This window comes from Salvia miltiorrhiza, chromosome 5 (assembly GCF_028751815.1).
Source record: "Salvia miltiorrhiza cultivar Shanhuang (shh) chromosome 5, IMPLAD_Smil_shh, whole genome shotgun sequence".
Classification (NCBI taxonomy): domain Eukaryota; kingdom Viridiplantae; phylum Streptophyta; class Magnoliopsida; order Lamiales; family Lamiaceae; genus Salvia; species Salvia miltiorrhiza.
The window spans coordinates 22885538-23029716 of NC_080391.1; the positions used below are offsets into that span (position 1 = coordinate 22885538).

The 144179-nt window shown below is 36.6% G+C and overlaps 4 protein-coding genes and 3 long non-coding RNA genes across 8 annotated transcripts; 4 read left to right on the forward strand and 3 right to left on the reverse strand.

The window, feature by feature from the left end:
* Positions 1-1092: 1092 nt before the first annotated feature.
* LOC130986807 (uncharacterized) lies at positions 1093-3567 on the forward strand. The gene is made up of 2 exons (XR_009089400.1): positions 1093-2276; positions 2763-3567. It is a non-coding gene; the product is annotated as an uncharacterized LOC130986807 (long non-coding RNA).
* A 12106-nt stretch (positions 3568-15673) lies between these two features.
* Positions 15674-17190, forward strand: LOC130986780 (stemmadenine O-acetyltransferase-like). The gene has a single exon (XM_057910306.1). The coding sequence runs from the start codon at positions 15797-15799 to the stop codon at positions 17078-17080; it is 1284 nt and encodes a 427-aa protein (XP_057766289.1). The 5' UTR covers positions 15674-15796; the 3' UTR covers positions 17081-17190.
* A 2500-nt stretch (positions 17191-19690) lies between these two features.
* On the reverse strand, positions 19691-25596 carry LOC130986771 (gamma-cadinene synthase-like). The gene is made up of 7 exons (XM_057910288.1): positions 25442-25596; positions 24589-24847; positions 23976-24345; positions 23138-23356; positions 22852-22990; positions 20734-20979; positions 19691-20074 (listed from the first exon to the last, which is right to left on the reverse strand). The coding sequence occupies exons 1-7, from the start codon at positions 25550-25552 to the stop codon at positions 19778-19780; spliced, it is 1641 nt and encodes a 546-aa protein (XP_057766271.1). The 5' UTR covers positions 25553-25596; the 3' UTR covers positions 19691-19777.
* A 12568-nt stretch (positions 25597-38164) lies between these two features.
* Positions 38165-38732, reverse strand: LOC130986823 (uncharacterized). The gene is made up of 2 exons (XR_009089416.1): positions 38689-38732; positions 38165-38562 (listed from the first exon to the last, which is right to left on the reverse strand). It is a non-coding gene; the product is annotated as an uncharacterized LOC130986823 (long non-coding RNA).
* Positions 38733-43059: 4327 nt separating this feature from the next.
* Positions 43060-57761, reverse strand: LOC130986772 (gamma-cadinene synthase-like). The gene is given in 9 exon segments (XM_057910289.1): positions 43060-43463; positions 43850-44095; positions 47224-47362; positions 48783-49001; positions 50478-50847; positions 50926-50960; positions 57100-57275; positions 57277-57324; positions 57521-57761. Coding segments are annotated over 9 exon segments (1626 nt in total). The 5' UTR covers positions 57617-57761; the 3' UTR covers positions 43060-43166.
* A 45368-nt stretch (positions 57762-103129) lies between these two features.
* Positions 103130-105531, forward strand: LOC130986806 (uncharacterized). The gene is made up of 2 exons (XR_009089399.1): positions 103130-103428; positions 105184-105531. It is a non-coding gene; the product is annotated as an uncharacterized LOC130986806 (long non-coding RNA).
* Positions 105532-132045: 26514 nt separating this feature from the next.
* On the forward strand, positions 132046-138086 carry LOC130986765 (probable sucrose-phosphate synthase 2). 2 transcript variants are annotated; one of them, XM_057910282.1, is made up of 12 exons: positions 132046-132604; positions 133374-133609; positions 133753-133816; positions 133898-134587; positions 134659-134787; positions 134880-135011; positions 135097-135273; positions 135360-135413; positions 135493-135555; positions 135723-136667; positions 136756-136883; positions 137554-138086. In XM_057910282.1, the coding sequence occupies exons 1-12, from the start codon at positions 132317-132319 to the stop codon at positions 137558-137560; spliced, it is 2913 nt and encodes a 970-aa protein (XP_057766265.1). In that variant the 5' UTR covers positions 132046-132316; the 3' UTR covers positions 137561-138086. The 2 variants fall into 2 exon arrangements, with proteins under 2 accessions (XP_057766265.1, XP_057766264.1); XM_057910281.1 differs by having other exon boundaries at positions 132053-132604; positions 137565-138086.
* Positions 138087-144179: the final 6093 nt, after the last annotated feature.

A 144179-nucleotide genomic window follows, 5' to 3' on the forward strand; every position in this document is an offset into this window, starting at 1 on the left:
GAGTTCCTATTTTTCTTATTTAGTATGCATTCCTATTTTACGTTTTTCATGTTATACGGTTTCTATTAAATAAAAATCTTTATTATTTATAATTTTGTAATATAATATTTATAAAATAATTAATTTTCATATTAAATTAATTGAAGTGGGTGGAAAATGGCTCCACAATGATGTCAGCAAAAAAAATGAGTTTTAAAAAGGTATTGTTGGAGGTGAAAATAAGAACGGGGAATATGATGATGTGTCTATGATGATGCCACCAAAACCCTTAAAATCAGGATGCACTGTTGGAGATGGTCTAAATGAATAAGTTATTTAGCTCATTGAGATATCTCATAATACAATCCATGCAATAAGTAGTACTATTTTTTTCCTATAATTTTTAGAAGTGAGCAACGTGAATTACTATAGTTATACAAATAAATTTACAATCAAAATAACAAAAGTTCGTTAATATGAAATTCATATACAATTTAATTAATAAAATAGAATTGTGTTTTGTGTAAAGAATAAATAAAATAAAAATAAAAACATTCACGCTCCTCATCATTTTAAAAAACACGCCTACCCATATTACATAATAATTGTCAATATTATTTTGTAAATATATATTAATAGATATTTTGCTACATCATCCATATTTTTTGTAAAAAAATTTCACTTTTTTTGTTTTTATGTAGAGTAAACCCAATCGAAGATGTTATCCAAATTCAAGTATTTAATAATCAATTATTTAGGTAAGAGTACTGAAAAGATACGTGTGCATAATTTTTTGTATATAATTTTAAGAAAGATTTATAGATCAATTAATTGAATTAGAGTTTGAGAAAGTATGTGTGTATGGATTGTAATTCATAATTTTTAAAATAATGTAATTTTCAATTAGTTGGATAAAATTATTGAGTTAGTGTTTCTTAAAATAAAAGAAAAAAGAGGAAGGAATTAAAAATGTTAAATAAATTCACAACAATGGTAAATTTTTAACTAAAAATTTTCAATAGTTTTCATAAATTTATGAATATAAATTTATACTACTGTTTATTAACAAATTTACAATACTGTTTACATTTTAATATATTTAATATATGGCAGATATATAGTACTCCATACAACATTAAAAAGCTACTACTACTAATTTTCGAGAGCCCCAACCACAATATTTATTATTCAATAAACACAACATAATATAAATACAGAGAGGCATTCATTTTTAGGATTTCAGCCGCTGCCTTTGAATTCTAGAGTGTTCTCCACTTCTCCCAAAATTCTCTCTCATTAGACCCGCCGTTCTCACTTTGCAGATCCAGCCATCCATACATCTCTCATTTTAGGGTATACGCATGACCGGCGCCGCTATCTCCAGACACCAGATCTTCCATTTTCCTCTTCTCCCTCGTCTGCATACTCTTCCCCTTCAATTCCAGCCTTCTCCATATTCACCTTCTTCCAGCCTTCTCCATATTCCCTTTTCCTCTTCTCCCTCGTCTGCATCGTTTTCTTTGGCCACTCCCAAAAATAAAACCCTAACTTACGCCCCCTCTCACGGTCTCACCTCTTCTCTCTGAACACCTAAATTTCAGAATCGGACAAAAATACTGACAGCGAAAAAGGCGAAGCAGCTGTTAACGCCACCACATCTTCGTATGGTGGTGGGGAGCCGGAGTGAAGATCTATTTTTTTACATTTATTAGTTTTTTGTCTTTTAATTTTTAATTTTTTTTTGTTTTTATAGTATCATTTTTGTAGATCTATGAATATCATTTGAAAAGAATAAGTTTTTTTTTGCTGCTGATGAGCTTTTTTTGTTCATAGCATCATCAATAGATCTATGAATATCATTTTTTTGTTTTTATGAACATTTATTTCGTAGATCTGATTTTGGCATTATTTTTTGGCATCTGTTTTTGTCATTTGATTTTTGTAGATCTATGAACATTATTTTGGCATCTGATTTTAGTATTATTTTTTGGTATCTGATTTTCGTAGATCTATGAACATCTTTTTTTATCGCATGTAGATCTATGAATATCCACACAAATTCATTATCCTTCGACAGTGTTTGTTACTGATTTACATTCTCGTTTATTTTTACAACTTCCTAAACCTGCAGAGTAAACTTTGTTTGGTTACCTATATTTTGTAGGTGCTGCTCTCGGCGCTGGATGAACATCGAGGAAGTGAGGAAGTGAAGATGGATATTATGTGGTATCACTATTGGGTGAAGGCAAATTCACTACCGGTGATTTGTGTGAAGCACTCATTTTCTTGATAAAAAGGTATGATCACTATCTAACAATTTACATAAGACTTTTCTCTGGAAAGAGATACTTTAGAACCTCACAATAACACAAGTAATGTTTATGTTCTTCAAGCGCAGATCTTTATACACTAACACCCAATAAATCAATTTTTAAAGATTGTGAGTTATATATTGAAAATGCTTTCAAAACACTTCCTGCACTCTGGGTAGGGGTGAGGAGAGAGAGATAATCCAATCCTTGTCTATCATATTGGCCCATTTAGAAATTATAGCAACAATATATGATTTGCTCCACATTAAAACTCTTGAATGCTGTAAATCTTGAATATAAAAGTGTGATAATATGAAATTTCTTCTTCTTGATGCCAACTTGCTATAAATCTTGAATATACACTACTGAAGCACTCTTTGGTGTGATATGAAATTTCTTCTTTTTGACGCCACTTGCTATAAATCTTGAATATACACTAAAACCATCATTTTTTTTGTGTGGCTTTTGCAGATCTGACGTGCAATACTTCCTGCTGCATTGAGAGATTTTAGTGTTGATCTGCTGAGAAAATAAAAGTAAATAGCAAAAAACTGAACAAAATAAAAAAGAAATTTTGAATAACAAAAATTAAAGAGAAATTTTGCAGGAATTTACCACATAAAAAACATACAAAAGATTTAGAATAATCGAGATTAGAAAGAGAGAATAATCAAGATTAGAGAGAGAAAGTTTCAGTGGTGAAAATGTAGTCTGAAATAAATTTGATATTTATAGGCTCAAGTGATCTGCAAATCGACTCCAGATGAAAGTATAGAAAAGTTTCAGAGGAAAACATATTTATATGAACAAAAAAATTTCGGAGAAGAGAAAATGGCTTGTTGAAAAACTTCAGATTAAATCGTAAAAAAAGAGCAGAGCTTAAAATCGGATAGCTCAAGTGTGGGTTAGCAGCTGATGAATTGCTATTTATAGAGAAAGAAAGCAATAATTTGGGTTCCAAAAAATTTAAAATTCAAATGTGGGCTGTACTGTTGGAGCCAAAACTGCCTGCATTCTCAAACCCAGCGGATAAGAATCAGAAAGATACATTGGGCCAATTGATGTGGCTCTTGGCGGGAGCACACTATCCTAGAATTCTAAGCTTTAATATATGTATAGATAGATAGATAGATAGGGTTGGGGTGTGTTGGGCCATTACATTGGGCCGATTTGTATTTAATTATGTTGGGCCTCTGTTTTTTTTAAAGAATGGGCTGCATATGTTTAAGTATGGGCTATCACTATTTAATATAAATGGGCTGCCTTCTTATACTAATTAGAATTTATAAGTAGTTTAATTAACTAATTTAAAGGATGATTTCATAATAATGTCATATTATTATTATGTGCATATATGATTAAGCGTGAAATGATTTGCATCAAGTATTTTTGTGAGTGAAAGCATTCATGATTTAATTGGTTTATTTATAAATCCAATTATTTAAGAAAATCGAGTAAGGATATTATTGGTGTCCTCAACTCAAGAATTTAGTTTTCAATTATTTATTTACTAAATTTTGGAAACCCGGCGTGATGAATCAAGTATGTTTAGTACATCCACTAAGACTTTAAGTTAGTTTCACGAGACCTATTAAGAATAGAATTTCTTGTAGGCTTTATGAACCAAGGGGATTAGCACTGCTTTCCCAAGACGAGTTTATGTGATTATGATCTTCAGGCTTTGCCTATCCAGGTGGGCTTACTTTTCAAATGTATAAAGTATGATTGAGTTATTAAGCTCTAAATGTTTCAATGATGCAAATTGCTTATTCAATAAAATGCAAACTGTTTATCCAATAAAATATTTTGTGCACTCTGCTCCGTTTAAGGCTCGTATAAGTTAATCGATCGAGGTTCTCTCTTGACCTAACACATTATTTGAGAATTGTGTACACCTATTAGCTGACCTGGTGGGTTGATCTCCATCGGGCACTAATCATGTATGAGGCGTTATAAGGGTGCTCGACGGAATGTGTTCCAGAGCATTGGGTCCCAAATGGGAACTTGGTTGGGTTACGCCCTCAGTTCAAGCAAGCGGGAGTAATGGATCCGTCGGTGGCTAAAAGGTCCGAGATCACAGCGAGTAACGGAAAGGGAGTGTGACATGTGCGCACAAATGAAAAATGTTTTAACATGCTTAGAAGTTCTTTCAATTTAAAACCTTCTAAGTTATGTCAATTATAATTGGATAAACTGTCTTTACGAAAATATGAAATGTTTATGAAAATGCATGCCCACTGAGTACATTAGTACTTAGCCCAAAAATATTTTCAAATGTTTTCAGGTTGGCTGGTCGGTGCTGACGGGACTGAGCTGAGGCTAGTGTTCAATTTCTATATAGACTTCCGCTGTAGTAATAACTCTTATGCATCTTTTGTTTTCTCAACTTAAGATGACTTCATGTTGAGCTTCAATTTAAAATATCTAGTTTTATGTTAATGAACGTCGGTTGTTAGAAACATGAAACAAAACTTGTGATCCAAAGGGGCCTAGCCCGACTCGTTATCTTATTATTCGGGTTCTAACAAGGTTGTTCCTTGTTTATTTCTATGAATTAGTTGCACCTCGATTATATTTATTCATTCAAGAATTGCGGTGTGACAAATTTGATTGGATAAAAAGGCAAAAACATGGGTGAGACTGATCGAGTGTATGGATGAGAGGGTCGGGGAAGGGTGGGTCAGCGGGGTCTGGGCGCAGGTCGCGAGTCTCAGGCCGGTTGAAAAATACGGATAATTCAAATTAATTATTGTTGTGATGAAAAAATATAAAAAAAAATCCGCGATGATTGTCATTTTTACCCACGAGAGCTTGTATTTTTCATTTATTTGGACAAGTAATTATTATCGTAAGATAAGGTAACCATTGATATGAAGAAATGTAATGTTTCAATAAATATCATAATATATATAAAAAAAAGGCAAAAAAATATTGTTGCAAGGAGAACAAGAACAACCAAAGCAAACAGTGCACCCACAAAGACACATCCCCCCAAACTTATTCACCACCAAAGAGAATAAGTTTGAAAAGAAATTGTGGGGCACGAAAACAAACAAACAAAAGAAAAGAAACAAATTCACCAAAATTGGGTTGCCCCAACAAGCGCTATTTTTAACGTCGTTAGCTCGACGATCCAGTAGGTATAGGTGGCGGCCACTTTTCATCAAATTTGAGTACATCATCTGTTGCGAACCAATGATAAGGTGGTTTTCCAACCTTCAAAATTTCTTGAAAACTATGGCCATCCTGTGAACAATCAGAAGTACTACCACACTCCAAAAAGTGTTCATCAGATGAATCAAAATTAAAATCAAAATATGGAGTTAGATAAAAGCTAAAGAGACAAGCCTTCAATGATTTCCCTTGGTCGATGCAAGTGTCAACTACATTTTGGACATCGCGCTCTTCAACACTTTTAAAATTTTCATCCTTCAAGCTCATCTCAACTTTCAGAACTTCTTGCTCTTCTTCCATCGCTTGAGGCTCTTCATATGATGTATCACTTTCGAGCTCAATGGTCATACACTGCTCTTTTGGACTCACCACAGTATTGCTTGAGAATTGGCCCGACTGATATAGATTGCTAATAGCAGTGGTCACTTGAGTCATCTGAGTCTCAAACACCTTCATCCGGGTCCCTAAAGCAGCAGTAGTAGACTCAAGCTTCTCCATCCTCTCATTCGACTTGGAGATAAATTTCATCAATAGCTCTTCCAAATTAGGCTTTTTCTCCTCATTGATGACTCCATTGGTGACAGAGAAGCCCGGTGGAGCTAAAAACGAGTTATTCAGGCACCCTCCATGATAGAGATGTTGCCAACTCTGATTGTTTCCCAGCTGTACTCTTTGAAATCCACCCTGCTGAAAATTACTGAAATTCCAATTGCTGACAAAATTTGCCTCTTCCATCATCATCGGATTTATCACAGCTGACTCCATCTTAGCAATACTCAAAAGCATTTATCTTGGAAGACAATGCAGCGATTTGAGTGGCTAACAAAGTAACTGAATCAGAATTTGTGGTGGCAGCAACATTCTCCAAATATACCCTCTCGGCTGGCCATTGATAGCATGTAGTGCCCACGCTATCAAAAATCTCCATCGCTGCTCATGCACTACCTGGAAAAACTCCAGAACCAAAAAATAAGAACCAAAAGAAAAATAGAGAAAATAAATAAAAATAACAAAAAAAAATCCAGATTTGTATCAAATAATCAACAGATAGTACTGATAAAAATCAGTCCCCGGCAACGGCGCCAAAAACTTGTTCGCTATTTTATTAACACGCCGCAAGTGTACGGGTGCAATTGTGTATAGCAGTGACAAGGTCGAATCCACAGGGACTAATGGTTATCAATGCCTACTCTTAATTATTTTACTCTATCTAGAAAAACGAATCTTAAAGGTTTGATTTTGGAAAACAAAATTAAATTAAAATAAAGAAACACTGAAAAGAAATCAAGCTGTGAAAATGTGAAGTAACAGAAGAAAGAAAGTTTCCCAAAACTAAAAGTTCCTGGGATTAAAGCCTTCACAATTACTAATTCCCTTTAGAATTAAAATAAATGTGTTCTATGTTCTTAGTTCAGGTAATAATTTTCATCTCCCGATCTCAAATTAAAACCTATGATTATGCTAAATTGGTGATCAAACAATAAAGCAAACAATTATAACAAGAACATAAAAAGGAATAGAAATCTCAATTAATTGAATCAAAAGTCAGAAATTCGAGTCATGTTTACACCCTAAACCCTGGGAAAAAGAAATCTAGCCACACATAGACATATGACTAATATTCAAAATCTCAATAAAACTAATGAACATTAAACAATAAAAAACCGTAGTGAATTCGAGAATCTTCAATCTTGCTCTTGCTCCGTGTCTCACAGCTCTCAGGAAAAGTCAAAATATGATATAAGATGATAAAAGGTTCAGAGAATAAGTTCTTGGGGAGTATTTATATGCCCTAGGTCTCAAAATATAGGTCAAAACTCTGTAGGATCGAAAAATAACTGAAATAATAGAAAAATCGCGCAAAAACTATGCTGTCACGCGGCCCGAGGCGAAGCCGCGCGCCCAGCCCGCATGAGGCGCCACGACGTTCTGACAGCTTTGCGCAGCAATTTTTTTTTTTGCTCGTTCTCCCTTGTCCGAACTCCGATTTACAATCCGTTTGCGCTCACGAACTCCTCTCGAGACGAACTACAACTTGTATTTCAGTCAATTCTTCCAAATTCTGCTTCATTATTTCTGAAAATTCGTTCAAACACAAGCAAGTAACAAGTTCTTGACCATAAACGAATATAAGCTCAAATAGACCATCAAACACACAAAATCCTCACAACTAAGCATAAAAAATGACACTCCAAGAGGTAAAAATGCATGTTTATCAACCCCCCAAACTTGAACTATTGTCCGTCCTCGGACAAAACAACGATGAATCAAGAATGAATCAACAAGAGCGCAGGAAAAAGTGGATAACATTGTGGTTTCAGATTTGTCAACAAAAAACCAACATGCATTTGTATCTGCTATCATCAAGATATCACACTCATGACGAACTTCAAATTATGGTCTCAATGACTTGCAATCCTCACCAAAAGATAAAGAATTTAAGAACTCTCAACTCTCAAGTGTATCAATCAAGATCATGGACGTGTATACGCTCAGTTCAAGCTAGCAAGACAAGTGCTCAACCATAGGCTTGTCGATCGTCTCACCTCTCCACCACTACACGTGTGCTTCTATAACCAAGATCAAAAAGGACTTTATTGAGGGTTGTAATGTAGGCTCTTTGGTAGGGTAGGATATATTTGGCTAAGTGACTAATAGATACAACTCAATGTAGCACAATCACCAACCTTATAGCATTCTTACTCAACACAATCTTCCACCTTCCATAAAACCAAAATTTTCAATACAAAATCCATCACAACTCATCACTTATTCCTCATGACATTATGACTTTCTAAAGCATCCTATGTACCCTTTTCTTTTCTTTTCTTTTTTCAATTCTTTTTCATTTTCTTTTCTTTTTTTTTCTTCTTTTCTTTCATTTTTTTTTCAAACAAGCCATGGTACTAGGATTTTTCAATCAAGATAAAAAAAAACATAACTCATGATCATTCATCTCCACAAACCAACTATCCCATTTCAACAATTTCTAAGCTCCCACCCAAGGCTAAATCAAAGAATATGGATAATAAGGCTCAAAAGGAGTGAACTAGGATCATATAAAGATATAGGACAAAGATGGGATATATAGGGTAGCAAAGACGGCCTTCTATCATCTCAAAGTTATTAAGCACACTATGTGACCTTGATGGAGAAACCAAGACAAGTTCTAGTGAGACACAAGCATGCTCGAACAATCACTCAAGAATAAGAAATAAGACTGTAAAAATGGTGACAGTCAAGGCTCAAAACTCACAGCTTATTTCATTGATTGCAAACACATAGAGACCATGCTTATCATTCATCAATCATGCTCAATCACAACAATATCAACACAAATGCATGCAATTTCACAAGTTTTAAACAGAAATCATCATGAACCAGTTATCCAACAAAACTCTACACATCTCACATTATCATCAAGGTACATCACAAAGAGAACTACCAAAGCAAGACTAAAAAAAAACTCAACGACAAAACAAACAAGAACAACCAAAGCAAACAGTGCACCCACAAAGACACATCCCTTCAAACTTATTCACCACCAAGGAGAATAAGTTTGAAAAGGAATTGTGGGGCACGAAAACAAACAAACAAAAGAAAAGAAACAAACTCACCAAAATTGGGTTGCCTCCCAACAAGTGCTATTTTTAACGTCGTTAGCTCGACGATCCAGTAGGTATAGGTGGCGGCCACTTTTCATCAAATTTGAGTACATCATCTGTTGCGAACCAATGATAAGGTGGTTTTCCAACCTTCAAAATTTCTTGAAAACTATGGCCATCCTGTGAACAATCAGAAGTACTACCACACTCCAAAAAGTGTTCATCAGATGAATCAAAATTAAAATCAAAAGATGGAGTTAGATAAAAGCTAAAGAGACAAGCCTTCAATGATTTCCCTTGGTCGATGCAAGTGTCAACTACATTTTGGACATCGCGCTCTTCAACACTTTTAAAATTTTCATCCTTCAAGCTCATCTCAACTTTCAGAACTTCTTGCTCTTCTTCCATCGCTTGAGGCTCTTCATATGATGTATCACTTTCGAGCTCAATGGTCATACACTGCTCTTTTGGACTCACCACAGTATTGCTTGAGAATTGGCCCGACTGATATAGATTGCTAATAGCAGTGGTCACTTGAGTCATCTGAGTCTCAAACACCTTCATCCGGGTCCCTAAAGCAGCAGTGGTAGACTCAAGCTTCTTCATCATCTCATTCGACTTGGAGATAAATTTCATCAATAGCTCTTCCAAATTAGGCTTCTTCTCCTCATTGATGACTCCATTGGTGACAGAGAAGCCTGGTGGAGCCAAAAACGAGTTATTCAGGCACCCTCCATGATAGAGCTGTTGCCAACTCTGATTGTTTCCCAGCTGTACTCTTTGAAATTCAACCTGCTGATAATTCCTGAAATTCCAATTGCTGACAAAATTTGCCTCTTCCATCATCATCGGATTTTTCACAGCTGACTCCATCTTAGCAATACTCAAAGCATTTATCTTGGAAGACAATGCAACGATTTGAGTGGCTAACAAAGTAACTGAATCAGAATTTGTGGTGGCAGCAACATTCTCCAAATATACCCTCTCGGCTGGCCATTGATAGCATGTAGTGCCCACGCTATCAAAAATCTCCATCGCTGCTCATGCACTACCTGGAAAAACTTCAGAACCAAAAAATAAGAACCAAAAGAAAAATAGAGAAAATAAATAAAAATAACAAAAAAAAATCTAGATTTGTATCAAATAATCAACAGATAGTACTGATAAAAATCAGTCCCCGGCAACGGCGCCAAAAACTTGTTCGCTATTTTATTAACACGCCGCAAGTGTACGGGTGCAATTGTGTATAGCAGTGACAAGGTCGAATCCACAGGGACTAATGGTTATCAATGCCTACTCTTAATTACTTTACTCTATATGGAAAAACGAATCTTAAAGGTTTGATTTTGGAAAACAAAATTAAATTAAAATAAAGAAACACTGAAAAGAAATCAAGCTGTGAAAATGTGAAGTAACAGAAGAAAGAAAGTTTCACAAGGCAAAGGTTTCAACAGATTCTCCTAACTAACACGTTTGATTCAATTAATGAGATAATTTCCTAAGGCAATCTCAAAGTTAATTCATACCCACTCCCGTGGCATACAAATCGTTGATTACACGCAAGGTTACCATCCCTGGATCACACTTCTAACATGTAACTCCTAAAAGTTCCTAGGATTAAAGCCTTCACAATTACTAATTCTCTTTAGAATTAAAATAAATGTGTTCTATGTTCTTAGTTCAGGTAATAATTTTCATCTCCCGATCTCAAATTAAAACCTATGATTATGCTAAATTGGTGATCAAATAATAAAGCAAACAATTATAACAAGAACATAAAAAGGAATAGAAATCTCAATTAATTGAATCAAAAGTCAGAAATTTGAATCATGTTTACTCCCTAAACCCTGAGAAAAAGAAATCTAGCCACACATAGACATATGACTAATATTCAAAATCTCAATAAAACTAATGAACATTAAACAATGAAAAACCGTAGTGAATTCGAGAATCTTCAATCTTGCTCTTGCTCCGTGTCTCACAGCTCTCAGGAAAAGTCAAAATATGATATAAGATGATAAAAGGTTCAGAGAATAAGTTCTTGGGGAGTATTTATATGCCCTAGGTATCAAAATATAGGTCAAAACTCTGTAGAATCGAAAAATAACTGAAATAATAGAAAAATCGCGCAAAAACTGTGCTGTCACGCGGCCCGAGGCGAAGCCGCGCGCCCAGCCCGCATGAGGCGCCACGACATTCTGACAGCTTTGCGCAGCAATTTTGTTTTTACTCGTTTTCCCTCGTCCGAACTTTGATTTATGATCCGTTTGCGCTCACGAACTCCTCTCGAGACGAACTACAACTTGTATTTCAGTCAATTCTTCCAAATTCTGCTTCATTATTTCTGAAAATTCGTTCAAACACAAGTAAGTAACAAGTTATTGACCATAAACGAATATAAGCTCAAATAGACCATCAAACACACAAAATCCTCACAACTAAGCATAAAAAATGACACTCCAAGAGGTAAAAATGCATGTTTATCAAGCTTCTATAAATATTACTCTTAGGGGGCCCTTGCTACCTTATAGATCCATCAAATTATAAAAATATGCATGGCATTAGTTAGGAATGAGACTTTGGGAAGAAGACATATAATTTTGATAGTGTAAGGGGGCATTTACTATTGAGGGTTAACTTAATAGGGAAAGATAGCATATACTCCCTCCGTCCCGGCCAAGACGATACATTTGCTTTTCGGTACGGGATTTAAGGAGTTGTAGATAAGTGTGTAATAATAAAGTGATAAAGTAGGAGAGAACATGCAATAAAATAATAAAATAAGAAAGAGAATGTAATAAAATGATAAAGTAGGAGAGAAAATGTAATAAGAGAATACTTAATTAGTGTTAATTAAGTGTTTAAAATTCCTTATTTTTGCCGAATATAGAAATGTATCGTCTTCATTTGGATGGCTCGAAAAGGAATATGTAGCATCTTGGGCGGGACGGAGGGAGTATATGTTAACTCATTATTTATTAAGATGAATTCAAATTTTAAGATATCTCAATACCCTTGATAATTTCTATAGTTTAAGATAACCTACTTGAGTCTTATCCAATTGAAAGGGGATTGGAGAAATCCCATTAATAAGGATAAAAATTCTCAATTATGTATATTTTAAATCATGAAAAGTAAATGCATCTTAAATTATCTACAAAAATTAAAACAACCATTTTACTTAAGCAAATATTGATTCTAATAACAAAAATAAAAATATAATAATGCTGACCACTACTACCCAAAATGCTCTTTTATAAATATATATTTTTTGAACTTTTACAAAACAAATTTTGAAAATTTGATAGATTTTATAAAATTAGTTTTTACGAAGTTATATTTGTTAAAACAAATCAAAAACCTTCCATCACGTTTAATCAAGTGTTAATGGTGTGAAACGTACAAAATTTGGATAGTATGGCTACAAATTTGTTCACATTTACTCTATGGACAATTTTGTCTAAAGTGTTAAGCAAAATGATTATTTAAAGGTATTGACACAAAAGAAAAATGGGACATTCGTTATTACTGATCTTCAAATTTCAAGTATGAGTATATGAACTTTCTTTTTGTATGCTATGTAACTATAATAATTATAGCTAGCCATAATAACAATTAGTTTTATGATTTAGAAATATTTAATTGGATTAGTAGGACTATTAAGATGATAGCAAAAACTTTTTTTGTCTTGTAATTAGAAAAATATAATATGTGCATTTTCTTCGTCTAATCTTACTTAGTTATATTATAATATATTATCATTATAACTACGTACAATACAATTTTGATGGTCAAAATTCTACTCACATATATGATTTTATTTTATTTTTTATTTATTTCTTTCTACCTTCTTGCAAACTTTTATTTAAAAAAAATTAACTTTTTCTTAAAACCCGTGTCGTCCCATACTAGGAAGTTATTTAGGGGATGGAGGGAATATATATATAAAAATAAGTAAATATAGCAATATTAGAAAATTAAGATAAATACTAAAAAACTTGATTAAATATAGTAATGCCAAGTACATAGGATTAATTTGTTATCCTACTCCCTTCATCCCATTAATAATGACTTTTCTTTCTTTTTTCATGTGTTTCATTAATAATGATTCCTTCGAAAAAAAGAAAATTTCTATCTTTCACCAAAAGTCGTGGCTTCACCGCTATCCATCATTTTTATCTTTTAATTATTTTTCTTTTTAATTATTGTAGCCAAAAGTAGGGAGTCATACTTAGTGGGATGAAGAAAGTATGTTATAATGATTTCGACTCTAGCTCCCTTTTAAGCTGATTCTTACTGTATCAGCAATTCAGCATGCATAATTAGTGGATTGACACAATAATTTATTTAATCGACTAATAAATTTTTAGAGGGTTGGCGTAAGAGAATAAAACTTTGTATCAGTATATATACACGACTTAATTAATTCATATCCGAGTCTAAATAAAACTTAACCCCATCAAAGAATACAGCGTATGTCCCCAAGGGGACACCAAGCGGTGCGAACTCTTGTCTACGAACAGTGAAGTTGAGGGATCAAACCCCATCGCTCCCCCACCCTCAAAAGTAAAAAAACAAAAAAGAATATAGTGTATATATTTTCACATGATCGGTTTAAATTTGAATATGAGTCATCTGATGAATAAGGTCATCAGATCAATTGATAAAACATTGGTGTAGAGGATTCAATATAATTCGTCTTAGGTTCCTACTAACACAAAGTTCAATCACTTTGCCACTTTAAGATGGAATGTAATTAATGTTGCAGCAAAATCGTAACTTTTTAATAGGTTGTAAAATTAAAACTTCAAAAAAATTCTGGTCAACAGAGACTGGAAGCTAGTACACAGTACACGGTCTTTTGTTTTTTTTTTTTTAAAGGATGCGGTCTTGTTATTTATTTAAATAACACGATTACGCAATTTGAATGAATCCAAAATCGTGTAGTTAAGAATAACAACAAAAATCTGAGAATGATGAGAAGCAAGCGGCGGCGGTTGAACATGCGAGAGGCGGCGGAGCGACAACGCACTATGAGTTTCTTCTCAGCGCGCGCCATACCTCATCGGCGAGTCCACATCATGATAAAGAAATATCACGAGACAGCTAGCAGTCAACATAATCGAGCATCGTTGACTCCTTAATTAAAAAGAGGTCAAAACGGTTCAAGATAACAAGAATTCATGATGCCTCTCTCCGCCTTCATACACGGCATCGGTTGGCGACGGGCCGGGGGACTGCCGGCTGTCACAGAGGGTGGTGTCGAACACGTAGACGTACTTGGGTTCGGTACGTTCAATTCCTAAAAATAGTTTTTGTTTGCCATTTCGATATGTTCACAAAAATTAGCCTAGCTTTTTTATTTATATATACACTATTGCATAACATACTACGTTTAATATATCAACTTATTTACCTATTACTCCCTCCGTCCCACTCCAATAGGCTCGCTTTCCTTTTTGGGACGTCCCACTCCAATAGGCCCAGTCTTAATTTAGAAATATTTAGGGGTTCATTAATTAAACTTTCACACTTAATTAAGAGGGATATACCCTCAAAATAAACCCTAATCTAAGTCACTTTATTTCACATTACACATTCCTCTTCTTCTAATCTAAGCCCGGAGCTCTTCATCTCCACCCTGGTGCCTTGAGCGGGGAGACGAAGCGGTGGTTCTGAAGTCTGGAAATTAAAGCCGCGCCTTGTGCGGCCGGCGGTGTGGTACACAGCGGTGCCTGGAGAAGGCGACGACGCTGTGGTGGTGCGATTTGTCAAGCGGAGAGGTTGTGAAGAGTCGCGACCGGCGCGTTCTGGAGGCAAGAGTGGCTCTGCGAACAGATGGCGAACGGAGGTGTCGGCGGTGTTGCTCAACATCTGGAGAAGGCGGCGGTGCTATGGTGTTCTACTGTTGTCAATTTTCTTGGCTTTAAGTTTCAGATTTGCTTTAAATTTCAGCCGCTCTTTTCAATATATTGGCTTCAAATTTTTGATTTGCTATGGTGTTTTACTGCTGCCAATTTTCTTGACTTTAATTTTCAGATTTGCTTTAAATTTTCAGCCGCCCTTTTCAATTTATTGGCTTTAAATTTCAGATTTGCTATGGTGTTCTACTGCTGCCAGAGAACACCTGCCAATTTTCTTGGCTTTAATTTTCAGATTTGCTTTAAATTTCAGTTGCCCTTTAATTTGTTGCTTAATTCGTGCAATAAGATCTTGATAATGAAGCAAATATGATTAAGGAAAAATAAGGGAACACTTAAAACCTTAATTATTGGTGGACCACACCATTTACCTACAAAAAAATGAGTTTCTTAATCTCCGTGCCGAAAGGAACTGGGCCTATTGGCCTGGGACGGAGGGAGTATATCACATGTTGCGTTTTCTTGTACATTCATAATACAATTAATTAATTATTTTTAACAATACTATCCCTAATGTGTGATCATTTTTTTTCCTCACAATATATTAAACCACTTTATTCAAACTCGTATTGTCCTCTTCTATTGTCTAGGGACCCATGAAGTATTAATTAGTGATGTATTAAGTGAGTGGCTAATTTTTTATATTTTAATTCATTATTCAATTAAAATGCATGGCTAGTATTGAAATAAGATATGATCAGTTCCACCTATAAAGCTCCCAATTACCATTCGAAGCAATACAAGCCTTATACAGCTCAACATTAGTTGATAGCTAGAATATTCTTTTTTCTTTTTTGTGTGCAAAATGGAAGGATTTGTGCAAGTGATATCGAGGGAGATGCTGAAACCCTCATCTCAAACTCCTCCCCACCCCTCAAAATTGAAGCTCTCTTACATTGATAGAATGTTTAACGACTTATACATTCCCCTCATCTTCTTCTACAAAGCTGATGAATCAAGAGGCTTAACCACCTCTAACCATCTCCAAATATCGCAGAGATTGAAACAGTCCATCTCAAATATCCTACCTTCGTTTCACCCCTTAGCAGGCCGCCTCAAAAGCAGCCTCTCCGTGGACTGCAACGATGCTGGCGCCGAGTTCATCGAGGCACGAGCTCGCGCTCATCTCATGGATTCTCTATACATGGATGATCAGTTGAAGCACTACTTTCCTTCCGAGTATAACACATTCAACCATGGCAAACAAGCACGACCTCTCCTCGTCGTGCAGATTACTTTCTTCGACTGCGGAGGTCTCGCCGTCGCTGTCGCTCTTTCACATGTAGTTGCAGATCTTTCGTCGGCAATGGCGTTTCTGAATGCTTGGGCCGCCGCTTTCCGAGGGGAAGTGGAGATTTCTCACCGCAGCTTCGGCACATCCGCTTACTTCCCTCCACTCAGACTCATCCCCTTTTCAAGATTCCAGAGACTTTTCGTCTCTAATGAAAATTTGATGACGAAAAGATTCGTGTTTAATAAGGAAAAACTCGATACTCTGCGGCAAGCTGCTACCACCCCATCTGAATCTGCTATCAAAGATCCGAGCCGCGTGGAGCTCGTCTCGGCTTTCATTTGGAAGCATTTCACAGAGGGCAAATTGAAGAAATCGAAGACGAAAAAGATGTACGCTGCGCTTCATGCAGTGAACGTGAGACCAAGAACGAATCCTCCTAACCTTCTTGAGAATGTTTTCGGCAACTGCTTCATGTTGGCAATGGCGTTCGCTTGCATTAAAGATCTCCGTCTCCACGGGCTTATCGGGAAGCTAAGAAGCTCGATACGAAAGGTTAGAGGCGATTACATCACCAAGGCACTGAACAAGGAGAGTTTCATGAAGGATCTGTTTAAGTTAGGGTTTCTGCTTGTGATGGGAAGATTAGAGTGGTGCTTCTTCACCAGCTGGCGCGGCTTTCCAACGTACGATCTCGATTATGGGTGGGGAAAGCCCGTATGGTTCACCACGTCATCGGTGCCGTCCAAGAATCTGATTATTTTTTTCAACGGCAAGAGCGGCGATGACATTGAAGCTATAGTTACTATGAAACCAGACGACCTGAAAATTCTTGATGCCCAGATCAACCTCATCTAGCTCCACTAATTAATAGTATTAAAAGGATGAAGATTTGTAACCACAATGTTTTGCATATTAAATGTTGTTTATTATTTTTGTTATTTAATTAAATTTTATTTCATTAAAAATTGCTTTCGTAGGGACTATAAAATAGTGTTTTTTTTTTTTTTTTTCAAATAATCTAGGAATTTCAACTAGCGGTGTCTATAAGCACAAAACACACTGCTAAAAAGAGCATTGATAAAATTCGGTTAAAATTAGTAATTTAGTATCTTACATACCTACGATACCAGTTCTTAATTGATTTACCCTATAAGACCACTAGCTATGAAAACGGTGATTTGCATATATAAAAATTAATTTATATTAACATTTTTCTTGCCTTGAGTTTTATCATAAGTTCATGTTCTTATATCATTTTATCATAAGTGAGATAATAACAGAGAAATCGAACTTGGAATTACAAGAAATCTGAAACCTATTTTATGCTTAGTATTACTATAATTAATTAAGAGTCAATAGTAGAGAATATTAACTCTTGATGAATAATGAAAACAAAATACTAGGCTTCAGGATAACCTGTTTTTAGGTGAAAAGACAAACTCATCCCAATTCATAAATCCAATAAATATTTTAACTAAAAAAGATACTCCTTATCACCTCTCGATCCGGCTGTATTTACCCCATCTTATTACTATTGCAACCACTGCCACCAACATTTATTCTGTCTTCACTGCAGCGGTCATTTATCTCTCTTCGGTCCAGCAACAGCACACTCTGTCGAGAAAGTCTACCTCATTAATATTAAGATGTCCCACCACAACCCACCATTTTTGACAAAGCTTCTCAACGCCTTTATTGCAGTTAAATAGGGTGTGGAAATTGGCAACAATATATTTCTTCTGCACGCCTACCTTAATCTTCATCAATGCGGTAAATGAAAGATTTGCCGGCCTGTGAGAATTTCGTATGCAATTGCCGCTCGAGGGGAACAAATTTGCTGCTCAATTTCTCTATAAATTGAACTCAACTTGCCAAATGAAAGTATGCAACTGCAAAGGCATGAGGCAAAAGCAAGAAATAGTTTAGTGAGTGCAAGTGTCATTTATTTGACGTGGTCTCCTGTACATCCGGGTTGTACCCGACCCGGATCCTGACCCAGTTGAACTCTTGATCCATTTTTTCTTAAAATGACACTGAAACAAACACGAAATGACATTAACACAAACACGATCTTAGAATGTCACTAACACTATTTTGACATTATTTCGAAAATAACACTAACACTAGGATAGTCCAGTTGGGTCAGATCCGGATCGAGTACGACCCGAATATACCATACACTCGAATGTACAAGAGATTTTTTGCATTTATTTTGACACTCTTAATATTTATCCACTACTTTCCCAAAGCCACTTTGGCACGTTAAAAATAAAGGAATCCTCGTCACTTGATTCAAATTGAGCCGATTAAATTATTCAATTTTGAAGGTGAGCATGTTGAATCTTCTCTACTATAAGAATTTCTATTTGTGTCCTTACATCCTATATGGAGACGATGAGAAACCAATAGATACGAGTGATGATAAATGGGTCATCATGTACTGAAAAAATACTCCCTCCGTCTCAACTATCGTGAGATCTTTTTTTAGCACGAAAATTAAGAAAGTAGTGTTTTATGTGTAGGTGAAAAAGTGAATATATGAATAAAGGGTAAAACTTTTGCCAAATAAGAAAATGTCTCAAATAGATAGGACGCCTAAAAAGAAAACTATCTTAAGATAGGTGGGGCAGATAGAGTAATTAGTTCGACCTCGAGTTTTTATTGAACACAAAGGTAAGAGTGCACTTAGAAAACTATGTTGTGATTATGTGGTTGAAAATCAACGCAGAGTTGCATTCAAGAGCCTCTCTTCCTAAAGAAGTGGCCAACCTCTTGCTTTTGATGCTTCTTTTTTTTAATATATTTTAATCTTTCATATATATATCAATCCACCGCTATAGGCAATTCCCCCTTCTTGTTCTCGCGCTTTACATGCAAGCATATATATAAACTGTTTTTGTGGCAATAAGTTGAATGATCAGGTGATCTATCATTGATATATAATCATATAAATCGATGTAAAGACTAAATTTGAATAAGTATATATAGCATTGTTAGTGTTCTAAATAAAAGTGAGGATTGTCATTTAAATCACAAATTTTAACCCAATTTGTAATTCGTCCAAACTTTTAAAATGTAGAAAACAAATTCCCCATTTGGACAAAATCTCATAAGGGTACTTTGATGGATAAATTTATCAATGAAAAATGATGGATAACAAAAGTTTATACATTTAAATGTTTCCTGTCTTTTCTCACATTTTACACAAAAGAGAAGTTCACCATTTTTCCTTCCTTATTTTCACTTCATGGATGTATAATATTATCATATAAAAAATGGAGGGTTCTCCATCCTTGAAGTAAAAATAAAGAAGGAAAAATTGTAAACTTCTTTTTCGTGTAAAATATGGGAAAAGAAAAGAGACATTTATATATAGGCATAAATTTTTGATACCCGTCATTTTCTATGGATAAATTTATCCATCAAAGTAAACGCAGCCGAAGAAAAAAAAAGTACCCCGAAACAAAAACAAGTAACCAAATAATTAAACAAAAATCCAACTAAAACATTGGTGAAAAAGATAGTTGTTTTGTTGAACTTAAACTCGAAAGATTAAATGAGCAGAGGATCTATATAGAGAGCAGCAATGCGTGATGCTAATTGCCTTTCCGGATAGGTAAAGCCATCCTCTTTGTCCTTATAAAGCACCTCTGCTATCCCACCAAAGCATAGAACTTGCTCCACCACTTTTTTGGGCACATAATTTACCTTCACCAATTCTTCGTTCACATCCTTCCATCCATTCTCAATCAATTCCACAAATTTGGAAAGTGCATCTTGCTTTGATGCGCTTTTATCTTTCATATAGCAATCCACCACTGTAGGCAATTCTCCCTTCTTGTTCTCGCGCTTTACATGTTAAAATGTATATAATTTGTCTTTGCTGGATTATAATGAAAAATAGCAATTTCACTACAACCTAACCTTATATATAAATATATTTTGGTCAATCGTAATTTATGACATTAATCTTTGGAAATTTTTTATATATGACCTCAACTTTACAATACTTTTAAAATTTTGAATTTCTTAAAAAATTATTTAATTTTGTTCCGCAACAAAAGTTCCAGTATCAAATATCTCTGAATAAGCTCACCCGCAAACCATGTCTGTCACCTCATACGTCAATATTAATTTACACAAATAGCCTTAACCATAATTAACCTATAATTTTAAAAAAAGTAAACTTGTAAAAGGCGGAAGACATTTAAACCATTAGATATAATCAAATCAAAGGTTAGGATCAATTCTTTATTCTAAAAATATATACAATTCTCCATGGATCCATTCTCTATATATATATATATATACCAGCTAGAAAAACAAGTTTTACGGGTAAGCCTAGTCCATATCTGAAGTTAGAACTTTTAATGCAGGACAAAATTAAACTATAATATAATAAAATTGAGATCATAAATTAACAAATGCCAAATTTCAGGTTCCAAATTAAGTACTATTAACATACATATATATATATATATAGTTTATTATTGTTTAGTAGTGCTTACTTCATGGCTGGCCAAGTCCTGCAATTGCCTTCCTAACTTAGCAGTGGAAGTTACGATTTTGGGGGCACTGAGCAGCCATTGAATTGTTTCTTCATTAAAAGATTTCATCGTGGGGATAAAAGCTGTGAACATCACATAAACACAACTTGTAATCACTGAATTCCGCATATATTCTTCATAACAAGGCATTTCCCCTTCCATGACCCACTTCAGCTCTTGGTTGTAAGCTCTACCAAGTTGTTTCACCTGCTCACGTACAACACAAATTTGCAAAAAAGAAAAGTAAAAATGTAAAATAAAACACATCTTCATATACAAACCTAGATCTTATAAAAAGCTTATTAGTTTGGCATGAACATATTTTAGTTTAGGGTTAATTGTCTATAAATCCATAACGTTGTCACGGAATTGGTTTTTGCTCCTAATTTAAAAAATCTACTTTTAAATGCATAACCTTTCGTTTTTGTCTCGTTTTTGTTCGATCATCGGTTTTTTCTTACGCCGGCGCTGGAAACGACACGGTGACAGCCTAAATTGATGCGATAGCAGACGAAAATTGACACCTAAGTTATTTTTGACATGTGCAATAAAATAATAATAATAATAATAATAAAAATAATGTGACATGGAATAAACCCCTCCCTCCCACGTCTTCTTCGTTCTCCCCCCTTTCCCCCACCCGGCGCCGCCCCCTGCCACCATCATGCGCTGGCGCCCGCCGCCCCCTCCCCCCCCCCCATCCAAGACCTGCGTCGGCCTTCTCCTTTCCTCCAAATCCCATTGCATTGCATTTCAAGGAAAACCCTTTATCCCCAAATCCCATCAGATCGAAGCCCTAATTTTGTACAATGGCTATTGCGGTGACGACCGTGAGCTCCGTCGGTGGCCTACTGGCGATGCTGAACGGGAGCCACCCCGCTCTTAAGAAACACGCTCTGTCCAATCTTAATGCCTTCGTCAACTACTTCTGGCCGGAGATCTCCACCTATGTCCCAATCATGTATTATCTCGTTTCTTCATATTCTCATCTGATTACATGAACTGGGCCTTCTCTTCTCTATCTTTATTTTATTTGTTGTTGTTTTTCATTGGCGAGCTTTCTAGCGAGGATTTAGGATTGTTTTTTTATACAGGAGCCCAGGGGTTTGGTTGAAAATTGAGACGTTTGAGGGAGAGACAATGGCGGCGGCTTTGCCGCTACTGTCACCGGAATTTCAGAGAGGGGAGGTCGGCGGTTATTGAGGAAGAAGGAGAAGTGTGCTGTCGCCGGAATTTCAGAGAGGGGAGGACAGCCGAGTTTGTGAAAGAGGAAGAGAAAATGGGTTGTTCAGTGGTGGCAAGGGGCAGCGCCGGCGGTGGTGGCGGCTGTAGAGGGCGGCGGTGACGGGTAGGGTGGAGGGGAATTACAGTGGGAGGTTGGGGAAGATGATGTGGGTTGTTTTTTTTCTTTTTAAAATTTTTTTTTTCCACATGTCAAAAATAGTCTAGGTGTCAATTTTCGGCTACCACCGCATCAATTCCGGCGCCGACGTCAGAAAAAACTGGTGACCAGACAAAAACGAGACAAAAATGAAAGATTATGTATTTAAAAGTAGATTTTTTAAATTAGGAGCAAAAACCAATTCCGAGAATACGTCATGGATTTACAGGTAATTAACCCTTTAGTTTACTTATTAAATTTTATAATTTGTAAATGTTTACTTTAAATTTAATAATAATACGAATTTTATTATAGTTGAGTGTCATAATCTTATTTCTATTATACTCATCAACTATTAATTAAATGTAATATCGTAAATTAATTATGTAATTACAAAAAAAAATATACACAATACTCAAACTCCAAAAAAAATAAAATACCGCTTGTTCGAGCCCAAAAATCAGAGATTCAAACTGGACCCTGAACCGCTGGTTTCGGGCCTGGCCCGGAAGCTTCTCCACCCTGCCCATGGACATCACTAGGTACATCCACTCCAAGTATAATTTATTATTTTTTAATTAGAATTTATTGAATATTTCAATTGTAATTTATTAGGGCCGATGCATCATGCATATGAATGTACCAGTGTGTCACATACAAGAGTGAAGGAAATTTAAAAGAAAAGTAGTGAGACATACTGTTTCTTTGAAATAAGGAACCGCAAATAGTTTATCTTGTTTTGTTGCTTCATGTTCGTATTCCTGGAAGATGCTCATAATAAATCTATATGCAATTCGCATGTATTCAGGGAGTACATCTATCTCCTCCATATCCCACCTGAAACAAAATTGTCATTTATGATAATTAGTTACAATTTCTATACAAATAATATCTCATTATTTGTTTTTTGTGTGGATCAAGCTACAATCTACTTCTGCATTCAAGGAAGGTAACAAAAGAAAATAAAAAACTGTATGAGCATACCTGTCCAAAATGTGAGTAAAAAGTTGAGCTTCTTCAAGTGTAGCATAATTGTCATACATATCATCCATAACTGTAACCATTAGTACACTTTTGGCAACATCTCGTCGAACATGGGCGTATTGAGGCTCATAACCATATGCTGTTCCCAAAAGATAACACTCTACTACTCTATCTCTTACAAATGGTAATTTCGACTTAAGATCAAATTTATTCCACCACCTTCAGAAATTAAGATAAATTATTGAGAGAATTAAAAGGATGGACGAGTTGCAAAAATGTAACACAAAAACCTGTGGCTACGAGATCACTCTCGTGTTGATCAGCAGTACTATGAGAGGGATATTAATTTTGACAATTATGATAAACATAAAAATTAAAGAATGAAAACAAAATTAATGGGGATTTATAAACTCAGCGGGAACATATTACTTGAACTTGGGAGTTGGGAAGCTCTATTTTTTGTTTATGTTTCATAGAAGGATACGTATAGGATCGGAGGAGTCATTGCCTGTGTTGTTCTTAATTATAATCAAATAAATTCCTTAAATATTTTGAAGAGGCGACACCCATTACAAGTAGCCTTGTACGAATTAATAATAACTTTTTAAGAACATTATTATATAACAAATTATGAAAGTACCCCTCACGGGCTCCGTCTCTGACGATGAAATGGGCATATTTTTAGATTGGTGTTTAATTGTGAATAAATCTATATCCTGACACGTCTTACAGATTTTGACCATTGAGACTATTTTACACAAAATTCTCCAAAAGTAATAGAATAATAATAATAATAATAATAATAATAATAATAATAATAATAATAAAGCTTAATTACCTTGAAAGTTCGGAGAGTTCTTTTCTGTACATGTTCTGCAAGAAGTTGAAGTTGATTTTTGCTAGTTTCAGAAGCAGCTGATCATCATCCATTGATTCATAGATGGAAATGTAAAAACGGACGGTCAAGATGGGAACACCCCTATGAATGGAGAGTTGAAGAGCTTGCTGCACTTTCTCTTTGATGGGAGACTTTAATTCTGGTACCATACGATTCAAGTGATCAACTGTAAATTCTACTGCTTCATCTAAAATATTTTCGCCGTGAATCCTCACATGAGCTGCTTCATACAAACTTAACAGCCCCTCAACATCGTTACAAAGGCTTTCTTTCAATTTCTTGTCTTCTTCAACAAATTTCTCAAAAACATCTGTGTCAATAACATAACATCATTTAAACTTTAGTTCAAGCTTCATTACTTAGTAATGGTTTGTAAAAGTTAATGAAGAACTAATGATCAAAGGAGTGAGAAGTAGTGTCCGTGTGTTGACATAGTGATGGGTGGTTAATGCTCAAGGCCTGAGGTAAATGTACTGCAATTTTTAAATTTGTTTATTTACTTGTATAATTTATTAAAATAATAAAAAAGGCTAGGATCGTAAGAGTAACATACTGCAAGATACATGAAACTGATGTTGCCTGAGCAAACGAAATCGAAGTGAAGTACTTAACAAGTCGCCATAATATTCTTCCTCTGCAAAATCATAAATTTGTTTGAGTTTCTCCTCGACTTCTAACTCAAAGTGATATGCGATTCCCAAACGCTCAAGCTTGTCGATCAATATCATGAGCTTGGTAGAATTGGCAGCCATTAGCATTCTTCTTATTTCATTCTTCAATGCTTCCATTTCCTTAGTATACTTCTCCTGCACCTGTAGACACCCACTTTCTGTTTACTAGTATTTTTTAAATTGGTTTAACTATAGTTTATAATCTGAAATTTAGGCTTGTTTTGATTTATGATCCCAATTTCAATTTATTTATAAAAAAAGGGTCATAACTTTGAAAATTTGTTTAATTATGACCGGCATAAAATTTTCGGCATCACCCATAGAACATGTTTTTTAAACTCGAATGTTGAAAGAATGACGATATATATAGGACGCAAGAAACATGTTTTACTGGTTAGCCTAGTTTCATTTAAACTTGAGCATAATTAAACAATTTTACAAATTCAGACTCCTCTGGAAATTAATACAATGAAATTGATGTCATAAATGTTAATTTTAGGTCATTAAATGTTAATTTTAGGTCATTAAAATCCTTTTCAAATTTTCAATTTTGAACTTTGAGAACGTGACAAAGGCTAAGGCTACTGCTACTAATATAACTATATTTCACTAGTGTAAAAAATGTGACACAAGATATGCATGGCTGGTCTTGTATGGTTTACTAATGAATAGACGGTTATTCTTTTTCTTTCGAAAAAGGATTATATGTAAGCACGAAAAAATACAAATTGATACCTGATTATCGAAAGAAAAAGTTGAGAAAATGTGACCCCACATGCTTGGCTTGAAAGTGTGTATATGCCTCACATTGCTTGAAATAGCAGTCACCCTATTAGCTGCAGCCATTATATTGTTTCAAACACTATGCTTAGTTACTCTCTTTTGTGCTTCTGTGATATATATGATTGGTTTACGAACAGCTATCATTCACCAATTTATAGATCTACACTTTGCCCTTTCTTGGGAAAAGTTATAGTAACATTATCTTTTAACATATACAAAATAAAAAATATATTTCTATATGGTCAGAGATGGATCACGTCGCATAAACCGGGCACAATTTTATATTTTGGAAGCAAACAATTATAAGCTGTCACCAACGAATTTTAATATATATCCCTATATATATATATATATCTACTTAAAAAAATATTTTTATATGTTCAAAAAATAGGCACAATTTTATACTTTCTCCTTCCCTAAAATAGAGTTATTTAAAAATAGACGAGTTTTAAGAAATTGGTTTAATTTGTGTGATTGAAATAAGAATTCCATTTTTATTATTTATGGATTATGTGAAGTATATTTACTAAAAAAATAAGTACTCATTTTAGAGACGGATCAAAAAAGTAATTAATATTGATATTCATTTCAAGGACGGAAGGGAGTATTTTGGATGCATGCAAACTGTTATAAGTTGTCACTGACGAATATGAGAGAGATAGAAAAAGAAAGAGAGAGAGAGAGAGTTATAGAAGTCACAAAATTTGTTACATTTTTAAATGTAAGAAAATTTACTTACATTTCTATGTATAACTAAAGTATATAGATACATGAGCTAAACTTTATTATATTTCAAGCTAGATGTAACAAATTTTGTGACATATATATCTCTTGATGTCACTACTAGACAATTTTATCGTAGTGTTTGTTGGAGATTGAAGGTTCCTCACTACAAAAAACACGGGCTTTACTGACGGCAAATGCCGTTGGTAAGCCCCCGTATGCCGCTGAAAATTGCGTCACCGACGGCGAAAGAACGCCGCTGGTAAATAACGATGGTCAAGTCGCCGGAATATATCGTCGGCGAGAGAAGGTGGTTTCCCGGTACTTTACCGGCGGCACCCGCCGGTGATTACGGATGGCGTGCCTGTCATCGGTATTTGTTTAAAGAAAATTTTTATTTATTTATTTATTTATACCCTACAAGTATTTTCATATTTATACTATATTTTTAACTTAATTGCATACGATAGACGAACTTCGCAGTGGGTTACCCAATCTTAGTTGTGTTCTAAGTCAAGTACGCTTAACCGTGAAGTCCATTTCGAGTGGTCACCAGTACAGAACACTCGTATTATTGATATATCTAGTACCTATTAATTCATAATTTAAACTTTATTTCAATATACAATATCATACATTCATATGTCGAGATGATATCCAAGAGATGTTGTAAATCTAGCTTATACCCCATAAGTATTTTAATATGGTACTTGTAATGTATTTTGAACTCAATTGCATACGTTGAATTCAATCTAGCTTACCATTTTTATGCAGAAAATTCCGACCCGTCCCACGTATGCCGACGGCACACACCGGTAATCACCGACGGCAAACGTTGTAACATCCCAAATATTTAGATTTATTATATAAGTTTATTTATTAGTATTTTCTTGTTTAGCTTATTTTTTTAGATATATATAGATATGCACCATTAATTTTTTTATCTAGATTATTATTATTATTATTATTATTATTATTATTATTATTATTATTATTATTATTATTATTATTATTATTATTATTATTAGTATTATTTTTGTTTCCTATTAGAACTAGAACTCTTTAAAGACTAGTATAAATAGAGGCATAATATCTCCCCTAAAAATCACACGCAAGAAATATTTTTTCGGAAGTCTCGTCTCTCAGTTTCTGTTGCTATCTGTTTTCGTCCCTTTTGGTACGGTGCGATTAAGACCCTCATTCCGAATTTGTTTTATTTGTCTTCGACTTTAAGGTGAGGGATTTTACGCTTATTCATATAGTTATATATATTTTTATTCTCGCGTTGATTACTTGTTTACGTGCATCTTATGACTATGTTGTTATGTGCGATCATGGGACCTAAGCCATTGATCTATGTTATGTGCGATCATGGGACCTAAGCCATTGATCTATGTTATGTGCGATCATGGGACCTAAGCCATTGATCTATGTTATGTGCGATCATGGGACCTAAGCCATTGATCTATGTTATGTGTGATCATGGGACCTAAGCCATTGATCGATCATGGGACCTAAGCCATTGATCTATGTTATGTGCGATCATGGGACCTAAGCCATTGATCGATCATGGGACCTAAGCCATTGATCTATGTTATGTGCGATCATGGGACCTAAGCCATTGATCTATGTTATGTGCGATCATGGGACCTAAGCCATTGATCTATGTTATGTGTGATCATGGGACCTAAGCCATTGATCGATCATGGGACCTAAGCCATTGATTTATGTATGTGTTTGGTCATGGGACTTAAGCCATCGACTCAAACTATGATTATGTTTGTCAAGGGGCTCTAGTCTCTTGGCGTATGTTTGCAAGTATGATAATGTGATTTAATTATATATGTGACATATATGAATATTTTGTTATGTTCCTCACTGAGTATATTTTCAATATGCTCACCCCTTATCTTTTCAGTTTTGCAGTATTAGAGTCGAGGTGGCCATGGAAGTCGAGAATGACTAGAGATTTAGTATTTCCATAGAAATTTAAGTTGAAACATGTTACTTTTTAGTTTATCATTTTATGTCATGTTACTACTTTAGTTTTGACAAGTTGATTTTAAATTGGTTTAAACTTTTATAATTCAAGAAATTTTATTTTTATATATTAGTTTTCAAAGATTTTATATTGAAAAGTTTATGAAAATTGGGGTGTTACAAACGTCGTAGGTAGTATTAATCAAATAATAATTAAATAATAAATTTATAACTAGCGACGGCGCCGGTGGTTACCGACGGCTGCAATTGCCGTCGGTAACTTTACCGGCAGTGTGCACCGTCGGTAAATGTGCTATATCCTACCCATGTTTCTTGTCGTCGGTAAGTAGAACTTGCCCTCGGTAATTTTTCTCGGTATTTGGCGAGTTTTTTTTAGTGCCATAAGTGATTCTTAATTTAAACTTTCAATGCCCTCAAAAAGAAACTTTCAAACAATGGCTAGAACCAAATGATAATACACAATTTTTATTGAAGAAATTGTCGTATCCTCACGGAAATTACGGGTGTTGAATTTTGTTTGATTGTTTTCAAGAATGGTTCTATTTATAGTTTTATCATATGACAACAGTAAAAAAACTTATTTTGTGTCGTAACAAAGCATTGGGTACTCATTCACATGGAAAGAAATCTATGACATTGGACCATTGTCAACCGAAATTAAAATATTCTTTCACGGAGCATCTTTGTCCTTCAAGACAAATTAAGAACTGAGCACTCATCCACATGAAAATAAATCTATCGTATTGGATTATTATCGAAAAAATAGATTATATTTTCATGGTATATAGTGAACTCATAAGGTAACAGAAAAATGCTAAGATTTAGGGTTTTGTTTTGTTTTATGTTTTGTATTTTCTGATGGCGGGTATGTACTATGTAGTAGAGCAATATTAAAATTTGTTGGGGGTTGGGGACGACTCCAGAATCCAGATCAAAGTGGTAGGTGGTATATGTAGGAATTGTTAAATAGGGGTAGAATCACGATTTTTTTTTTTTTTTTTTGAAGAGGAATTGAATTCATTTTTTTTTCAATCTTATCGTTTATGTATTTTAATATCATGGTTCTGTATTTCCTTACGTAATACCCCTTGATCACTGATGAGGACTGAAATATGCACCAGCGCTGTGCTAAACATAACGGGAATATTTCTAGTTATTGTGGTTATTTTTTATATTTGATACAGGATTGCCCTGACTCTCGGCTTAGCTCAGCTCGGTTCCGCTCTCCAGCTCGGATGGCTCAATTGCAAGATGTAGATTAGAATAACGAGGCTTGGGCTTGATTCATTGGTCTAATGGACTTTAGGGGTCTAATGGGCCCAAGGGCCTTAAGTTTATGTTCATGCTTATAAATAGGGCGTTGGTGCATAGATTAGGGGAGATAGTCATTTTGAGCCTACAACTTGTAAACAGTAAACACTCTCTCATTATAGTGGAAAACCCCCAAAACCCCGTGGACGTAGGTCTTCTCGACCGAACCACGTAAATCCGATGTCGTTTACTGCTTTTGTGGATCGTATTATTTCTCGTTTCACCAACTGGCGCCGTCTGTGGGAAATTGAGCTAAGGCGTGAGAAATTGGGCTCCGATTTGATGTTTTTCCCAATTTTCCAGATTCCGATTTGTGCTTCCGTTTTTCCACTTTCCGGTAACGATGGTCACTGATCTTTCTTCTCCATAAATTTTCCGACGAAAACCGACACCACCTCCAACAGGTAGCCAGCAATTTTCGATCGTCCATCAGAAATCCCCAAAATCGCCATCTCCGGGGAAATCTGAAAGAAGGCCCAAATATCTAAGCCATTATCCAGTTCTCTCCCATTATTTTGTTTTCTGTTGAATCGGTGATCTCTCTTCTCCATAAATTTTCCGGCGAAAATCGACACCACATCTCCTCAAATCTGTGCTTCCTATCAGTTTTATGATCCAACACCCAGTTCCTCGAATCAAAATCGTAGAATCAACGTTCCTCTATAATTTTCTATCAAAGCCGGAGACGATCCCTAAAGTCCCCATGATTCCCGGCGAGATTCGCCACCCACAGCCAACCACGACCACCTCGAATGGAATAGCCCCAATTCCATACAACAATTCGACCTCCAATCAAAAACCACAAGGCTGGAAAACCACATTCTCCAAAAATCGACCAATATCAGATCCACAATCCCCATCGCCCATCTCTCTCGGTGTTTTTCAAAAACGAAAAAGAAAAAATGGAGTTTATCCCACAATCCCTAGAAGTCTCGGCTAGATCCGCCGCCCGCAGCCAACACCGATCGCCTTCGCCGCCGTTATCATCGGTCCCTAAAGCAACTAAAGTTCTGCAACAACCCATCTCCAGGAAAGGGGACGCCGGATTTCAGCAAAAATAAATGATGTTCCGTCGTCGTAGCTCACTGTCAGTGACTGGGCAGTCCAAGCGGTTGCCGCTGAACCACAATCATTTGCGGTGCCCGGATTTGGGTCGAATTACAGAAGTCAAGGGGAACTTAGGGAATTGCCCAGATTTGGAAAAATTCTCGAAAGGAACAGGGACAGAAACGCCTACTTCAGAAAGCCAAGTCATCTCTCTCGTTAAAATTAATCTTCTATCGTCGACAACTGACGGAGGGGAAAACGCCCAATTTTCTTAGCTAATATGTATCTCTCATCAATTTTGTGCAAATCTTGGTTAACCTTGTGTTTTTATCGTGTGTTTAGGGTGCAATCTATCTTCAACTCTGATGAAATCCTGAAATCGGGATTTATAATCGCCGTTGCCGCAGGAACGGCTCCTTTCTCTCGTTGACAACCAGCTGTGCTGCTTCTTAATTTGAGCTCTGTCGAAGCTAGCGCCTCACTAGCTCTGCGCTGCCTTTGTCCGGGTAACCAGTTCTCTGTCCACAAGCACGGAGACTCATGAAGATTCGTTAGGGGCTGATATGGGGAAAATGAATTGAGGGATTGGTTTCTGCGGGTTAGAGGCGTGATCCACCGGAAATCTGAAGAACGGTCACGTCGTGACCCATCTTTATGGAGCATGCCTCCATTCATTAAAGGGATTATCTCCATTAATTTCAGAGCAAGCTTGATTCCTTAATTTCTTTGCTTATTTTGCTTCTTATTGTGTGTCTGTTGTGTGTGAGGACAAAAGGGAGGTTGTGAATAGAAACAGGTACAGGGGATTCCCAAAATCAGAGCTAAGGAATTATGGGCTTCGGCCCTTGAAGTTGCGCACTACATATGCACATTTGGAGCCCTGTTTTTAGTTACTCGCAAAGCAGAGGGGCAGACCTCGGCTCTACCAAGGAGCAGAGCAGAGGAGCGGATCAGAGGAACAAAGCAGAGGGGCAGACCTCGGCTCTACCAAGGAGCAGAGCAGAGGAGCGGATCAGAGGAACAAAGAGGAGCGGATCAGAGGAACAAAGAAGAGGGGCAGACCTCGGCTCTACCAAGGAGCAGAGCAGAGGAGCGGATCAGAGGAACAGAGCAGAGGAGCAGACCTCGGCTCTGCCAAGGAGCAGAGCAGAGGAACGGACCAGAGGGCAGAACCTCGCCAGAGCAGAGCAGAGGATCGGAGCAGAGAGCATAACCTCGCCAGAGCAGAGAGGACCTCGGCGCTGTGGCTGCCGCTGCTTTCAACCGACGAATTCTCCTTCACAAATCTGGAAAATCCATCGCTGGTCTTCTCTCTGATGAGCGGCGAAAACGATATCAAGCAATATACTGCTACTCCCATGATTGTAGGGAAAATAATAAAGGAATTTAGGCGTCGATCATTAGGACCCAGCGGAGGCATTGCTCTGCTCTGAATGAACACTAGAAACAACAACGGTGTCGACGACGACAACCCCGCACATGAAGATAAGTGGTTTGATTATTCTCTGAGTTTGTGTATTCTGTTATTCCATATAAGTCATAAGAAGAAGGTTTCTAAATCAGTGGAGTTTATACAGAAGCTTTTGAATTTTAAATTGAAATGTCGAAAGCTTATACGTTTAGTGGGCGAATGAGGATATAAATACTTTAATAATTCGAAACAAAAATGTGGGCTGTTATTGCTAAGCTTAATGAGCTCAAGATTTTATCATTTTCTTTTAATGAGTTGAATGGCGAAACTCTGCTGAAATTTGGGATGAATTGTTTCATAACCTGATGCAGTTTGGGTTGTTAATAAGTCCCTTGATTCTTTTATTCTTTTTATGGTCTGTAACATAGTTCTTAATTTATGTCAGCAGCTGCGCCGCTGCGTCGATGCAGCGCAGGGAGGGCGAGCAGCTCATAAGCTGCGCCGCTGCGCTGATGCAGCACTTCTGTTCAGCCTTGTTAAGTTTTATCAAATTTGTTATTCCTTTTATGATACCTGCACCGGGAATACATACACATATATGTACAGAATTTTGAGCTTAATATTGTTATGATCTTCATCTGTTTTTGGGACCAATATTGCTAGTCTTTACTATGATTCGGCAGTAATCTCGGGAGTCGGAACGGATGCTATAACTTTGCTATGATCTTAGGACTGATTCGGTTCTAATTTTTGGAAACTCAGCCCTCTCTAGTTTTATTGTTACGATCAATCTGTTTGGGAGTCATTTGGAGATTAATTACATTAGTCATGTCCGGAATTTCTGCCTTCTTTATTAACGGGTTTACAGCCCTGGGAGGGCTCTCATATTTTATTAATACTTTTGCTTAAGAATCTTTACAGCACATGACAAACATATTTTGAGGAAAACACTTGAACAAGTATGGTACTCACCATAACACGAAAAGACAATCCACTAACGAGTGGCGATTCAAAGATCTTGTAGCACAGGGCAAACAAATTTGGGAAAGCTTTGAACAAGTATGGTAATCACCATAACACGAAAAGCTAATCCACTTGTAAGTGGTAATTCAGGTACTTCGCTGAACTTTATCTCGTGGAAGCATGTGAGCATGATGGGGGAGTATTATGCTTTATCACTAGGCAAAATTATGATCTTAGGGTATTTTATGGGAACATGTAAGCATGATAGAGATTTGGGAAATATTCCACTTCTTTACTTGGGCAAAACCATGACTTATATGATCTTTGATGGGATTTATGTAATCACAACATCATCTTGGAAGCTGCACAACTTCTGCATATGTGCTTAGACTTGAAATATGACATTATTAATAAACGAAGTTGCACACCTTCTGCATATGTGCTAGGGCTTGAAATGCAACTTGAATTATGTTACTTGGGAATTGTAATTATGCTAACTCCCTCACAATCATCACAAGCATGAGCACCAAACACACACACTTGACATGTTCATGCAGAGGCATTGCACATGTCACCAGAGGGGGGAGTAGGGTGTATACCCGTAGTCCCCAATTTACAAATTCAAAATTGCATCTCAGCAAGTCAAGGGAAAAGCAGAGGAATCATTGCTATCGTAAGCCGTGAAAGTTGGTGGCACCCCCTGGGTCCTCCATGCTCCGCGCAGAGGGATGCTATCGTAAGCCGCGAAAGTTGGTTGCACCCCCAGGGTCTTCCATGCTCCGCGCAGAGGGATGCTATCGTAAGCCGCAAAAGTTGGTTGCGCCGGCCAGGCCCTCCATGCTCCGCGCAGAGTGTTCTTTTAACCGTAAGCCACGAAAGTTGGTTGCACCCCCCGGGTCTTCCATGCTCCGTGCAGGGTGTTCTCTTAATCGTAAGTCGCAAAAGTTGGTTGCACCCCCCGGGTCCTCCATGCTCCGCGCAGAGGGTTACTATTTAATCGTAAGCCGCGAAAGTTGGTTGCACCCCCCGGGTCCTCCATGCTCCGCGCAGAGGGTTACTATTTAATCGTAAGCCGCGAAAGTTGGTTGCACCCCCGGGTCCTCCATGCTCCGCGCAGAGTACTCAAGCTTGGATGGGAAGCAGCAAAGGAATGCTTGGATGGGAAGCAGCAAAGGACTACATACAAAGGAGGGAAGCAGCAGAGGAATGCTCTGCCACCGTCCGTAACCCCAATGCTCTGCCACCGTCCGTGACCCCAATGCTCTGCCACCGTCCGTGATCCCAATGCTCTGCCACCGTCCGTGATTCCTATGCTCTGCCGCCGTCCGTGATTCCTATGCTCTGCCACCGTCCGCGATCCCAATGCTCTGCCACCGTCCGTGATTCCTATGCTCTGCCACCGTCCGTGACTCCAATGCTCTGGCATGATTTCAATGCTCTGGAATGACTCCAATGCTCTGGCATGATTTCAATGCCCCACCGTGATTTTACTGCTCTGCCGTGATTTCAATGCTCTGCCGGGATTTCAATCCTCTGCCGGGATTTCAATGCCCTGCCGGGATTTCAATGCTCTGCCGGGATTTTAATCCTCTGTCGGGATTTCAATCATCTGCCGGGATTTCAATGCCCTGCCGGGATTTCAATGCTCTGCCGGGATTTCAATCCTCTGTCGGGATTTCAATGCTCTGTCGGGATTTCAATCCTCTGTCGGGATTTCAATCATCTGCCGCTGGTTTTCTTACACGCGGATTATCTATTGGTCTTCTCACGCGCTGGATTTTTTACGCGCTCAACAACAGGGTATATTGTTCAGACTCGACAAATATTTATGACGGGTTTTCTCAGATAATCAGAGTACCATATTTCTCAACTTCGACATGGGTCTCCTATGTTATTCGGGTATTCTTGCAACGGTCTTCTGATTCATCCAACACAAGGCATTTATATTGCTTATCTATGTAAAGTATTCAATATGGAGTATTCTCAGCGCTGGTCTTCTTATGCGCCCAAAGAAATGGAAATTATTTATCTTTGTCAACATTCAACAAACAAAAAGGAAATCTAACTTGGAACTACAAATTCCAAAGTCAAGGGGAAAATACTTATCTTTGCTTTCTTACAGTATTAAAACTCTTATGTCTTCATGATTTGCAGGGATTAAGGAAAACAGCACAGCGCTGGCTTTAACAATACTTCGCTGGCTGAACACGAAGAATACCCGGTTCAACCAGACTAGGGGGAGTAGCTGATGAGGACTGAAATATGCACCAGCGTTGTGCTAAACATAACGGGAATATTTCTAGTTATTATTGTTATTGTGGTTATTTCTGATATTTGATACAGGATTGTCCTGACTCTCGGCTTAGCTCAGCTCGGTTCCGCTCTCCAGCTCGAATGGCTCAATTGCAAGATGTAGATTAGAATAACGAGGCTTGGGCTTGATTCATTGGTCTAATGGGCCCAAGGGCCTTAAGTTTATGTTCATGCTTATAAATAGGGCCTTGATGCATAGATTAGGATAGTCATTTTGAGCCTACAACTTGTAAACTGTAAACACTCTCTCGATCATAGTGGAAAACCCCCAAAACCCCCGTGGACGTAGGTCTTCTCGACCGAACCACGTAAATCCGATGTCGTTTACTGCTTTTGTGGATCGTATTATTTCTCGTTTCACCAATCACAAATATTCATGTGCAATCGGTTGCATCGTGCAACTAGTCAGAGCCGTAACTAGGCATAAGCACAAGATGCTATTGCCTAGGGCCCCAAGTTTTTGGGGGCCCATTTTTTTAATGCGTATGTTTATAATTATAATTATAATTATAATTATAATTATAATTATAATTATAATTATATATATATATATATTATATTTAAAATGAGTAAATTTTTTCAATTTGAAGATACAGATTTATGTGAGAGTTATCATATTTTTACAAGAATTTATTTGATTGTTTGATAAATTTAAAGAGTATAGGTTTTATCATGCCATGGATCAAGCTAAAAAAATGTTAAGTGAATTGGGTAAAAAGTAAGAAATATGTGCCTCTAAAATTGGAAGATGTATTGCATTTGCTTAAAAGTAAGAAACATTTGTCAGTTTTGTAGCAATTATTCTTTTAGTATGATATAATAACTTCATATTGTTTTTCTTATAATTCTTATTAGCTAGTGATTTTTTATGTTTTGCTAGATATAAAAAATTATATGCTTGATATCGTAAAAAAAATGTATTATAGGAGCCTCTTTTAAAATTCTCGCTTAGGGCCTCGTGAAATATAGGTACGGCCCTGCAACTAGTTTCCAGAATGACACTATTCATTCGAGAAATGACACTTGAACATTTTCGAATGACACTATTCAGCATACAAATAGTGTCATTCTGAAATCAACCGGTTGCACAGAAGAGTGCCTCCTTAATAACTGAAAATTAAACTTAATTATGGGCCAAACATGCATCATGTCCTAAAAAATTAATTTATTTAATAATTTAAAATTCTTCTATTTGGTTCAACAATAATAAGAATCTGAAAATAAGGAAATTAACATAATTTTATAGAATTCATATTTCCAATGCTTATTATGTATTTTTTTTCTTCATACTTAGGTATGTTTATTCAGTATTGTTATTATTATTATTATTATTATTATTATTATTATTATTATTATTATTATTATTATTATTATTATTATTATTATTATTATTATTATTATTATTATTATTATTATTATTATTATTATTATTTGTTGTTGTGCCCAAAAAAATCACCTATAACAGAAAGCAATAAGAACACAGAGATTTACGTGGTTCGATCGTAAGATCTACATCCACGAGGTTTTTTTGGGGGGTTTTTCACTATGTTTTGGTGAGAGATTACATTGTACAAAGAGAGATCGTTTGGGACCGATCGGATGCCCTAAATAATGAAAATACATGCCTTATTTATAAGCAAAATATTAATAAACCTACTTAAAAAATGATTCTATTTAGACTTAGAATAGGACTCTAATTCCTCATATTTATCTTCTTCTTCGTGTTGATCTTCTCTTTATTTGATAGCTTTCGAGATAAGGCCGAATCCCAGAAAATAAGGGCTGCATATTTTTGTCCTCATCATCATCATCATCATCATTATTATTATTATTATTATTATTATTATTATTATTATTATTATTATTATTATTATTATTATTATTATTATTATTATTATTATCTCAATTAATAATTTAATTCAAGGAAATTTTAGTTTACTTTAAAGAAAAAAAAAGTGGAAGAGAGAAGTGGCGCATACCTGGACATATTTGAGCCATAAAAAGAAAAAAGAAGTTGTTCGCCACTATTTTATCTATCTATTATATGAAAACGCAGTTTGTAGCAATTTAGCAAATAAAACAACATATAAAGGGCAAATCTACATTTATCTATTATATGAAAACACAGTTTTCAACAGTTAACTTTTCCCCACAAAAATTCTCTCTCACTTAACTTTTCCCCACAAAAATTCTCTCTCACACGTTCTCTAGCTACAACAATTTTCTCTCTTCCACTCTAACACGGTTCTCTCACCGATTTTATTTCACTCTTCTCTCACGGTTCTATCACAATATATTTGGAACAACGACTATCAATATATTACATGAAAGAACAGTGAAACGATATTTTTTTGCGGCAAAAATTTAAAATTAACAAATTTTCGGCAAACATTTGAATTCTCAGTTCTTTTATTTCCAAAAACAGTTCTTTTGTTTACAAAATCTTTGAAACGTGGGATTACCATTTGCAGCTACACACGTTCACCCCACTAAAGCCATCATTACCAGCTTATTTTATTTTAAGCTATAAATATGACCCAATTTACATTATTTTCGTTTATACTAACAATCGATCTATATCGATATACTTATGAGTTATGCGATGGGAAGAAGAAAAAGAAGAAATGAAAACATCGCTGAAGAGTGGACGAAAATGGGAAGAAAAAACGATTAAGAAGGAGCAGAAGTGGCACTAAAGAGTAGACTGAGATGGGAAGAAGAAGAAAAGGTGAGGAAGAAAGATTGAGCGAAGATGAAGAAGAAGATGCGACATCGGTAAAGAAGAAGTTCACCTGATTTCCTCCTCCTAACAGATTTGCAATCAAATACTCTCACAAATCATGGTTGTACTTCTCATCAGACATCTGAAATTTACAAACAATCATCCTCTGTTGTGGTCGTCGACGTCACCACCACAACGTACAGAAACCGAATTAGATTTTTGGTCAATTACCAACCGAATGCAATTGCACAAAAATATGCCGAAAAAATTAAAGCTACAAGTTTTAGTTTTCATTCTCACTATTGCAAAACAAAAAAATCCCGCAATATCAGAAAAATATCCAATACATACATTACAAAGAAATCAAGAATTTATAAACTCTGGTAAATCATCAATAATTTGACAGGGGCAAGCAGGAAAACTGGCAGACCGCCACGACCAGAGGGGCAGAGTCACAATGAGTGGGACGACAAACTCACCGAGAGTGAGACGGCGGCGTGTCAAGCAGATAATGTCATGGCCAGGCTTGGCATTGGATGCTGCTGTTGTTGTTAATTGCCTACTGGAATAAAACGTCGAAAGCTAGATAACACTAACTTTTTAAGTGAGGGTACACACTTACACCCTTACAACACGAACTTCAACTCACAAAGGAGATAAACTCTAAGTTACTTTGCTGATAACGAGAGTAAAAGAACATTAATCTACATCTTCGTGATAAGATTGAGCGGTGTGGGTAGAGAGAGGGTTGAGCGGCGTGGGAGTAAAATTGGAGGAAAAATCTTTATCTTAGGTCAATTAATGCCTTTTGATTTTAGATGCAAGTAATAATTTATTTATTTGGTTAAATGTATAAAGACGTGTCACACACTTTAAATCAAATATTTACGTAAAATATATCAAATTAAAGGTCTTATCGTGATCTTCAATTTAACATCCATATTAAATAATTTATAATTAGTCAAATTTCATAATTTTAAAAAGAAATAAAATAAAAAATAAAAAGATATAGAAAATTTTACAAATAAAAAATAATTTATAATTAATCAAATTTCACAATTTAACAATTTCTCAAAGATCTCTGGTGGAAGCTTTTCATTACTTGATTAATGCAGCACCTTAGTTAGAATCTTAAAGGGGGAGAAAATTTTATTTGTATTCGTTCATTTCGTGTTCATTGATTTTGTGTGTCTGTTCGTCATTCTCATTTCTCACGAAAAATTCAATTATCACAGGATCCCCACCTCAATATATAAATATAATGTCTAAATGTTATTTTTCTTATTGTTAAATACAATTTTACTTTGTATTTATCTAATATAATATAAAATATTTAAATTATTTAATAATTTATTATTATTACGTTTTATACAAAGTTGAAAATTTATGTGTTCTTAAATTTTAGATTCTTTATTGAGTTAAAGATATATATGAATTATTTCATTTCAACTTTTTAAAAATAATTTATATTTTCTTATTTTTTTGAATTTGTTTAATATTCATATTTTATTATTTAATATGTCGCTCAGTTTGATGTTCGCCGTGCATCGCATGGGAGAGTGTACTAGTCTTACTTTATGTAAAAGTCTACTTTGTCCTAGTATTTGCAGAAATAAAAGTGCCTAATTACTTTTACTCAAGTTAATATGCCTAATTAAGTAATTTTCAAAAAATTAATGATGAAAAGTAAACTTCAACAACTAATATTTAGAAAAAGAAAAGTCAAAGATACCAGAAACTAGTGGTATTTTCTTATAGAGTGAGAGATTTGGGGTTCATGCCCACTCCCACAACCAATTCAAAAAAAATAAATGTTTCTCTAAAAGATCCACGTACCTCCAATTCAAAAAAAAAAAAAAAAATGTTTCTTCCAAAAAATTAAGTCTCTAACATATTTTTCCATACAAATAAACCCTTAATATTATAATTATTATTGCAACTTCAAATCAATTATTAATGTTATGCCATTTAAAAATTAGAAACAATAGGGTCGAATGGCCCTATTCAACATACAACATCAAATTTTGTCCACCATTTGAAAAAACATAAATTTTGGCCATTTTTTATATGTCATGACTATTCTACCCTTCTCTCTCTCTCCTCTCTCTTTCTCATCACCCTCTTTCTCTCTCTCTCTCTCTCTCTCTCCAGCGGCTCCTCTCTCTTTCTCATCTCCCTCTCTCTGCTCCAGCGGCTCCTCTCTCTCTCTCTCTCTCTCTCTCCAGCGACTGCGCGGCAGCGGCGCCGAGCTTGGAGAATTCGTCGGAGCTCTCGCGGCGGTGGTGGAGGAGATCCTCCCTCTCTCTCTCTCCAGCGGCTGCCACTCTCTCCTCTCTCTTTCTCATCTCCCTCTCTCTCTCTCCAACGCGCGGCGGCAGCAGATCTGGTCTGATGAGGCGGCGGCGGTGGATCTGATCTGATCGTTGCGCCGCCTCCTCCATCGGCAGATCTGATCTCTGCCTCCTTCGATTTCAGCCATGGCAGATCTGATCTGATCTGTGTGCTACACGTATGGCACTTAGTGCCATAAGTGCACACTTCCCCCTAGGGTTTAGATATTCCATTTAGGGTTTAAATTATCCATTTGAGGTTTAGATTATCCATTTAGGGTTTAGATGTTCCATTTAGGGTTTAAATAATGTTGTTTCTGTGCTGCACGTATGGCACTTATGGCACTATTAGTGCCATAAGTGCCCAAAATGATTATTTTACTTGGTTTTATTTTGGATTTCCGTTGGCACTTCTGGCACTAGTGCCAGAAGTGCCAACGGAAATCCAAAATAAAACCAAAGTAAAATCTTGGCACTTATGGCACTAATAGTGCCATAAGTGCCTAACCCGACCCGGCACGCGACCCGCGTGCCTAATCCTACCCGGTCTGCCTCATTAAGGGTAAAAACGTCCAAATCAATAAAAATGGCCAAAATTTGTGTTTTTTCAATGTGTGGCTATAAATTGTGTTTTATGCTTCATTTTGGCTACTTCAAAATTTTACTCTAAAAATTATTTGAAGCATTAACAAAAATAATACCCTAAATTGTTGGAGAAATTTCTTGGGATTTTTCAGTTTTAGTGAATTGTGCTTAATAATGTGGGAAAGTTAAAATATATGTTGGATAGAGAAAATATGGCGGTAAAATATTATCATAATACTGTTGTTTTATATAATACTAGTAAGTCCATTCGTGCGATGCACAACGAACATCGAAATTAAAAGATACATTTCAATAAATAAATAAATATAAATATTAAACAAAAATAAAATATAAACAAATACAAAATATTGTGTAAAAATAAAATAAAATAATTCATGTCAATTACTCAATAAAATTCTGAATTTGAAAATGTAAATTTTTTCAACTTTGTATAAAGAGTAATGATAATTATAGTTATTAAATAAATTTAAAAATTATTCGATAGCGAAAACTAGCGTTATGCATTATTAAAAAAGAGTATTACACGTCATAATAAATAAATATTTTAATACACAAACATAAATAAAAAGTTGTAAAATTTTAACGAAGAGAGAATATAAAATATTTTAATATCAGTTTTTATGATTTTAATACTATTAAATTTAAGATGTATATTGAATATTTTTTTCATAAATAAAATATGACGATGTTTAGAAAATAATTCCTCTTTTATATGTTATATAGATATAGACGTTCGAATTATAAGCTATCAACAGTTTTAATTAAATATATGGGTCTGTCATGCTTATGGGCCTATTGTAAATTGGATAAGACATGTATTGCAATAGGGTAATTTTAAACATAGCCCCCAATTTTATCACTATAGCCTTTTATTTAAAAAATAATAAAAATAATTATAATTGTACCATTTTATCCCTGTAGCCCCCATTTAAAATATGTAATGAGTTATAAGTTTATAAAAACTAATTTGGAATAATACATACACTCTTTTCATTGATAAATCATATAACCCCCACCTCCCTCTCATCCCACTCTTTTCACTGATAAATCATATAACCCCCACCTCCCTCGTCTCTCATCCCACAAGATGTCGCAGCTCATAATCAATTCATGAGTCATCGCCATCAGATCCAAAACTATGCCTTAATGGTGGTTGATCAGAACTCTGCATCTCACGCACATTCTTATGGAGGTTTTTGTCACCCTTTTTGACATTTTCTCCACCATCCCTATTTTGTGGAGCTTCTGAGATCTGACCAGTGGCATAAAATTTTGTTCGCCGTTGAATTTTCTTTACAATAGTTAGAATCTCCATCCTCATTCACTATCCCATCTTCATAAAAATAAAAATGTAAGTTTCGTCCCTTTACCTCATATAAACACACTATGTAACACACAAAAGTAAAATTAAGCATAATATGACATAGATATCACTTGTTTGGGTGCGAGCACAGTGAGGGCAGATAATCCACTACCACCAACTCTGATGTAGTGAATGCTCCCCTTCTCTCCAAAACCCCGTGATTCGAAATCGACATCACTTATGCAATGGGGAGAATTAGCAGAGGTCACGATTTTGGCGAGGAGATTTTCGAAAGGGAGATACAGACGAGACAATGTGCCATTCCTTTCCAGCCGCGGAATGCTGCACCTGAAATGCAGACGAGCTAGTTTGATAATGGATTCCTCTTTTCTGATTTTGGAGTTTGAGTTGATCAGTTATTAATTTATTAATATATTTTAAATGGGGTTATAAGGGTATAATAGTTAAATCATCATTATTTTTATTATTTTAAAAATTGAGGGGTTATAGTGAAAAAATTGGAGGCTATATTTTTGCCTATTAACACTATTTAAAATTACCCATTGCAATATATTCGGCATTGCTTTTGGATCGATTCAAGTAATTACCTTGTCTCACCTCACGGATCGATCAAGGCAAGTTTATTTACGAAAAATAACTACACATGTGCTCGTACATGATTTTAATCGACTTGGTGGCCTCTAATTTGGAGTGAATTGCAAAATTATAGATTGTAGGAGAATGAGAATTAACACATTTAATTTCTTTCATTCATGCAGTGCATATAATGGTTGCAAACTCAAACAGTGAGAGAAGCAGAGGCAATAGATTATTAGACTTAACATGGCCAACCAGCCTGATTGAAAGCTTTCAAGTGAAATTCCCCATTTGAACAGAATTTCACAAGAAAAACAAGTAGCTAAACATTGGAACAAAACAAACGAAAATCAAATGAGTAGAGGATCCACGTACAGAGCAACAATGTATGATGTCAACTGCGTTTCCGGATTGGTAAAGCCATCCACTTTGTTCTTGTAAAGCACCTCTGATGTCCTACCAAACCTTACAACTTTCTCCACTACTTTTTTGGCCACACAATTTACCTTTACCAATTCTGTGTTCACATCCTTCCATCCATTCTCAATCAATTCCACAAATTTGGAAAGTGCCTCTTTCTTTGATGTGTTTTTATCTTTCATGTAGCAATCCACCACTGTCAGTAATTCTCCCTTCTTGTTCTCGCGCTTCACATGCAAACATATATATAGTATTATTATTTGGTGAGAAAAGTTGAATGATGTGATGATTTATCCTTGATATATATGTAATCATATATATAAATCAATGTAAATTAAGAAGTACAGTATAATATTTTTAGTATATATTCAAAATTAAAAGGATGATTGTCAGTTTAACCTAACTTACCAATTCGACCAGACTCTTAAAATGTAGAAAACAAATCCCTAATCTTGCATATTTTTGCATTAAAAAAATTGGCAACACGAACTTTCCAACTTTCATCTTTTGAGCCGTTAATTCGAAAACACAAACGCCAAAATTTGATGTGGTCCCAATCTACTTTATCATATATACATATATATAAAGTTCATAATTGTTGAATAGTGCTTACTTCATGGCTGGCCAAGTCCTGCAATTGCCTTCCTAACTTAGCAGTGGAAGTTACGATTTTGGGTGCACTGAGCAGCCATTGAATTGCTTCTTCATTAAAATATTTCGAGGTGGGGACAAGAGCTGTGGATATCACATAAATACCACTTGTAATCACTGAATTCTTCATATATTCTTCATAACAAGGCATTTCCCTTTCCATAACCCATTTCAGCTCTTGGTTGTAAGCTATACCAAGTTGTTTCGCCTGCCCACATACAACAAAATTAAAAAGAAAAAGAAAAATGAAAATGTAAAATTAAAACATGTGCTCATACACAAGGTACATTTTCTAAAAAGCTAGTTAATTATGAACATATTTGATTAGTAATTAGAGCATACATGCATGTACTTCAAACTACATGTTAACAACACTATAATTAAATTTAATTAAAGGTCTAAATGTCGCCATTATCCTTTCAATCACTAATATAAGTTGTTGGGGTTTTGTTTAGCTTTGTAACAAGAATGCACAATTTTTTTTATTCATATGAGATTTCCTAGTAGTAAGTTGAAGCTAGCAATTTTTTTTTATTCATATGAGATTTCATATCATGAGTACTTAGTGTTTCATGTATGTGGATGTGGGACTATTTATAATAAGGGGTTTTTGCAAATAAAATCACGAACAATTTTAAATTTGTAATTTTAACGTGACTTTTGAAGTGTGGCGAATTAAATCATAACCTTTTCAATTTTTGCAATTTCGTCTCCTCAATTTTTTTCGGCCATCGTAGTGATGAGTTGGAGCTTATGTGGATTATTTTTTTCCACGTAATTAATTTCTAATTAAGATTAAATTGCTGACTAAGATTAAAACAAAATCAAAACCTAATTCTTTTATTTTACTTCTTTTTCGTCTTTTATAAAAATATATTTGATGTGTATCTTAAGTTAAAGATCATGACAAGATCTTCAATTAGATTTAAAATTCATTAAATATGAATTTGAAATAAATAATTTATTATAATTTAAAATTTTAAAGTGATTATTTTTCTCTCTCCTATCTCTTTTACAATATTCTTTATTTTTTTTCTCTTTCTCCTTATTTTGTTATTATATTATTTCTATTTGTATCTCTTTCTCCTACAAAATTTATATATCTTCTCTTATCTTTTGATTAAAAAAATATAATATTTATTTGTTGAATTATTTTATCAAAGCATACATAAAAATATTTAAATTAAAAATATTAATTAAAAAATATAATGCACAATTATCAACAAATATCGAGACAATATTATAAACGTATTTATTAATTTTAATTTTAATAGAAAATAATTAGTTTGCCACGTTGGCGCAACAAATTTAAAAATAAATTTTATTATACATAAATAAAACTGAAAAATAACCGTAAAATAATAAATGTCACGAAAATATTTTTGCCACACATTTTAAATGTCAATAATTAATGAAATTTTTTTGTGTGAATTACCTACACATTTTGAAATTATGTGTGGCTAAACTACCACACATTATTATGTGTGGATAATTATGTATGGGTAAAAATTCAATTTCTTGTAGTGCGGAATTCACACGTGAAGTGGAGTTAATTTTCAGAACATATTTACTATTCCATTGAGCTAATCAACAAACACACATAGCCCAAAAGCCATTAAATCGGGTTATAGATATGATTGGAGATACAATTTGGAGGGTTTGTGTGTATTTCTTCCACTTGTTTGAGTTCAGAGAAAGAGTAATTTAATTTTGGGGAAATGGGATTGATAAGGCTTGGGGGAGTTGGTTTCGTAGTTTTAATTAGTGAGTTAATTGTGTGGGTTAATTGCATAGATTAAATAAAATTGTGGATTTATTAATGGCATAAGTTGTAAATAAATTGAAAAGTAAAGGGTATGAATGTACAAATTAAAAGGTAAACATGACACTTTTTCGTGGACAAAAAAAAAGTGTAAGTAGGGCACTTTTTCGTGGACAGAGGGAGTAATCAATAACAAAAAACTTTCGGTAAATTTAATTATTATTATACAATACTCATTGAACTTAATATTATACTCCTACTCATTAAGTTGATAAAATTATTACTATACACTATTTTAAATCAAATACTAATATTTAAATAATATATTTTTTGTTATTAATTAATTTGATTCATAAATAATAATATTTTTACATAATTTCAAATTTTAAAAATAAATAAATATATCGTGGCCGTGCATCGCACGGGAGGGCATACTAGTTTAAGGAAAATGGGGGATACTGAAATAAGTTCGACAAAAAAGAAGAAAAATAAAAGAATTAGGTTTTGATTTTATTTTAATCTTAGTCAGTAATTTAATCTTAGTCAGAAATTAATTACGTGGAAAAAAATAATCCACATAAACTCTAACTCATCACTCCGGTGGCCGGAAAAAATTGAGGGGACGAAATTGTAAAAATTGAAAAGATTATGATTTAATTCGCCACACTTCAAAAGTCGCGTTAAAATTGCAAATTCAAAATTGTTCGTGATTTTATTTGCAAAAACCCCTTATAATAACATATGATTTAGAAACCACATGAGTTGAAATAAGAGAAAAGTGGTATAGGCAAAAAACTGTGTGCATGCGAATATACTGTGCATCCACTCCAAGTAGGGCTGGTAAACCGGTCGATTCGGTTTTAACCGAACTGATTTACCGGTTAACCGGAATCGGTTAAGGGCCATTTCCCTAACCGATAACCGAACCGATTATTGGACCGGTTAACCGATTAATCCACGATTTCTCAATTTGTCCGAATTTAACCAGTTAATTCGGTTAATCGGTTAACCAGTTAACCGAATTAACCGATTTTTATTTAAAAAAAAAATCAAATTTGTAGAATGTGTTCAATAGGATTTGAACTCTTAACCTTTGAAAGAAAGAATAAGGTCTTATCCACTGCACCAACTCATAACTTATGAAAATTTAGAACAAATGTTTTTTTATAGATACTTGAAATATTAATGTATTATTTAAATTAAAATATTAAAATATAAATTAATTAATTTAATATAAAATAAACCGGTTAATCGGTTTAACCGGTTAACTGACCGGTTAAACCGATTAACCGATTAGTGATGAACACACTAACCGATAACCGAACCGAACCGGTTATCGGTTAACCGAAAACCGATTTTTTCGATTCGGTTACGGTTAAAACCGATTAACCGGAACCGTTTTACCACCCCTAACTCCAAGTAGGATCTATTAATTCTTAATGAGAACTTATTAAATAATTCAATATAATTGAATTTATTAGGGCGGATGCATCATGCATACGAATGTATCAGTGTGTCACATACAAGAGAGAAGGAAATTTAAAAGAAAAATAGTAGATAAAAGTGGGACATACCGTTTCTTTGAAACAAGGAACCGCAAATAATTTATCTTGTTTTGCTGCTTCATGTTGGTATTCCTGGAAGATGGTCATAATAAATCTATATGCAATTTGCATGTATTCAGGGAGCACATCTATCTCCTCCATATCCCACCTGAAACAAAAGTATCATTTAATTTGTGGTATATTTAGTTACAATTTCTATAAAAATAATCTTTTATTATAGGGTTGAGTATCAAATACGCCCTTAATATAGAGGCCCTTATCACGTCTAGCACCCTATGATCGAGGTCAGTTCAATCGAGGTCAGTTCAACTAAACCTCTGAAGTCTTTAATTTCGTGCAATTAAAAACTCTGCCCTAACAGTCGTTTAACACCGTTAACTATTTTAAGTTTTTTTATTTCATTGGTGGTGGGACCCACGCCTTCTTCTTCGCCAAGCTCGCTGGAAACACGCCAGTTCACCACAAACATGCTAGTTCGGCCATGGTCGCTGCAGTCGCACACAACAGATCATCCGCACTGAACACCATCGACCCATCAAAGTGGACAAGCTTCCCTCCCATCTCTCCGCCGCTCGCTTCCACCTCACCGGCACTCGGTGGGACGCCCTTCTCCGCCTCGTCGGCGCCTCTAGCAGCCTCCCCCCCGCCCTCCTTAGCCATTTTCCTTTTCCTTATCAAGCAGCAGAGCAAACCACAGCAAGTAATTCGCAGGTTTATGAGCAACGCCCCTGCCACGATCAAAATAATATCTTTAGTACTCAGTTTACGACGCCGTTTCGACGGAGCCACCGCCACGGAGCACACGGTGTCGAAGCATCATATCCACAGAGCTCAAGATTGCCCACAGACGTGCTGGAGTCGAACTTGTGCGCGAGATTTGGGGGAACTGCGCCGGATAGATTGTTGTACGAGACATTGAACGAATGGAGATTTAATATTGACCTAACGAATTGGGGCTTTCTCCATTGAAGGCATTGTGAGAGAGACTGACCTCCCTCAACCAAGATACATTCCCAATTTCAATAGGGATTTCTCCGTTCAACCGATTGTAATTCAAGGTAAGAATTGACAAGCTCTTCAAACCAAATAGAGTGTTAGGCAAGCTCCCAGTGAGTAAATTGTGATCAAGCGTCAAAGATTGAAGCTATACACATGGCTCCAAGAATCGGAAAATACATTAGTAGTTAAAATTAATTTTCTGGCGTGTTTGTGGTGAACTACCGTGTTTCCGGCGAGCTTGGAGAAGAATAAGGCGTGGGTCCCACCACCAACAAAATAAATAAAAAAAATTAAATAGTTAACGGTGTTAAATGGCCGTTAAGTTGCAGGGGCTAATTGCACGAAATTAAGGATTTCGTAGGTTTAGTTGAACTGATCGACCTCAACCATATATAGGGTGTTAGAAGTGATAAAGACCTCAATGTTAAAGGCGTATTTGATATTTAACCCTTCGTTATATAATAAACATTATCTTTGTAATATTTGAAATTTGTGTGCACATGATCGTGGACGAAGCTACAATCTACATAACGAAAAAGTAAAAATAAATAAATTATGTATGAGCATACCTGTCCAAAATATGAGTAAAAAGTTGAGCTTCTTCAAGTGTAGCATAATTGTCATACATATCATCCATAACTGTAACCATTAGTACACTTTTGGCAACATCTCGTCGAACATAAGCGTATTGAGGCTCAAAACCATATGTTGTTCCCAAAAGATAGCACTCTACTACTCGATCTCTTACAAATGGCAATTTCGACTTAAGCTCGAATTTGTTCCACCACCTTCAAAGATCAAGACGAATGAGAGAATTAAAGGGATTGATGAGTTGCAAAAATGTAACACTGAGCCTGATAACTCTCATGTTGATCACGATCATAATTTCATTTAAAAAAACATCACAATATTAAAAGAGAATATGCACTCATATAGTCATATTGAGCAATGAATTAACTCAATTTTTGATCATCCATATGAGAAACATAAATTATGGCAATTTTTACAGTTTCGGTTCACAATTGACACTAATTGTGTCAAGTGTACTTAATGAATGACATAATTGGCACTATTAGTGTCATTTGTACCAACTGCCAGCGGCCATGGGAAAGTCAGCGGTTGCGCCTCTCTCTGCATTCGCGTCCTTTCTCTTGGTACAGTACAATTAGGGATGGTAACGGGTTGGATCTGGATCGGATCTCATCAATACCAGATTCAGATCCGTTTTAATGTATAGGATCCAAATTTGCCCCAGATCCGCGGGTCCACTGGTCCAGATCCATGGATTCACTGTTTTTAAATTAAATTAAAAAAAAAATCACAAAAACAACAACATATAGTTTCCATCATAAAAAAATATTGCACAAAATATACTCATGCAATACAAAGTCTCAACATAGAAAAATAAGTCACTAAAAATTCAAAATAAACAAATCTCAATGCTCAAGTCAATGATAACAAGTCTTCCAAATTACATTTCCTAAGAAAAAAAAGTCTCCATAGTGTATTGTTTTTAATTTTTAATATATTTAATATTATTAATAAAATAAATATAAAAAATATAAAAATATATATATATATATATATATATATATATATTAAATAAAACGATCCACGGGTCAGATCCGGATCTAAAATTTCAAGATCTAGATCTAAATCCGTTTTAAAAATTGAGATCCAGATCCGTCGGGTTCAAAAAATTGAGATCCAGACCCTGAAAAATGGATCTGGATCCACGGATTTGGGCCGGGTCCAAGATCCACTGCCATCCCTAGGTACAATTGACATTCATTGTGCCAAGTGTACCTAATGAATGATACAATTGACACTAACAGTGTCATTTGTACCATCATAACCCGCGAGCCCAACCTGCGCACGTAACCCTAACTCAGTCCGCCTAATTAAGGACAAAATAGTCCTAAAACCTAAAAACTGACCAAATTTTGTGTTTTTAGATGAGTGATCAAATATTGAGTTTCATTGCTCAATATGAATATCTCATAATTTGACTCATATTAAAATTAGATATGAATTCTCTTTACTAAATTCATTTTTTAAGATTCTTTAATATACATACTGAGTAAGCAGTATGTAGACGAGACTTACTTTAAACTAAACTGATCATATACAAGGTCATGTGTTTATATGGATGTTTAATTGTGAATAAATCCAAATCTTGACACGTTTTGACCATTAATTTAGACTATTTTACACAAAACTCTCCAAAAATAATTGAATAACAATTTCTTTTAAATCTTAATTACCTTGAAAGTTCGGAGAGTTCTTTCTTATACATATTCTGCAAGAAGTTGAAGTTGAATTTAGCTAGTTTCACAAGCAGCTGATCATCATCCGTTGATTCATAAATAGAAATGTAAAAACGGACGGTCAAGATGGGAACACCCCTATGAATGGAGAGTTGAAGAGCTTGCTGCACTTTCTCTTTAGTGGGAGACTTTAATTCTGGTACCATACGATTCAAGTGCTCAACTGTAAATTCCATTGCTTCATCTAAAATATTTTCGCCATGAATCCTCACCTGAGCTGCTTCATAAAAGCTTAACAACCCCTCAACATCGTTACAAAGGCTTTCTTTCAATTTCTTGTCTTCTTCAACAAATTTCTCAAAAACATCTGTTTCAATAACATCATATAAAATTTGTCAACAATATTACTGACAATGGAAGTGAGGTAGGGTGAGAAATGACATACTGCAAGATACATGATATTGATGTTGTCTGAGCAAACTGTTAGAACCGGGTACACGATCAAGATATTACAAAATAATATTTTGAGAAATTACAACTCAAAATAATTGAAATATTACAAAGTAAATAATTTGAGAAATTACAACTCAAATAATTTGATACAACTGAAATATACTGTATAAATAAATTATACGTATAAACAAAATCGAGTCGAGATGAATCTCTTCCCGCAAGAAGATTATCGCCCCGGTAGTGCTCTTCGGTTTGGCGTATCTTCCCCAAAGGTAAAACGACTACGTCTCGGCGGATGTAGCACCACAATCCGGCGAGCTCCGGCGAACTGAATAAGGATCGAAAACTGAGCTAGAGGTGGAATGCAGAATGCAGACTATTTTGTGAGTTGTGAGTTGTGAGTTTTCAGAGTGAATTCTAAAGCTCACCACACACCCATATTTATAGGTGTTAAACCGAGTGTGAACGGATCGGCAGTCAACTCCGGCGGCTGCGGTAGGTGGCCGCAATCGTTGAACGCAGAAGTTGAAACTGATTTTTCCTCTTCAACATCCAAACTTTGACATACAATATCTCACTCACCGGAAATCGGTTTTGAGACTTCAAGTATATCACGTTGATCTACTCGAGATGTAGATTAACATCCAATTATTATTTTAATTAAATAATAAATATTTAATTAAATAATAATTTTCAGATTTGGCATAAAACCATATTTCCAACAATCCCCCACATGAGTGAGAAATCAGTATGCGTATGTATGCAGACATTTAGCTCAGTCTTCTTAAGAAACAACATTGCTTTTGGAAAGGTAGCTTGTGGCTTTGAACCTGCCATAGTCAATATTATCGAGTATACCGGCGGCCTAGTGGATATGGTTCCTTGAACTAGTCCTCCTCGGTGTATACTGAGTCAACAATATTGACACAATATTGTTTCAATCCTTATTCGTTCTCACGTTTGTGTCCATTACAGGCCTTGGAACACCCCTTTGGATTCATAAGTGTTTCAATCGAAGCGGCCCCACTTTACACTTACATAGGTGACTCTTAACTCAAGTATCCTGCTATACTTGTCCTCTTCGAGGAGTTCTAGAGTCATTAAAAGTCAAAGACTTAACCTCACCACGTGCAGGTTTCCGAACACTCACTGTTCTACAAGGAATAGGCAATTCGAGTGTTCAACACACGGATTTTCATAGCTTAGTTGTCCCATTGAACCAAGTTCTTGGGATCCTCCAGTCATCATGGTTGGGTTTCCACTATGATTATCCTTAATTTGTGGATTTCAAACCCATTCCCCCTAACAGTTTATACATTTGATCTCGATGGATACCTTTTGTCAAATGATCCGCTATGTTATCAATTGATCTTATATAATCAATTGTGATAACTCCACTAGTGATCATATGTCTCACGGTATTATGACGTCGACGAATATGTCTCGACTTACCGTTATACAAATGGTTTTGTGCTCGTCCGATAGCAGCTTGACTATCACAATGAATTATTACGGACGACACAGGTTTCGACCAACATGGAATATCCTCGAGGAAATTTTTAAGCCACTCGGCTTCTTCACCAGCTTTATCCAAAGCTATGAATTCTGATTCCATGGTCGATCTTGCAATACATGTTTGCTTCTTGGATTTCCAAGACACAGCACCACCCCCCACAGTGAATACATAACCGCTCGTTGAAAACGAGTCTTTGGCATCAGATATCCAATTTGCATCACAGTACCCTTCAAGTACAGAGGGTTCCCTAGTATAATGAATCGCATAGTTTTGAGTATATTTCAAATATCTCAAAACCCTTTCAAGAGCTTTCCAATGTTCATTACTAGGGTTAGCTGTAAAGCTGCCCAACTTGCTGACCGAGCATGCTATATCGGGACGAGTGCAATTTGTTAGATACAACAAGCTCCCAATAATCTTCGCATATTCTATCGCGTCAACAGGTTCTCCCTTGTGTACACTCAAATGCACACTAGGTTCCCATGGTGTCTTAGCTATTGGCTTGTCAAAAGCGTTGAATTTCTTTAACACTTTCTCAACGTAGTGAGATTGTGTTATAGTAATACCTTCAGGTCTTCTTAGAATTTTAATTCCAAGGATAACATCAGCTAAGCCCATATCTTTCATGCTAAAATTTTTACTTAGCATGCCTTTGGTTTCTTGAATCACTCGGGAATTACTTCCCATGATGAGCATGTCATCTACATAAAGACAAACAATAACATATCCGTTATTAGAATTCTTAATGTAGACACATTTATCGCACTCATTGATTCTGAATCCATTTGACAACATTACACTGTCAAATTTTAAATGCCATTGAAGCGGTGCTTGCTTCAACCCATATAAAGACCTTTGAAGTTTGCATACTTTGTGCTCTTGCCCAGGTACTACAAACCCTTCAGGTTGCTTCATATATATTTCATCTTCCAACTCGCCATACAAGAATGCAGTTTTCACATCCATTTGGTGAATCTCGAGATTGTGCAAGGCAGCAATAGCGAGAAGCATCCGAATAGATGTTAGTCTGGTCACAGGTGAATAGGTATCGAAGAAATCGTACCCTTCTTTCTGCCTGAAACCTTGAACGACAAGTCGGGCTTTGTACTTATCTATAGTACCATCAGATTTGTACTTCTTCTTTAGGATCCATTTGCATCCTAAAGCTTTACTTCCAGGTGGTAGATCCACTAACACCCAAGTATGATTCTGCATAATGGAATCAATCTCAATATCGATGGCTTCTTTCCAGAGAGCTGCATCTGAGCCAGACATAGCTTCTTTAATCGTCACCGGTTCGCCATCTAGCATCAAGACAACATAATCCGGTCCATAGACATTAGCTTTTCTAACTCGTTCCCCACGTCTCGGTTCTACATCCATAGGTTTAGACCTTGGTCTTTTCCTATTAGGTGGTACATGATTAGAACCCGTGGCATCATCTACTTGAGTAGAATTACTAGCTACTTCCATAGGTTTAGAACCTGTAGCATCACCATCAACTCCATCATTAGAGTTCGATGTACCTTTATCCTTGTTAGGATAGATATTTTCAAAGAATATAGCATTCCTTGATTCTATCGTTGTCCCAACATGTATATCAGGTATCTCCGATCTGTGCACTATAAAACGATAGGCACTGCTATTAAGTGCATGACCAATGAAGATACAATCCACCGTTTTAGGTCCTATTGTAACTTGCTTTGGTAAAGGCACTTCTACCTTGGCTAAACACCCCCACACTTTGAGGTATTTATACGAAGGTTTCCTTCCTTTCCATAGCTCATAGGGAGTTACATCTTTCCCTTTGAGTGGAATCTTGTTCAAGATATAGTTGGCCGTTAAGACAGCTTCCCCCCACATGTTCTGGGGTAATCCTGAACTAATCAACAAGGCATTCATCATCTCCTTAAGAGTTCGATTCTTGCGTTCAGCAACGCCGTTAGATTGTGGTGAATAAGGAGCCGTCGTTTGATGTATTATACCACTTTCGTTGCATAATTCAGCAAATGGAGCTACGTATTCTCCACCTCTATCACTTCGAACCATCTTAATTCGACATCCAAGTTGATTCTCGGCTTCATTTTTGAAGTTTCTAAAAGCTTCAATAGCCTCATCTTTACTTTTCAATAAGTAAAGGTAACAATACTTTGTGAAATCGTCTATAAAGGTGATAAAGTACTTCTTGCCACCTCTAGTTTGCACGAACTTTAAATCACAAACATCGGTGTGAATAAGTTCCAAAGGTTGAGTGCTCCTTTTTACCGATTTAAACGGTAACTTAGCCATCTTGGCTTCAACACAAACTTCACATTTTTCTTGTGAGTTGTATTCATCAACTTTTAGTAAATTCATTTTTACTAATCTCTTTATAGCATTTAGATTAACATGTCCAAGTCTACAATGCCATAAATCAGAACACTCAATCAAGTAAGCAGAAGAAGTTGATGCATCTTTATTGATTTTAGCCTTGGCAGGCTTACAAGCTCTTACACCAAGTTTGAAAAGTCCTTCGGAGGCATAGCCTTTCCCTAGGAACTTTCCCCACTTGCGTATTACAACATAGTCAGATTTGAAAAACAATTCAAAATCCTTATTCGTAAGCCTAAAGCCCGAAATTAAATTCTTTCGGACAGTTGGAACGTGTAATACGTCTTTCAATGTGATCTCCACGCCCGACATGAGTTGAAGAATCACATCTCCCATGCCAAGGACTTGGGATGTCCGTTCGCTAGCCTCCATTATCGTTTTGTTTTCCACTTCTTTGTAGTTGTGGAACAACTCACGATTTATGCATATATGGACGGTAGCGCCGGTATCCACGAACCAAGCGTTCGGGTTGTCCACATGATTCACCTCGGAGATCATGGCAGCAAAGTCATCGTGGTTCCAATCGTCGAAGTCCTTCTCGACGTTGTTTACGTTGCTCTTTGCCTTCTTCCGCTTTGGCTTGCGGCAATCCTTAGCCATGTGACCTTGTTTGTCACAATTATAACACACACCATCAAACTTTGATGGTTGATGTCCGCCTTGCTTCCCTTTACCCTTATTATTAGGGTTAGGGCGACCATGTTTGTTGTAGGGACCGCCTTTCTCGGCGAGATTGGCCTTTGCCTCCATCGGAGCTTTTCCCTTTTGATCACGACTTCTCACGTGATCCTCCATTTGAAGCTTGGATAACAATATCGGCACGGACATCTCCGAGCGCTCATGCTTCAAAAGGTTTTGAAATTTCCTCCAACTAGGAGGTAATTTCTCTATGATGATTGCAACGAGCAATGCATCCGCCAAGGGCATCCCTTCGGCTTGAACCTCATGTGAAAGATTTTGGAACTCTTCCACTTGGTCCATCAATGGTCGGGAGTCAACCATTTTATATTCCAACCATTTGGCAACGACATACTTGGTAGTATTCGCCTTGTCCACTTGATACTTTAGATCAAGGGCCTCCCACAATTGTTTCGCGGTTTCATGAACCTTGAAAACACGATAGAGCCGTTCGTCCAGAGACATGAGAACGGTGTTACGGCACAAGTAGTCGCCGCGGCACCAGTTCAAATATCCGGCACGAATTTCTTGGCTTGTCTCCCCTTCCCCTTCACTCGGGGTTGGAGGTTTATCCTCCATTAAGAATCCGGCAAACCCCACGGTTGTGAGGTAGAATAGCATCTTCTCTTGCCAATATTTGAAGTTCTTGCCTGAGAACGTTGATGGTTTCTCGGCAAGACCAATAGTTCTAGATGTTGACGATGAAGCCCCCGTTGATGCAAACGAGGAAAATATTGACGACGTGGTTGAACCGATGGTTGCAGAGGTGGTGGAGCCATCCATATTGACGTCGGTGTGAGCCATTTCTCGAACGTGTATCAACGGCAGAGAATTAATCTTCTTGCGATTGTTAGAACCGGGTACACGATCAAGATATTACAAAATAATATTTTGAGAAATTACAACTCAAAATAATTGAAATATTACAAAGTAAATAATTTGAGAAATTACAACTCAAATAATTTGATACAACTGAAATATACTGTATAAATAAATTATACGTATAAACAAAATCGAGTCGAGATGAATCTCTTCCCGCAAGAAGATTATCGCCCCGGTAGTGCTCTTCGGTTTGGCGTATCTTCCCCAAAGGTAAAACGACTACGTCTCGGCGGATGTAGCACCACAATCCGGCGAGCTCCGGCGAACTGAATAAGGATCGAAAACTGAGCTAGAGGTGGAATGCAGAATGCAGACTATTTTGTGAGTTGTGAGTTGTGAGTTTTCAGAGTGAATTCTAAAGCTCACCACACACCCATATTTATAGGTGTTAAACCGAGTGTGAACGGATCGGCAGTCAACTCCGGCGGCTGCGGTAGGTGGCCGCAATCGTTGAACGCAGAAGTTGAAACAGTCAATTCCGGCGGCTGCGGTAGGTGGCCGCAATCGTTGAACGCAGAAGTTGAAACTGATTTTTCCTCTTCAACATCCAAACTTTGACATACAATATCTCACTCACCGGAAATCGGTTTTGAGACTTCAAGTATATCACGTTGATCTACTCGAGATGTAGATTAACATCCAATTATTATTTTAATTAAATAATAAATATTTAATTAAATAATAATTTTCAGATTTGGCATAAAACCATATTTCCAACACAAACGAAATCCAAGTGCAGTAGTCAACAAATCGTAGTCTTCATTATTCCCAGAATTATGAATCTGTTGGAGCTTCTCTTCAATTTCGGTTTCAAAATGATAAGCCAATCCCAAACGCTCAAGTTTATCGACTAATACAATCAGTTTAGAAGAAGTTGCAGCCATTAGCATATTTTGTTACATCTTTCTTCAGTGCTTCAATATTTTCACCATACTTATTCTGCAACTGCGCATGCAGAAAATATTAATTTTGTTTTACAATAATAAATACACGATAAATAAATATTTTCGTGGATCAAAAATCTAGATATTGCAAGGTAAGTGAGTTACTATAATATAGCAAGATACAGATTGATCAGTTTGAATTAGCATATATATCAATGTTTTATAGAAAATATCCATATAAATATAGGCAAATTAACCTGGTCATCGAAAGAAAATGTATTGAAAACATCAGCCCACAAGCTAGGGGTGAAAGCGGTGGTGAGTGGACGAAAGTTGGCAGAAACCATTTCCATCGCTCAAAACAATAAAACAATAAACTTAGTTCTATTTATGTGATTAACTTTTTATGCTTGATTAAGTTGTGAATTGTGGCAAGAAAGCTTTCAACAATTTATAGACTTGGTGTGACAGTTGGGCATTAAATATGTTGGACCACAATAATATACTATCGAGTAAGTCTTTAAAAGTGATCATATTTCACTACTTAATTAAATAATATAGCTTAATTATTTCACTACGTACCTAATTTTTTATTTTTTTGACAAAACACTACGTAATTAACCTAATTAAATACTCCGTCCGCCAAAAGTAGACAATTTTTACTATATTAGGCGTCCGCAAAGAGTATACCACTTTCCTTTTATGGAAATGGTCTCACCACCCACTTTAATATTTTATCCTTACAAACACTCTTTATTTACAATAAAACCCACCTCAAATTCAATCTCAACCACACATTCCATAAAGTGGTGGGACCCTTTCTCCACTACATTAAAATCATCACCAATTTTATTAAATCTCGTGCCCAACCAAAGTAGTCTACTTTAGGCGGACGGAGTGAGTGAGTAATAAAGATTGAGCAAGTCCCTAAAAGTCAAGAGAGGATAGATTTCACTACTTAATTAAATAATATTTCTCTGTCTTTAATTATGGATCAGAATCTTTCAAATGTAAATCCTCAAATCAGATCAGAAGTTGCCAAAACCCTACTTTTTGTGTTGAATGGATTGTACAATACTCAAACATTAAGTACATGTAGCTCTATTCTCATTCCTTGATTTTATTTATTCAATAATTAAGTTTTTTCATACTTTTTAATTTTAAATGAATTTTTTATTGTAAGAACTAAGATGGATACAAAGATATTTTAAACGTTCAATGTTAAACATGAAAAATATGTATATAGTTAAATACAAAATTCATATTTTCGAACAAAAATAATACATAAAATAAATTTTTAAAAAATCAATTCTTTGAAATTGTTCTCTTCTTATTTTAACAGAATTTTATCATGTAATCAGAGTATATTTTTACGCTTGATATTAAACATAAAAGTTGTATACGGTAAATATAAAAATGTACTCCATATTATTAAACTGAAAAATTGCACAAAGTTCAAAAGTTTTACAACTTTTTAGAAATGATCTCATTCTATTAATGGATTTCATTATACAGTCAGAATATATTTATATTTTTTAATTATAATATAAAACACAACAAATGCATATGATTAAATAAAAAATACATGAAGAAAATACACAAGATATATACTTTTGCGATAGTAATCTGTCAGATTTTTTATATATTGAAAGAGAAGACAAACAGAAGCCTTATCATATACATTTGAATCGTCCATATTTCCACTATCAATTATCAAAATTGAATGTGTTATCCAAAATTTGAGTACCATCAGATTTCGCCGTTAAGTGATTTTTGTACTAGTCGTATAAAATAGTAAAAATCAATAGTTGTCCTCTAATATAATTTAATAAATTATAGTCAAAATTAAGACATTAGCTCCATCAGTGTTGTCCATACTGGGATCTGTCAGGTCAAGAACTGGTACGATTGGTGCAAATGGAACCATTGGCCCCATTCGCGCCAACCGACCCGAGATTTGTCAATGTACTACGAGGAACAGGTTGTACGAACAAACTAATTCGTTCCATTTGTGCCAATATAAATGCACAGATGGTGGAAATTTAAAGACAACAATCTCTAGTCTTCCTCATTTTCTTACCACTGCCCCCATGACTCTTTTTTCCAATGCAACAAAGTGAAGGAAATAATGAAAAATAAAGACTTAGTTAGATTTTGTGTTAGTTATGAGATTTGTAACATTTTTTTTATTGATTTGATCATATAATTTATAACTATATTGTTTGAAAATTGAATAAAATATTAATTCAAATTTTATTTATTAATTATTCATACATTATATGAAACTTATTTATAATTTTATATTAACTTATTTATTATTCTTATTTCTCATACAATATTGAGTCATGGACTTAGTTTTGTTTTCTATGATGGCGATTGGCGGTTATATCTAGTCAAACGACTTAAAATTAATTATGAGGTTTTGATTTTTGTGATGGAGGCTATTTAGTCAAACAACATTAAATTTAAGGATAAATATCACTTTATGTCTAATAGTTTGGCTGAATTATCGATTATGTTTTAATTTTTCGATAATATCTAATTAGTATCCAAGGTACCAACTTTTTTTAATTGTGTTCCGTAAAATTTTTCCGACGCCCGAGAGTTGACGTAGAACGCTGGAAATTTATTACGTGGAATTATTAAACCACTTAGAATTGCTAGAATTATTAAACTTAAAAAAAAAAAAACCCCTATGTGGCACTAAAACATAATATATACGGCATTGAGGGTTTGAAGAAAAAAATACCCAAATCATAGAAAAAAAATCGACAGTCTTCGGTACTTGCCCTCCAGTAGAAAGAACAAATTGAAGAAGTTAGTGGAAATTCAAACAAAAATCCCAAATCATTTCAATTGATCACTAGATCCCTCAAATCCCTCAACCCTTCTTCCCTTCCCGCCAACGAAGACAAGAAGAAGCAGTGCGGCCACAACTCATCAACGCTCTTCGACTGCGATTGCCCGTCAATAATTCTACAAGTAAGGGCACCTACGTTGCCTGCCTCTCCAAGCTCATCGTCATGCCCTACATTGCCATCGGCAATCTCGTCCGCCACGAGCTCTCTTCCTCTGGCCCCCTCTCCTCTCAAGTTTCTCTCTCTCTCTCTGGGTTTTGTGATTTCCAATTTGGGGATTTTACTGCTGTGTTTTTGAGCATTTGCCAGTGGAGCAGGCTGGTCTTGCAACGAGATGAACGGCGCCCTTCTTCTTCTTTTCCATTCTTTGCTGCCAACGAGATGAACAATGCCTTTCTTCTTCTTCTTCTTCTTCTTCTTCTTCTTCTTCAGTTTTTGTATCAATAATTATTTGATTTTCAATTTCTGAAACTAGGGTTTTGAGATTGGAGAATTGTCTTGACAAGAACGATGACCCTAGCTTAAAAACACGTTGAATTTTTGAATTACGTGTCTTCCTTTTTTTATGTTTTTTATAATTCAACGTAATAAATTTCTGGTGTTCCACGTCAAACCCTCAATGTCGTATTATATTTTAGTGCCATATGTTTTTTTTTTAAGTTTAATAATGCTGGCAATTTCAAGTGGATTAATAATTTCACGTAATAAATTTCCGGTATTCTACGTCAACTCCCGGGCGTCAGAAAATTTTTACGGGACATAATTAAAAAAATGTTGGTAGATTGGGTATCAATTAGATATTATCAGAAAGTTGAGACATAATCGATAATTCGATCAAACGATGGGACATAAAGTAACATTTACCCTAAATTAATATGATGGTGCAGAGAGCCATATCGTTGATGTACCCTTTTTTTAAAATATATTTCCAGTTTTTCAGTTAGGGGTGCAATTTCTTACGGTGGTCGTACTAATACCAGAGATAAGATAATACTAATTTTGGAGATTAAAACCAATTAATTGAGGGATGTGCATCAAAGTCAGACTAATGCTGGTCCCTTATTACTGGAGATAGAGAGATAGTAGTCCCCATGGTGGGATGTGCTTCAAAGTCGGACTAATACTGGCGATAGTAGCTTCGGTGCCTCATTACTGGAAATAGCTGTTCTGTTTCTTCGTTATTACTATCAAATTTGATAATTATACAATTCGTGAATTATGAAATTCGTTTATATACTCGTCCTCATCTCAAATCCAATTAAAAATGATTTTACTATTCGTTCTTATTTCAAATTCATAATATTAATATTCGTTAATTATTCGACTATATTTCAATTTATAAATATCTAAATAATTAAATATAAGTTATTACAATAATTAGTTATTCATCTCAATAAAAACTCAGAATATTTCAAAATAAACATTAATAATTGTAAATAGTAATATTAATTAATAGAAAAAAAAATCACATAAGCATGTATATAATCTTTTATTTAGATTCTACAATTAGTGAAGTCTCCTGAAAAAAATAAATGTGGATTTATGAACATCTATATGTATGTGTTAAGGTAATGAATTAATGCTTAAGGTCAAAGGTCTTGGATTCAAGTCCCCTGTGGTGAGGCTTTTAAATTTCTTTATTTAATACGATTAGTTTATAAAAAAAAATACTAGATAGTACGAATAATAAAAACTATACGATCTAAAAAGAAGAATGGTTGAGTTGGAGTTCTAAGAGTTATATTATTATTTATTAGATATAAAAAATTGTTGATATATATTACCTTCTATATTTGGTCATTTTGTTAATAAATTATTCGCACAATTATTTGTTAACAGCAGCTTGTCGTGCGTAGCAGAGTTGAGAGTAACTCAATTAATTATTAAATTATAAACTAAGATAGATAAGAAGAATGGTTGTTGATATATCGTAATCTTTATTATTACACGTAATTATAAAAGCAACATAAATTTATGAGATATTGAAAAGAGATAATAGGGTCAAATGGCCCTATTCAACATACAACAACAAATTTTGTCTACAATTTGAAAAAACATAAATTTTGGCCATTTTTTGTATGTCATGACTATTCTACCCTTCTCTCTCTCTCCTCTCTCTTTCTCATCTCGGCTGCCGCTCTCTCCTCTCTCTTTCTCATCTCTCTCTCTCTCCAGCGGCGCCGAGCTTGAAGAATTCGTCGGAGCTCTCGCGGCTTGGGCAGACTTCGTCGAAGTAGAGGATGAGGCGGCGACGGTGGAGGAGATCCGGTCCTCTGAAATCGGCGGCGTGGAGGAGGTCGGTCAGGTGGCAGAGGATATCATGAGGCGGCGGCGAAGGCAGATCTGAACTGATAAGGCGGCGGTGGATCTGATCTGATGAGGCGGCGACGGTGGATCTAATCTGATCGTTGCGCCGCCTCCTCCATCGGCAGATCTGATCTTCGCCTCATTCGATTTCAGCCATCGACAGATCTAATCTGATCTGATCTGTGCTGCACGTATGACACTTATGGCACTATTAGTGCCATAAGTGCCATAAGTGCACACTTCCCCCTAGGGTTTAGATATTCCATTTAGGGTTTAGATTATCCATTTGGGGTTTAGATGTTCCATTTATGATTTAGATTATCCATTTAGGGTTTAGATGTTTCATTTAGGGTTTAAATGATGTTGTTTCTGTATTTGTGCTGCACGTATGGCACTTATGGCACTATTAGTGCCATAAGTGCCCAAATGATCATTTTACTTGGTTTTATTTTGAATTTTCGTTGGCACTTATGGCACTATTAGTGCCATAAGTGCCAAGATGACTATTTTACTTTGTTTTTATTTTGGATTGCCGATGGCACTTATGGCATGCCATCAGAAATCCAAAATAAAACTAAAGTAAAATCTTGGCACTTATGGCACTATTAGTGCCATAAGTGCCTAACCCGACCCGGCACGCGACCCGCGTGCCTGATCCTTTCCGGTCCGCCTCATTAAGGGTAAAAATGTCTAAATCAATAAAAATGGCCAAAATTTGTGTTTTTTCAATGTGTGGCCATAAATTGTGTTTTATGCTTCATTTTGGCTACTTCAAAATTTTACTCTATTGAAAATTAGTGATATCGAAAATTATTGATTAAAAATTTAGAAAAAATAAGAATGAATGAGAATTGAAGAAAATTAAAATGGAGTGATTAATTATATGAAGCCACGTAGGATAGAGCTTATTTTGCTTATATATATAATAATATATATAAGATAGATTAATTGTGGGATGTGCCTAAAAGTCAGATTAATGTTGGGGATAGTAGTTTCGATCTCTCATTATTTCTACCAACTAGTAAGTGACCCGTCGAATTTCGACGGGATCTATTAAAATATATGTTTACGAAATTATTAATACATTTTTTGTTTCATGAATTATTTTTCACAAAATAGAGAATTTAATAAAATTATTTTAAAATAAAAAAATTATAATATTTATTTGAAATTGACCTAATTTAAATGCCTTATAAAATTTATATGTAATCAGAGTTTCGATCCAAAAAACATTAAATGAGAAATTGAAACAATTATTTGAAACATATCTGTATTAGATGTCTGTAGTTGGAACCAATAATTAAAAAATAAGAAAAAAATAAATTAAATAATACTCCCTCTGACCCAACGAAGATGCTACATATTCCTTTTTGGGCCGTCCCAACGAAGATGCTACATTTCTATATATAGAAAAAATAAGGGATTTTAATTGCATAATTACAACTAATTAATCGATCTCTTACTTTATCACTTTATTACATTATCTCTCCTACTTTATTACTTTATTAATATTCTCTCCTACTTTATCACTTTATTACTATACACTTAAAACACTAATCTATAACTCCTTAAATCCCGTGCCGATAAGAAATGTATCATCTTGGCTGGGACGGATGGAGTATCATTAATGACTTAAACTTTAAAAGTTTGAATATATAAATTATTAAATTTGCAATCAACTCATAATCTATCAAAAATTTCATCATACAACACGTTAGTTATTGCGTCTTGCATATGACCTCTTCTTTTAGTGACTTTTGAGATTGCCACGTAAAGTTGTTCATAACTAAGAATAGGTTTTGGCATGTATAATCCTACATTTAAAAGAGATTGTCCATGACTTTTATTTATTATCGACATAGCAAAACAAATACTCATAGGAAATTGCCTTTACTGGAATCGAATTAAAAATTTAGTGAAATGCGATGAAATCGTAATCATTCTAGCTATAAAAAAAAATTGCGCTCATTTTTTCCTGAAATGAGTTTACTTTAAATCTTTTTAGAATATCTTATTAGAATGTATATACCAGTCATGTTGCAAACCCAACTCAAAAGTGTTTTTACTACCAGTTCTCGTCAAAACACGTATTGTAATATCGCTATTTTTTCTCAAACTCGTTTAAGTCTGTAAATATCTAAAAAGTCAAATATAAATTGTTACAATAATTGATTATTTGTCTTATTGAAAATCAAGCATTACAAAGTATTAATTATACCTAGTATAAATAACAAAAGTGGTTGGTACTTTTCTCTATAATTAATAACTACAATTAATAACCCCACAATATTCAAAAGTGGTGGGTACCTTTCTCTACTCAACACACTATCAACTAAATATTTCTTAAAACTCATGGCATCCAATTTCATAAATTAGAAAATTATACAATTTACGAAGCATGTTTTGAATCTATGTACACATATTCATCTCATATTCGATTAAAAAATAATTTTATTGCTTGTCCTATTCCCAAACTCGTATAGTGATACCCGCTTACTACCTAATGTCGTTTAAATTTATAAATATTTAAATAATAAATACTATAAATTATTACAATAATTGATTATATATTCATCTAAAGAAATTGACATTACAAAGTAAAATTAATAAATTGTTTAAACAACACAAAAATTAAAATGAATAAAATTGATTTTATAATAATAATTTTTTGGGGTATATATCATAAAGTATAATATTACAATAATCATTACAACCTCAAAATTACAAATACTTACGTATTTTCTATTTTTCGTGTAAGAATATAAATAAAATTTTATTGATCAATGAAATATTAGTATAATGTTTTTTAGATATTCAATAGTTTTTAGATATATAATGATTTTTAGATATTTAATAGTTTTTGGATATGAAAATTGATTAAAAATTAAAAAAAAATAAGAATGAATGAGAATTGAGGAAAATTAGAATGGAGTGTTTATACGACGCCACGTAGGATAGAATTTATTTTGTTGAAATATTTATATAATGATTTTTTAGATATTTAGTTTTTAAATATATAATGACTTTTAGATTTTTAATGGGTTTTAGATATAGAGATTGATTAAAATCTAGAAAAAAAATAAAAATGAATGAGAATTGAGGAAAATTAGAATAGAGTGATTCTATTACGCCACGTAAGATAGAGCTTATTTTACTTTTATATATATATAGATTAATTGTGATATGTGCCTAAAAGTCAGATTAATGTTGGCAAATAGTAGCTTCGATCACCGTTACTAATATAAATTAATATCCGGATGTGATTGATAACAAGGATATGTTGATAGATGATCTATGCCCAAGCATGAGGTTATGGGTTTGAGTTAATAGTTGTGCGATTTTTAAATTTTATTTATTTACTTGTGTAATATATATTTATATTATATTAAAAAGGTAATTTTTAATTTCAAATTAATTTCAATTTAAAATTGATTTGAGTGGTAATTTTGAAAATATATATATATATATAATATGGTGCTTAAAAATAAATCACATGGCAACTATCTTATTCACTAATATTAAATGAATTAATTAGTGTGGTATATATATTTTCACTCAAATTACGTGTAGTACTTTTTTGTTAAGAATAATCATGCTACTCATTTTAATTCACTTAATTTATTAGATTTGTATTTTCAATATATGAATTCAAATTATAACATAATATATATTCCGCTATATTAATATAGATTAGTATAAATAATGCGTTTAACACAAATGTCATATTTGAGATTAATCAATATGTATCTAATAACTAATAAATTTCAAATTATTATTAATAATATATACTTAATGAAAATATATATTTGCAAAAAATACTCATAGAGCCATAGTTTATGAGCAGTCTCTTATTGTTCATACATAACACTATTAATATGTCACGACCGCACTTGCTAAGGATAGCAAATTCGGGAAAACCGCGACTAAGGGAGGGAATTTAGGAGCGGGATTTAGAAAGGGCATATTCGTTTTCTTGATGACTCGACTTGTATAAAGAAATCAATCGATATATCTAGATATCAATGAAGGCCACAAGGGGACCGTACATAATATTATTCAAAGGGGTACTCAACGAGTTTGAGTACATTATTAAATAGTACATATTGTTTTGACAGATAACATATTGTCTTAGTAAAATCAGTGTTTGCAGCGGAATAATAATTTGAATATATGTATGAAGACATATACTCTACTCTGAGGTACTCATCCTAGATTGACAGAAGCTCCGCTTGCACACTACATCCTCGATCACAGCTCAACCTGCACATTTAAAAATACATGCAGGGCTAAGTACAAAAGTACTTAGTGGACACTTGCCGAAATTTACATACATGCATAATATTTTATTGTCAAGCCTTTCAACAGTAGTAAGATACGAGGGTTTTCCTTTAAAGACTCGTATTTACCAAATATAATATCATTTCTTTCATCAATAACCCGCGCAGGTATTTTATATCATTAATTACCATATCAGTAACTCGTGCCGAGAGGGAGGCCTCCCTCTACGGACACTATGATCGGCCAACCCGCTAGATGACTCACGATCACAAGGTGTACACTAATTCCGAAGGGATTTGCGGTCCCATCCAGAATCCGAATTCGATTATCATCAGATAGGCAATTAATAATAAAACATAAAGCATTTAGGCATTGACAATATCATTTCAAATTCATAAGCATAAAGTCTTAGCAATTCTAATATATATGGTTTAATTTATACAGTAGAAAGCCTACCTGAATAGCAGACTCACGATTTAGCTCTAACTCTGGTGCTTGACCTTTAATTCGAGAAAATAAAATAAGATTCTAATTCTCGAAAAATCTCAATAAATGAGGATGCGTGAAATGATTATGCATGACTCATATTCCTTTAATTAAATTATGAGATGCTAATCCTATTTAAGGAATTAAAGCTCGTCTTATGAGGTCGGATTATTAATCTTTAATAATCTACTCATCTTAAAATAATCTAATTCACTTACTAATTAATAATTAGTAAGTCTTAAAATCTTCTCTAATCAAATTTAATAGAATAAATATGAAGACCCAATTAAAATAAAAATAATCAAGGCCCAAAAGGAATTTAATTTGAGCCCAAATGAATAAATTCAAAGCCCAATGCATTAATAATATTAGGCCCAACATCAATTAAATTCTAAAGCCCAACAAATGAGGCCCAAGATAATAAAATCATGAAGCCCAATAAGTGAGCCCATCATCACCCTTAAAAATAATTAGTAAATTTAAATATTAATCACTAATTAAAATAATTAGGATTAATGAAGAAACCTAAAATAATAATTCTTATTGGGTTAAATAAATAAATTTCATTGGACTTAATCAATTAAATCGTAGGAGCCTAAGTAATATAAATTCGAGACCCATTATTAATAAATAATAGGAGTCCAAGTAATAATTAATGTGGACTGGAAAGAATTAATCTTAGTCCAATAGACACTTTAATCGGCCCAAATGAATTGGTATCCGGCCCAACAATTAAACTGAACCAGACCCAAAAAGAAAGCCCAAAATTTTCGGCCCAAACCCGGCTCAAACCCGGCTCAAACCCAACTCCCTTTTCTTTCAAAAATCAATCACTAACACATTTTTTTTTTTTTAATCAATCAACAAAAGCCCCTTTTTTTTAAAGTTGTCGGCCATATCTTTCTATCCATACCCTTTTTCAAACCTTTGTCTATATCTATTCATTCTCAACTGATTCTCTCTTCAAAAATAAGAAAAACAAACGCTGCAACAACGTCTCTCACTCTCTCTCTTTCGAATCTCCTCCGGCCGCCTCCTCACGAGCTCCACCGCGGACGGTTCCAGCGAACATCGTCGACTGGGAGTCATCGCCGGCGTCTGGAGCGGCTGCTGCTTCTCCCGTTGCCGCAGACTGCTGCTGTTCGCCGGAGTCGCGGGCTGCTGTTGCAGAGCTCCGACAGCCACCACCGTCGTCGGCTGCCGCTGCTTCTCTCTGCTCGCGACCAGCGGCGCTTGGCCTTTGGCCGCGCCGTCTCGCTCAGCCGCCTGGAACTGCTGCCGCTCGCCCGAAGTCGCGGCTGCTGCTGTTCGTGGAGCACCAAGGCGAGCTTCTCGCCTGAAACCGTCGACTGCTGCTGTTCACGGAGCCGCGCCGACCGCTGCTGTTCATGGAGTCGGGCCGATTGCTGTTCGTGGAGCACCAAGGCGAGCCGGGGAGTCCGCCGTTTCCAGCGTTTCTCCGAGTTCCGAAGCCGGTGAGAACTCCATCGTCGCGTCGTTCTCCCCAACGTCCCTGTCACTCCGAAATCTGGAGATAGCCGCTGCCTTCGCCGTTGCTGAAAATGGAGGACCAGCGAGCTTCGTCGCTGCTATACGATTTCCGGCGAGGGTCGTGACCATCGTCTCCAGTCCGTCTGTCCTTGCTCCGGTGATTGGCCATCGGCTTCGTTCTCCATGGTTCGCCGTCATCTGTGAGTTGCCAGCTAGCGCGATGTAGCCATCCTGTTTAGTCGACGGAGTTCTCGCCGTCGTCGTTTCGATCCTGGTGTCCGGCCCGTTCGAAGCTAAGTCTAAACTACTCTACCGTAACCTTGGTTTTCTTTTAAAAATGTTCAAGTGATATAGTAGAGCTATATACTAAGTCCATTGATGTGTGCATATGATTCATTCCATCTCTTAAACATTTCATAATCAACGTGTGAGGTCCGTGGTTCTGCTTAAAAGTATGATACTTACATGCCTCTTGCTGTGGATCTAAATTTTAATGTTATAGCATGATGACAACATGTGTGGTTTGATTCTATAGAAGTAACTAGTTATGCTACTCCCTTCGTATGATGCATTTCAATCTAATGAATATGATTTCTGTGGGTGTGCATCATGTAACAGGAGGAAGTAAATTGAAAAGAAACAGAATACCTTAATGTTTGCTTTGGTTGAAGGTTGCAGTTGAATGAAGCAAGAATTAACTGATACTTGAAAATTTCTTTGGCAGAGAATGATGAAAACGTTTAAGTATGGAATGGGCATGAGATGAGGATTAATAGCTGCTGAAATCTGAAACCACATGAAGGTGTTCGGGTGTGAAAATTTTGCAAATATGCTGCTGGAGCTGGAGTCAAAGAAAAATATTTCAAAGGCGTGGAGCTGGAGTCAAAGAAAAAATGTCAATAGATGGCTGAGCATGCTTGAGCATGCTTAAAATATATCTGCAGATTTTCTTCACACACATACACTATTCCATTTTTTTTTTTTTAATGTTGGTAGATAGATAGAAAAATAGGGGTTTGTAAAGTGAAGTATAAACAGAAGCAATAATTCTTGTCTTGGAATTTCTATATCTGTAATATTGTATTGCATCTTTTTTTTTTAAATAAAATCCAACTATCGGGTTTTGTTAATATCGCGTGTTTATAAAACTACTCGATATCTGCTTCCTTTCTTAGCTAGAATAAATTCTAAATTAAATCCGTAGATTTAATTCTTCATAAACCGGAATAAATTCACGACTCAAGAAATAATAATAAAAATAGAAAAATAATTCTATTGTGATTAATAAATAACATGACTTCGCTAAGTCAGTTATGAATCTGAAATAATTATTGGCTTACTCAATAATTCTCATCGCGGTTTTATTTACGCGAAGCTACTGACTTGGTAATAAAATAATAATCCTGCTTAATTGAATATAATCCAAGGTCATAAGTTGAATTTAAATCATAAATAATTACTGGGCTTGATTTACTGAAAGATGAAATAATAATATCATATTACTGGATTTAAATATAATAAAAGAGCGGGTTGTTACATACTACCCCTCTTAACAAAAATTCCGTCCCGAAATTTGCATACCTATGTGAAAAGTTCTGGGTATTTTTCTTTCATCTGGTCCTCAAGTTCCCACGTTGCTTCTTCCGGTCCATGGTGTCTCCACAGTATTTTGACTGACGCGATCGATTTATTCCTTAACTCTTGCACCTTTCGGTCCAAAATGGCTTCAGGTTTTTCCTCGTACGTCAAGTCTGGGTTAAGAATCATTTCATCTTGGTGAATCACGTGTTTGGGGTCAAACACGTACCGTCTCAGCTGTGACACGTGGAACACATTGTGGACGTTTCCAAAGCTAGGTGGCAGTGCCAACCTATACGCTACGGGACCTATTCTTTCTAGGATCTCATAAGGTCCTACAAAACGGGGTCTCAACTTACCCTTAACACCGAATCTAACGATCCCTTTCGAGGGTGATATTTTAAGGAAAACTTTGTCTCCAATCTGAAATTGTAGTTCAGTTCGTCGGGTATCAGCATAAGACTTCTGTCTGTCCTGGGCCTCTTTAATTCTTGCTCTAATCTGGCGGATGGTCTCGATCATCTCGCTTACTGCATCTGGCCCAAGGATTTTTCTTTCACCCACTTCATCCCAGTAAAGTGGTGATCTACACTTCCTTCCATACAGCGCCTCATAAGGTGCCATATCAATGGTTGCCTGGTAACTATTGTTGTAGGCGAATTCGATTAACGGCAGCACTGATTCCCAACTTCCTCCTCGGTCTAACACCACTGTCCTCAACATATCTTCAAGGGTCTGAATTGTCCTTTCTGATTGTCCATCTGTTTGAGGGTGGAAGGCGGTGCTAAAGTTTAATCTCGTCCCCAACTCTTTCTGCAAACTGATCCAAAATCTAGAAGTAAATTTTGAATCTCTATCTGAAGTAATGGATATTGGTATTCCATGTAGCCGTACAATCTCACGAATGTACAGTTGGGCTAGTTTCTCCGATCCATGGGTAATTGGAATCGGTATAAAATGAGCGCTCTTTGTGAGACGGTCTACTATTACCCAAATAGCTGTGTTGCCCCTATTAGTCTTGGGTAGACCCGTCACGAAATCCATCGCTATGTGCTCCCACTTCCATTCTGGGATTTCCAATGGCTGTAATTTCCCATATGGTCGTTGATGTAAAGCTTTCACTTGCTGGCATGCAAGGCAACGCTCTACAAACGAGGCTATATCTCGTTTCATCCCGTCCCACCAAAACTTCTGTTTTAGATCTTGGTATATTTTGGTACTTCCGGGATGAGCGGTATAGGGCGTGTCATGAGCTTCACTCATGATTTCGTTTCTGAGTTCCTCGTTATGGGGAACACACAATCTTCCTTCAAAAAGAACTGCGTTATCCTTTGCCTCTTGGTAGCCTCCTGGCGTGCCTGTTCGGATTTTGAGACGAACTTTTTCCAAGCTCTCATCCGCTCTCTGGGCACTGACGATCCTTTCTCTGAGGTCTGGGACGGCTACTAGAGTTGCAATAATTGCTCTTGTCGTTGCCGGTGGCTGAACCACTTCTATCTTCAATTTGTCAAAATCCCTTACAAGCGTGTCCTCTTGAGTGAGAAGAAGTCCTAACTCGGATTGAGTTTTACGACTTAGAGCATCAGCTACTACATTAGCTTTTCCCGGGTGGTAGTTGATACCGCAATCGTAATCCTTCACGAGCTCGAGCCATCTTCTCTGTCTCATGTTCAAGTCTTTCTGCTCGAAAAAATACTTAAGACTTTTGTGATCAGTGAAGATTTCACATCTAACTCCGTATAGATGGTGTCTCCAAATTTTCAAAGCGTGCACAATTGCTGCCAGTTCCAGATCATGAGTGGGGTAGTTCAATTCATGTGGCCTTAGTTGTCGCGAGGCGTAGGCAATGACCTTTCCTTCTTGCATCAACACACAACCTAGCCCATTTTTGGACGCGTCTGTGAAGATCACGTATTCTTTATCGGCTGCTGGAACTGCTAACACTGGTGCAGTTGTCAATTTCTTCTTCAGCTCTTGGAAGCTGGCTTCACACTCTTCGTTCCACTTATACTTGATTCCTTTGCGAAGTAATTGCGTCATTGGTCTCGCTATTTTAGAGAATCCTTCGATGAATCTCCGGTAGTATCCTGCCAAACCTAAGAAACTTCGGATTTCATTAGGTGTGGTTGGTGATTTCCACTCGCGCACTGCTTGCACCTTGGCGGGGTCCACCTTGATTCCATCTGCTGATACGATGTGCCCTAGAAACATTACTTCTTTCAACCAAAATTCGCACTTGCTGAATTTGGCGAACAACTTCTCCGTCTTTAATGTCTCCAGGATGATTCTCAAATGATTTTCATGCTCTTGTTCATTCTTAGAATAGATGAGGATATCATCTATAAATACTAAGACAAATTTGTCTAAGTATGGATGGAAAACTCGATTCATGAGGTCCATGAATACTGCCGGTGCATTGGTTAGACCAAATGGCATGACAACGAATTCATAGTGACCATATCTTGTGCGGAAAGCGGTCTTAGATATATCCTCTGGTCTGATCTTCAGTTGATGATACCCAGACCTTAAATCTATTTTTGAGAATACACTGGCTCCTTTGAGTTGATCGAACAAATCATCTATCCTTGGAAGAGGGTATTTGTTTTTAAGCGTCAGTTTGTTCAACTCTCGATAATCAATGCACATCCTCATGGTTCCATCTTTCTTCTTGACAAAGAGTACAGGCGCTCCCCAAGGCGAGACACTGGGTCTGATGAAACCCAAGTCCAAGAGTTCCTGTAGTTGCACCTTTAATTCTTGTAGTTCCTTTGGGGCCATCCTGTACGGTGCCTTTGATACTGGGGCAGATCCAGGTTCTAGATCAATGGTGAAATCTAGTTGCCTGTCTGGAGGTAGTCCTGGCAATATTTCAGGAAAAACTTCAGGAAAGTCTCGTACTATTGCCACATCTTCCACCTTCTTGTCTTCACTAGCTTCCCCGTTTAGGTAGACGAGATAAGCTGTGCTTCCTTCCTTCATCATCTCTTTTCTGGCTTGTAATGCGGATATTACTGGTACTCTTTTCTTCATACCTATGCCGTGAAATTCCGTTGGTTCCTTTCCAGGTGGTCGAATAGAAATTTTTCGTTCACTACAAAGGATGGTGGCGTGATTCTCAGCTAGCCAGTCCATTCCTAAGATTATATCTACGTCCCACATGAGCAGAATATTAAGATTGTCCGCTACCATCTTAAGTTCTCCTATTTCAAATTCTACGTTCGAGCAAACATGTGTGGTGGTAGATCTTTCTCCTGAGGGTGTAGTGATTCTTAAGGCACACTTAGCTCGTTCTGATTTGATTTCTAAGGTATCTACGCAAGGGGCAGATATAAAAGAATGCGAGGCACCCGTATCGAACAGAATCATTATGGAAAAACCTTTAAGCTTGCCCATACCTGCCAGGTTTCCTTGGTTTTTCTCGGGCTGGTTTTGGGTGAGAGCAAAGGCTCTCGCCTGCTGCGGCAATGGTTGCTGCCGCCTCTGTTGCTGTTGGCGCTGTTGGTGCTTGTGTTGGTATTGCTGCTGGTATGGCTGTTGTTGGCGGGGCTGGTATTGGTATTGCTGCTGGTATGGCTGTTGTTGGCGGGGCTGGTGTTGCCCTTGAACTGCTTGCAGGGGCTGGGCATAAGTGGCCCTGATTGCCGCGCCCTGCTGTTTGTTGGGGCATTGTGAGGAGTAGTGGCCCTTCTGGCCACACGTGTAGCAACTGTCAGTTCCAGCCTTACAGACACCACGATGTGGTTTGTGGCATTTTGGACAAAGGGGAACTTCATTTTGTCTTTGGCTGCCTCCAGCTGGGGCAGGACCCTGTTGCTTCCCTTGTCCTTGTTGCTGATATTGTCCAAACGGCGCATTTCCTTGCCATGGCCTCTTGTTAGTCTGGTTTTCATTTCCTCTATGGTCGTTCCAGTTGCGCTTCCCTTTAAAGTTCTGAGGGCGTGCAGGTGGGTTGGCTGGCGCTGGGGTCTGTGATGGAGCCAACCTTTCTACTGGCATCGCAGCTTCGATGTCCAGTGCCCTGTTCAAAGACTCGGTGTATGAGAGTCCACCATGACTAGCTAGAGTCATCCGAATCTCGTGCCTCAGACCGGCACAAAATTTCTCCGCCATTTTCTCATCAGTATCCACCTGTTGTGGAGCATAACGCGATAGATCGCAGAACTCTCTGTCATACTCTGTCACCGTCTTCTTCCCTTGTTTCAGGCTATAGAACTCAGCCTCCTTCTTCTTTCTGTAGCTTTTGGGAATATACTTATCATATAATCCCGTCTTAAAGTCTTCCCAAGTGTATGCTGCCCATTGTTCGGGAGTCAGAGTCTTTCGGCGGGCTTCCCACCAAAAGTCAGCCGATCCGGCTAGTTGGAAAGACATACACGAGAGTCGCTCCTCTTCCGTGCAGTGTAGGAAAGTGAAGATACGCTCCAAGGCGCGTATCCAAGCTTCGGCCTCGGCTGGGTCGCCTGTCCCAGTAAATGTGGGCGGATTCTGTCGAAAAAACAGTTCTTCAGTCCTTCTAGCAGGGGGTGGAGGGGGTGGGGTAGGTTCCCTGTCGTTTCGCCGCCCTTCAGGTATTTCATCGCGATTTCCATCATTGTTAACGTTTCTCCTAGGGGGGCGACCTCGTTTAGGCGGCATTCTGCAAATTACAAACACCCTTTTTAATATATTCTATACAGGAATCTCTAAGGCAATTAATAAAGAACTGTTTGTTAAATTTAACTTATCATAACTCCAAAACTAATATATTAACAGGAACCGTTGCATACACAAGTCACATTATTCAAAGTTACTACATTCTTAACTGACTCGTGAAGAATAAAACCCGTAGAGAAACATAAAACATACACGAGATCGTCGTAGAAAGCCCATGCTAGGGTCATATATATATATGGAATATTGCCTCATCGAGGGCTTTTACATCGTCAACCCAAAATGTAAGTAAAGTCTATCTAGTACTCCCTATGATGTATTGGCTTACTAGTTAAGCAATCACAAAAGGGTTTTTATTCACGGAACGTCCTAGAGACCAACATTTCCGTACTAATGCTAGCTAGAAACAACATAAATAAAAATCATAGTCATTGGAACAAATTATCGTTTCCGGAGTACATCCACAAGCTAAAAACTATCAAATCTGTGAACTCTGAGTCGCGGTACGACTGTTCCTTGGTGACGTTAGGGGGTCCTCTTCTGGATCCTCCTCGGGGTCCTCCTCCTCATCCTCGCCCGGCTCCCAGCTGGGCAACGGAGTCTCTCCCTGGCCCTCGCCTGTCTCCTGCATGATCTGGGCTGAGCGGAAGATATCGTCCACAATCTCACGGATCGGATCGTCTCTGGTGCTGATCCTGGCCGTGGCACGAGGCTTGATTGGAGCTGGAGTTGGCACGGGCTTGGGACGAGTAATTCTCATCGTACCATACTGTGCTGTATCGTCATCCTCCTGCATAGGGTATTTGCCCCTATCTAGAAACTCCCTCATGTTGGCCATGACCCTGTCGACATTTGCCATGGCAGCCTCAAACCTTGCGTCTATCATAGGTATCAGTGGTGGTGGAGTAGCAGTAGCTCGGATCACTGAGTCAGGGGGCGATGGGAAATCCCTGCGAGCCCGTGGACGAGAAGGGCCTGCCTCGTCATCGTGCCTACCACGGCGCCCTAGAACTGAGGCTCGTGGTGGAGAATCTCGTGGCAAGGCCATCGGAGACTCAGGGGCAGTAGCGGGTGTCTCCGCTGGCAAAGGCGTCCCCACCTGTACGTAGTCTCCCGGAAGGATGTAGGGCCCTAGAGGAGCACGGCCCCACAAAGTGAAACAGATCTGAAGCTCTGCAATAAAGCTAGGGAAGTCTCCCATGAGGTCGTGGTAATCTTCTCGGCGAAAGATGTAGTGGGCAGAAATCTGTCTAGCCCATCCCTGCCACTCGGAAGGTAACAGTAAGATCAACCTCTGGATACCGTCATACCCTGATACTCCATGTGCACTCGCCTCGACCCAGTGTCTGTGAAAACCTGCGAGGAACTGTCCGAGGTTATCCCCGTGACATGGAGCATAGGTGCGGTAGGACCGCTCGACTTCCTCTGGACTAGCCCATGGGGGCAGTGGTCGTCGTCGGGTGAAAACAGTTCTCGCCATCTAACAAAGGAAATTCTATCGTCAAAAGTAGCACACGACAAGTAACTTAAGGTGATAAGGTTCTAAATATCTAAAATCGGAAAACAAGTTCGGTTCAATAACCATAACGTGCAAAAATACCTCATCATCTAAATCTAGCATTTACACAAGTCATACAAGTTCTTAATACTTAATCACAGATTACCTAATTCGACTATCATATAGTTCTAGTGTCGTTGTTTACCGAACTTAGGGCTTGTTATGTGATGATGATATTTTCTTAAATCTAACAACGAGCACTAAAAGTTTCAACAAAATAAGTTCAAAAGGCCAAGCTAATTCGAGATCTCATCGTAGAAAAACACTCGAATATTTAAGCTATGCCCATGCCATCAACGTACTATTGGCGTTCGTTATGCTGCTCAATCTTCATGCTCGTGGTTTCATCATGCGACCCTTTGTGTGATTCTTCTTTCTCTATTTCGACCGTCATTGTCGATGTCATCGTAACATGAAGAAAAAGTTAAGGCATCTCCCTAAGTTCTCTTCTATGTTCCGTCGTGAGAGTGAGCATATATAACTTAACAGTTCTAAGTTCTTGTGATTCATACTATAGTCATACTTATTCATGCTTCATACATTTCAAGAAATTAACTTAATTAAAACTTGAAAGTACTTACCATAACCTCCGTTGAGCGTGACGAGATGTAGTGCCAAGCTTTTGTCAACTAGTTCAAAAGTGTATTAACTTACTTAATCTAGACTCAACTTAGAAGGAACGAGTAGTACTCAGAGCAAAAGAAATGCTCTGGTACCATTCTGTCACGACCGCACTTGCTAAGGATAGCAAATTCGGGAAAACCGCGACTAAGGGAGGGAATTTAGGAGCGGGAGTAAGAAAGGGGCATATTCGGTTTCTTGATGACTCGACTTGTATAAGGAAATCAATCGAAATATCTAGATATCAATGAAGGCCACAAGGGGACCGTACATAATATTATCCCAAAACGGGGTACTCAATAGTTTTAGTACCTTATTCAATAATACATATTGTTTGACATAATATCTTAACATAATCAGTGTTCGCAGCGGAATAACAATTTGAGTATATGTATGAAGACATATACTCTACTCTGAGGTAATCATCCTAGTTTGACAGAAGCTCCGCTTGCACACTACATCCTCGATCACCGCTCAACCTGCACATTTAAAAAATACATGCAGGGCTAAGTACTAAAGTACTTAGTGGACACTTGCCGAAATTTACATACATGCATAATATTTTATTGTCAAGCCTTTCAACAGTAGTAAGATACGAGGGTTTTCCTTTAAAGACTCGTATTTACCAAATATAATATCATTTCTTTCATCAATAACCCGCGCAGGTATTTTATATCATTAATTACCATATCAGTAACTCGTGCCGAGAGGGAGGCCTCCCTCTACGGACACTATGATCGGCCAACCCGCTAGATGACTCACGATCACAAGGTGTACACTAATTCCGAAGGGATTTGCGGTCCCATCCAGAATCCGAATTCGATTATCATCAGATAGGCAATTAATAATAAAACATAAAGCATTTAGGCATTGACAATATCATTTAAATTCATAAGCATAAAGTCTTAGCAATTCTAATATATATGGTTTTAATTTATACGTAGAAAGCCTACCTGAATAGCAGACTCACGGTTTAGCTCTAACTCTGGTGCTTGACCTTTAATTCGAGAAAATAAAATAAGATTCTAATTCTCGAAAAATCTCAATAAATGAGGATGCGTGAAATGATTATGCATGACTCATATTCCTTTAATTAAATTATGAGATGCTAATCCTATTTAAGGAATTAAAGCTCGTCTTATGAGGTCGGATTATTAATCTTTAATAATCTACTCATCTTAAAATAATCTAATTCACTTACTAATTAATAATTAGTAAGTCTTAAAATCTTCTCTAATCAAATTTAATAGAATAAATATGAAGACCCAATTAAAATAAAAATAATCAAGGCCCAAAAGGAATTTAATTTGAGCCCAAATGAATAAATTCAAAGCCCAATGCATTAATAATATTAGGCCCAACATCAATTAAATTCTAAAGCCCAACAAATGAGGCCCAAGATAATAAAATCATGAAGCCCAATAAGTGAGCCCATCATCACCCTTAAAAATAATTAGTAAATTTAAATATTAATCACTAATTAAAATAATTAGGATTAATGAAGAAACCTAAAATAATAATTCTTATTGGGTTAAATAAATAAATTTCATTGGACTTAATCAATTAAATCGTAGGAGCCTAAGTAATATAAATTCGAGACCCATTATTAATAAATAATAGGAGTCCAAGTAATAATTAATGTGGACTGGAAAGAATTAATCTTAGTCCAATAGACACTTTAATCGGCCCAAATGAATTGGTATCCGGCCCAACAATTAAACTGAACCAGACCCAAAAAGAAAGCCCAAAATTTTCGGCCCAAACCCGGCTCAAACCCGGCTCAAACCCAACTCCCTTTTCTTTCAAAAATCAATCACTAACACATTTTTTTTTTTTTTAATCAATCAACAAAAGCCCCTTTTTTTTAAAGTTGTCGGCCATATCTTTCTATCCATACCCTTTTTCAAACCTTTGTCTATATCTATTCATTCTCAACTGATTCTCTCTTCAAAAATAAGAAAAACAAACGCTGCAACAACGTCTCTCACTCTCTCTCTTTCGAATCTCCTCCGGCCGCCTCCTCACGAGCTCCACCGCGGACGGTTCCAGCGAACATCGTCGACTGGGAGTCATCGCCGGCGTCTGGAGCGGCTGCTGCTTCTCCCGTTGCCGCAGACTGCTGCTGTTCGCCGGAGTCGCGGGCTGCTGTTGCAGAGCTCCGACAGCCACCACCGTCGTCGGCTGCCGCTGCTTCTCTCTGCTCGCGACCAGCGGCGCTTGGCCTTTGGCCGCGCCGTCTCGCTCAGCCGCCTGGAACTGCTGCCGCTCGCCCGAAGTCGCGGCTGCTGCTGTTCGTGGAGCACCAAGGCGAGCTTCTCGCCTGAAACCGTCGACTGCTGCTGTTCACGGAGCCGCGCCGACCGCTGCTGTTCATGGAGTCGGGCCGATTGCTGTTCGTGGAGCACCAAGGCGAGCCGGGGAGTCCGCCGTTTCCAGCGTTTCTCCGAGTTCCGAAGCCGGTGAGAACTCCATCGTCGCGTCGTTCTCCCCAACGTCCCTGTCACTCCGAAATCTGGAGATAGCCGCTGCCTTCGCCGTTGCTGAAAATGGAGGACCAGCGAGCTTCGTCGCTGCTATACGATTTCCGGCGAGGGTCGTGACCATCGTCTCCAGTCCGTCTGTCCTTGCTCCGGTGATTGGCCATCGGCTTCGTTCTCCATGGTTCGCCGTCATCTGTGAGTTGCCAGCTAGCGCGATGTAGCCATCCTGTTTAGTCGACGGAGTTCTCGCCGTCGTCGTTTCGATCCTGGTGTCCGGCCCGTTCGAAGCTAAGTCTAAACTACTCTACCGTAACCTTGGTTTTCTTTTAAAAATGTTCAAGTGATATAGTAGAGCTATATACTAAGTCCATTGATGTGTGCATATGATTCATTCCATCTCTTAAACATTTCATAATCAACGTGTGAGGTCCGTGGTTCTGCTTAAAAGTATGATACTTACATGCCTCTTGCTGTGGATCTAAATTTTAATGTTATAGCATGATGACAACATGTGTGGTTTGATTCTATAGAAGTAACTAGTTATGCTACTCCCTTCGTATGATGCATTTCAATCTAATGAATATGATTTCTGTGGGTGTGCATCATGTAACAGGAGGAAGTAAATTGAAAAGAAACAGAATACCTTAATGTTTGCTTTGGTTGAAGGTTGCAGTTGAATGAAGCAAGAATTAACTGATACTTGAAAATTTCTTTGGCAGAGAATGATGAAAACGTTTAAGTATGGAATGGGCATGAGATGAGGATTAATAGCTGCTGAAATCTGAAACCACATGAAGGTGTTCGGGTGTGAAAATTTTGCAAATATGCTGCTGGAGCTGGAGTCAAAGAAAAATATTTCAAAGGCGTGGAGCTGGAGTCAAAGAAAAAATGTCAATAGATGGCTGAGCATGCTTGAGCATGCTTAAAGGATATCTGCAGATTTTCTTCACACACATACACTATTCCATTTTTTTTTTTTAATGTTGGTAGATAGATAGAAAAATAGGGGTTTGTAAAGTGAAGTATAAACAGAAGCAATAATTCTTGTCTTGGAATTTCTATATCTGTAATATTGTATTGCATCTTTTTTTTTAAATAAAATCCAACTATCGGGTTTTGTTAATATCGCGTGTTTATAAAACTACTCGATATCTGCTTCCTTTCTTAGCTAGAATAAATTCTAAATTAAATCCGTAGATTTAATTCTTCATAAACCGGAATAAATTCACGACTCAAGAAATAATAATAAAAGTAGAAAAATAATTCTATTGTGATTAATAAATAACATGACTTCGCTAAGTCAGTTATGAATCTGAAATAATTATTGGCTTACTCAATAATTCTCATCGCGGTTTTATTTACGCGAAGCTACTGACTTGGTAATAAAATAATAATCCTGCTTAATTGAATATAATCCAAGGTCATAAGTTGAATTTAAATCATAAATAATTACTGGGCTTGATTTACTGAAAGATGAAATAATAATATCATATTACTGGATTTAAATATAATAAAAGAGCGGGTTGTTACATAATATATGCATATTTAAATATCACGATAAAAACCTTTAATTTAATATATTATATATAAATATTTGATTTAAAATGTAAAAATTAGTATTTATTTAAATATTAAAATTTTTAAAAATTCTCCCTCATCTCTCATCTTTTTTTGAATAAATTTATTTATCAATTCTTTTTTATTTATATTTTTATTTTCATTGTTTAAACTTTTTTTTTATTTTTCATAATATCAATTTTTTATAGTGATTCTTCTCTATTTCTTTTTATTTTTTTAATATCCAACTCAAATATATTCAGTTAAAATTAATTTTTTATTATATTTATAAATATAATAATTGAATTATAACAATTTTATATAAATATTAAAATATATAAATGTTTCTCGTGCATTGCACTGGATGCAAATGCTAGTACTATATTAAAACGGCAACTCTCAATTTGAAATCAATTTCAAATTAATTTCAAAATTAAGTGTTAATTTGTAGTTATAACAAAATTGAAAGTTTATTTATAAATTAGTTTATTAAAAAAAACTATTGATATCAAAATATGAACGCTTTTCAATAATACTTACGATTTCAACATTCTCATAATTCAAACCGAATAAAATCCATTTATTTATTTTTTGATTTAAATTAATCGAGTGGAAGTCTATGTTGCATAGGTACGAAGGTGCGGATGCGGGGGCGATACGATACGAGTACGAGGATACGAGTTTTTAAAAATTATAGGGTGCGATTCGGCAATGATACATATAATTAAGTTTTCAACATTCTTACAATTTAAATTTTCTTAAATTAATTATATGTAATTTACATTTTATTTTACCCAAAAGTTAAGCATTTTCAATTATATAAGTTAATTGAGCAACAGTATAACGATTCGAATAATATTAGTCTAATATATAAGTCATAACTGAAAATAAAATTATCAAAATAACCTTGTGTAGGCCTTTCGTGCACGAGATACGTGAATTTCGCCTATGGAATTTGCGAATCCGGTTTATTTTTATAAATTGTTTTAAACGATACGCCACGTGGCGAATCGAGTGCGAATCCGACGAGAATCCGAGTGAATCGCACCCTAAAAGAATCTGATTCGCCGTATATGCTAATTTTTGAAGAATCCGTGCATCATAGGTGGAAGTCAAAGCCATAATACTCTAAAGCTACTTTTTAAAAAGGGGTAATTGCCCCTAAATACATTACATTTTTCCATTTTCTGGAATTGCACATCACCTTTAAAATCCGCCTCATAATACATAACCTTTTTTTTTCTTCTGGAATTGCTCATGGTCAGCCAACCACCAATCAGAAAAATGATGTGGATGTCGGAAACGCCACATATACACGCCGGAAAAAAAATTAATTGATGTGGCAGCCATGTATGATTTTTTTTCTATTAAATTCGAATTTCCAGAAAATAGAATTAAGGCATTAATTTCCCAAATCCCCAATTTTCCTCTAAATCCCCTAGTTTTAAATTTCCCCATCCGTAACAAATTATCGAACGGACGGATCTTTATCGGCTTGCGCCGAACCCGATGGTTGGTCTACAATTTCCCCATTCACAACAATAAATGCATTTAAACCAGCTAAAAAAGGATTATATCAACTAAGTTTTTAGCACAGTAGGCCCTGGATAAAAAAAGCAACCCACGCCAAATGCATAATAAATAATTCAAATTGCCGGCTAGTTCGCTTTAATTGAGTTTGTGGAATCTATGCAAATTAGCAGTTGATGTTAGGGGAAAGATCGCAATCTAAGTTAAATCAACGGCGACACGTTCGTCACCCTACCTGGTTCGTCATGTGCACCAGAGCCTTGGTCGTCGGTTCGTCGTGTGCGTCAGAGCCTTCGTCGCTGGTTCGTGTTTGTGTAGTCGCTAGAGCAAGTGTAATCGCTGGAGCTGGAGCCTTTCTTGGTGTTGGTGTAATCGCTGGAGCTAGGGCAATGTGGAGCTAGGGATGGCAACGGGCCGGGTCTGGACCGGGTCTGGCCAATACCAGATCCAGATCCAGATCCGTGGATCTGAAAATTTTGGATCTAGATCCAGATCCGTCAGATCCGCAGGTCCACGGGTTCAGATCCATGGATCTACTATTTTTAAATTAAATTAAAAAAATTTCACAAAATCAACAACATCTAATTTCCATCATGAAAAATATAACACAAAATTCTTTTATCTAATTACTTTTAGTTTTTATTCTTTTGAATATAATTTATTTATTATTTTTAATTTAGTTAATATTATTAGTAAACTAAATATAAAATATAAAAAACATATATAAAATAAAATGGATCCACGGGTCGGATCTGGGCCGGATCCGGATCTAAAATTTCAAGATCCAGATCCGTTTTCAAAACTAAGATCCAGATCCAGATCTGTCGGATTCAAAAAAGTGAGATCCGGAGCGGGTCCAAGATCCACTGCCATCCCTATGTGGAGCAGATCGCTGGACGCTAGGGTAATTGTGGAGCAAATCGAAATTCAAGTCTGAATGCTAGGGCAATTGTAAAAAGTGGGAAATTGTAAAACTAGGGAATTTAGGGGAAAATTGGAGATTTGAGAAATTAATGCCTTAATTCTATATTCTGAAAATTCGAATTTAATAGAAAAAAAAATTATAATTTCCTACATGGCTGCCACATCAATTAATTTTTTTTCGGCGTGTATATGTGGCGTTTTCGGCATCCATGTCATTTTTCTGGTTGGTGGTTGGCTGATCATGTGCAATTCTAGAAGAAAAAGAAAGGTTATGTATTATGAGGCGGATTTTAAAGGTAATGTGCAATTCCAGAAAATGGGGAAATGTAATGTATTTAGGGGCAATTCCCCCTTTTAAAAATAAAAATTTAATTTACATTCAAATGGATTCAATCTATTTAAAATTAACACAATTTTTATTGTACACTCAAGTGTACCGTACATCCAGGTTGACTTGCACTCAGATCCTGACTCGCATGCTAATCCAAACCCGCATCCTGACCCAAATCGTGTAAATGACACTGCGTATAATTGACACTATTCAATTGTATAAATGACACTGTAACATTTTAAAATGTTATAGTGTTATTTAAAATATTATAGTGTCATTTACAATCTTATAGTGTCAATTATAGGAAGTGTTATTTATATTTCTGAATACTATCAATTATACACAATGTCATTTACAATGTTATAGTGTCATTTATACGCAATGTCATTTGTATAACAAAATAGTATCAATTACAAACAGTGTCATTTGTATAATCGAATAGTGTCATTTACACGATTTGAGTCAGTATGCGGGTTTGAATCAGAATGCGGCTTAAAATTTGGGTACGGGTCAACCCAAATGTACGGTACACCTGAATGTACCCAAGACCACCTCTAAAATTAAAATGGAGAAAAGTAAAAAATGAATCACATATTATTTTCTCAAATCTCATTCGTGACATCGCCCTCCTGTCTTAGATTCATGAGACTTATTAATAGGGGTGAGCATTCGGGCGGTTCGGGTTTAAACCGAACCGAAATGGAGAAACCCGAACCTAAACCGCCCTAAAAATTTCAAACCAAACCAAACCGTTTCACCTGCCAAAATCGAACCAAACCGAACCGTAAATTTTCAGTTCGGTTTGGCCTAAACCATTTTTTTTTAATTCAAAAACTTGGTAGCTTATGTTTGGCGGCCCAAAAAAATGCATAAATTCACCAAAATTCATACTTAAAAGTCCACAAATGCATACTTAAAAGATTTAATGTTCATCATAAATATAGTCCACACACACAACTACAAATCCACAACAAAATAAAAGGCAAAATGTATCAAATGACAATTCCAAAATAAATATAGTAAAATAACTCCATAAGCAAGATAACAAGAATAGAAGACTAGAAGTTAGGTTTGAAATTTGAAATAAAACTAATAATGTTTAATAATTTAATTAATATTATTATTTATAAAATATATAATATATTATAATAATTATTAAATAATTCGGGCGGATTCGATTTATAAATTGAATCATTTTTTTCCAAACCGAACCTAAACCGAAAATTGACGGTTTGAAAATTATCAAACCAAACCGCACCGTTTACTCTACAAAAACCGAACCAAATCGCCCGATTTGATTTGATTTGGTTCGGTTCGGTTTTGCTCAGCTACTTATTTAGAATGTATTTCTTGTAGGCTTTGTGGATTAGGAGGATTAGCACTGCTATTCTGATTCAGACTTATGAGTAAAACTACAGGCTTTGCCTAATCAGGTGGGCTTACTTTCCAAATGTATGATTGAGTTATTAAGCTCTAAATGTTTCAATGAAATGCAAATTGTTTATTCAATAAAATATTTTGTGCACTCTGCTCCGTTTAAGGCTCGCAATTCATGGATCGATCGAGGTCCTCTTATGACCTAACACGTTGATTGAGAATTATGTACACTTATTAGTTGTTTCAGTGGGTTGATCTCCATCAGGCACTAATTCATGCAAGAGCCGTTATAAGGGTGCTCAACGGGATGTGTTCCGAAGCATTGGGTCCCAAATGGGAACTTGGATGGGTTACGCCCTCAGTTCAAGTAAGCAGGAGTAATGGATCCGTCGGTGGCAAAAAGGTCCGGGATCACAACGAGTAACGAAAATGGAGTGTGACATGTGCGCACAAATGAAAGAAATATTTTAACATGCTTAGAAGTTATTTCACTTTAAAACCTTCTAAGTTATGTCATGAATGATTGGATAAATTATCTTTATGAAAATATGAAATGTTTCAGAAAATGCTTGCTCACTGAGTACATTAGTACTTAGCCCAAAAATATTGGTGGACGTCTGTTTAGTCCTATTTTGTGATGTTTATATGGGTGTTTAGGTGTGTTATGAGTTTATATTTTTGGTCTCGTTCACTCAATAATTGATAGATTTGAGCTTATGTGCTTATTTTGTTGTCTAAGGATTGGATACTCTAATTGATTAATTAGTGAAAAAATATGGAGTTCGAATTTGGTTGGTTAATCTTCACAAGAATTGTAGCTTGTCTCGATAGGAGTCCTTAGGCGAAAACGGATCCAAATTCCGACTTGTAACGAGGGAGAACGGACCGAAACAAAAACATCGCATAGTGCAGTCCGCGCGTGAGGGACCCCGCGGGCGCTGGGCTTTTCCCGCGACCGAGGGGCGCGATTTTCCTCGCCCGAGCACCTTCCCCCTCGCCCGTGCACCTTCTCCCTCGCCCTTGCATGCCTTCTCCCTCGCCCGTACACTTCTCCCATCGTCCGAGCAAGCTGCCCCCTCGCCGAAGCATTTCTTCCCATCGTCCGAGGCCTCCCTTGCATCCGCGATCGAGGCCCAAGTTCCATCGGCCGAGGCCCTTGCCGACTCAGCGCCTGAGACCAGAAGTTCGGTGGCCGAGGGCCTCCTCAAGCCCCTCCTTCCAGCGCCCCGAGTGAGTCCCAGCGGTCGAGCCCTTAATTCTTGCGGCCGAGCACGAGTTCTCCGCGAGCGAGCGTGAGTTCCAGCGGGCGAGGCCATCCCAACGGCCGAGCTTCCACTCTATCACTCAGATTTTGCTCCAATAAGAAGGTGCCACGTGTCCCAGATTCAGTAATTAGAAGAAAAGGCGTATTTCATATTCGAAGTATAAAAGGCTAACTTCTCTTTTTCCTAGGGAACGCTCAGACTTACACTTTTCCCAGACGCAGTTCTAGCCATCATTCCAGACGCCAGTTTCTTAGTTAGGGTTTATTCATTTTCTTATTTCATTCTTACGCTTAGAATAATTCGTAGTTAGAGATTTAATTCCAGTTATCATCAATTACTGTAAGTTTCTATTTTATTGCCTTGATAAACTCTTAATTTATGATTTCAATACAGTAGTTGTTATTTCTTTCCGGATGCTCTTTAGATTTATTCTGCTTAATAATTTCGTCCACTGTCTAGATAATTGTTATTTTTATTGCGTGATTATTTTAATGAATTACTTCTTTTCCTCAAGAACCCTAGCGTAGATTTCTATGCTTTTTATTCCTCCGTATTATTTTAGTTCTTGTCCAGATAATTTTACTTGCATTATTTCTTGCCAAGATAATTTACATGCTTTATTTTAATTATGCGCTAGATAAAAGAGAGAGAGAGTCAGCCCCTAAAATCTTGATTAGATTGTTTAGGTTTATTTTCTGTTATCTGTGTGCAACACGAGAGAACACCCTATTTAGCCTTCCTTGAGAGACGACTTGGGTTAGCTTATTTCACTGCAATTGACATCGTACGATTGCGAGTCAAATCAATAGGTATTTTGAGTTGAGTCAAAAGCGCCTTTGTTTTAAGTCTTTGGCTAGACTTTATGATGCAATCGGAATCATGTCTGAGGTGACAATGGAATTTCTTCCACTGTCATCATGTGAGATGCATCGCAATACGGCTCCTGTGACAGCCCGCAACCAAATCATTTATTCAAATTATTTGTTTTCAAGTTATTTTAAATTTCAGTGTAAAGTATTTGTTTAAATTTTAAATTATAAAGTCATTTTGCAAACAGTTGATTTGATTTTTAAATTAATTTAAGTATTTAAAGTTCTGCTTAGCGCAAGTTTTATTTAATAGTTAAATAATCTCATGTATGACTTCTTTACGTCATACTTTAGGACCAAGATGTTGTGATCGGTTTTAAACTAAAGTTTGTATTTGAAAATATTATTAAAAAGTAATTTCTTTTAAATCATTTTAAAATTTTATTTCATTTAAGGATTTATTTTCCTTAAATTGTTTTCCCCATAATATTTATTTCTTTATTTTCACATTAAATATTTCTTTATAGTCATGATTTTCCGCGTGCGTTTTCACTTAAAATTAAATTGGATTTGGGCGTCACAAGGTGGTTTCAAAATTAAATTATCAAGTTCAAGTTTCAGGTGTGGGATTTATTTAAGTACATGTTGTGGTTAATTGTTGTCCATTTTAATATTATGTGTTTGCAATATATGAGTTAAATTATATATCGCTAGGGGCCCGTTGAATGGGTCCAGGACGTCACAGTCCTTGGTATACCACAATGCGATTTACATGTTAAAGTTATGGTTGCAACCAGTCGCTAGGGGCCGGCTGAATCAGTCCAGGACGAAAAGGTCCTTGGTATGCCACTGTGCGACTTACAGTTATGAATGTTACGATCATATGCGTTACCATTTTATTAACGTGGACAATAATTGCATGTTCCCACACTGAGTATATTTCATATGCTCATCCCATATTAACAATTTCAGGTAATTGACGTTGGAGACGCGTGGAAGGTCGAATGGGCGGATCAAGTATCATGAAAGTAGTTGAATTAATATTTGAATCTTTTTATGACTGCATTATGTCATGCCTTAAAACCCGATATTGATTGTTGATTTTAAATCAAAGGTAGTATTTGAATATATTGTTAAAAAGTTGATATCTTTTAAATCGCTTGAAAAGTGTTTTAAAAGTTCATTTCATTTAAGGCATTACTTTCCTTAAATCGTTTGCCAGAAATTTATTTTAAAAGTTGATTTTAATATTTTTTAAAGACTTCCGCATTAAATATATATTTTAAATTTAAAGTTAACACCTTAATTAGATTGGGGTGTTACAGCTCCAACTTGTTATAGTTGACTACAAACGTCTTTGCCGTAGCCAAACTCTTAATCTCCACTGCCCTGCCTAAGCAAACAGATTGTATTTCAAAATGACCTATCCACTTTGTCCTCTGCCTTCCAAGCATAAATCGAACCTTTTCACCAACTTCAAATGCTTTTCGAAATCGATGCTTGTGATACGATATCGCTATTAGATCCTCATACCCCATGTTGGTATTATAAACTTCCAGACGGAGCTCCTCCTCACACTTATCTTCTAAGTCGGGTGGTTCCACATCAAAATTTAGTGTTCTGTCACGTGGCTTCTGTTTGGGCAAACAGACCGTATGTCCAAAACCTGCCAATTTCGATTGAGCCTGAAGAGATTTGTTCTACTTGGGCAAACAGAACGTATTTTCAGAATCTGCCAATTTTGAGTGAGCATGAAGAGACTTGATATATTCTTTGATTTCTTCATTTTTCATACCACGAGCACCCCTTTTGGTCAGGGTTGGTTCCAACTTGTCCTGCACTGATTTAGTCTCAAGATGTTCTTGGACAAAAGGGTCAATAACATTAGTGGAACAAACAGTTTTAACAGCATGAGGACTTTTCATGGTATCATCAATGTTGAAAGTAAACTTCTCTCCATGATAATCCAAACATATAGTACCACTATATAAACATCAATGACTGACTTAGTGGTCCTTAAGAAAGGACGACCTAACAGAACTCCAGCTGATTCTTTCGACTGCATACCACTCATTTTCACCACATATAAAATCAACAGGATAAACAAAATCATGCAACTTCACAAGAACATTTTCCAAAAGACCCTCAGAATAAACACATGACCCATCAGCCAATTGAATCACGATCTAGTATCAACTAACTTCACACCAGATAGGCTATTATAAACAGCTAAAGACATAACATTAATAGAAGCACCTAGATCATACATAGCATGCTCAATCTTCATGTCACCAATATAACAAGGCAAATAAAACATATAAGCATTTGTAAGGATAAAACTTAAGAAAAAGATGTGGGACCATGTTTTAAAAATGAAAGTGTCATACTTTTGGTGGACGCCAAAAATGGCAAAAGTGTCATACTTTTCATGGATGGAGAACGTACTATATTAACAAGACCTATATATTTATAAAGGTATCCTCATAAAATTTATTATTTTATTAAAATTTATTATTTTTTAAACTAATGTAAGTCCGGACCAAAAGTTTATAGAGTTTATTAATTCATTTGAGTATTATTTTAAAGAGATTTTACTATAGTTATAGAATCAAATTAATATACCAAATTGCTAATTAAAAATATAAATTTAATAAATATTATATTTATATTTTTGTACTTTTATCAAATAAAGTAACATTGATTTTGCGTATAACGTACACAATTTCTAGTAGTCCTATTAAAAAGTGAATTGGCTATTCTATCTCGATATTTTTGTATCTCATTTGTATTTCATTATTAAATGTAATATTCTAATAATACTCCCTCCATCCCAGTTATTTCGCGACCTTTTTTTTGCACAAGAATTAAGAAAATAGTATTTTGTGTGTAGGTGAAAAAGTGAAAATGTGAATGAAGAGTAAATTTTTTGCTAAACAAGGAAATATCTTAAGATAGGTGGAACGCTCAAAAAGGAAAGTGTCTCAAGATAGGTGGGACGGAGGGATTATTTATTATGAAAATAAAAAAATTTATAATATAAAAGTATTTACGACTAAAGATTAAAGCTTAAAGAAATAATGTATCCTAATTACGAAATACTCGATCTTAATAATCTATTATTAATTTTGAAATTAAAATTAAATGGTAAAGAAATAACTGTATGCTTCAAGTTGGTATAATTAACCCTAATTAAGAGCACTCACAACGCTTACACCATAGACCTTACACGATAGCCCTATCGTGTAAAAGGTCTATCGTGTAAGCGTTGCACACTCAACTTACACGAGGGCTACATGTTCTATCGTGTAGCCCAATTTCTCAATAGTGTAAGGCGCGTGCGATGCACGCGCCTATTTAAAAAAAATCGATTTTGACCGTTGACTGCCTCGTTTTGCGTGTTTTTGACCGTTCCAAAAAAAAAATTTCTCTTCTTTTTCTTCTATTTATTCTTCTTCTTCCTCATTTTTTCCCTACACCCTCACTTCTTCTTCTTCATCTTCTTCCTTTCTTCCTCTCTCTACACCCCATGGATCCAAACAACCCAAATTACTATGATCTAAATTGGTGCCCCGATCTATCCGACGAATATCATCCCGATTTATCGGGGTTTAACTTGGGGGATGCTCCTCAGGCCGGCGAGGAGATGCCTTCGGCCCATAGTGCCGCCAAACCGAAGAAAGGCAGCCGGAGGAAAGAAGTCGCCCACAAGATCCGGCATGACAGGCAGGCGTCGGTGGCGGAGGAGGAGGGGGCGGAGGATGACGGAGGAAAGACTATTCGTCATACCTACACCACTGAGGAGACGGACATCATCGTCCAAATTTGGATGGAGGAGACAAACGACGCCATCCGTGGGACAAATCAAAAGGGGTACGACTACTGGAAGAGGATCGTCGCCCGTGTCAACCCCCTCATCGGCGCCAACCTCAAAATTCGTCAGATTCAAGGGCACTGGACCCGAGTGGCCCAAGAGGTGCGGTTGTGGGAGAGTATTTGGGTGGAGGCGCGCAGCCGGTGGCCATCCGGCCATTCTAACGATATGCTCCGGGACAAGGCCCAAACTCTTTTCAAAAGTCGGAGCGCAAATAACGCCTCCTTCAACTACTGGAGTGCGTGGAGAATTCTCCGAAACAACCACAAGTTCAAGTCGATGTACCTCGAGGGAGACGTGCATTCCTCCAAGAGGACAAAGACGACAGAGGAGGGCGCCTTCACCACCTTGGCGTCGGGCGAGGAGATCTCGTCTGCCCGGCCGATTGGGAACAAGGCGGCGAAGGCGGCGGCGAGGGCGGCGAAAGCGAAGGGGAAGGGGAAGGCGGCGACAAGCTCCGAGCAGTCATCGGAGTACAAAGAGGCATTGGATCGGTCCGATCAGAACTTGAAAAAAATCACGGCCGAATATGCCAAAAAGAACGAGCTCAAGGAGAGGGAGCTCGATATGCAACTCCTCAGTCTGGATACATCGCATATGAGCGATGCACAGAGGATGGCCCACGAGCATATGGTCCAAGAAATGCTCAAGCGTCATGGTCTTATCTAGACTAGGAGTTTAATTTATGTAATTTAAATTATGTTTTTAATTTTTTTTAATGTAATTTTTAGGTTTTTTATTTGAATGAAATTTTAATTATTAGTCAAATGTGTTATTTAAATTTGAGCAATTAAATTTAAGTAAAAAGCATAAAATTCAAAACTAATTCTATCATGTAACCCCACTGCAGCATCTTTACACCATGTGACCCCCCCATCATAAAGTAGGCTATCATGTAAGCTATCATGTAACCCCATTGCGGATGCTCTAATACATAATTAAACTAAAACACAAAATCTAAAGATTGAAGAAAAAAATAATAAAAATATGGAAAGTAGGACATGGTTAGGAGTGAGAGACTGAGAGTGGTCACTAATTTACCTATTTTTTTTTTATAAATTTATAATATTAAATAAAGAAATTAAAAGACCGCGCCATAAAGACTCGAACCCAAGATCTTTGGCCTTAAGCATTAAGCTCTTATAGCTTGATCAACACTGATAAACATGCATTTTTACCTCTTGGTGTGTCATATTTCATGGTTAGTTATGAGGTTTTTGTGTGTTTGATGGTTTATTTTGAGCTTATATTCGTTTATGGTCAAGAACTTGTCACTTGCTAGTGTTTGAACGTATTTTTCAGAAATAAAGAAGCAGAATTTGGATGATTTAGCTGAAATACAAGTTGTAGTTCATCTCGAGAGGAGTTCGTGAGCGCAAACGGTTCATAAATCGGAGTTCGGACGAGGGAGAACGAGCCAAAACAAAATCGCTGCGCAAAGCTGTCAGGAGTTCTGTTTCGTCACGCGGGCCAGCCATGCGGCCGCGCGACGTGGCCGCGCGAGTCGCCGTATTTCCGCCCAAAATTCATTTTTTTAGCGATTTTGGGTATTTTTGAGAGCTACAAGACCTAGGGCATATAAATACTCCCCAAGAACTTATTCTCTGCAACCTTTTATCACTTTGTATCATATTTTACTTTTCCTGAGAGCTGTGAGAGACGGAGAATGAAGACAGAGCAAGATTGAAGATTCTCGATTTCAATACGGTTTTTCATTGTTGAATGTTTATTTGTGTTTTTGAGAGATTGATTTCTAGTCATATGTCTATGTGTGGCTAGAATTCTTTTTCCCAGGGTTTAGGGAGTAGACATGATTTAAATTTCTAACTCTTTGATTCAATTAATTGAGATTGTTTTTCCTTTTTATGTTCTTGTTATAATTGTTTGCTTTATTGATTGGCCACCAATTTAGCATAATCATAGGTTTTAATTTGAGATCGGGATATGATAATTATTACCTGAACTAAGAACATAGAACACATTTATTTTAATTCTAAAGGGAATTGATAACTGTGAGGGCGTTAATCCTAGGAACTTTTAGGAGTTACATGTTAGAAGTGCGATCCGTGGACGGTAGCCTTGCTTGTAATCAACGGTTTGTATGCCACGGGAGTGGGTATGAACTAGCTTTGAGATTCCCTTAGGAATCATCATATTAATTGAATTGAACATGTTAGTTAGGAGAATCTGTTGAAACCTTTGCCTTGAGAAATCTTCTCTTATCTGTTACTCCGCATTTTCGCAGCTTGATTTATTTTCTTTCTTGTTATTTATTTATTTAGTTTTAAAAACAAAACTCTCAATTTCGATTTTCCTGATAGAGGAATAATAATTTAGGATAGGAATTGGTTAATTCAGTCTCTGTGGAATACGACCTTGCTTGCTACTGTACACAATTGCACCCGTACACTTGCGGCGTGTTAAAGAAAATAGCGAACAAGTTTTTGGCGCCGTTGCCGGGGACTGATTTTTATTAGTACTATCTGTTAATTGTTTGATACTAATCTGGATTTTTATTTCTGTTTATTTAAATTCTGTTCTTTATTTTTTTTTCCTGTGGTCCTGATTTTTTGTTCTGAAGTTTGCTAGGTAGTTCTATGGCTACCGCAGAAGAAGTCTGTGCTCTCAAGGAGCAACTGCAGCGTTTGATTGAGGCGCAGGAAAACCGCGAGGCTCAGAAGCAGCCTCCCATCAATGAGGCGTTCACTCCGCAGTATCAGTATCATGAGCCTCCAAGAGTCAACGCAAATAATTTTGAGCTCAAGACTGGTCTGATCACGATGGTGCAGCAAAACCAGTATGGAGGTAAAGCCGTGGAGGACCCAAATGCGCATCTGGCGCAATTCTTGGAGTTGTGCAGCACTGTCAAGATGAACGGAGTCCCAGATGACATCATACGACTCCGCCTTTTCTCATTCTCACTCCGGGATAAGGCAAAGTCATGGTATCAAACTTTGTAGCTGGGAGCTAATCCTGTATGGGGGGATTTGGCGGATCTTTTCCTGCGGAAGTTCCATCCTCCCGGGCTCACATTGAAGTTAAAGATGGAGATTCTCCAATTCCAACAGTTCGATGGAGAGACACTAGCAGAGACATGGGAGAGATACCAGGAGAAGTTGAGGAAGTGCCCGTCCCATGGCTTCGATGAGGGGACTCTGGTGGTCATGTTCTATAACGCTTGTGGGGAGCGTACCAGGATGTTCATGGATACAGCTGCAGGGGGCTCATTGCTCAAGAAGGGGAGTTCTGAAGCTATGGAGATCATTGAGAGCATGGCCACCACAAGCTATCAATGGCCATCCGAGATAGTTCACTTGAAGAAAGTTGCTGCTACCTCCAGTTCGGACCCTATGGCATTGATTTTGACTCAGCTGGCAGAGATGAACTCGAAGATCAATGCTATAACTGTTGGCAATCCTGAGCCGGCTGTGGAGATCCCAACAGGCGTAGAAGACGCCAACTACATCAATGGCAGAAACTATGGGAACTTTCAGCATGGGCAACGGGGTGGATACAATAGTGGACAACAGTTTCATCATGGAGGGCGTCCACATCCCAATTTAGCTTATGGGAATCCGAACAATGCAATCCAATCTCCACCAGGCTTCTCTGTTACGAATGGAATCATTAATGAAGAGAAGAAGCCAAATATAGAGGAGCTGATGATGAAGTTCATCTCCAAGGCAGATGAGAGGATGGAAAAGCTAGAGTCCAATGCCGTTGCTGTGGAGACTCAAATGAAGATGTTCGAGACCCAATTGGGTCAAATAGCCACCGCCGTCAACAAACTCCAACAGTCGGGCAATCTCATGAACAATGCCAAAGTGAACCCAAAGGAGCAGTGCATGGCCATCGGATTGAAGAATGAAGCTACCTCTGAAGGTAGCCATGGATCTCGTGAGATGGAGAGAAGAGAGTTATCGTGGAGAGTCCATGAGGAAGGCCGACGACTCCCACCTCATCTGCGTCCTCCGGGGTGGATGCCGTTTCCCCAGCGTCATTTTAAGATGGTTGATCTGTCGAGCGGGACTACACAGGAAGGGGCCATGACGGCAAAAGATGAGAGTGCACGGCTGATTGAGGAAAAAGGTGAGGAGGTCACTGTTGAGGTTTCTGGCAGAAAGAAGGATGAAAAGCAGACAGCTACTTCGCCAGCAACTGTGACTATACCTTTCCCTCAGCGCCATAAGAAAGAGAGGGGACAAGAGCAGTTCTCCAAATTCTTAGAGATCTTCAGGAAAGTACATATTAATATTCCATTGGTGGAAGCACTGCAGGAGATGCCGCAGTATGTTAGATTCCTGAAGGACATTATCTCGAAGAAGAGGAGGCTGGGAGAGTTTGAGACGGTGAATCTCAATGAAGAATGCAGCGCAATCTTGCAGAGGAAGCTGCCGGCGAAGGTCAAAGATCCAGGCAGCTTCACACTTTCCTGCATTATTGGAGGCCAGCATTTCGGAAGGTCACTCTGCGATCTGGGGGCGAGCACAAACCTCACGCCTTTATCTATTTTCCAGCAGCGGGCAATTGGAGAGTTGAAGCCGACATCTATGAGGCTGCAGATGGCGGACAGGTCGGTCACCTATCCTCGTGGAATTGTGGAGAACGTGCTCGTGAATGTGGGGGGTTTTATTCTCCCTGCCGATTTTGTGGTTCTAGACATTGAAGATGACAACAAAATCCCGCTGATTTTGGGGCGCCCGTTCCTTGCAACGGGAAGAGCTTTGATTGATGTGGAGAAATGAGAGCTTACTCTGCGAGTTCATGATAAGAGCCAAACTTTCTATGTCTATGAACCATACTGCATCCACAAGGAAGAAGTGCCCAAGAAAGCAAAGGATCCGGGAAAGGTAAGTGTTGATGTATTTAATACATTTGATAATTATCATTTTTCATGGCAGGACCCAGGTGATCGGAAGTTTAAAGGAGGAGTTTTGGATGAAAAGAATGGAGCAGGAAGTAGCTGGTCGCAGCACTGCTTGCACCAGCCAACTTGAAGAGTTTGATGTTCTGTCGAGCTAACGACGTTAAAAATAGCGCTTATTGGGAGGCAACCCAATTTTTGGTTAGTTCGTTTCTTTTCATTTGTTAGTTTGTTTTTGTGCCCCACAAATCCTTTTCAAACTTATTCTCCTTAGTGGTGAATAAGTTTGGGGGGATGTGTCTTTGTGGGTGCATTTTTGTTGGTTGTTTTTGTTTGTGTCGTCGTTGAGTTGTTTAGTCTTGCTTTGGTGGTTTCTCTGTGATGTTACCTTGATGAAGATGTGAGTAGTGTAGAGATTGGTTAGATAACTGGCTCATGATGATTTCTGCTTTAAACTTGTGAAATTGCATGCGTTTGTGTTGATATTGTTGTGATTGAGCATGATTGATGAATGATAAGCATGGTCTCTATGTGTTTGCAATCAATGAAATAAGCTGTGAGTTTTGAGCCTTGACTGTCACCATTTTTACAGTCTTATTTCTTATTCTTGAGTGGTTGTTTGAGCATGCTTGTGTCTCACTAGAACTTGTCTTGGTTTCTCCCTCGAGGTCACATAGTGTGCTTAATAACTTTGAGATGATAGAAGACCGTCTTTGCTAGCCTATATATCCCATATTTGTCCTATTACTATATATGATCCTAGTTCGCCCCCTTTGAGCCTTTTATTTTCCATTTTATTTGGTTTAGCCATGGGTGGGAGCTTGGAGATTGTTGTTATGGGGTAGTTGGTTTGTGGAGATGTGTGTTTATGGATTATATACTTTGATCTTGATTGAAAAAAATCCTAGTACCCTACAAGTCGTTGAAAAAAAAAGAAAAAAAAAGGAAAAGAAAGAGAGAAAAAAAGAAAAGAATTGAAAAAAATGGGTACATAGGATGCTTTAGAAAGTCATAATATCATGAGAAATAATTGTTGTGTTGTGATGGTTTCTCGTATTGAAAAATCTGGTTTTATGAGGTGGAAGATGGTATGGATTAAGAATGTTATAAGGTTGGTGATCGAGCTACATTGAGGAGTATCTTTTAGTCACTCAGCCAAATATATCCCACCTTACCAAAGAGCCTACATTACAACCCTTAATGAAGACCTTTTTGATCTTGGTTATAAGAGCACACATTAAGTGGTGGAGAGGTGAGACGATTGACAAGCTTATGGTTGAGTACTTGTTTTGCTTGAACTGAGTGTAAACACGTCCATATCTTTGATTGATACACTTGAGAGTTGAGAGTTCTTATTTTCTTTATCTTTTTGGTGAGGATTGCAAGTCATTGAGACCACAATTTGAAGTTTGTCATGAGTGTGATATTTTGATGATTGGAGATACAAATGCATGTTGGTAATTTTGTTGACAAATCTGAAGCTACAATGTTATCCACTTTTCTCTACGCTCTTGTTGATTCATTCTTGGTTCATCTTTGTTTTGTCCGAGGACGGACAATGGTTTAAGTTTGGGGGGTTGATAAACATGCATTTTTACCTCTTGGTGTGTCATATTTCATGGTTAGTTATGAGGTTTTTGTGTGTTTGATGGTTTATTTTGAGCTTATATTCGTTTATGGTCAAGAACTTGTCACTTGCTTGTGTTTGAACGTATTTTTCAGAAATAAAGAAGCAGAATTTGGAAGATTTAGCCTAAATACAAGTTGTAGTTCATCTCGAGAGGAGTTCGTGAGCGCAAACAGTTCGTAAATCGGAGTTCGGACGAGGGAGAACGAGCCAAAACAAAATCGCTGCGCAAAGCTGTCAGGAGTTCTGTTTCGTCACGCGGGCCAGCCATGCGGCCGCGCGACGTGGCAGCGCGAGTCGCCGTATTTCCGCCCAAAATTCGTTTTTTTAGCGATTTTGGGTATTTTTGAGAGCTACAAGACCTAGGGCATATAAATACTCCCCAAGAACTTATTCTCTGCAACATTTTATCACTTTGTATCATATTTTACTTTTCCTGAGAGCTGTGAGAGACGGAGAATGAAGACAGAGCAAGATTGAAGATTCTCGATTTCAATACGGTTTTTCATTGTTGAATGTTTATTTGTGTTTTTTAGAGATTGATTTCTAGTTATATGTCTATGTGTGGCTAGAATTCTTTTTCCTAGGGTTTAGGGAGTAGACATGATTTAAATTTCTAACTCTTTGATTCAATTAATTGAGATTGTTTTTCCTTTTTATGTTCTTGTTATAATTGTTTGCTTTATTAATTGATTGGCCACCAATTTAGCATAATCATAGGTTTTAATTTGAGATCGGGAGATGATAATTATTACCTGAACTAAGAACATAGAACACATTTATTTTAATTCTAAAGGGAATTGATAACTGTGAGGGCCTTAATCCTAGGAACTTTTAGGAGTTACATGTTAGAAGTGCGATCCGAGGACGGTAGCCTTGCTTGTAATCAACGGTTTGTATGCCACGGGAGTGGGTATGAACTAGCTTTGAGATTGCCTTAGGAATCATCATATTAATTGAATTGAACATGTTAGTTAGGAGAATCTGTTGAAACCTTTGCCTTGGAAAATCTTCTCTTATCTGTTACTCCGCATTTTCGCAGCTTGATTTATTTTCTTTCTTGTTATTTATTTATTTAGTTTTAAAACAAAACTCTCAATTTCGATTTTTCAGATAGAGGGATAATAATTTAGGATAGGAATTGGTTAATTCAGTCTCTGTGGAATACGACCTTGTTTGCTACTGTACATAATTGCACTTGTACACTTGCGGCGTGTTAAAGAAAATAGCGAACAAACACACGCACACTACTAATTTACCTTTTAATTAGAAGTGGAGTGGTCAGCTTTTGGTTAAAAAGACGAAGAAGATCAGTCCAACCTTTTGATTAGAAAAGGAGTGGTCACTAATTTAGCTTTTGGATAAAAAGACGAAGAAGATCAGTCCTACTTTACCTTTTGATTAGAAGTGGAATGGTCACTGATTTAGCTTTTGGCTAAAAAAACGAAGAAGATCAGTCCTACCTTGTGATTAGAAGTGGAGTGGTCACTAATTTTTATTAAAAAAAAACGAAGAAGATCAGGTCCTATTTTACCTTTTGATTAGAATTGTGGACTGATCATTAATTTAATAGTAACAAAAATTATAATTATAATAGTGTAATTATAGCACTAAACAATAAGTAAAGTATTATATTCACGAAAATTGATAAACGAAAATACTCTAAATAATCCTAATAAATTCTCAAGTAATACAGACAAACGACTATGATGGATGATAAAAACTAAACTCAAAACTACACAACTAAAATCAAACAGATAAATCAAATAAATAACAGACTGGTCCTAGGAAATGTAATTTCATTAATTTAATCTACACAATTAACTTATTAATCTTAATCACCAATTTATTCAATCCTAATGAGATATCCCATAAATAATAACACTCACGTTATAACAATTTATGACAGCTGATTAGTAAATTCTATATTTACGTTATGTCTTAAGAAAATCTACTAACTCTCAAAAGTATATAACCATAGCTCCCTATGATCCACCTATCTCCGTCAGGTCTCAAAGTTAAAATCATATCATACAATCCTGAATACGCTAAACAATTATCTCTGTTAGGTTTCAAATCGAATAGCTAAATCATGCAAATTATTGATCAGTTAATTCACACAAAATCAAGCACCACAAATTATATATCAGAAAATGAAAGAAAAAAGGCATCAACAAATCAATAGCGTAAATCTAATCAACTACATACAAACCCTAGATACAGAAAAGAAAACTAGATAGACATCATAAAATAAATCAAAGACATAATAGAGAAAAAAACAATTAAAATAAATGCAATAGATAAAACTCGAAATGGAATTTGAATAAACAACTTGAATCTTGAAGTTTTGCAGAAAATAAATCTAATCTATAAAAAAATAAAGTCTAAAGCTAAAACTAAAAATAATAAAAAGGTAAAGAAGAGAGGTGAAGAGGAGTGTCTAAGGTATTTTTTTTTTTTTTTTGAATTAGAATTACAAGATGTATTTGAATATAATTAATTATGCAACCTGCACGCAGATGAGACCTCAACACCACACAACTGTGGGAAAACTACACCGCACGCAAGCAGAAAGACAACACCACCTAAAAGTGAAAAAATATCACCGCACGCAAGCGGGATTGAACCCAAGACTTCTCACAAATGAGAGTCTTTGGGTGCATCAGCTTTGCCACTAGAGCAAGGTCTCATTAGCAATGAATAGTAGTGTCTAATAGGTTAAGAAAATGACCTATATATAGGCACATAGGATAAATACAGTACAGAACTCGAAAATACAAATAAAAGTCTAAAATCAGCAAAAACACGGAGAAAGCAGAGAAATCGGCTACCGGATTGACGATCGCTGAAATGGTCGATGTTTTGCGCACGACGTTTTTGTTTCGGTCATATTTCTCTTGTCTGAACTATGATTTGCGATCCGTTTGCGCCCATGAATTCGTATCGAGATGATTTACAACGTTCTTGAGGTCATGCTTCCAAATTAAGCCTTCCAATTTCAATAAAATGCCTCAAAGTTCAAGCAAGTATCATACTCCCTCCGTCCACCAATTCGTATCCTAGGTGAAGGGCGCACGATTTTTAAGAAAAAATGTATTGTTTTATTTGTTGAGTGGAGAAGGCACAACTTTTAAGAAAAAGTGATTTATTTATTAAGGAAATAGTTACTAAAAATAAGTAGGACACGAATTGGTGGACAGACCAAAATGACAAATTAGGACACGAATTGGTGGACGGATGAAGTATTTCACAAGATAAAACAATGTAAAGCACAAAACAACTACTCCCTTCGTCCCACTCCAATAGGCTCGTTTTCCTTTTCGGGACGTCACACTCCAATAGGCTCATTTTCCATTTTAAGTAAAAAAAATGTACTTAATTGGGATGAACCACACCACTTTACTACTAGAAAGTAAGTTTCTTAATCTCCGTACCGAAAATAAATGAGCCTATTAGAGTGGGACGGATGGAGTATCAAACACTTAATTCCCAATAAAATTAACATAATAAGAACATTGAAAATCATGAAAAAGTGAGTATTATCACGGAGATTGATTAGAGATTTGAAAAAAAAAATGAATGAAAATTGAGAAAAATTGGAATGAAGTGATTATATGAGGCCACGAAGGATATGATAGGATATATTTTCGTATTATATATATATATATATATATATATATATATATATATATATATATATATATATATATATATATAGCCCACCCATATATATATATAGGGTTGAGTTCAATAGAGAATTATCTTTTTATTCATTATGAACAAATCTATTTATTTTACGAACAGATCAACATAAGTAATGAACAGTCGTATTTAGTAAAAATAAAGAAAAACTTGCCACCAGCAGGATTCGAACCCTTGGCAAATTGTTGTTCATGTGGTACATTGATCTGCTCATTAAAATTATAGATCTGTTCGTTTTTATTTTACGAATTCTCTATTCTCCACAATATTTAGCTTCTGATCTGTTGAACCCTTCTATATATATATATTTATAGGGAGAAGATCAAATGAGAATGAAAAATGATTGCATAAGTCAATATATATGTTGAATAAGATGCTTGTAATTTGCATAAGATGCTTGTAATGACTGCATAACAAAATTCAATTAATTAGATAAAATTTTCGCTCCCTCCAATATTCGAACCCAGATAAAAAATTTATGCAGTATTATATTGCAGCTTATGCAACATTATATACTGGCTTATGCAATTATTCTCATTTCTCACGAAAAATAATATTCTCAGTATAACCCATAAGCTCTGATAACACTATGCGTGGTATCTAGATATTTCCTAATTAGGAAATAATATTATCAGAGTAATGGTATTTAATATTGCTTAATTAAGCAGACAATATTTATGCAGCAGATAAATATGAACCTTGTTTTTCAAAGATTTTTAAGCTTTGTTTAGCTTTATTTAATTGAGGAATATAAATTTCGTTTTTAACGAAATCGTCAAGTTCTGGGTTTTCTAGAACACCTTCAAGATAATTTATAAGATTATTAATGCATTTTATTTTTTCTTTTAATTTTTTAAAATAATCAGCACAATTACTATATAAGATAACATAATCATAAGGAGCATAAAAAATATATTTACGATCAGAAGGAATTAAACTCATAATATTTCATGATAAAAGAAAGCTTCATTAACTTATATTTGAAGAATTTCTTCAAAACTTTACACAAGCAGGAAATGTTTACAAAGACTGAGAGACAGAGAGAGAGAGAGAGTATTTTCTAACGCCTCAAACATTTGAGGACTAGCCTATTATATAGCGAAAACTCTTAGACAAACAATCACAAAATTCAAAAGCAAAAGCTACAAAGTCAAAAAGTAAATAGTAGAATTTCATTAGAGGAATGACATCATTGCTTGCGTAATTACGCATTCTTCATGTCGTGTTTTACTCGTGTCTGATGTCTTCTAACAAAAATTTATTGAGATCATCATATGGATCTTGAGCTTCTTGAAAATTTTCATTGTCGATCATTTCTGTGTCGGAGATAAAATTCTCTATTGTTGATGAAGATGGAGTTGATGACAAATTTCCTCTTTGATCATTTATGATATACTATGGTGCAGTTATAATGAGAACCACACTTATCGTGAGAACATAAGAACCATTAAAATCAATGCATCTGCTATATAAATTAATGCATTCGCTATTAAATTTAATGCATCCGAAAATAATAAAATTTTTGTTCCCTTCAGGATTCGAACCCAGGATCTGCATTCATTCACCAAGATGATGCATCCACCGTAGATCTTGATGATCGAATGGCTTAAAATGGTTATCCGTTCTAATTTTATTTAGTGGTTCTTATTTGAACCTCTCCCTATATATATATATATATATATATATATATATATATATATATGAGATGGTCATTTGTACATTCTTAATCATTTGTTAATTAATACGTACGTATTTATCAAGTTAATTAAACTAACGCAGTCTTCTCTCGTTGAAAACCAATTGAGTTTTGCGACGAATAAATTTATTGGTTGAAGAAGTTATCTATAAATATAGAGAGTGGAAAACTTAACACACAAACTTGTGATAGCTAAAAAATGGTTTCGAAAAGAAATGTATTTATGGCTGCAGTTTTTGTGCTTCTCATCTCCTCGGAAGCTTCAGCCACTACAGAACTCACTGAGACGCCCAATAGAGAGACATGTAAGCATTTATTTTCTTTCAAACTAATAATACAATTATGTATATATATATATATATATTGAAATTATAGGCTTGAAGGCACTTTTTTTTCTTTTTTTTGGCTTCTTTTCTATATACTAGAGTGTCTGAATGCTCTTCTCTCCTACAAAAACTCAAAATTTTCTCGATTGTCAACAGTTGTAGACGTAGTGATGTGAATTTTCAGCAGATAGAAACAAAAGCAAATCAACCCCAATTAATCTATGCATTTACTCTTATAGAGGTGGATGCAATATCATGTATTGGAAGAGTGCTATGCAGAAATGCAAGTCCTATCTTGTGTGCAATAGCTCTTGTTTATGTCTTTCTGAGTTAATTAAATGGAACAGTTTAACTAATTTGCCAAAAATACTTAATTTTGATTCGCCTAGATCCTCAAACTATCACTACAAAAAATGCCGAAAAATGGGAGGCCTCAATTGCCTTTTGAAAATACAATATTTATTTTTAGCACTAATAAAAATAAAGTGGTGCTAAATGGCCATAATTATGGCTGCCATAATGGGTTAAGTTAGTAATTTTCTAATTCTATATATAACACAAATACTCCTGTGCAACCGGTTGCACCGTGCAATTGATTGCCAAAATGACACTACTTTATTCGAGAAATGACACTTGAACATTTTCGAATGACACTACTTCAACATATAAATGACACTTGAAGATCTTCAAGTGTCATCATTTGAAGATCTTCAAGTGTCATTTGTATGTTGAAGTAGTGTCATTCAGAAATCAGTTGCACGGTGCAACCGGTTACACAGGAGAGTGCCTCTTTGTATAATTATATTTTTAATTATTGATTTATTATCGTACAATTTAACCCTTAAAAGTTGTTCATGTTTATAGAACAAAGAATAAAGGTCTTTATTGCTTAGCTTGCTAGATTTTGTTGTCGATCTATTTGTCGACCGTGAATTTCCCTACTGAACTTAAGAATATTTTTTTGAATAACATTGTGAATAAATATTTTGTCTTCCTCCTCAAAAAAAAAAAAAAATAAATAAAAAAATACCACGCTCTCATAAGAGAGAGAGAGTCTAATACTACTTTTATAATATGACATAATGGATTTAAAATATAAATTTTAGTTACCAAAATCAGACATACGTAATATTTTTTCTACTTCTAATTTTTGGAAGATCAATAATGCAAAACAAAATGAAAGTGCTCTTGATAATTAAATGGTTTTTCTATTCTTTATTTAAGTATAAACTTATTTACGATCATATTTAAAATCTTGAGAAATTACAGAACATTTTCTTCATAACTGAGTGGCAATTTTATGATTATAATAAAATTAAAGATTTATCTATAAATTATATTTTTTCCTTTTATTTTCCTTTTCTTGATCTTCTTATTTGTTGTTTTAGTTTTTATTTTCTTTCTAAAATTATGAAATTTGATTAATTATAAAACATTTAATATGCATATCAAATTAAAGATCATGCTAAAAGCTTTAATTTGATATATTTTATGTAAATATTTGATTTAAAATGTAAATATTATATTTATTTAAATATTAAAACTTATTTTTTTTAATTTTTATTTTGTAATTTATTATTAGTTTTTTTTTTGTTTTTTCAGATATTATATCAATTTTTATTACTGTGAATTCTTCTTTATTTATTTTGATTACTATCAATTTTGCGTATTTTAATTCGTTTAACCCTTGAATTTATAAATATAAAGATGAAGTAGAGTAAAGTTTTGTTGCAGCTAAGGAAGGTGAGAAGAAAAATGAGGTTATCATGGAACCGTTCTACAGGTGCCCGTCCGGGAGGTGCTGTGGAACACGTAGTGGCCGTTCATCTAGAGGGGGCCCTGGTTATTGTCGTTGCTGCCGTTAAACTGCTCACAAATCCCCTTACAAATATTTGTTTCATAAGATGTCGGATGAGCAACCGTGTCAAGTTAATGTTGTTACTCATAGCACTGTGAGCATGTGATTGTAATACCCTGTTTCCTTATAGCTAAGTTTAGATTAATTCTGAACTTAGAATTTAAGATGATTCAGGCTGAATTAAGAAAATGGTTTATTTTAATTCCAACAAATGATTTACAAAATCTTTTATAAAATTTATTTATTTAAATTTATATGCATTGCATATTTATTTAATTAAGCATTCAAGCATTTACACGGGCATTTAATTAGCGAATCCTGAGGAATTATTACAGCTTCGGTAATTCAAAGATTTTATTTGTCCAATCAACACTAAACTCACAGCAACCCTACTCTTTACCAACCTTCAACCTTTAAGGCAGGCTGTCAATTCCTCCAACATCCCTCTGCTTAAGACCAGAGCAGTTCATTTTGGCAACTGTTGCAACTTCCAGCAGCTCACAACATTCTCTTCCTCCCTAACAGCATTCAATAGCAGAGTTAAAAATGCAAATCAGTTTTCTTATTTTTCCTTGAGGATAACATCCTTTCATCTAAATAATGTTTACGTTTCCAAATCCTCAGCAATCAAGCAAATTCAGGCAGCCAACCATTTCAGACTTCGAGCAACTCACACGAAACACTTAAAGGTTTCATTTTAATTAACTCCCCTACTTGCTTCATTTCAAATTTCAACTAAAAAACCCAGATCATTCTTGTATAAAGACCTTCAGCTGACCAACAGGAAACACACGAATACATACATCCACTAAATTGCATTTGATCAATTTTGTAAGAACATATGTACATATAGGTATGCATCGTCTGTACATACGCATATTGTGCAAAACAAGTATTGAATGATTTTTTCTTTACATGTTGAGTAAATGAATAGAATAAAGGGAGAAACTTGCTGTTGGGTGGTTTGCCGTAGTGAGGAACCGATTAGTAAAAAAAATAAAAATAAAAAAGTCTTGGTCTCTGTTTTTGTAAAAAAATACTTGTTGTACTAGGGTTTGTATTTTAGAGTTAATGGGCTCAATTAGACCTTCTTGTATAAGAAAAGGAGAAAATGTCCACTCAAATAAAAATATAAAAAAATTAGTCTTTTTTGATGTAAATGTACAATTATACCCTTAATATTGTTACACACTTTTGTGTAAAAGTGTGTAACGGTGTAAAATACCCTATTACACACTTTTTCAAAAATCGTGTAATGATCGCGAAAATCGTGTAATAGTGTATTTTACAATGTTACACACTTTTTCATAGAAGTGTGTAATAACGTAAAAGTGTATAATTATGAAAAAGTGTGTAATAGTGTATTTTACACTATTACATACTAAAAGAGTATTTTGGTTAAAAATACTATTATTTTTATTTGTATGGCTAAATTTCCTATAACTAAAAGGTTTTGGCTACATTAGGGTGTATTTATAAATTAGAATGTATATTTTTAATTCACATATATTTAATAAATTATAATAATATAAAACATGCGAGTCAGGATACGGGTCAGAGTGCAACCCAATTGTACGATGCAATCGATTGTACTCAAGACCACTTCAATAAACAAATTGAAACAACTATTTGACATGTTAACGTATACAAGAGCATAAAGTCGCGGTGACATCATAATTCATAATTAACCATTGTCTGAAACAAGCTAATTGCATCATTTACGAAAACACCGAAATTTTTATTATTGGTTAAGCTAAAAGGGCTTCTTTCCGAGATTGAAATTAGGAGATTATTTGATGAAATTTGGAATTTAAAAATGGAACAAGAGGAGAGTGAAGAAACCCACAACTCTGGTTCAGGGCTCGAACGGGCCTTGTTGGGCTATATTGTTAAATTGATTGATACTGGGTCACATATTTAATGGGCTAAAAAACCTAAGAAATGGGCTAAAAAACCTAAGAAATGTGCAACAGGGATGACTTGGCACTTCCTATTGGGTCCGAACACATACTCACATAACAATATATGATTATGGGTAATTATATTCACAGCTCCCAATTTACTCTTCATAGCCTTCTTATTTAAAAAAAATTAAAATTATTTAATAAGTTACTATCTTATCCTCATAGCCTCCAATTAAGAATATTAATAAATTACAATATGGCTGTGAGCGAACGATTAAAAATGATGACAGCTTCAAATTGTTACAAATTTCAAATAATATTTCTCAATGAACATCAAAATAAATAATTTTGAAGAGAAATCTCGATTTACAACCAAACCATTTAATAGAGAAGAAATAAGAGCAGGATGAGCTAAGAATGTCGCAAGCTTCCAAAATCAACATGAATCATTTTCTAGAAGAAATTTAGATTTACAACCAAATTAACATTCAATGGATAAGAAATATAGAGTCGAAAGTTCAATCGACTCTGACATTCTTATACCCAGAATCCCAACAAGAGGCATGTGAAGCTATTGCGCTCTCTAATGAACCGAGTCATTATCGCATATTAATTCTTCCAGCAAACTCACAATCACACATAGTAAACATAGTGTAAAACAATCCAAATTAGGAAAAAGTGAAGTTGATCCTCATTACTATCATCATTGCCATAGTGACCGTATAATTATTGATTCTCTAAAATTATGTGATTTTTTCTGATTTTTCTTCATAAAATGTGCAGCAGTAGTAACTGTCTTCAACCTTTTCTTTTGGGGGCTATACTCCAACAAGATTTTAGGTTACGGAGGGAGTTATCGCTTCGTTATAAAGATGAAACAGTAAATTATTAAATAATTTTAATATTTTTTAAATAAGGGGGCTATGAAGAGTAAAATAGGGGCTGTGAATAGAATTACCCTATGATTATATCAAACAAAACATTTATTCTCCTCCTCCAGTACTCCTGATATCTATGATTGATATAAAGTAAAACAAATTGACTATAATTGTCACTTTTTTTTAATTATATAAGTAAATAAAGAGATTCAAAGACTGTGTGATCGAAGATTAAAACTCAGAACCTCAGGTCTTAGACATTTATCTCCTACCGTAATTATATTCTTTTCTGATTTTAACTAACGTGGATTTTGTACCAAGCCTCCATCCATTTTTTAGCTTTAGAAATTTAACGTGACTCGCTATATGTCTTGTTGTTGTTGTTGTTGTTGTTGTTTTTTGCCTAACTAATTGAAAAATAATTCACTTAACAAAAGATAAATTAGTAACTTTTAAAAAATTGACGAAGACTATAAATTATATATAATTGATAGTTCATGATTTAAAAAATATTTTTGATAATTTAAAATATAATTTAGTTTCAAAATAATTGGGATTCAATGTGATACTCCCTTCACCCAAAAAAATAGTTCTAGAAGGAGATGACACGAGTTATAATAAAAAATAGTTGAGTGTATTGTGAGTGAAGAAGAGATTTCATTTATAAAGTAGTGTTAGTAATTATAGTTAATTGTATTGTGAGTGGATAAATGAGTCCATTAAGTGATATAAAATTTTTAAAAATGAAAAGATATTAATTTTTGTGGGAGTCCCAAAAAAAATCACTATTTTTTGTAAACGGTGGAAGTATACTTATATATATATATATATATATATATATATATATATAATATTGCTCTTCGACAATTTTTAATTCTAAGATTTCTAAATCATTGGAAGAGACCGTACATGCAATTTTCCTATTAAAAGAGAAGTTTACTATTTTTTCTTCTTTATTTTCACTTCAAGGATGAATAATATTATCTATTCATAAAATAGATGAATAATATTATCCATCCTTGAAATGAAAATAAGGAAGAAAAAAATACTTTTATATCAAATGTTGAAAAAAAATGAGATATTTAATAACATAAATTTTTATTATTTATCATTTTTCATAAATAAATTTATCTACCAAAGTAAATGCAGCCTTAATAATCAAAGTTTTTATACTTAATGAGATCCATAGCCTTAATAATCAAAGTTTTTATACTTATTGAGATCCGTGGATGGAAGAAGAGATACAGGACCGCAAGAGGATTCATCAAATGGAATTAAAATGGACTATACAAACCATTTATGTTTCAATTAGGAAAAATACTAAAATGATGTCAAAATATTTGACCTTTTTCAGTAGTGTCACGCTTTTCAATTATTTTTCAAATCGATACACAAGTTTTGACATTGCCCACCTAGAGATGGGACGGTACGGTATACCTTAATAAATTGTTCATATCTTATACTTTACCTTTATCTTTGGTATGAATAAATTTCATACATTTACCTTACATTTACCTACGGTATGCCTTAGTCCGGTATACCTTTAATGACGGTATGAAAGAATCTCATACCTTTATCGTACCTTTGTTTCGGTATATCATATCGTATTTCGGTATACCGCAGTTTCGATATACCGTATCATGTTTCGGTATACCGCACTTATAGTATATTGAATTGATAAATTTCAGTACGATAATATCGATTATTTTTTTTAAAACCTGCTTACCTAATAAACAACATCTAATTAACAAGTAAAATGTCAACAATAAAATTCAAACGCAATAAAATAAATAAAGTACAAATTTGTTACCGTCTCAACAATAATGTTAATTATACAGATGTTATAAGTTAGATGTAATTTATTGTAGAACAATAATGTTAATTATATAATATAGAATATAACTATGTAACTCAAATAAGGTGAATAATATATTATAACTATGCTATAAGCCTATAATATAAATATAAACAATACTATAATTCAATTATATTAAATTGTATAACCTATATATTATATTATGTTCATTTTTGTATCGATGATATTTATATTCTCATACTTGTTTATATATTCATGTAATATATAATAAACTATATAGATGTTATAAGTTAGATGATATAATAAACTATTTATTGTACAATAATAATGTTAATTACATACTATAGAATATAACTATGTAACTCAAATAAGGTGAATAATATATTATAACTATGTTATAATTAAATTCACGTATTATATTTTGTTTATTTTTTTTATCATTTGATGATATTTATAAATTCATGTACTTGTATATATTCATATAATATAGATTATATACATCATTTTATAAGATTTATCAATATTTTTAAAAATATAAACATAAAAATATATATTATATATTTTAAAATTATAGATTTTGATACGGTATATACTGCGGTTTTCGATCGGTATATACCGGTATACCATTAATAAGGCATCATACCTTATGCCGGTATATACCTTTCATACGGTATTTATTGACTTTTTCGGTATATACCGCGGTATCGGTATACACCGGTATACCCCGATATCTGAAAAATTTATGCCTATACCTTACCGTAAATCTTCGGTACGGTATCATACCTTACCGAAAAATTCGGTATACCTTACGTTCGGTATTTTACGGTATTTTTCGGTACGGTATGACCATTGACGTAGCCAAAGGTGGGGCAGTGGGGGCACTGGGCCCCTGTGGAAATTTAAAAAATATTAGGGCTATTTTAGTAATTTCACATTTAATATTAAATATATGCATAAATATATTATTTTAGTAATAATTCCAATTTCTTTCTATGCAATTGTACGAGAGATAAGCTATTGAATGGTTGTCTGATATCTAACCTCTAAAACGATGTGTTTGTAAATATTATTAATGAAACGATTATGTAGTAATTTCAAAACATGAAAATAAGAAAGGAAATAGTATGATAGTAGGGTATTTATTTTTATTTTTGTAATATCATGATGCAACAAATGCATGATATTGTGATTTTATTGAAATTGTAATTTATTTGGAGTCCTTTTATATTCTTTTTATGAATTTATAATATTGTGATTATTACTCTCTTCGTCCCAGTTAAATTGATCGAACTTATTTTCGACACAAAATTTAAGAAAATAATATTTTAAGTAATTTGGTAATAAAATGAATAAATGATTCTTTGCATATATTTATTTTATATAAGAAAATTAATTAACTTAGAGACGGTCCAAAAATAATATTGATCATATTAATTAAGTCGAGAAAAATATTTGAGCCCCCCTGACTGAAAAGTCTGGCTACGTCACTAGGTATGGCCGATATACCAAAACTACGTCAAAATTCTCATATGTGAAATATATGTTTTGTGTCACCATTGATGACCATGTAGATATATTAATGCTAGAGAATTGACTTCGTGACATTATTGAAAATAAATTGTATCGGTAGAGATGTCAATTCGGTTCGAAATTTCTAGGTTGATCCGATTAATCCGCCAATTCAAGAGGGTTAGTATTAAAAAATTTCAATCCGATAAAAGTTACATTTCGAATAGCCCGACATCTGATAGGATCGATCCGAAATTAATCTGAAACCCTATAGGATTGACCCGAAAATAATGTGCTCGCTTTATTATATGAAATTTTTTCCGTTATTTGATTTTCAACTTCATTACTTTGCTTATGAAAATTAGTATGATAAGATATTTTTTTCAAAAGTTTGTGAAATTTATTTTGGTTCAATATTAGAAAGTTATACTCATCATTTCACTTCTCTGTATTTTTAAATCCAATATTTAACACAAAATATTTAGATGTAAAAATAAAAAAATGATATTTATTTAATAAAAATATTGCATCTTTATATGAGTAAATATATAAAATTTTCCACTTTCATATTGTAAAGATAAAAAATGTCCACTAAAATAAAAATAATAAAAACTGTCCACTTTGTGGTTGAAAAGACGAAAACGCCCCTCAGCCTAAAATCCTAAATTCACGCCTTCATCTCCATCGACGTTGCTGCTTTCATCTCCATCGACATCGCCGCCTTCATCTCCATCGATGCCGCCATCTATCTTCACCGCCTTCATCTCCATCGACGCCGCCGTCTATCTCCACCGCCGCCTATCTCTTCAACCTGCGGCTAGTTCTCGTCGGCGATTCTCTCATAAAAAGTCGATGATTTCTGGGATTTAGGGCTGGTTGGTTTTGGGGTTTTTGAGGTGGCATAGGATTTTGATTGTTGAAGGGAAGAAAGTGGTGAAAGGGAGAGGCAGATTCGGCCAGATAATTTAGCTCTGAAAAGTAAATTCATGGTGAATTAATTCAGAGAGCAATTGGGGGTTGTTTCAATTGGCGCCGGCGCCGGCTTTATCGCTAAAGCAGCGGCTGAATTTGATGCGTAGAAGGCAGATTTTGAGAGTGGCGAATAGAAGGTTTGAGGCTGAACCATTTTCTGAAAAGCTATTATGCGCTTTCCCTCTCATTACACTATGATTTAGACGAATAGGATAGGCAATGAAAGTCAATCCGTTTATTTTCTTTACTTGATTGACTAAGTTTTTACTTATTAGTTAATTTCTTTGTTTTACGAATAGTTAAGAAAATTGAAATATGAAGATTCAAAAATTAAAGTAGTTTTTGAAAAGCTGATAAGAATTGAAATTGAAATTAGAGAATATTGCAAACTAGATTTATGAATTCACAACTTGATGTTCTTGAATTCACAACCAGCTCGATGAATTCACAACTTGATGTTCTTAAATTCACAACTAGCTCGATGAATTCACAACTTAATGTTTTTTAATACACAACCAGATCTATGAATTCACAACTTTAAAAACTCAAATTCACAACTATTTGAATTCACAACCAAAATAAATTTTATTTGTCAATTGAATTCTGATTGTGAATTCGACTCGTTGTGAATTCACAACCAAAAAATTCTGGTTGTGAATGACTGGTTGTAAATTCACAACCAAAATAAATTCTAGTTGTGAATTAAATTCTGGTTGTGAATTCAACTGATTGTGAATTCACAACCAAAAAATTCTGATTGTGAATTAAATTTTGGTTGTGAATTCACACCCAGTCGAATTTACAACAAAAAAAATTCTGGTTGTGAATTTGACTAGTTGTGAATTCATAATAAAAAAATTCTGATTGTGAATTAAATTTTGGTTGTGAATTTGACTGGTTATGAATTCACAATCAAAAAATTCTGGTTGTGAATTAAATTCAAATTGTGAATTCGACTAGTTGTGAATTCAGTCTAATTTACAACCAAATTTTGGTTGTGAATTCGACTAGTTGTGAAATGCGGGATTTTTTAAAGGGGTAGTGTTTAAAGGTAAAATGAAGTGGACATTTTTTTAATTTTTAATGTGAAGGGCATTTTGGTAACAGTGGACATTTTTAAAATTTTTTATTTTAGTGGACATTTTTTATCTTTACAATATGAAAGTGGACATTTTACAAATCCACTCTCTTTATATCTCTAAGACTTGCATATTAGTTATTATGTAAGTCGATATTAAAATATTACTTATTTATGTGTGTATTTATTTATTACAAATATAATATTATTAAGAGAAAAATATATTAATTAATTTTTTTAAATAAATTTTTGAGTCCGCACGACTAGCCCAATGTGTTGTAGCCTGGAATCCAAATATTTAGGGTTAGAGTTAGAAATTTTTATCCAAAAAAATTTCAACCCAATCAGCCTGCACCCGAACAATCCGGAACCTGATAGAGTTTGCCCGAAACTTGGTAAATTGGCCCTATTGGCATCCTTACGTATCGGTGTAGCCAATTTGGCATAAATTAAAAAGCTTTATTATTATTATTTTTAAAAGTTCAAACATTGTGATATATTTTTGGTGCTTTTCCGTCTAATTTTACAATAAGATATCAAATCCTCTACCGAATTACTTCATTAATTGAAACAAAAATAATGCACACACACCACATACACTAACAGCATATGCATGTGCGAAGTACAATCTAGTGAAAGAACAAAAAGTGTTAGCTAGTGAAAACATGAATAGATACCCTTTCCTTAAATTGACAAAGTGTCACTCCCTAAATAGATGGAATCCACAACCTATCAAAAAAGTATCCTCATTTAATTAGAGTAATTGCTTTTGTAGCTTTTTTGTTTGGAAGTTTGGTGCATCATGTGCTGTTGATAATAATCACCATATTATTACAAGCTGATGGAAGCTATTGCGAAAGCTACTTGTTTGAATCTATTCTTAGCAAAATATGTCAAGAAGATAAAGTTTGGTTGATTGTGGTTATTTTCAACTTGGATGATCATTTTTCTGCCACATACTATTTTTCCTTATAATTTCCCGCAACATATGTGTCCTCATATTTTTTTATGCGATGTTAAGGCACTGTTTTTAGATACTTTGGTGGCAAGTGGTAGGCGTTACCTTGATGCCTTGATCGCACTTATTCTCTATGTCTCATCTTTTACTTTTAGTATCCATTTGAGAGTGACACATATTTTAATAAAGTGATTGGGTGTGTTGTGAGTAGAATAAGGTCCCATTTTTTATGTGAGAGTTAAAATGATTAAAGTGGAGAAAAAATCTCACATACTTTAACTAAAAATAGAAATGGATACCAAAATATGAAACAGCAAAAAAAAAAGAAAGATCAATATTAAAAGCTGAAATAGAGGGAGTACTACTTAACAAGTATTTTCGTTTTTTGTTTTACTTTACTACAGATTATATTTCTAGAAGTATGATAATCTAAACTTTTAAGGGCGAGATTGGTTTGAGCAATGAAATTTTATAAATATGGATTTTGAATACCCAAATAATTAGGGTCATTTGCAATTTAAATCAAATTTGTAAATCGTAACAATATTTATTGGAGTGATGAGATTTTCTAAAATATGTCTGTTCATAAAAATTATTGATCGGTTCAACGATTCTAAATTTCACAAAATATTTAATTTCATCAAAATATTCAACATTTTTACGATAGTATATTTATGTCATGTCATACTGAAATCCGACGAAATAAAAAATGAAAAAAAAATTAAATAATTTTAATACAAATTTGTAAATTGATATGCAAAATGAAATTTATTTGAACGTTCTGTAACTTAATTATATAGTTATATACAACTAAACCTTTGTAAAATTACAATAAAACAACAAAGTAAACGTCAAATTTTGTTTAGTGCAAGACACGTACATACATACTGGGGTGGAGCCAGGCTCGGTCAAACCTCGGCAGTCGTCCGACCAAATTATTTTTTACCTTTAATACATTTAGTTCGTATTTTGAATTTCTTCAGTTTTTTTTAATATATATATATATATATATATATATATATATATATATATATATATAGATGAATTTTATCCATTTCAATTTACTTTTAAATACATAATTATAATTTCGCCCGCCTATTAATAAATTCTTAGCTCCGCTCTTGCACACAAAGAAGAACATCTCCTTAAAAATTTACATCTTGTTTGAAAATAGAAAATATATATATATATAAGATGGAGACACTCATTAAATTTGCACACAAAGAACAAAATCTCCTTATTATTAAATGACGATTTTATATAATAAAAGAAAAGAAAAAACCTAAAAAAACCCTTGAAAGCACAGAAAGAGCAGACTAAGGGCCGAGCCTCATTAAAACCTTTTCACGGAAAACCCAGTGGGAAAAACCGTGAAAAGGAAAAAGATTACTCGTCTAAACACAAGACGAAAGTAGGGAAGAGCGGAAGGAGATACAACTCCGAGATTCAGAATATCAACGAAAAAATCAACTGAATCCCCTAAAGAAAACGTCCCCGATAAACAGAGACAAAAACCAACGGAGTCCGACCAGTAGCGTCCTCTAGCCGAGCGTACACAAACCCGAAAGCACTCTACCGACACTCCATCCCTCACCAAACCAGGGCAGCACAAGCTCAACTTCATCCATCGCCTCAAAACCCACGCCTCCATCAGCGCAAGAACCAACGTTTCTGACGCAGATGGCTATGCGAAGCCATGTCAAGTCGAACCGTAGCCCTAATCTCATCAATCTCGTGCGGCCACCACCCTTCCGAACGTTGTTGGTTAGCCATTATATCTGCCGCCTTGTTTCCTTCTCTAAAGATGTGAGAAACCTGCAGCGAGAAAGCATCTAACATCTTTAAAATCCTATTCCATGCCGCCTTAAAACGCCAAGGCACATTCAAAGAACGAGAATTAAGAATGGATATCACGTAGGTGGAATCGGCTTCAATCCAAAGCTTGTGCCAACCACGATTGTGAGCAATTTGAATCGCCGAGATAACAGCCAGGAGTTCCGCTTCAAAGGCAAAACCCGAGCCACCTTTGAAGTGAAAACAACCACGCACCACATTCCAGTTATCTCTAAACACCCCACCTGCAGCAATAATGCCCGGAGCTCCCGTCGCCGAGCCATCAGTATTCACTTTGATCCACGGCGCCACCGGTGGCCACCAATGCACCTCCACAAACTCCGGAGGAGGAGCACTCCTGGTAGTAACACCCACTGCCCGGAGAATCAGATAATCCGACCAAGAATTCCACATGTATCCTAATTTAGCAAAGTTATCATCAATCTCTTTGAAAGCAACTTTCACAGTGTGGATGACACGACTTGCTTCGAACTTTTGATTATCAAAGATACAATTGTTTCTCTGCATCCAGATGGCCCAGATGACCGTGATGATACCCGCTTTCCAGAAATTACCGGTGAGGGGACTAAGTTTATACTGCCAAGCTGCCACCAAAAAACTATGAATATCATTCTCTTGCAACCCTTGCGTGAAATTAAACCACCCAAGAAACGTAGCCCAAATATTCTTCACGCGTTCACAATTCCAGAAAAGGTGATTCTGAGACTCACTTCCTTTTAAGCAAAGCAAACAGACGTTAGGCGTGATCATACCGTAGCGGATAAGGCGATCATAAGTCGGCACTCTATTATGAAGAAGACGCCAACAGATCAAAGAACGTCGAATCGGAATAAAAGATTCCCAAAGCCAAGAACCCCAAGACACCTTCGGAAAATGATGACAATGCTTGTTGAAGGCCAGCGCAGTAGTGACATTTCCGTGCAACGATGGTTTCCAGAAACGCACATATCCCTCAGTACCAAGAGGAGTGAGTAAAATATCACACACTATCTCAGGAAAAGCATTAATAAAGGCTTGCGTGAAATGCCAGACCCCATTGTAGAAATAATCAGCCACCGATTGAGAAAGAAACGGAAGCATGAAATGCGGAATACCGCATTTATTCATAAGATTATACCCAAGCCAGTCGTCATACCAGAACGAAGTAGAAGCCCCGTCACCAATATACGAGTATGAATCCGCCACCAAACCATCAATTTCCTCGCGTAAGCTCATCCAGATAGAAGAAGCAGCCACCATAGATTTACTACGCCCAAAACGATCGAGATATCTATCTCTAATCAAATCATATCCGAACTCACGCCCACCAATCACCTTCCACGCCATTTTCATGAGATAGCTCTTATTCATGAGCTCGAACGACCTTACCCCGAGACCGCCCTCCTCCTTAATCGAGCAGACCCTCTTCCAACTCACAGAACAAGATGGCGTCTGCTTGATGTTGCCAGTCCAAAGGAAATTACGGCAGCACGCATCGAGCTCCTTAATAAGAGCAGTCGGCCATCTATAAACCATCATGGAGTGCGTCAGGGAGCTTTGGATAACCGACCTGATCAGGCAAATCCTCCCAGCCATCGACAAGTGTAATCCCTTCCATCTCGCGAACTTGTTGATCACACGATCATGTATCGGTCGAAGATATGAGGCATGCACACGACCCTTAAAGATAGGAACCCCAAGGTAAGTAATCGGAAAGTTGCCCTGAGAAAATCTCAATATGCTCCGAATAGCCCTGCAGGTTTGAGAAGGAACTTTGCTAGTAAAAAAAATTTGCGACTTATCCGGGCTCACAATTTGATCAGAAATTTGACCATAATATTCCATAATTTTCTGAATGGTATGAGCATTCATGACCGTGGCGTGACAGAAAACCAGAATATCATCCGCATATAACAGATGAGTGGGAAAATTAATTCCCTGTCTCATTTGCATCGGGGTAAGGGTGCCCGCGCTAACAGAATTTGCAAAGAGCCTACCAAGAACATCCTCGGCGATTCCAAAAAGAATCGGAGAAAGAGGATCGCCCTGACGAACACCCCTTGAACACGCAAAATAACCTTTAAGCTGACCATTGTACAGAATAGAAATCCTAGCCGAGTGAAGCAGAATCTCAATCCAACTAATGAACTTTGAATCATAGCCAGCAACACGAAGAACGTTAAGCAGGAAATCCCAGCTAAGAGTATCAAAAGCTTTTTTGATGTCAATCTTGCAAGCCATGTTTTGACCACGGCTCGTACGATGCATACAGTTCATGCCTTCCGACCCAATCAGAATAGAATCGTGAATGGAACGGCCGGTAATAAAACCAAACTGATGACGGGAAACATAAACAGCAGCAACCTGGCTCAGTCTAGACGCCAACACCTTAGTAATAATCTTGTAAAGAAAGTTGGACAAAACAATCGGTCTCAGATCCGAGACCGAATTGACGACATCTTTCTTAGGTATCAACACCAAGGTATTAGAATTGCAGCCTTGAGGAAGATAAGAATTCCTGAAAAAGGCTTGAACATCACACCAAATATCCACTTTAATAATCGACCAACAATGATGAAAGAACTTACCCGAGAAACCATCAGGCCCAGGCGAGCTGTTCGGCTCCATCTGAAAAACCGCAGCAGAAATTTCCTCTTCATCCGGCAAACGAATGAGCAAATTATTATAACGATCTTCGACCATCTCCTCAATAACCGCCTCTACCGCCGTAATATCAGTATTAGTATGACTGCTAGTCGAAAACAAAGAAGAGAAGAAATCCACGATATGATCCCCAATAACCTTCTGATCGTAATTCATATCTCCATTGATCTCCATGTGAGAAACGATGTGAGGTTTACGACGAAACCTAAGCATCGCATGAAAGAACTTCGTGTTCCTGTCTCCATCTTGAAGCCAAGACACCCTGCTTTTTTGTTGTAAAAGCGAGCTCTGCCTGGAAAGCACAACGTTGATCTTAGCTTGGGCTTCCACTTCTTTATCAAAGAGATCCTCCGTGTAACCATCCCGGGCAATCTGATCTTGAATCTCCAAAAGCTCTTGTTGAGTATTCATGATACAAGAATCAACATTTCCAAAAACATTCCGATTCCACGCGCGAAGAACCTGCCGAAGACGCTTTAATTTATGCATAACTTTAAAAATCGGGCAGCTAATCTCGGTATCCATCTGCCAGGACCCTTCCACCGTATGGAGAAAATCCGGATGTAAGGTCCACATGTTAAGGAACTTAAAGAAACGATGGCGAGGAGGAGCATCCACCATGCAATGAAGAACAAGCGGAGAATGATCCGAGGTAATACGTGGAAGAGCTTTAACAAAAACCGAACTCCAGAGATTTGCAAAAGAGTCAGCATAAATCGCTCTATCCAGACGAGACTCCACATGGGTAGGCATAAATCTACGCCCAGACCACGTGTAATGCAGACCAACCGTAGGCGCCTCAATGAAACCGGTGGCTTCAATGAAATCACAGAACTCCGCACAAGCAGTAGAGTTAGGCATACAGTCACTACTTCTTTCATGGGCGCCTTTCACCGCATTAAAATCGCCAATAAAGACAACATTACCATCAATATGATCCAGAAGATCCAACCACAAACGCCGTCTGCTAGCATACGTGTTAACGCCATGCACCACCGCGATTTTAAAATTCCACGTCAACCATCTGCAGTTCATGATAACCACCTGCTCCGAGGAGAAAATCACATCATGAGTAACAGAAGGATGAGAAAAAACCCAAATATTCGAACTCATGTTGTCTCTTGAATTTTGAAAACAAGGAATAAGATTCAGAGAACGCCAAAATCTAGAATAAGTCTTCTTGAGATTCGTCTTAGGCTCAATAATCCCAACAATAACAGGGGAGAAGGAGTCGCAATGCTCCTTTAAAACTCGTTTGGACTCGTCCGTAAGGCCCCGGACATTCCATACGAGGACATTCATCATAAAGACTGAGAATTCGTGTTCGGGTTTTCACCCGATTCCACTTCGGCTGCCCAACTCTTGGCCGCCACATTATTCAGGGCTCTATCATTCTTCGAGCTCCCAGACGTAATAATGAAATCTCTAGGTTTATCTCCTGCTTCCCAAGCTTTGTAAAGTTTATTTTTGATGAAATCTTCAGCCTGTTGATTAGGTTGCTGGTTAGGTTGCTGCTCCACCGACTTCCGGAGACGACTCTTGATACTATCTTCCCCACGAATCATCGGTTTGTTTGTCGCCAAATCTTTCGGCGGTCTCCCCCTTTTTTTCACCTGCGCCTCCGCCTCACAATTGCTGAAAGTTTCCACTATCCGCTGAGCTTTGATAGCGCTTTCCATCATCCTTTCCTGTTTCTCACAATTTTTATCCCGATTTACCGAACTTTCAAAAATGACGATCTGTAGTGAATCTTCTTCAGCCCGTGTCTTGCCACCATCCGACTGCCCATCAGACTCCTCTCCCAAATCTATCTCTTCCGAAACCGGCACTGTGATCGCCTGTAAGATATCCGGACCCGACGTCAATCTGTCTCCATTGACATCCTCAAAATCAACATTTCTATCAGTTAAAGCCAACGACTGATTGTGGTTATTAGTTCCCCGCGGTGTCTGAATCTGCTCTTCTTCAACAGCAACCTGTTCCCAAACCCCCAACTGATTTAGAGTCTGCTCTTCTTCGACAGCCACCTGTTCCAAAACCCCAAACTGATTTTCAGTGATAATCTGCGGTCTGTGAGCTTGGGCAGTCCTATTCTGGTCCCAAGATTTTGGGTTCCAGTTAGGTGCCCTAACCTCCTTGGCAGCTCTCTTATTAATTATTTCCTTGTCTTTACCCAGCGACATATCTTTGGCCTTCCCATTCCTGCTGTCCTCCTTGTATTTGTTCTTCATTCTATTGCAGTTATCAATAGAATGTCCAGTGATCTTACACTTAGAGCAGAAGGCCGGTAGTTGTTCGAATTCAAATTCGACGTGAAAGGAACGTTCTTCCCCGTCAACCAGCAAAGCCTCCGGAAGAGGACGCGAGAGATCAATTTCCAACAAAATTCGAGCATAATGTCCAGCAGCACCACGTGCAGAAGCCCCATCAACTTTAATAGGCGATCCCATCGCCCTTCCAATACCCGTAATGACATCCAGAGTCCAAAATTCTAAGGGCAAATAATAAATGCGCAGCCAAACTTCACAAAGTGAGGAAATTTCTTTATAGGGGTCGAAGAATCTCACCCATTCGCGTAACCGCATGGTTCCGAAAGGTAACTCCCAAGAAGTGCTTTTCTGAACTAACGCCTTGTCTTCAGCGGTATTAAATTTAATAGTGTAGAAGCTCTTTCCCATGGGGATGATTTGCCAATCATTGTCAATATTCCAAGCCACCTGAAGATCACGTTTAAGATCCGTGAGAAGACGCGGCTTCTCTCCTTTCCTAAGAAGAAGACGACCAATTAAAGCATGCTCAAATTGGTTTATTTTGGGCAGCAGATGCTCTTTTGGCACCCTAAGCATGGGTATTTCACCCGAGAAATCCGGTTGCAGCGAAGTGAATCGATGAACAAGCACATCCGGCGTACGTTCAATTTGTCTGGGTCTCCTCAGAAGCGAAGCAAAAGAAGTGGTGCTCGGCCGGTGAAGCTCCGTCGCCGAGGCCTTCTTAGTATTGTCTTCCTTGATCAAATCCGGAACCTTAGTATTGGATGTAGTGAATTTTTGATCCTGTGAATTTCCAGAAGCTGTACCAGCAAAAGACGTTGGCGTAGATTCCTCAGCCACACCCTTTAAAGATTCAGCATCAAATTTCTCTTTGTCGTGACATTCTCCATGGCTATGACGTTGAGTAGAGAAATTATTGGAAACTTGCGGCAGATTCAGCCCTGCCTTATCAACCATAATCGGCAACTGTTGTTGGTTGATTTGCATCGTTGGCGTCGGAGGCTTGCTTGGCGACGGTGGCGGCATCGGTTGGTTGACGTTCGACGGCGTGCCGGCGATCTCAGCAAAGAACTGCATTTTCCTGAAGCATTGGGAGATCCCTTAAAGATGAAAGCAGAACCTGAATATGCGAAGTGGTTGTTGGCCGGTGTGGAGTCGCGGCCGGCCGGAGCGACCTTCGTGGCAGGCCTAGCGGCGTGGTGTCGCCGCTGACCGGAGCGAGGGTCCAGCGGGCAGTCTGCAGCAGCTGCGGAGTCGGCAGATCGCCTTAGGTACAGCAAAGATCTCTTCTTCAGCGGCAGTCGGCAGCAGCTGCGGAGCTTCTTCAGCGGCAGCGGCGGGAGCGGACCAAGCGACGGCGACGGTAGAAGATGATCCCCTTCCTCTCTCAGATCACCAGATCGCCTTAGGTACAGCGGGAGCGGATCTGTATAGGCGACGGGAGACTGGAGCGGCGACGGGCTGGGTGTTTGCCGGAGGGGAATCGCGTTCAGCCGGAGCGAGATTCGTGACTGCGCTTGCTGCGGAAAGGCGCGAGCGGCGGAGGTGCGGGACTGCTAGGTGCGCCTTGTGGGGTGGCGGGCCGCCTAGCGGCGTTCGTCTCCGCTGACCGGAGCCGGGGTCCAGCGGGCTGCCGGCAGCAGCGAGCGGCCTGATGCGGCGCAAGATTTGGGAGAGAAGTCAAACACGCGTGCTTCGTATCAAGTCTATCACTATAATCGTGGTCTATCACAAAATCTCCTTAAAAATTCCCATCTTGTTTGGAAAAAGGAAATATATAAGATGGAGACTCTCATTTTATGGTGCAAGCAATGCCGACATACATAACGATTTTTTTCTTTTATTTTTTCAAATAGGATTTATTCTAGGATGGATTAATTCGCAGCGGATATATTTTGAAGGCACATGAATGATGATCGATGGCGGAGTCAAGGATTGGCGTGAGCTCAAGCACTCCCAACAATTTCCTTTTTTAATATTAAAATCAATTTGTGATTTGTCGAAATTCGACGAGGATATTATTTTATATTGTGATTTAATTATTTTATATTGTTTTTTGTGTATTAAAATTATTTTAATATTATTTTTTATTTAATTTAATATAACTGACTTTAAATTATACTCCCTCCGTCCACCAATTAAAGACCTATATGAAAAAACACGGGTTTTAAGAAAAAGTGTATTTTTATTAGTTGAGTGGAGAAAGGGTCCCACTTTTTAAGAAAATGTGTATTTTTATTAGTTGAGTGGAGAAAGAGTCCCACTTTTTTGTAAAGAATCTTTGACTTTTTTGATTAAATAATGAATAAAAACTTACCAAAAATAAGTAGGCCTTGTTTTTATGGACGGACCAAAAAGGCAAGTAGGCCTTGAATTGGTGGACGGAGGGAGTATATATTAATTTCATCCACTTACATTAATTAAATATTATATTGTGTTGGAAGAATAGAAATATCCTTTTATATTGGTATTCATTTGATGAAGTTTTATAAAAAGTTGATGTAGGATTAATTGAAGATTTTAGAAAAATGAAAAGAAAACATATATAAATTAGATGGAGGATATGATGGAGAGATTGATGTGCTACATTTAACGTTAAATGTAAATAGAAAAGACTATTTATTAATTTTGTACAACTTTTTTACATTGACGGATAAGAATTAATCTAAGACCACATCTGTCGTCTAAGCATAATTTCATTTGAACTCTGTAAGATCATATCATCATTTAGAGCTCGAAAGATGATATTTGACTGTTTGAACATCGAAATTTTGAACATCATCTGGTCTGCACCTTAAAATACTATACTATATAATTGTTGGAAAAATAATAAACTTGATTTATGTAGAGTATTCTAGAATTAACAAGAAACTAAAAGAAAGAAATAAAATATTAAATAGTAAAAGAAAACAAAAGAAAATATGAGAACATATTAGAGAATTCTAGAACTAATATAATATTGCTTAGCCACTAGATTATTCTAGCAACAACTAAGTCGGTTTAGTAACCGACCTTTGTAGGCTATAAATATGTTTGTAGTTTGTATGCAAATTAAGGTGTGAAGAAAAAGTGATTAGTGGAGAAATAAAATATTTCCTTGCTTTTCCTAACACACACGTCCACATTTCCAAACACTATTACCTTTAATATAAAGTCATCCATCCAATCAATCCCTCCAAATTAATTAATTCTCCCACATATATATTTTCCATATTTCCAACAAAGTGGTATCAGAGCCACAAGATTCTGCTTGTGGTATGGCGAATTTACAATCGTTTCAAGTCCCCATGCTCAACAAGAGCAACTTCGACAATTGGAGTATCAAGATGAAGGCGCTATTGGGAGCCCACGACGTTTGGGAGATCGTGGAGAACGGCTACGAGGAGCCGCAGGACGAGGCCGCACTATCCCAACAACAAAAGGATAGATTGCGAGACGCGAGAAAGAGAGACAAGAAGGCTCTCTGTCTCATTTATCAAGCGCTGGGGGACGACGATTTCGAGAAAATCTCGAACGCGAGCACCGCCAAGGAAGCGTGGGAGAAGCTCCAGAACGCGTGCAAAGGAGCGGAGCAAGTAAAAAAGGTACGACTTCAAACTTTAAGAGGAGAGTTTGAGTCTTTACATATGAAAGAGTCCGAATCAATTTCGGATTATTTTTCAAGAGTCTTGGCGGTGTCTAATCAAATGAAAAGAAATGGTGAAAAATTGGAGGATGTTAGAATTATGGAGAAAATATTGCGCTCACTAACCCCAAAGTTTGAGCACATTGTGGTGACGATCGAAGAAACTAAAAATTTGGAGGAGATGACAATCGATCTCTTGTTGGGGTCGTTGCAAGCATATGAGGAGAAGCAAAAGAAGAAGCAAGAAATTTCAGAGCAACTTTTAAAGTTGCAAGTAAGCCCGAAAGAGAAAGAAGAAGGTCCGAGCAATGGCTATGGACAGTCCGGGAGAGGACGTGGTCAAGGACAAGATCGAGGCAGAGGCCGTGGACGTGGACGTGGACGAGGACGAGGAGGCTTCGTCAACAGTGGTGAAAGAAATGAGTTTACAAGTGGTCGGGGGAGGAGCAACCCGCAGTCGAGGTACGATAAATCCTCAATAAAGTGTTATAATTGCCATAAATTTGGGCACTATGCTTCCGAGTGCAGAAGTGAAAAAGTAAGGATTGAAGAGAAGGCCAATTACGCCGAAAGCACAAATCAAGATATTGGTAGTGTGCTTCTGGCATATAAAGGAGAAGCTGGAAGAGATGACACGTGGTACCTCGACACCGGTGCTAGCAATCACATGTGCGGGAAGAGAAACATGTTCGTGGAGCTCGATGAATCGGTAAGCGGCAATGTCTCCTTTGGTGATGAATCTAAAGTCCCAGTTAAAGGAAAAGGGAAAATTTTAATTCGCTTGAAGAATGGAAATCATGAATTTATTTCCAACGTTTATTACGTGCCCAATATGAAAAATAATATTTTGAGTTTGGGACAACTCTTGGAGAAAGGTTATGATATTCACATGAGAGATTATAACCTTTCAATAAGAGATGACAAAAATAATCTTATTGCCAAGGTGCCAATGTCTAAAAATAGAATGTTCTTATTGAATATTCGAAATGACGTGGCAAAATGCCTGAAAGCGTGTTACCAAGATAAGTCTTGGTTGTGGCATCTTCGGTTTGGGCACTTGAACTTTGGTGGATTGGAGTTGTTGTCAAAGAAGGAGATGGTAAGAGGCCTACCATCCATCAAACATCCCGATCAACTCTGCGAAGGTTGTCTACTCGGGAAGCAGTTCAGAAAGCCGTTTCCAAAGGAGTCAAGCTCAAGAGCTCAAAAGCCACTGGAGTTGATTCATGCTGACGTGTGTGGGCCAATAAATCCAAGCTCCCTGGGTAAAAATAATTATTTTCTGCTATTCATTGATGATTTTTCTAGAAAAACGTGGGTATATTTCTTGAAGCAGAAGTCAGAAGTATTTGATGCTTTCAAGAAATTCAAAGCTGCCGTCGAGAAGGAGAGCGGACGACAAATCAAGGCCATGAGGTCCGATCGAGGCGGAGAATTCACGTCAAGGGAGTTTCTAGAATTTTGCGAAGCAAATGGAATTCGGCGGCCCCTGACAGTTCCGAGATCCCCCCAACAAAATGGAGTGGCGGAAAGAAAAAACAGAACAATTATGGAGATGGCGAGAAGCATGCTAAAGACGAAGAATCTGCCTAAAGAGTTTTGGGCCGAAGCTGTGGCGTGCGCGGTGTATCTATCCAACCGATCGCCGACAAGGAGCGTGTGGGGAATGACTCCACAAGAAGCCTGGAGCGGGAGAAAGCCAGGAATTTCTCACCTAAAGGTATTTGGGAGCAAAGCCTACGTGCATGTACCAGATGAGAGAAGGAAGAAGCTCGATGACAAAAGTGAAGCATTCATCTTTATCGGGTACGACTCTAACTCTAAAGGCTATAAGTTATATAATCCAAATACCAAGAAAACAGTTATAAGTCGAGATGTGGAGTTCGACGAAGAAGGAGTCTGGGATTTCAGCTCCAGTGGTGACTTCACCTTCATCCCACAATTCGATGATGAAAGGACAGTCGAGCAAGTTGGAGAAGTCCAACAAGAGGTAGTGACTCCGCCAGCTTCACCTATACAAGTTACTGAAGACTCGCCACCATCTTTCTTAAATGAAAGAGCCACACCACGAGCAAGGAGTTTGGGCGAGATATATGAGGATACTGAAAGGTTAGAAGATCTTACCTTATTTTGCCTATTTGCTGATTGTGAGCCTGTTAGCTTTGAAGAAGCAGCAGATAGTGAAAATTGGCGAGTCGCGATGGATGAAGAGATCAAGGCCATAAAGAAGAATGATACGTGGGAGCTCGTAACACTACCGAAAGGGCACAAGGCTATTGGAGTCAAGTGGGTGTATAAAGTTAAGAAGAATTCCAAGGGTGAAGTGGAAAGATATAAAGCGAGGCTCGTCGCAAAAGGATATAGCCAAAGAGCTGGAATTGATTATGATGAGGTATTTGCTCCCGTTGCTCGCTTAGAAACTATCAGACTAATACTCTCTCTTGCAGCCCAAAATAGATGGAAGATTTATCAAATGGATGTCAAGTCAGCCTTCTTGAATGGGTATATAGACAAAGAAGTCTATATCAAGCAGCCAATGGGCTACGAGGTGAAAGGGCAAGAAGATAAAGTCTTGAAGTTAAAGAAGGCCCTATACGGATTAAAGCAAGCACCAAGGGCATGGAATAGCAGGATCGATAAGTACTTGGAGGAGAATGGCTTCACCAAATGCCCTCACGAGCATGCCCTCTACGTTAAAGTCAATGGAGAGGATATATTAATTGTGTGCTTGTATGTAGATGATTTGATCTTCACAGGAAATAATCCAAAGATGATTGAGGAGTTCAAGAAGGCCATGTCAAAGGAGTTTGAGATGACAGACATTGGGCTAATGACGTACTATCTCGGCGTGGAAGTCAAGCAACTCGAAGATGGGATCTTCATCACACAAGAAGGATACGCCAAGGAAATTCTCAAGAAGTTCAAGATGGAGGACTGCAAGGCAATCAACACACCAGTGGAATGTGGGATAAAATTATCCAAGAACGACGGAGGAGAAAAAGTGGACCCGACATTGTTCAAGAGCTTGGTTGGAAGTTTACGGTACTTAACTTGCACAAGGCCAGACATTCTTTATGCGACAGGACTCGTGAGTCGCTATATGGAGAATCCAACCACTACGCATTTTAAGGCGGCAAAGAGAATTCTTCGATATCTAAAAGGTACGCTCGACTATGGCCTATTCTATTCAAATACTCATGATTATAAGCTTGTTGGCTATAATGATAGCGATTGGGCTGGAGATAATGATGGCCGCAAGAGTACGAGCGGATTCGTGTTTTTTATGGGAGACACCGCTTTCACCTGGATGTCGAAGAAGCAACCCATAGTCACGCTATCAACATGTGAAGCTGAATATGTGGCTGCCACATCCAGTGTTTGTCATGCAGTTTGGCTCAGAAGCTTATTAATGGAGCTCAGGTGGCCACAAAAGGAGCCAACAACTATTTGCGTGGATAATAAGTCAGCAATCGCGCTCTCAAAGAATTCGGTGTTTCATAATCGAAGTAAGCATATTGACACCCGCTTCCACTACATCAGAGAATGCATTGCAAAGAAGGAGGTTCAAGTGGAGTACGTGAAATCGCAAGATCAAATCGCCGACATCTTCACCAAGCCGCTCAAATACGAAGACTTTATCAAGTTCAGAAGTTTGCTGGGAATGACAAATCAAGTTTAAGGGGGAGTGTTGGAAAAATAATAAACTTGATTTATGTAGAGTATTCTAGAATTAACAAGAAACTAAAAGAAAGAAATAAAATATTAAATAGTAAAAGAAAACAAAAGAAAATATGAGAACATATTAGAGAATTCTAGAACTAATATAATATTGCTTAGCCACTAGATTATTCTAGCAACAACTAAGTCGGTTTAGTAACCGACCTTTGTAGGCTATAAATATGTTTGTAGTTTGTATGCAAATTAAGGTGTGAAGAAAAAGTGATTAGTGGAGAAATAAAATATTTCCTTGCTTTTCCTAACACACACGTCCACATTTCCAAACACTATTACCTTTAATATAAAGTCATCCATCCAATCAATCCCTCCAAATTAATTAATTCTCCCACATATATATTTTCCATATTTCCAACAATAATGACTTATGGGTCAAACTTTTGAGCATCACTATCTAGAGCTAAAAGATCATAACTGACTATTGAACATTATTTCATTCGGAGCTTGAAAGATTAGAGCTGACTAGTGAGATTATATCATCTGGAGCTTGTAATATCATAACTAACATCTAAACAACATCTCATATGGAGCTTGAAAGACCATAACATACTTTTGTGCATCACCTTCCGAGCATCATCTTGTCCCAAAGCTTGAAAAAGCATAACTGGCTTATGAGCATCATCTCGTTTGAAATGTGAAATAACATAACTAGGTTATCTGAATCATCTCGTCTGAAGCTTGACAAATTGATGTGATCAGGTTTAAATCATATCAACTAATAAGTATTACAATTGATAAATTTTCATAAAAAATCAATGTGGAATCCAAATTTTATTTTATAATATTTTCACAAGTCAGAATATAAAATATCAATTTTATATCAATTATATTCATTCTTATTTATCTAAATTATATATATCATCTCCAGATGATATAAACTATTTTAAAATATTTTCATAAAAAATACTTTTATGATTTTGATACATGTACTTTGTGAAGTATATAAATAAGAATAGAATTGAAATACTACATTATTTATGAATATACTACTACGTACAATTGATGTAAAATTGATACTTTATAATTTCAAAAAGTATTTATAATAGTTCAAAATATAATTGACAGTACGAAAGTAGTTTGGAGTTTAAAGTAATATTTATCTTTAAAAATAATTTAAAAATAATTCTTATGTTATCTTAAAATAAATAAAACCTAAATATATAGAAGTGATATGCTCTCACTCTCTGTGAGAACCTTTCGTTAGCACCACTCATATCTAGCTAGTAGACGGAATTTAGATCCGAGTCAACCACACAAATGGGTGGATCAAATACTACTTGTTGATAGGGGGTTAAATCTGTTAAATATAGAGCTCAAGTACGGGGTTTGGGGACGGTAGTCTTTGAGCTTTTTTTTTTGATAGTTTGTAGTTCGTTTTTGTGTCCAACTAGAAAATTAATACGCTTAAGATTAGAACTCAATAATTTATTATATTAAATAAATGTTTTCATTCCATTAATTCAACAACAATTAGCTACATTGAAATTTACAAGCACATAAAAGCTATTTTTATGCGTTTTTTTAATTGTTTCATTTTCTACAAAATAAAATATTTTTTATTATTAAAAATTCATAATCTGGCTTTAACTAGAGGAAGGACTCAAATTCATCATTGGAAATGAACTAAGGAAGGGAGGCTAAAGAGAACAAAAATAACATAATTAAATTTAACAAACTAATATAACGAATCACCGTAAAACATTAAACAATTAATTTGGATGCTAGGATTATTAAAACAATGTATTATGTTCTCTCTCGTATTTTTTTTTATATCTATATATATATAAATATATAACGTAAAGTTAGGGAGGGGGCTTCAGCCCTCCCTAGCCCATGTATCCGCCAATGCCGAAATCACAAGTCTTGCCAAACAAATGAACGAAAAGACAAGAGAAGGAGAAGGCAGATTTACGAAAATGCTTGAGGATTCTGGTGAACCCTCATGTAACCAATTAGTAAGCTGCATCCTAGCATGAGTTATCTGGTTTCTGATTGGAAGACTAATATATTCTCGAGATGATCATGCAGTCTTGTTGGCCTTGGCCAATACAGTTTCAACCTAATTAATGTGTTTTGTCATAATGTTACATATATAATAAAGACTGTCGTTTTTATGTGTGATGTACAATACTGCACTATCGATTTTTACGATACCACAATCAACTCATTTTGCCTCACGGAACTGAAAAACACGCACATCGATCGACTAACTTTCAAGCCCACTCCACACATCTAAATCTTTCCATTCTATTGTAATATCCATGTATTTTTGTGTATACAATAATATATATGTTTTTTATAATGCATTTATTTGTTTTTGAATTCAAATATGCGCACTTTTGTGTTCGACGTTACCCATTGAACACTACGCGCGCACTATTAAGGGAATCTGCTGCACTACAGGAGACTAGGAGATTCATATAATCTCTTTTTTGTGTATATTATATATAATGGGCAAATAGCGCCAAAATTCACTAATTTTTGGTGAATTCTCATTTTTCCTATGACTTCCAAATGTTAGTGTAAAAATACATAAACTTTCAATTGAATATGATTTTTCTCATAAATTGCACCTTTATCCTAGACAACAAGCAAGATTAATCACCTTCAATAAACAAGGATTTTCTACAGCAATTCCAACGGCTCCACAAGAAAGGAATGAGACAGTGACTTATCAGTGTTTGAGTGCGGATGAGAGTAAAATAAGAAATAAATCTAAAATTAGGAGAAAATTAGGACTATTAATTAAATCAATGACTAAAACAACGTTGTTTTATCTACTTTATCAAACGACATTGTTTTCAAGACAACATTAGTAACCTACGTTACTTATAAGTCAGCAAAAGTATGATCGAAAGATTTTATCATGGAAAAAATCAGACTCAGTCAAAAATTTATGTATATTACACTAACATTTAAAAGTCATAAACAATGAGAATTCATTAAAGTTGATAGATTTTAACACTATTTGCCAATATCTAATTGTTCACTTAATTTCTCATTAATCCATTTTATGGGTTTGTGAAGTATTCTGATCACAATTTTCAGCAAAAAATAGCCATTCAATTCTTATGTGATTCTAAACTGTGAGAACTCTTATCCTGAACGTACAAAATATATGTGTGCGTAAAATTATAAAATAAACTTATTTAATAAGTAACTTCACTATAATAATATTAAATTTTTAATACATAATTGTAATGTATACGTTTTGTACAAATAATTTATAATTCTATGCAAATTATCACAATCTTGTAATAATTTATAATTTTATTTTAAGCCCAATTCTACATACATATTAATATTAGTGTGGGTTTTAAAAACTATACTACATGAGAAGCGATTTATGCGCAAAATAGACGGAATAAGGAAACTATGTAGTGTGGATACACACGTGTGGGGGATGATGAGCCGTTAAACATCCGTAGATCTAGACGCCACGTGTAGAAGATGGGACCCACCAGTAACTGCCATGTGGTTCTCTCCCTACTCTCCTTCTCCATTCTCCTTTGCCAAAATTCACACCCACACACATCACCTTATGTGATTTCACATGCCACTGCACATCTCCATCAACATCAACTCACCCTCCTCTCTCCCTCACTAGAATTACATGTTGGAAGAAATGAAAACCAGCAACCAAAAGAAGCGCAACCGAAAAGCCAACACCACCTCCTTGCATGTGAACTCCCTCCTTTTCCTTTAAACCACATTCATTCTCAACCTTAAATCTCCAAACCAAACATCTCTTTCCTCGTTGCCAAAACATGGCCGGAAACGAGTGGATAAACGGCTATCTGGAGGCGATATTGGACAGCGGGGCGTCGGCGATAGAGGACCACAAGCCGGCGCCGGCGGTGAGCGTCAGCGTCAGCGACAGAGACAATTTCAATCCCACCAAATACTTCGTGGAGGAAGTCGTGAGCGGCGTCGACGAGAGCGACCTCCACCGCACATGGATCAAGGTCGTCGCCACTAGGAACACCAGGGAGCGAAGCTCTCGCCTCGAGAACATGTGCTGGCGCATTTGGCATCTCGCCCGCAAGAAGAAACAGGTATTTTCATTTTCTACACACACTTTCTTCTCTTCGATTCTCGATTTCATTGGTTGCACTCCACTACTATTAATCGTGAATATCAATGGAGATGTTGTATATGCTTTCTCATGTATTGTGATTGTGTTTTCCCATGAATTTTGTTGATTCTGACTTTGGATGGGATTCTTGGGGGTCAGGGGTGGGGAAGGGGGCAACTTTTTGTAGAGAATTTTTGTTATACATCTTTTTCAAATCTTTTCTGATTGCCTTTTGGTCCCTCTCTTTGTACAATAATAAACAACATTAGTAATATGTTAACACTCTGTTACAAAAAGTATTTTTTGTCAAATACTGTTTGTTCTCTTGCACCTTTTTCTGCTTTCTCAGAATTTTCTCTATGATGGTCACAGAGTGTCTATTCCAAAGACTCTTTTTATAATACTTAAACAATAATAAGTAAATTGAGCCTCATAAGTCAATGAACTTGGTTGCTAAATGTAGAGGCAATTGACTTAGTTTCATAAAGTGAATAGCTTGAAGATTATGGATCCATATAGCACACATGATGTACAAGGTCGAGTTAATCTCTATCTTTCCTTCGTGCGTTGGTTGATTTCTGTACAATTTGCTATCTAGATAAACCTTGCTAATTTTCTATTGTTGAAGAGTTTTTCATCTGAAATCCTCTTTTTGGCTGCATTCTGATGGTGTTGCTCTGTTTAGTAATTAATTGCAATTGCTTGCTGTCGGGAGACACAGTCATGGCTTTAACGTATGTGTTTGGTAGTTGGAATGGGAGGATGTGCAACGGGTAGCACACAGGAAGTGGGAAAGAGAACAAGGTCGCAAGGATGTAACGGATGACATGTCCGAAGATCTGTCTGAAGGCGAGAAAGGGGAAGTTATAGGCGAACCAGTTAAACTGGACAGCCCCCCCAGACATCACTTGGATAGGAACTTCTCAACCGTGGAAGTATGGTCTGACAATAACAAGGAGAAGAAGCTATATATTGTTCTCATAAGGTGCGACTATCTTGTTCTCGAAGAAGTCATTACTACTCGAGCATTTTTTGCTAACATAATCTTTATGCTGATTTTGTTGCTAGGTGCATAATGTAGTTTGATTGTGCATTATAGTATCTAATTGAATTTATTGTCTTGGTTAGTTTACATGGACTCGTCCGTGGTGAAAATATGGAACTTGGTCGGGATTCCGATACTGGTGGTCAGGTAGTTATCGTAGACTTACTATATAACCAATAAACTTTTCTTCAAGTGGTTTGCACTAACTAGTTTTTGTTCAAATTACAGATAAAATATGTTGTAGAACTTGCTCGTGCACTAGCTAAGATGCCCGGTGTGTATAGAGTAGATCTGTTTACCAGGCAAGTTTTGTCTCCCGAGGTAGATTGGAGTTACGGTGAGCCCACGGAAATGCTAAGTACCGGCCCTGAGGATGCCAACCTTGGAGAAAGCAGCGGGGCTTATATTGTGAGGATACCATTTGGGACCCGGGACAAGTATCTTAGAAAGGAGTTGTTATGGCCTCATGTTCCGGAGTTTGTTGATGGAGCACTCGCTCACATTCTTAATATGTCGAAGGCTTTGGGAGACCAAATTGGTGGAGGGCAGCCCGTCTGGCCGTATGTGATCCACGGTCATTATGCAGATGCAGGGGATAGTGCTGCTCTCCTTTCAGGTGCCTTGAATGTTCCGATGGTTTTGACGGGACACTCACTGGGTAGGAACAAGCTAGAACAGCTGCTTAAGCAAGGAAGGCAGTCGAAAGAGGATATTAATTCCACGTACAGGATAATGAGGAGGATCGAAGCAGAAGAGCTTTCATTAGATGCTGCAGAGCTGGTTATCACGAGTACTAAGCAGGAGATCGAAGAGCAGTGGGGACTTTATGATGGTTTTGATGTAAAGCTGGAGAAAGTTTTGAGGGCTCGGGCGAGGCGTGGGGTCAACTGTCATGGTCGTTTCATGCCTAGAATGGCGGTAAGCATAATATGTGGGAACTTTGTTGATTTCTACGATTCAAATCGAGCTCAAAATCATTATACTCGCAGGTTATTCCTCCTGGGATGGACTTCAGCAACGTCGTAGTTCAAGAAGAGATTGCTGAAGGCGATGGTGACATTGCGGCACTAACAAATGAAGCTTCATCGCCCAAAGCAGTCCCTCCTATATGGTCAGAAGTAAGCATCTTGTCTGTGTATACTCTGCTTTCCCATCAGATTAATGCACTTTAATCGACATTTCATGCCACTTTCTTACACGGTTTCGTTAGGTGATGCGGTTCTTGACCAATCCACACAAGCCGATGATTCTAGCACTATCACGTCCTGATCCGAAAAAGAACTTAACGACTCTTTTGAAAGCCTTCGGAGAATGCAGGCCATTACGAGAGCTTGCTAATCTTGTAAGTCGGCTGACACAGTTTGTTATGAATCTATGCACAAAAATAGGCACATGACTAATATATATGATTATGACATTCATTGCAGACTCTTATAATGGGGAACAGGGATGATATAGATGAAATGTCAGGGGGCAATGCTAGTGTGCTCATTACTGTGTTGAAGCTAATTGATAAGTATGACCTTTATGGGCAAGTGGCTTTCCCTAAGCATCACAAGCAATGTGATGTTCCAGATATATACCGCCTAGCTGGCAAAACGAAGGTTCGTTTGAAACTTTATTTATCAGAATTTAGCATACGAACATCGTATGATCCTTTCTCATCATCTGTTGAATATGAATATCTCAGGGAGTCTTCATAAATCCGGCTGTTATTGAGCCCTTTGGACTCACATTAATCGAGGTTTGTTTTTTGTTATACCACTGATATTTGGTCCAGTAAGATAAATATGGTTTGTGAATTTTTTAGTGCGGACTTGTAGGCTGCTGCTCATGGACTTCCAATGGTGGCAACGAAGAATGGTGGACCAGTGGATATTCATCGGGTAAGAATGCTGCTGCTGCTGTTTCCTAGTTATCCATTATTGTTTGATATCTTTGAATGTTAATTGGCAAAATATTATAGATCCATTTCTTAATTACTGTTTTTGTTAGAATGAGACATGTTATGAGATAATCTGTTTAGTGATGCAGTCTTTTTTATATGACACAGGCACTAAATAACGGTCTGCTCGTGGATCCTCATGATCAGAATGCGATTGCTGATGCGCTTCTTAAGTTAGTGTCGGAGAAAAACTTGTGGCACGAATGCAGAAAGAACGGCTTGAGGAACATTCATCTCTTCTCGTGGCCAGAACATTGTCGAACATACTTGACAAGGGTGGCAGCGTGTCGGATGAGGCACCCGCAGTGGCAGACCGACACTCCAGCAGACGAACATGCTGCGGAGTACTCCTTAAATGATTCACTCAAAGACGTTACAGATATGTCGTTGAGGTTGTCTATAGATGGTGACAAAACATCGTTGAACGAGTCACTCGATATGGCTGCTTCGGGCGACAACCAGGTGCAAGACCAAGTCAATAAGCTCCTGAGCAGAATGAACAAACCGGAGCCCGGGGCACGGGATGCTGATGCTGACAGGAAATTGGCTGATGCGCCAAGCAAGTACCCGATGCTGAGGAAACGACGTAAACTGATAGTCTTGGCAATTGACTGCTATGACAGCAATGGAGCGCCTGAAAAGAAAATGATTAATCTGATCCAGGAGATCTCGAAGGCGCTCAAGTTGGATGCACAATTGGCAAGACAATCGGGATTTGCATTGTCGACAGCTATGCCAATGTCTGAGTTGACCGAGTTTTTGAAGTCGGGAAATATCAAACTAAATGATTTTGATGCTTTGATATGTAGTAGTGGTAGTGAAGTGTATTATCCAGGCACTTACACAGAGGAGGGGGGAAAGCCCTGTCCTGATCCAGACTACGCGACACATATTGATTATCGATGGGGTTCAGATGGTTTGAAGAAGACCATTTGGAAGCTAATGAACGCGACGGAAGGATTGAAATCGAGTCAGTCTTCTGGTGTTATCGAACATGATGTTAAATCGAGCAATTCGCATTGCCTGTCGTATTTGATAAGGGATCTCAGTAAGGTCAGTTCTACAAACACAAAATCTTAGTTAATTAAAACTTTTTGGATGAAGAGTTGTCCCAAAGTTTGATTATATTTGTTTTGGACAGGCCAGAAAAGTAGACGATTTGAGACAGAAGCTTCGGATGAGGGGCCTTCGTTGTCACTTGATGTATTGCAGAAATTCCACAAGAATGCAAGCTGTTCCTCTGCTCGCATCGCGATCACAGGCTCTCAGGTATTCCAACCAGTTAGTAATAGCACTATTATTTACCTTAAAAATTGAATCATATTGAAGTACTTGCTGTTTACATATTGAAGTCTGCACCGCTTGGATGTCCCTTGGGGACATAAGTTTTACTTGTTAAAAACTAAAATTGGGAAATTATTCTCTTATGTTCAGATTATATTCTCGTTTTAGTCCTGCTTTCTCTAGGAGAAAGTGCATTCCTTTTTTATGCATTAAAGATCAGACTATTGGAAATAAAGTTATGCTAAAGCTTGATTGATTAGGAAATACTATTTGGGGCAGTCTTATGGGTCCAAATAGATGGGTCTAAGATACGATTCAAGCACAATCAAACTTCCAAAAAGGTTACAAATATGCCACTGGATACTGGTTTGGACCTATCTTAAGAATTTTTTTGTCTGACACAAGTTTTTGTGACTCTTTTACTTGAGCTGTTAGCAAAGATCTTTGTTGCTTGATCATCTTGAGATGATAGCATAGGTTTCCTCGTGTTTAGGCGAAGGGCCAATCTCAGTTTATATCGGGCTGGATGGTTTTTCCGAAGAATCTTTAGTTCTTGAATACAAACACGAAAAACTGCATGTTTGAGTTTACAAATTTTGCACCTTTGTTTTGCTTGTTCTAGTAACTAGTATTCGATCTTAGTGAGTTAATATAGTTGTTGAACAGGTATCTCTTTGTCCGTTGGCGACTAAACGTGGCCAACATGTGTGTGATTCTTGGAGAAACTGGGGACACCGATTACGAGGAAATGATCTCCGGAACACACAAGACTCTGATCATAAAAGATGTCGTGGGCAAGGGATCGGAGGAGCTGCTCAGAACGTCGGGAAGCTACCTCAGAGACGATATAGTCCCGGGAGACAGCGCGCTCATTGCTTACGTGAAAGAAGGGGCTACAGCAGAGGAGATATTTGACACATTAAGGCAGCTCTTCAAAACTGCAGCGTGACATACTACAATTATTCTTGTATCTTCTCTATTGTGCTTGTGCTGCAGCTTATTTATACGGTATAAATGAATTACTTTACGTCATAGGTGAATTTTCGACATTCTGCATATACATAGCTACATAAGATACTGTTATCCATGAACACTACTGTATCATTGTTGACTGCTACAACTGCAAAAATTCTGATCCATCAACGGTCTGTATTATATGACACACGTGATAGCCCTACTTGGTTACTACGTATTGTATGAATGTATCTACTTAAGTTTTACAGATTTAATAAAAGGGTAAATATAATATTAAACTTCAAACTATATCCGCTTTATCATTTTAAAATCTCATCGTGTAATTTATATTTTATTGTTTTAAATGGCATGACACAATACAATGTCATTTTGTGCTATATAATTTAAAAAATGATGCCGTTTTGTGCCAGGTAAATTGATTCAAATCGTATTGAAGGTCAGTTTATGCAGTATGGACTTAATTTTTTAAGATAATATGGCATAAAACGATGTCTTTTTGTGCCATGTCATTTAAAAAAAATAAAATATAAATTACAATAACGACATCCGGCGAACTACCTCATGAATCATGATTATGAGGACCGAAAAATGGACGTTGAATATTTTTGATACAAACTTAATAATTTGAAATTAAAAAATATATATAATTCGAAATATTAATTATTGATAAGGCAAGTATAATTTAGGATTTAATATAATATTTACCCTTAATAAAATTATGTCTTTGATTTGTTAAAGAGGGAAAAAAGTAGCTTGGAGTATTTCTTATTAGAAGGCCAATTAATTAGTATTTTTCTTAAAAAAATTCCACCTTATAAAAGGAAAAATGCACTGAAATTTTAGCTTTTTAGATTATTCGAATCTACTATTAATTAAAAGGAAAACATCTTACCAACATGGTACACTTCATCATCCAATAATTAATGAGTGAAAATTTAAAATGTCATATTCCTTAAGTTATATATAAAAAATACCCGCTTTTATAAGCATAAGCATCCTATGCCCTATTCTTTAAATATCATTTGGTGTTGATGGGTTTGTTTGATTTTTTGTGAAAATCTTACATATTTAACCGATTTGATAGCTATTAGTTATAAAAGTCAACGATTTGTTAGCTATCAGTCAATAACTCATCTGACCGGTGGGTGGCTAGATCATCTGATCGCCCGGATGGTCAGATCATTTCACCGGGCGGTCAGATGAAGGTATATCTTTTTGGCTCAAGACACAGTCGTGTAACCACCATGTACAGCCATCGCGTGCATGTATATATACCCTTGTTTGTGCACATGATGGCTCAAGACACGATCGTGTAATTGTGCACACGGTGGCTATACACGGTGGCTACATGACCGTGTCTTGCCATCGTGTGCAAGCCGTAACTTATACTATTTTATTTCTTTTGACTTATTATAGTAAGGGTAATGTAGTAATTTAACATATTTTAGTATAAAAAATTTATACTCTTATAAATGAGGGTAAAAAACTTCTATCTTTTTATTACGTGGTATTTAAAAATATTCCCCCCCAGAATGTCAAGGGTGACTTGAAAAAGGCATCATATATAGAAATCCTAATCTAATAAATTTTCCCATTACTGGATAAATAGTCCTTAAAAAAATACTTGGGAGAGAGATTAAATGAGTTCATTAGGTAACAGTTGACATATTTTTGTCATATATAGTATACATTGATAGAGATAAATGCAGATTGATGATAATGTGAATATAACTGCCAATCATAAGTCACAGGTAAAAGCCATAGAATATATGTCAACCACAGAATATGAAATAATTTAATTTATAGCAGTAGACTTTTTTCAATTCTCTTGCTAAAGTTTGAAAAACTTTAAATCTCCGAATTTGAAATTAGCCCACGTTTGGTTGGGTGTTTTTAGAGGTTGGAAAGGGAATCAAGTAATTGAATCCATTACTTGTTGTTTGGTTTGGGTAATGAGATAATCATTACCCTTACTCAAGGGTAACCCAATCACCCAATTTGTTACCCCTCAAAATAGAGGGGAAACAAAAGAAAGTGATTCTCTTACTAATGATTCATTTCCATTGCTAAACCAAACACTCAATAAAAGTAATGGTTATTGTTACCATTCCACTCCTTTATTTGATTCCATTCCCTTTCCATTCCTCTACTTGAACCAAACGAGCACTTAGTGCAAAACAAAAAACATAATTAGATATTTTTATTTTATGAAAGAAGCTTCCTTGGCCACAAGGCACAATCACAAAGTTGTGTTCTGAAACGCGTATCGACGTCGAATGTATGCATATCAGCATATATGGTTGAAACTGAATGTAGTGATATTCAACTAATTCGGCTGAAAAAGTCGAATTACATTCACATAAGTTTTCAACAACTACATTTTTTCTTTCTTAAGAATTAGGGAAACATAATTCAGAATCGAAATTGTAAAAGCCAAAAATAATACTTCACTCATCTACAAAAATTTACCATAGTTTTTTTTTTTTTTTTTATTTTTTATGATCCGTTCATAAAAAATTTATCACTTTCATTTATAATAATAGGGTCCACACAATTGCACTAATATTTAAAGTGGAACATTTACTCCATTAACAATTTCATTCACATTTTATTAAAATCTGTGTCATCCATAATGTGACAAATATTTTATGAACGGATGAAGTATATTATAGGTTTCACGCACTATCACTTTTTCTAGAACACTAGCAGTATCATACATGCGTGCCCATGCATAAATAAAAAATTAAAATTAATTTTTAATTTTTTTAAATTATTATTAAAAAAAATTATTATTTTTTATTTTTTTAATTTTTCTTTGTCGAAAATTCATTTTTTTGACACGGCCGCAATTAAAATTATACATATAATTGAATACAAATATGCATAAATATAAACACAAATATGCATAACATGGATAGAAATATGCATGAGAAAATATCAATATGCGACCCCTCTCTCTGATGCGTTTTGTTGCTGCTCGTCGCCGAAATAGTTATGCATAGAGTTGAACAAAAATATGCATAAAGGTGAACACAAATATTCATAACGTTGGATAGAAATATACAACAAAATAATGCATATTATAAAACTGAACCATGCATATTGTGTCAATGAACCTTTCATATTGTGATAATGGACCATGCATGTTGCAGGTTTCATTGACATGAGATGCATGGTTCACTAACATAATATGTAGGGTTTATTGACACAATATGCATGATTCAGTTTACATGATTAATGCATGGTGGTTTTGTTTTATAATATGCATTGTTCTGTTGTGCAATTTATAATGTTCTGTTTTGTTGAAAAAACGATACTCACAAATGAGAATAAAACTTTTTTTCTCTCTCTAGGAGATTTCACTATCGCACACCAGCCACGCCGCCCCTCGGCGATGCTTCACCCGACGCCTCCACCCGCGGCGAGCCCATCCGCCACCGCCTGGAACAGCTAGCTCGAGTCGGCGCCTCCCTCCGGCCTCTGGCCCCGCCCCTGCCTCTGCCCAAAGCCGCCTCAGCTTTCATCTCCGTGCGACTTTTTGGCCCAACGCCCCACGGCCCTGCCGGCGTGCTCCTCTGCGTCGAGCCTGCCCAGATCTCGTAGTCGTCGACGCCCAGGCCCCGCCGAGCCTCGCCGTCTACCAAGCCCTTGGCTCGTTGACTCGTGGTCGCAGAGTAAGAAGAGTAAGAAGGGAAGACAAGAGCTCCGATCCTTTGAGGCTTCTCCCAAACTCTAAGATCTGAGACTAGCAGTTGCAGAGATTGGAGATCGGAGCTCTTTGCGCTGCGCAACTTTCGTCTCTCGCCGACCATAAGATGCGCGACTGCACCGCGCTGCCACCCTAGGCGGTTCGCCCAGCCAGTTCTCCTCAGCGCCTCACCGCACGCAGCAGCAGCAACTCTGAGCAGGAATCGCATGTTGCTGCTGCTCTGGAAGTAGAGATCATTCAAGGCTGCTTCCGCCACAAGGCCGACGATGGCAGGTTATGCCGACCGGTCGGCACTCAACCTACCTCCTATTTCAAATAACTTTCGGTCTTCTCCAACGAACCCTAAGCAGCAGGAGGCTGCAACAACACATATTTCTGCCGATGAGAATAAAAATCACGTTGATGTTATTTCTTTTCCTACTGCGCGTGCTCTTCTCAATGCGGGAACCTCTGCTTCTGACCAACACGTTCTCGCCGCTGAGCAGCAGACTAAGGGACTGCCTGATGTTGCGGCTTCGGAAGGCAACATCAAGGCGTCGTACGCTGCTATGGTCCGTCCTCGTACAGCCCGTAAGCCTGATATCTTGGCCAACAAGTTTGAGGCTTTGAATTCAGAGAAGATTGGCAATAAATACAACTTGGATATCCCTTCTGAATTCTACAAGAAACAAGTGGAAACTTTTGATCATGCTCTCATTGGGCGTCTGTTGCTTCGAAAGGGGGACAAACCGAGAACTTCTTTCGGTCTTAAGGAAGAACTCCAACATCATTGGAGCATTAAAGGTAGCTGGACGCTAACACCTATGGCCAAGGGTTTCTATATTATTAACTTCAGTTCTGCAGCGGATAAGGCGATAGCTAAGCAGCGCAATGGTTGGGATTTGACGCAGGGCGCTTTTCGGCTACGAGAATGGACACGTTTCTTTGATCCCTACAAAGAGATTTCATCGCTATGTCAAGTTTGGGTGCGGCTTTACTATCTGCCGATTGAGTTATGGCATCCTGAGGTTTTCTCGGCTATAGGCAGAACCATCGGTCTTCCAATTCGGTTTGATGGTCCGTCCGTGTATAAAGAAGTCGGACACTTTGCAAGAATTCTCGTTGAAGTTGATTTGGCTCTTCCTCTTCAAGATTCTATGACCATCGGTTGTGAAAATAATTCTATTTATGTTGAATTTTACTATGAACAATTACCACTTTATTGTTCTTCATGCAGAATTACGGGGCATAGCCGGGACAAATGTATCAAAAGCAAAGCCAAAGATCATGCCAATCAGTCGAAAAATGATGCCACTGAGAAGGAAGCGGGGCCTAAAGATGTAAATCCCAGGGCTCGTGGGAAAAGTTGGCAGCCTACTGGAAGACCTTTACGGGTTTCTTCCCCGAAAGGAAGACAAAATCTGCAGGGAGAGTCTCTTGACAAGGTGTCAACTGATGTTAATCCCTTTGGTCCTTTGGCTGAGGAGGATCGGGTGATTCAGGGGGATTTTTTAGCGGATGATAGTAGAATGACGGAGAGGCATAGTGATGACGCGGAGGTGGGGTTGCATAACTCCCGTTCTCCGATTCACGAGGATAGTTACACTGCTCGGGAGAAGCGCTCGGGGAAGGAGGCTTCGGATCTCTTTGGTCCGGATTTGTTGCATGCAGTTTTTTCGAAAACAGTGGACACGGGTTCTAGCAGTTGTGAGGAAGTGGATGAGGAAATCTTTGCTGAAAATTTGGAGAATGATGTCCATGTTTTGGAGGGTTCCGAGTCTAGGGTGGATTCAGAGGTTTGTCCAACGGAGCCTACTGTTGATGAGATTAGGTTGGATTTGGCTAAAAAAACAGCGCAATTAGAGGCAGCTATTAAAGCTCAGCGTGTTAAGGAGGCTCTTCAGTCAAACAGAGATTGCGCTCTTAAACGGCCGCGTGGTAGGCCGCCTAAGCGACAGGGTACTCAAACCGGGAAGAACGACCCGCCGGCAGGAACAATTAAATCTAGGCTGCGTGGAACAGAAGAGGTGGAACGTAATCAACAATCTGAGGATTTGATTAACAGTCGTATGCAAGAGGCGAAAGAGTTGGGGCATAACCCAATGGGTTATGTGATTGAACAGCGCACGTCGAAGAGCGGCAAAGTTATGAGTAACGTTGCTGACTTTACGGCTAACAGTTGGGCAGCTAAAGTGGAGAGGGGGGAGTCCCAATCCACTAACACTCATTAGTTTTTATGAACTTGCTTGTTTGGAATGTCCGTGGGCTCACGGATGAAACCAAACTTCTTCTGAAAGAGCATTGTGCCTCTTTTTCGCCGTTGGTGGTTGGTATTCTGGAACCTAAAATGGCTTTTCATAATTGCCCTGCTTCTTTTTGGCGTTCTTTGAATCTGGTTCCTTGTCACCAGAACTCCAGAGTTGATATGTGTTCGAATATTTGGGTGTTCGTTCATCCTGTTGTTTCTGTCAGAATTGAGTTATCTACTGATCAGGTTGTTTTATTGAGTTGTGTTTGGCTTCATCATAACTTTAGGGTTGCTGTGGTTCACGGCTCAAACTCTCATATTGAACGGCGCACTCTGTGGCTGGATTTGCTGAATTATTTTGATGGTCAGA

Excerpts from the sequence above, each read along its gene's own strand:
- LOC130986780 (XM_057910306.1), top strand. The coding sequence starts at position 15,797 with ATGGAAGGATTTGTGCAAGTGATATCGAGGGAGATGCTGAAACCCTCA.
- LOC130986771 (XM_057910288.1), bottom strand. The coding sequence starts at position 25,552 with ATGGCTGCAGCTAATAGGGTGACTGCTATTTCAAGCAATGTGAGGCAT. Across the intron at positions 24,848-25,441 it reads CTTTTTCTTTCGATAATCAG|GTGCAGGAGAAGTATACTAA; the intron begins GTATCAATTTGT and ends GGGTGTCTACAG. Across the intron at positions 20,075-20,733 it reads AGGACTTGGCCAGCCATGAA|CGCGAGAACAAGAAGGGAGA; the intron begins GTAAGCACTACT and ends TAACATGTAAAG.
- LOC130986765 (XM_057910281.1), top strand. The coding sequence starts at position 132,317 with ATGGCCGGAAACGAGTGGATAAACGGCTATCTGGAGGCGATATTGGAC. Across the intron at positions 132,605-133,373 it reads TCGCCCGCAAGAAGAAACAG|TTGGAATGGGAGGATGTGCA; the intron begins GTATTTTCATTT and ends TGTGTTTGGTAG. Across the intron at positions 133,817-133,897 it reads ATTCCGATACTGGTGGTCAG|ATAAAATATGTTGTAGAACT; the intron begins GTAGTTATCGTA and ends TTCAAATTACAG.